Genomic DNA, 109,450 nt, shown 5'->3' on the forward strand with positions numbered 1-109,450 from the left:
TGTAGTTTGACACAGTGTTGTGTGTTTGGGGGAACGGGCACAGGGACAGGGATGAGCGAAAGGGTGGTGGTTGTGGCTCACGCCCGCTCTGACAGACCTCGGGAGGGGCGGAGCTAGGGGGGGCTGAGGAGGAACGGCCGCAACGGCGCTGCCGCGACGGGTGATGACGTGCCGTGCTCTTCCGGCGCCGGGGCGGTGACCGAGGCACGCACGAGAGGGGGGCCCCGCCGGGAGGGAGCTGAGGAGGAGGAAGAGGAGGAAGAGGAAGGCGCTGAGGGGCGGGCGGGGGGGAGGAAGGAGCGGGAGCGAGGAACGGGAGCGCGCACGCGGCGGCCGTTGCAGCGCGCGCGGCGGCCGTTGCCGCTCTGCCGGCGCTCCCGCGGCGGGGCACAAGTATCGCGAGAGGTGCCGCGGCGCCGGCGCTAGAGGTGACCGAGGAGCGGCGGCGGCGGCAGCCCCGGGTGCTGCCCCCCCCCGCCCCGCTTCTTCTTCCTCCTCCTCTTCCTCGTCCCTCAGCGGGGCGGAGCGGCCATGGAGAAGGCGGCGGAGGGAGGCGACGGCGAGGCCGGGAGCGCCACGGCGGGGCCGGGGCCACCGGAGGGGGGTAGCGGAGGAAACGGAGCCGGTTCGTCGTGCCCAGCCGGGGCGGTGGGGCCGCGGGGGCTGGTGCGGGTGTGCGACCTGCTGCTGAAGAAGAAGGGGAAGGCGAAGCGCAGCGGGAGGCCCGGCCGGGCGGCCAGCAGCAGCGAGAGCGGCGGCGGGGGCAGCGAGAGCAGCAACAACGGTAGCGAGGAGGAGGAGGACGAGGAGGAGGAGGAGGAGGAGGAGGAAGAAGAGGAGGTCTCCGAGGTACGGCCCCAGAGGGCTAGGTGTGGGGGTTGCCTCGCTGCCTGGGTTTCATAATTTCATAATTCCTCCTCTCGGGGAGGAAGGGGGCAGCACCGGGCCGCCTCGTGGCGGGGCGGGGCGGCCGGCACCGGGGCACGGCGGGGAGCTGGGGCCGCCCCTCGCTTCCCGACCCTCTTCCCTGGAGTGCCCCGGGGCTCACGAGGCGGCCCCTGCCCTCGTGTGGCTCCGTGGGCACGTGTGAAGGGGTGGCTTGTGTCTACACGTGCCAAGGGGCAATCCGGATCGCAGCCCGGAGCGGGGGATAAGCCTGAGTTGGGTGTGTGGCTAGGAAGCAGTCCCCGCTCCGTATCAGGTAAACAGCTCATTTTCAATAAAAGTAGGTGGATTTGCAGCTAGAGCAAAGGCTTCCCGAGATCACTGGGCATTCTGCTCATGTCCAAACAACTCTCTGAAGCTGTCAGCAGCCATCATTTATATACCACAGAATCAAAGAATGGTTTGGGTCAGAAGGAACAAATACAGTGCTGAAAGAAGCACGAGAAAGCATGGTCAACTTGGTGTCATTTCATGTTGTTTTTTTTTGGGTTGGTATCACTGGAAAAGGCAAATCAAGATTTGAAGCACCTTTCCTGTTTGCATAAATAGCCATGCTGAGTTGGTTTGCTGAGTAGCTTTAATTCAGTAACGTTTCACAGAACAGTCACTTCTGCTTTTACTGAACAGCATCCTCAGAGCAGTCCACTCCAAGTTTTTAAGCTTTTTTTTGAACTTTATTTCCAAGTACTTTTGATGTTTAGTGGCATGTTCTACTTTTGGGTTAGAAATGAAAAATGAGCAAGGAGGAAGAATCTCATACAGTTCAGGAAGGGCTTGGCTGTTACTATGGTCGGTTTTTCCAGGGTAAAGAAGCACTCTGCATTTTTTTTTCCCTACAGAAGTAGATACAAGGAACTTCATATCTAGTTGTTGTGAGATAAATTGCACATAGAGAGCGCCTGTCTCAATTAACAAGTAATTATGTCTGGCTTCTTGTTTTTTCAGTGTCTATTTTTAGCGAAGTGAGCATCCTGTAGGTACAGGTTTTCAAATTGTAAAGCTTAAGAGTTAGGCAGCAATGCTCATGTACTTGATGTGCTTTGCTGTGCCATCTAGCAGTCCTACAGATATTTGAAATACTCTTGAGCAGAGTCCATTGAGTTTTACATGGCAAATGGGTGAAGGCTATCTAATGCCACAGGCAATGCATCGGTTGGTGGTTTGGTATCAAGATGAGCTGTATGGTGCAGCAGAATTCAACGGAATTTATGTCAAGTGGGACTTACTGGTAAAATCATAGGTAGGTTAATTTTGTGGTCTGGAGCCTCTTGTTGAAGGGGCTGTTTATGCAGCTGACTTGCCAGTGGTATTGAGGATGGTGTGATGAGAAAGGTGAAGATAACAAAGGTATGGGTAGTATTGGACAATGTGAGCCTTCTTAGCTTGTATGCTGTACCTTATGTAGCCATAGGTACCTATCTTATATGCTTGAAGATGTACAGAGGTGAGAAAGCAAGTGACCATTAAAATATTACGAGGAGGCTAAATAACACTTTATTTTTTTTAACAGAAATTCCATGTCTTGTAGGTATAGGTAGCTGGGGAAGCAGTTTCGGCATCTGGAAGCTTCCCTGACGCTTTCGTCTTAGTCATAGTAAGGGAAGGCTTGCCCAGGTTGGGTGGTCTGGGTTTAAATATGAAGCAAGAGCTCATAAATAACGGACAAGTTAATGCTGTGGAGTGTATTAAGTCCAGGATATGTGAGGAAATTTATCTGCTTAATTTATCTTAATTCTTTGTCATTCAGGTTGCTTAAAAAAGCTCTTCTGTCTTCTTTCTCCAGACTTCAGGATGGAGTGGTGCGGTACAGTAGCATATGCACAGCTGAAATCACAGTTTTTAGGAGTGAGAACATGAGGATGGCCTGGATAAGGGAGTAGGGGGTCCAACTTCAAAGTAGTTCCCAACGGCTCCTGGGGAGAAAATGTCTTTTGAGTGTTGTCAGCGAATGAGAGTTTTCCTCATCTGAAAGCAACCTGAAGTTTAATTTTGGCTTTTAAAAGCTTAAAAAAAAAAGTTAGAGCTCTACTGTGGGATTTCTTGGTAGCAATTTTTTGTTTTAGTTACTTGTTTCAGTTCAGACTTAACTTGATGCGTGCAGCCTGTGTGGCTTTCAGCAGTTGGATTGCGGTCTTCTGACCACTGGCAGTCTGAAGGCACATGAAATGAAAAACAAATCTAAGTGTATGGTTTTGCTGGAAATGGAAACTATTGTGGAAACACTGCATTAGATGGTGTTCCCTCCCAGCCATTCTGTTCATTGTCTGGGTGAACTTAGGGCAGTTTGTTAGGCTATTTTTTGCCTTTCCCATGCTTAATACATTAAGGCCTCTCTAATCTCCAAACTGAAGTACTTCTAGATTTGACTGTTAATGAAACAGGTTCTAAAAATTGGGAGTGCAGTAGCAACAAGTCAAAGGAGTTATAATTGGAAACCTGGCAGACGCTAAATCACAAAAACCCCAAGAGTGGAAAGACATTGTTTTGGCTCAGTTGTTGCTGAGCTGATGGAATGGAATAAAAAGTTGTAATCAGATGTTTTCATCTCATTCCATTTCTAAACTCAGATCCCAGTGCGGAAGCATAGCCGCCGGACGGAGCTCTGGGGGAAGTTAAATTGAGATGTCATACCAGCAACTTAATGAACTCCTATTACTATGTTTGTGACAAACTTCAAGCTTGCTTTCTGAAATTGCAGCAAACTGCTGTTTGCCCCCCCCCCCCCCCCCCCCCCAAAGAAAAGCCAAGATATCAGGTAGTGCAGTCTGATACTGTCTGTAAGTGGCAAATTGGCTTTTCATTATCCAAAAGTTAATAAGAAAGTGAACCTTTTTCAGTGTGCAGGAAGAATAATCTTAAGGTGAGAGGGAAATGACAGTAGAAGTGACACACCAGGGCATGTCTGCTTGCATGTTTCTTGGCAGAGTTCTGGCCTTGCTTCATGATGACCACATGCACCAAGCATAGTGGTTTTGTTATCAAAGAGGTAATCTCAAGCTGTTTAAGGAGCTGTATGGTTAACTAGGACTGCCTGATCACATGAAACCTCACAGAGGTTCTGTGCATTCAGGCAAAAATCACATAGGTGTAGTGACATGTGGAAAACTTAATAGGTGGACACATTAAACATTTAAGGGTGAGATCAAGGTGCTTCTCTGTGTTCAGAGCTGTGTGGGGAGTGTCACTGAAGAAGAATTCTTAGGCCAGGTTTCATTGCATCCTGACTGGGAAGATGCTTCTGCTTTTTACTGGGTCTCTGTGCAGCATTCCCTCCACCCTTGCTTAGCATGGTGTGTTGCTGATAAGTACATCTGTGAAACACAAAGAAAACTGCTCATCACATTCCATGTGCTCTGGGGCAAGTCCAAGGTTTCTCTTCTGAGTGTCTTAAAAGAATGATTTTAAGGACACAAGTCAAAAAAAGGGAGAAGCGACATTGTGAAGCTTTGGAACATCAGAATTAGTTAAGAACTTCCTTATTTGTTATCTTTTTTGATTAAAAAAATGGTTTAGCAGTTCATCTGGACAGGTTCAGATAAAATATGTAAGTGTGCAGAAGTTTGCAAGTGTTCTTACATGCACCAGTTTAGCTAAATGTTTGTCTTCAATAAATAGTAAAATGCTGCAAGAAATAAGCAAGTTGTCATATCTACTTGAGAGTCTGATGTCCAGAATGCATTAGGACTTCCCTTATTAAACACAGAAAGGTTTAACTCTGTAATATGAAGCTTGCTTACAAGCTGATTTTTTATTTAAGTCTTTGAACTTGCAGGATGTTTGCAGCTGGCTCCGAAGTTTATAATTCCTTTTCTTAGTATCATATCCATTTCACAAGTGTGTGAGTTCAGTTTTTTCCTTGACCAAGTGCTTCTTGATAAGCAGCTGTATATCAGTTTTAGGTTTGTGTGTGGTTCTCTCCTAGTCTCCCCACCCCCAAAAGGGCCTAGTTTGATACTGGATTCTTGGATGGCTTCTGCAAATCTGCTTCGTTAAACACAATCCTCAATAGCGTTAGGTATACCTGAAAGCACTGCTATATGCAAAGGATATTTTGGAGAGTTGTTAGCTGTTTATTAAGCATTCTTGGTTTTACTTTGGCCTGGCAGCTTCTGTAGATAAAAGTTCATTTTTTTAGCTGCAATAGAATTAGTAGTTGAACTGAGCTAGTAAGATGAAGTAAATAAAAACAACAGAACGCCCCCAGTCCTCTAAAATTTCTTCATCCAGAGGACGTTTGTCTTAACAGCTTATTTTAGCTTCGGATAGAAGGTGTTAATCTGAAAATTTGAGCTTACTGATGTGACTTCAAGTGTCAGAAGCACACAGGTATAATGTATTTAAGTGTCAAAGTAAGCTGTTGATTTCAAACATAAAATTTATTTTCTAATTCTTTTTTTTTATCCTGACTGTTTTAGTTAGACTCCTGGAATAAGAGGCCTTTGGCTTCTGCAGGGCTGCTGAAGAGCCAGTATGTCTTGCTTCACTGCTGTTACTCTGAAGATGAGTAGAATTTGAGACGGCCTGGAAGTATGTAAAGGGTTTTTTTCAAAAATACTGAAATATCAGGGCTGGTAGAGCTGTGGGTGGTTTTCACAATGGTGAAATCTGCTGTAACTGACCAGGAAGAAATAGTTAACATTTGGAAAATGGGAATCATGTTTTGTCTGGCTTTGCCATTCCCACTAACCACTATTCAGTTGTTACTGGCCTCACTCTGTAGGTGATGTCTGGCACATGCTCCCTTATCGAAGGAGGTAAGTTACTAGATTTCGTATGCCAGTCAGGGGAATGAGCTAGGGGCTTGGGGAATGAATTTAGGGGCTAGGGCGGTGCATTGATGTGCCTGGAAAGATCCTAGATATCCTGAGCTAATTAATGATGTCTGGCTAGGCCTAGTGCATATTAAAAAATAATTCTTCAAGGTGTGAGTGTGTACTCTACTGAATTGAAGTTGTTAGTGAATATCTGGGTCTAAAAAAAAAAAGCACCCTGCATAAGATGACTATAAAAAGTGGAATCAGATATTGGTGGGACCACATGAATTTGTTTACTTCCTTAGGTATTTCTGCAGGAAATGTACTTCTAAACAACTCCAATCTGCAGCCTGAAATGAAATGCCTTTATTTTAAGTTAGCAATTTAGTTCTTCATAGAATAGTTTCTCTGGAAGAGATGCAGCTGAGATACGAGCACATTTTGTTTGTCAACTCTGAAGTCAAACTGGATTAGTTAGGTTTGTTTTCTTCCTCTCTGTTTTGGAAACCTATTTGTTCTTATTTAGGATGTATTTTTTGGAAGTTTTATTTAGGTATTTAAAAACTAACACTGCAGATCCAGGATAAGTATGTAGGTGGGTTTTTTGTTTATTTTTCCCCAAGGTTAAAGAAACAAGCCCTCACAACTTGGAAGCTGTGGATGCCCCATCCCTGGAAATGTCCAAGGCCAGGCTGGATGGGGCTTTGGGCAGCCTCGTTTGGTGGGAGGTGTCTGCCCATGGCAGGGGGTTGGAATTAGATGGTCTAAGGTCCCCTCCAGGCCAAGCCATTCTGTGATTTGATGAACTCTGAGTAAAATAGAAAAAAAATACACAATTTACCTATTTGCATTTTAAGCCATTTGAGGCGAGATCCGTGGCTGCCTTGGTAGGCAGCTTTCCTTTTTATAAAGTGATGACGTGCCTCTGTTTTCTGGATGCTATGGTTGGTATTTTAGGTGACTCAACTGACACAGCATCTTGAAGGTGTGTTGTATCCATAGAGCTTCTGCAGCTATTTTTTTTATCAATACTGTCATTCTCAAAATAACTTTGGATGCTTTGAAAAGAATGTTTGAGTAGGGAAAGGCTTAAAGCTCGTAAAAGGCTCATTTAAGGTCACTTGAGTAATATATATGGGAAGAAAAAAAAGGAACATGTGAATGGCCTCAGCAATGAATGTAAACGTCTTGGTGTTGGTGTGTGACGTCTGCTGACCTCTGTACAGTCATTGTGCAATGATGACCGGGATACCTGAAGGAAAAAAAAAGTATATAATTGAGCAATAAAGGCAGCATTTCCATTAATTTTTCACTAAGCAGTCAGTGCTTTGTGCTAATTGGTACGCAGAGAGTTTCTCAGTATTCTAAATGTACTTCAGTCACGTTTTTTCCACCCTGTATGCAATCCTACACTTATTGTTGTCTGAAGAGCTAAAGCCATGGAGAGGTGTTTGTTAACTCTTCTATCACCTTATTTTCATATTAGGTAATAGCTCTATACCAGACTAAAAGTCAGGCATGAGACCGAACATGCTCTAAATATATTTGCACTATTTTCTTTAAGGTTGAGTGTTGTAAGCATGCTGATTATGTATGCATTACCCAAAGCTATTTGTGACAAATAGAAATTACTGTTTTATGTGCAGCTGCTTTTCCTCTGCTGTGTTTTAGCAGGAAGTTCAAGTCTTAGAAGTGTGGTGGTATATTCTAGGAAATAAGCTGAAATTAACCCGGAGGGTTTTTTGCCTGCTCCACCCCAATATCTTAGCTTGAATTAGGATTTTATGGTGTTATATGTTATCCATCAACAGTGGGTAGCGTGTCCAGATACACAGCTGTTAAGATGCTAAAAAGTAGAGCTAGAAAGACAGTTGGAGTATTATGTAGTGTGATGAAATGATGTCACTGTTTAGGGTATTAGAGTATCAGTTAGGGGTTTTGGCCTCTGTTCTCCTCAAGTTCAAGAAGTTAAGTATCCATATGTTAACTTCGTATCCTGATTCTTTTTATCCCCCACCTCCCCCCCCCCCAGTGAAAATTGAAGGCATCTTTCTCACAGTAACAAGACTTTTTCTTTCTGTTGCCAAGGATGCTACCTTGTATTTGGGCTCAGGTTTTCCCTAATCAGAAAGGAGTGATGGTTCCTAAGCCTTTGCCAGGGTTGGTTTATGGAATAAATACAGCTTCAGCAGAAGGGGAACATCTGAAACCTTTCTCTAGGGCAGGGACTGATTCAGAGATAAGAGGAAGAAGGTCACTTCTCTCCTCCTGGTTTTTCCCACACACAAGAATAGAACTAAACATTAATGAGAAGCTGGAGGTCCCTCGTACATCTGTGTCTGTAAGGTATTTGGTGACTCAGATGTTTTCCTGTACCTGAGCTTTACCATGTAAAAACTTGAGGTATTTTTCCCCTTTTGTTCAGTCTTGTCCTGAAGTGTTGTGCCAGCGGAATTTTCCTCCTTAGCTGTTGTGCAGCTGGGAATTGTTCTCCTCCACAGAACGGTGAACAATGTTTTAATCAAGTTGAAAATTTCAACTCACGATGTGACTTAGCTTCTTCCTGGAGTGCTCAGCCTCTGTGTCAGTGTGGGTGCTGATCCCACTGCAGTGCAGGCAGGGGAATCGGGCTTGTGGGAAGGTTGCAGTGACTCCAGGGCTTGGGGTGTAGGGGGGAAAGGCAGTCCTTGCTCCTCCAAGCTGCTTGGGAAGTCATCTCCTTTACGAAAAAAACTCAGCAGCAGAAAAAGCGTGCTTACAGCTGATGGGGTTATGATCCAGTTTGTCAGGCAGCCGCACACGGGCTTGCGCTGACACAGCGGAGAGCTGGGAGCTTGGACAGTGTGAGGGGTGAGGACTGCCTCTTTTGGTGCAACTTCTCATTGAAATGGCTGTCAAAGAAACACTTGCATCCTCTTTGAGGGCTGTTGAGAATGCTACAGATCTGTGAGTTGTGGTATTAGAGGGCAAAGTAATCCTCTTCACAGTTCCTTTGGATCTTGCATTTGTAAGTGGCTGGCAGAGTCCTGGAAAGATAAATAGTGTAGAGAGTTTTTTTTTCCTTTCAGTATTAAAACTTGAAAGCTTCTCGAGATAAAATCAGTGCTGACACTTTTTTGTCTCTGGCATTTCTTAAGGTTTTTTAAAGCAGTGTGTTAGGGATAGGGCGAAAGAGAATGGAAGCGGTGTTGCACTAAAACGTTGCCGCACTTGTGAAGTATAACCCTCGCTGCTCTCTTGTCATCTGGTGGAATCCAGCAAAGGAGTCATTTTGTACTTGGACCAGTACAATACGGTCACAAAGCGTGACTGTGAGGAGGGTGGCAATTGTAGTACAAATCACCAAGCTAGTTTTAAGGAAAAGAGCACTTGCTTTCAACTTAACAGGCTGCTAGATAGATGAGCATATGCCTTCTGTCCATCTCAGTCACTAACAGAAGTGAAAGTTGGCATAACAGCATGCTGGTATTTTTGTGAAGCATCAGCTTGATCAAGGATCTCCTCACTCATAAATATAGTAGCAAAGTTTAGCACGTAAACTTCCAAAAGGGCTTTTCTGAACTCTATGTGTGTGGGAAATGGTTGTGCTTGTCAACAACTTGTGTGTAAAAACCACTCTAAATTTACTTAGGTCTTTGAGATGGGTTTCTAAAAGCGTGTTAGTATGTCTACCCAAGTTGGGTTCTTCAGTAATCTTTCTGATACAGCATGGCATAATTGGATGAGTTGATTTAACAGCTTACTTCTGCCACGAACGGGGAATCCTACTCTGAGCTATTACCAACTGTGCATGTACACTGCCCAAGGTTTGTAAGCCCCGTTGTAGTAGGTCACTGGCCTGTGGTCTGCCTGAAAGGTACTAACATGGGTACAAAGGGAGAAGGAGAAATAGCTGCAAGAAGTTCTTTGGTTGCTTTTTTTTTTTCTTCTTTGGAGTCTGGAATTGAGCTGTTGTATCAGCTTGCCATGTGCCTTGTTCATGGATGTGGGAATGAGTGGATTTGTCTTCCTCAGCTGCATGTTGATCCAACAGCTCTGCGAAGTGTCATTTGTGGTATACAAGCTAATACAGATGCAGGTGCCCCCCATGCTTTGTAGTGTTGTGTGCTGTCCTGTCCCATCCCAGCGTTGCTTCGTTAGGTTAGAGCATGGCTGAAACCTCGGTTAGCTAGTGGATGTCTTGCCTTCGCTAACTCAGTCGATGCTACCGCTTCTGAAGAAGCGGGTCAAGTAGTACTACCTAGTAAGCACTTCCTTCAGTGAATGAGAATTGAAAAAGAATACTCATAGTACTCACAAATAATTGTATTTAAAATCCGTTTTTAAGTATGAAACAGTCACTTTCAGGAAGGGCAGGTGTCTTCAGCGGTGGCTGTCGCTATAATCCAGAGATGGGTTTTGCAGAGTACGCAGTCTTTGCAAACCATTGGCATACGCTGTTAATAGAGATAACTTGAGCAATGTGTGTTGAAACAAGTGTTCTGTATGCTGTCTGGGACATATTTAAATGGTTTTGCCTAACTTTTTGTGATAACAGGAAGTGGGTGTTTTGTTTAACCTCAGAGTAATTTCTTAAGCATTTATTAAAATTTGTCTTAGTAAAATATTTCCTTGAGGCGAATGATTGAATTTGAATGCAAGTGTAGGGGGTGAGGTCCCTCTAATGGAGAGGATGCACTTAGGTTGGGCTGAGAGGGGACCTCAGTGTCAGTGCAGTGAGTGTTGTATAGCAAAGCTGTTTAAGACCTCTGAAGATTTTTCGTTTTTCTGTACTCATATAAACCTTTAGAATTAGTTTTCATCTAAAATGAGGCTCTTAATGTCCGTGCATCTTGAATTGGAAAAGGCAGATGTTTGAGGCTTAATTATTGTGCATTTCTTCTAGTGATGTGAGATAAAACTGAACCCATGGTTTTCACTTGGAAGACTCAATAAAGAAGTGGGCAACAGGAGGTACTGAACTCCAGTGAACAAGCAGTGTTCAGCTACAAATATTTTAACCTGGTGGCCAGTTTGACCGTGCGCATACTAAATACTTTGAGCTCTGCTGTGAGGTTCGCAGTGTTTCTTCATCTTCCAAGCGGCTTCAGATGAAACAAGAAGTCGACAAGTGCATTATAGTCAACACAGAAGTCTCTCATTGTTTTAATTCTGTTTTTGGGCTCCTCCTCCTTCAGCATTTTTTTTTTAAACAGCCTTTTCTCTGTTCAGTTCCAGGCTTTTGGTATTTCTATTGATGAATGCAGTAGCTCTTGTAGATGGTTTGTTTAATCTGTGAACTTGAAGATGCCGGCAGAGATTAAGAGCTTTCTAAAAGAAAAACTGTGTATAGTATTATGGGTTCTGCTCATTTTCATGATCGTTAGGATAGGCCTAGAAATGTGATATAAACCAGATTCAAATTGATTTTTTACTGACTTCCCACCTAAATGTAGAATTGCTGAAATATTTCTTTGGCTTACAGCTGGGAAAATGGAGATGGGAAGATCCTGGATTAGAATTTGATAAGGAAATGCTTTGTATCAGTGTTCACTTAACTGGATTATTATGCACCGAATGACAACTGTGGAGATGTGATTGCTCTAAGAGGTGAAGGGAGGGGGGAAATAACAGTATACTGTGGGAAAAGAGTCAACGCAGATGAGGACCAAGAAGTCATGTTTTTGTGGCATATATATATATATTTTTATTAAATGATGAATGGTATCAGAAGCAGCAGAGGGTGAAGAACATGTTTAGTGGCTTTGTGGCTACTTAACCTAGTTACTAGATGTGATGGAGTAATGAAGAGTAAATGCACAGGTGGGGATTTAGACTGTAATGAAGGTAGAGAAATGTTAGTGCAACTTGGCAGGGTATTGACCTTATCTGCAATAGTGTTTACACTTGCGGGTATCAGTTTGGGAGAGATGGAATTCTGACTTAGTTCTAGAGGGATTTGAAAAACTGTTTTTACTCTAAGGGCAGATTGAAAGAACCTTGCACAGTCCAGTGAAATGGATGTGGGTAGGAGTATCATCACTCCCTTAAAAAAGGATGAAATGGACAAAACACAAAGCTGGAAGTTAGTATTTGCAGGAGGAGGTGTACATTAGGTAGTGGATAACTGTAGTGTCTGAGTTATTTGCTTGTTAGTAGGTCTCCCAATTAAGGTAGGCTTCTTGCCTTTTTTCTCCCCCTTCCTGTGCTCAAGATGTTGTTGTTTAAATAACGAATGCACCTCGTGTTTCTGCTGAATAAGGTGTTAGCATCCAAGCGGGACACAGTTGAAACAACCCAACCTTGACACTGAGTTCTCGGCTCTGGAAATGCACACAAATTGTGTTTATATGCTTCGGGGCGGTTGGTGACCAGTACTGCTTGATCAGCTGTAAGTAGATAACAATGTGCTTTTGTGATATAAGAGTGGGAATTGTCTGATCAATTGTTGAAACGCTTACATTTCTGGGTGCCAGAATCTCTCCCAGATCAATTGTGAGAATGCTTGTCTTTCAGGGTGACATAATCTGAGCGATGCGAGCTCAAAATTGGTGGTGGCACGTGTGATAGGAGGCAGATGGAAATATTTTTTCCTTTTAAAAGGTGTCCGCCAGCGCCTCAGTGTTCATAGCTTCACAGTGTACTTCATCCTGCATGAACAACTGTTCGTTGAAATGTTTTTACTCTCCCTTTGATCAAATCATATGTTTTTCATTTGGTTTTAGTTACCATTGCTGTATGGGGAACATACCGCAGAGTAAACCAGTCTTTTTTTATAAATGTCCGTGGCTTTGGCTTTCACTGAATGCTGCTATCTCAAGATGCATTTTGGTCTTACGCGCTTGAGCGCAGCTTGAAATAGGACTTGTTCAGTTTTTTAAGCAGTGCTATGATAAATTTGTCTGCTCAAGCTGCACTTGAAACGTTTACTCTTCCACCTTCTGTGTGGGGAACATAAGGACTTCTCTTTACTTTAAACTTAGAGAATGTAAGGAGCTGTCATGAGACAGCATGATGGACGCGTGTGACTTGGACAGCTTGCTTTCTTTGAAGGTACCGCTTTTTTGGAAGAAAGAAGCTTTTTTAGTAGCAGATTGTAATAGATGAGGATGCTGACTAGCTCATACCCTTCCTAGTAAGGAAAAATGAAGGTAAGTTTTCAACAGAAGCTGAGATGCTTTAAAAAGAAAAAGATGCTTTTTCTAAAAACAGCAAGCTAAAGTAATTGATAGAGCTGGACTTGAGGAAAAAAGAAAGAAATGGCTTTGTGTTCACCTTTGCAGAACTTGAAGATATGTTTCCTGAGCTGTGAACTTTGTGATTTTGGGTTTTAAACAGAGATGTAAGAAACAATTGATACGTTTAAGCGGTTCCTATTCTCCCCAGCCCACATATACCTGCTTTTCCTGCAGGATCAGAATGGCAGTCTGCATCAAAGCAGTTGTTTTACTGAGGATATCATAGCACTGCAAAGTTTAAAGTGTTGGGAGTCAGCTTTCTAGAATTTGTAATTCCTTACTTCAAATGGGTTGAAAGTACTAAGTGAAGCAGGGGATGTCATTTGACAAAAGAATATTTCTTTTGAAGGCCTTGCACAGGGCTGCAGGTGATGGATACGCTGCTGGGCCAGGAGAGAGGAGAAGGTGAGGGAGCAGGGGGAGGTCTGAGTATTTGGATCCCAATTGAAAGCAAACCAGTGTTGAACATGATTTCAGTGGAATGTGCAGCTGGTTAGCTTGTTAGCTGCCTTCTTCATTGCTCTTGCATAGCACTAGTGGTGTTGGTGATGGTGTAAAAACTTGTCAAGCTTTGGGCTGGTCTTTTGGTTATGGTTTTGTAAATGATGTTATGTTGCAGACACAACTCTGTCTTCCAGTTGGGACTGGAAACGGTTTGGCTCTTGAAATGAGCTTCTTTCTCCTCAAAATCTTGCACTTGTTCAGTAGAAAATGGAGAAGGTGCTGCTATTCCTTTCGTGTAGATCAAGCAACTTTTGTTCTGCTCTGCTGTCTTTCCATTTGAAAACGTTTTCAGTGTTGTCGTATGTAATATGTCTTAATTTTAACACTAGGTTTTGCATTCTATGTTTTTTGGGGTGATATAAGGTATTTGTTCTTTCTTTTCCTATGCTTGGAAGATTGAGGAACTGGTCTTCTGAGACATAGCTGTTACGTGGGAGGTTTGTGGGTTTTTTAGCTCTGCTTTTTAAAGGAATGCTTCAGGCTGGAAGGGCTAGCTTTGTACTTGCCTAACATTTCTGTATAATCAACACAGTGCAGGACCAGTTGCAGGGGATTGCCAAGGCTCTCAGAAATGACTGGAAAGTAGTGCTTGAAGAGAACTGTGGAATTTTGTCTGGTGATTCTTCATGTGGACAACACTTTCCTACGGAAAGTAGGCAGGGATAGGTAGATGTCCGTATGATTCATATCCCTCAAGGCAACTTAGATAGCCAAGAAGATTAATACAACTCTAGCTGCTGTTACAAGTACGCATGCCCAGCAAAATTTAATAGGACGGCATGAAGGCAGTACTGTCTGCAGAATCCCCGTGCTGTTGGTAAATTTCCATGTATTGAAGTTCACAAAAATTGTTTCTAAATGTATTGTCCTCAGAGTTAACCTCCTAAAAGGTTTTTATTAATTTTTTGTTGTTGTTCTGGAGAACTGGTTGAATAGCAGACTCAATAGTAATAAACTGCATTTGTCACGTTGCTCTTCTGGTGTGGTACCTCAGCTGGTCAAATTTCCTCTCCGAACAGGCAAAAGGCAAGCAAGGGTTCAGTGAGGTATTTGATGTCACAGAAAAATTCTCATGCCCTTTATAATTATGTAAGAACAAATTCTGAAAACAGGCTCAAGGCAGTGTTGAAGACAAACAGCCCATCGAGGAGGTGCTCCTTGAGTAAGTTCTAGTGAAAAGATGATAAATCTGAGGCGTTCCCTAGAGTGGTAAAATAGGATGGAGCATGTGAGCAGGTGTAGAGCTCTCGTGAAGTGAGGGTTTTTCTGCTAGGTGAGTAGGGTGTATTTTCCATTCATTTATCGCTGCAAGTGCGGAAACTGTAACAGGAGAACAGGGCTGTGCCTAAAACTTGGACTGGTCAACTGTGACTTGCCTAGGAGGTTTTACAACTGAGGCAGACTGGGCAGCTGTCAGAAACTTGTTAAAAATATTTTTGCTGTGAGAGGATATTTGTTACCAATGAAGTTCTTATTTTTAAGAAAATGTTTAGTTTTTACGAAGTTATTTGTTAGCATTTCCAGTCTGAATGTAAAGTTAGTTTGGCCAAAAGGCCTATTGTGCTCTGCTAAAATGAGTTGGGGGTGATTTTTATGGGGTCAATGATGTTTATTCTATTTTTTTTAAACTGGAGAATGAAATGTATTGAAAGCTGCCAATAGGGTAGGTGATTTTTGTGACCTGCTATGTGCAGAATGGATATCACAGTTGTGTTCTGTTTGGAGGAGGCTTTGTTGCGAAGGGAAGACAAATCACAGGCCAAAAAAAGAAGCAAGGGAGCCAGCTGTGTGGTACTGCTTGATCTGAGATGTTGGGTATTTTTGTTTTTAAGGGTTATGAGGGGTGTGCAGTGCTACCACGAGTGGATAGGAGAGGGAGGCCGCAAACAGACCCATGTCTGCTTTTGGGGTCAGAAAGCAGCTGGCCCATGCGTGGCAGGGCAAGAGCATGCAGGGCATCTCGCTGAGCTGCCTCTCGCTTGGGCTGGGCGAGGAGGTCGAGGCCCCGTCCGGAGCATTTGGAGGCCGAGCTAACTTTTATTTTTTTTCTAGCAGAGACTTCGACGAGCCCTTTGTACTCGCTCCCGCGGGGTTGCGGAGGCCACGGGAGGAAGACGACCCGCCCGCCCGGGGCGAGGCGCAGAAACGCGTGTCCGAAGCCGTGCCAAGTTGCGGGGCTGTCTCGGGATGGTGCCTTTGGGCCTTGGCGGTCAACGCCCGGGTACCCCCGAGGGGCCGCAGCCCTGACAGCGGCTGCCCCCCCTGCGCTTGGGTGGTAGGCGCCCGCCCCGCGCTGGGTGGAAGCGTCCATTTCCTCTTCCCGTGCTGACAGCGGGGGGGGGGGGGGGGGGGGTGGGGGGGGGGGTGGGAAGCGAGCGTGCTGGTGCCGGGCGGCTTGCAGCCCGTCTGTCCGTCCGTTCTGGGGGCGGCAGGCGGCGGGGAGCAGGGCATGGCCGGGCACTGAGGCTGGGCAGAGGTGACGGCCGCCACGATGGAGGCCTACGTGCTGGAGGACATCCTGGAGGTAGGGCGGGAGAGGGCCGCAGAACAAAGGGGCGTGGGGTTGGGGGTGGCAGCCGAGCCCCCCGGGGGCTGCGGGAGGCCACGTTCCCCTCCCAGCCCCTGCTCGGCGCTGCACGGGTCTTGGGCAGCCCTCGGTCCCGGGGCTTTCCCCGCACGCTGCCACCTTGCCTCTGTCTTCTGCCAGCGGCCGGACAGCGGCCTGCAAGGGGCGGGGAGCCCTCTGGTCCCGGGGGGTTGATGTCTGGGGACCTGACGCAGGATGACCGGCTGTCACCATGCATCTCATAGATGGGGCTGATCCTGCATAGTGTGTGATAGGCCTGCGGGATTCCTGTGTTTCCTGTCTCCTTGAGTAGGTACAGTCTGCTCTTATGTCCCCTGCAGAAGTCGGATCCTGTGTTACAGAAAGAAATGTTTTCCTGTCTTGGAGTGAAACTTCAAAATGCTCTTTGAGCCTAAGAAGGAGAGCCTGGCTTAGGAATCTCCAAGTGACACAGCTCTGTAGTCCACATTGTACTAACAAGTAACTGTTGCAGTTCAAGGAAGGCTTTTTTGTTGTTGTGGTAGTGGTGGTGTTTCTAGTTTTGCAAGCAAGAGCACAATCGCGTTGCCAGCTGACTTTTCCAAGTATTTGCATGTAGTCTTAATTATAAGGAGAAGCTGCTACTTTGTTTTAGCAGCTGCCAAAACTTCAACAAAATGCTGCTTTCAGTGATGTTTGTTCGGTAGGTTTTTTTCCGGAATGGCCATGCTGCTCTTTGGCCTAAAATTTTATATCCATAAAAACACGTAGTGTTGGTGTTAACTTCCTTGTGAGTGCTGTGACTTAAGCACAATTACATCCAGAATGCTAACACAACTGCGCAGTGTGTGCTTAAGAAGTTGTTAGAGATGTCTGGACAAGGCATTGCTACCGGTATTTCTGTGTGGCTGGGTTTCTGTGGTGAGCTAGGAAGACCAAACGTGAACTGGGCTCTTTGTCATCAGAAAAACATTTCAGTACTTCATTTGTCTTTATGAATGTGGAAAGCTTTTTCTTTTTTTTCTTGTGAGCTATAATTGTCATGTGCAGCTCCATGGTATGCCGAGTTAATAAAATACTTGTCATTGCTTCATTTTTTTTATTTTTGGAAAAGTGAGTATATTACTTGTCTTAGTATAGCAGTATTTTGGGTTTGCTTGGTTCACACACAATTAATTCTTGCTTCTCAGATTAGTATGGATTTGGTAGCTTTCAGTGGTTTTGTAGCACGTTATTTTCATGGTAATGAGACTAACTGTATCCAGGCAAAACATCCTTAAAAATCAAGTCGCTGCATAGCTTGCATGATGCCAGGTGTGTATAAAGTGACTGCGTCTCTGTTACTACTTTGTTACTACTCTGTTACTGTATCTACTGTAGAAGCAGTAGAGGCAGTTTCTGATATCTTAGTGCATCATTACATGAAACGCAGCTGTCTGGAGTTCCCATTGGGGATTCAAAAGTCAAACTTGGTCGTCTCAAGACTTGTTTCTATTGAAGCTTTTAAAAGTGTGCTTGTGTCTGTGTTTTGTTCTTCTTTTTAGGGCTTGTTGTCTCCTGTGGAGCAGTCAAAGAGTGGCATGAAGGTTGGGAGAGCTGCTGTTGGTTAGGTAGCAGAGTCTAAGCTGGATCTCACTTACTGGACAGTTTGTACTGCTTGGTATTGAGTTAAATTCAGATGAAGCAGTACTTGCATTTTCACAAAATCTTCAGTAATTTTTTCACCTATACATTGCTTAGAGCTTAAAACAGAAGAAAAAAAGGCATTTCTGTAGCATGGTAGTTTTGTCGATGAGTTTGCTTGGAGACTGAGGCTCTAATGGTGTTAGAGGTCCTAACCGCAGGGAGAGAGTGGCTGCTTCTGGGGCAAAAATCACTTTGGGGTTGAAAAACATGGATAGTAATCAAGTAATTCTTAGTTCACATGTTCAAGCTTGCCCTCTTGTGAGGGCCACTTCTGTGGGGAAAGGGTGAAATGAGATGAGGTGAAAGCATGTTCTGTGTTGGCTTATGTCGTTGCTGAAGTTGCAGGACTCTTGGAAATGTTTTTCCCTAAGACTTCTGCTTTCCTTTCTGAGGATAAAACTAAAATATTTCTCCAGCAAGTTTAATGCAACTGCAGGCAGAAATAGTCATTAGGTCAACAGCCTGAAGGATGTCATTTAGTGTTCTGGCTGCTGCACTCTTACACCACCTTCAAAGAAGGTTTTATTTACTGCAGACCTTGTGCTGGCTCTCCTGCTCTCAGCTCAAGGTGAACAGGGTCCTGGCTGTGCTACTTGCATTTGGTATTGAAAGTACTGCAAAGGAATGCAGCTGAATCAAATTTAAATACCACGGGGTTCAGCTGCAGTTAGTTTTTGTTCCTTTGGTTCTTCTGATATGCATATCTTGGCAATACCTCTTTTTTAATGTGACTTAACTGATGACAGAAATTTTGTTGTTGGTATAACATTTCAGTTTTTGGCTCGTGCTGCTGGAGAAATTACTGTGCTACAGGAGACCTAAATGTGGCATTCAAATAGAGGCATAAACCAGCAGTTGCTCTTTGGTCGCTTGAGTTAATCAACAAACACTTTTTTGTTGTTGGAAGAAAAGGAGGTATGTTGCTTCCTGACAGATGAGGGTGCGGTCTGTATTCTGGTGTACAGAAAAGCACTTACAAAGCCTATGGAAGCAGAGGGGTGACTTGATATTCCCTGTGTTGTTTTGAAACTTGTCAAGAGAAGCAGCCATGTGTTCTGACCTTCAGGTGGTTTGAAAGTTTGTCTGTGCTTGGCTTGGCAGAAACTAACTGGAGTATAATGCCAGCCCACATGCAGCAGTTGATTATTAATGTTCCTTAGTAAGTGCATTAAAAAAAAAATCCTTCAACTTTTCAGCATAAGGTAAATATTCTTCACCATCTTTGGGCTGAGACTCAAAGTCATTGTGAGCACACACCTTTCTTATTTTAACACATTGAGTATTTCCTAACTGCTGAAGACTTCTGAATTGTTTACTGGAGCCATGGAGTAGTTTTTACAACTCTGAAGATCCTGCCTTGGTTGCTTGGTGTGTGGCTGATACAGTATTGATATTGGTAAGAGTCAGGATGATATGAAAGGATCATCTCCATCACATCTTGATTAGTCTAGAGCCACAATGCAGGTAGTGGAGCATAGCTTAGATAGTGACCAAAAGCTTTACGTGGAGTGGAGACTTTCCTGCTTGAGTACATGGGTTATTGATGAAATGCTAAGAGAAGGAAGAGCAAGGGAATCACTGAACGTGAAATAGAAAGGTCATGTCTAATGCACATCCAGAGATCAAGGAGGCCTCTGCAATGCCATTTTTAACACACCAAAGCACTTCATATTTATAAACCTTGTGGTCTTTTGGTGTGAAGATGAAGATTGGGATGGTGTTGCAGTATTTTCACTTGGGGCATTAGTTTGTATCTTTGCTATGTTCTAGCTCTTAGGCTAATATTTTTCCTTCTCTGTTGCTTATAGTTTCTGTGGGTTGTCTTGCCTGTTTAACTTTATACCTGTTTTCCCACCATTTTGAAATGTTTTTGTTTGTGAAGACAACAATGGCTACTAATGTGCTCCAGCATTTCTTAGAGATAAGTTGCAGTTTTCATAAACCTTCTGTTAGCAACTACTTCATGTGTTATTTTCAGGTAAGTTGGAACACTGCTGTACTCTTGTCTTTTTTTTTTAAGGTAGCATTACAAAATTTGGGTCATATAGTCCCAAGCCTATGTGATGAATATCGGTTATGTTACTGTCTGGGTCCAAGGTGGTGGGATATATAGGGTTCAGTCTTTTGTTTTTTAAAAACAAACAAACAAAAGTCATTGAATTAATGTTAACAAGAATGCTCCCACTTAAATGTTGTGGTATGCCCATGTCTCTCCTCGCACATGCACACACAGATTTAAAGGTTTAGTGGGATATCATGGCAAGGCATTAAGTAAGGGAAGAGACACTTCTGCCTGCTGTAATGCAGTGAGGTTGTGTTGTGCTCTGGAGTAGGGTTGAGCTTTGTTTTGGGATGTGTGTTCTGCTGGGCATGACCTTATGTTCTGTTAGTTGCTTATATCCGGTCAGTGTTCATGCAGTTGTCTGTCAATCGCTAGCTGATGGTGGCATAGCTTACCCCAAGTTCAAGAAGAGCAGATCATTTGGTTGTTGTTTGAGGTGATGGGACTACCTTGCTGAGAGAGGGACTTGTGTTCCAGGTGAATGAGATTGGAAGGTAGCTGAACATGGCTCACATGAATGTTCAGATGAGCCTGAAGGTAAGCTGAACTTGGTAACTAACAGAAGACAGGAGGCTGAATTTGATCAATCATCTTGTTCTCAGATGGTATTAATATGCCTACTGACCTGCAGCCAAGGTGTGTAACAACAGTCATGGGGAGGCTAATGCAGCAAGGAAGAGCAGGATGTTAAAATTTGCATGTGCCCTGCTTCTAGGAAATGCTGATGGAAAAATGCTTCTATTGCCCCCTTCTTGAGTCAGCTGGAGAAGACTGGTCCATTTCTGTAGTTTACCTCAAGTTGCTGGCTGAGCTATTTGCACAGCTTACTGATCTACTGTGCAACTGATTATGTAGTGAGAAACTTCTGTGGTTGCCTTCTTCTCGTGGCTCCATGGAACTGACAGAACGGTGTCGATCTGACAGAAGAGCAGTGATGGCCATCGCCTAGGCCCTGCTAGCTTGTGTGTGCTTGCAGCTTCGTGGAGGTGAGTGGAAACCAGAGTGAAGCTGCCAGGGCCCTTCTTGTATCGTTGTCTCGTGCTTTCAGACAAAACATAGGAATCACTTCCCTTCAAACTGCTTTCCCCCTAATACTGCCTTTTCTAACCGTGCCTCTATTTTGAGGCAGAGAGCTCCAAACAACTGTGTACATCATCTTCTAGAAAAGCAGGTCACAGCTTCTGACTTGTGTTACTTTCCCCCACTCAACTAACTTGGTAAGACTGCTTAGCAGTGCAGGCTACTAATTTTCAGCTGCTGAAGCTGGGTTACCTTAACTGGCTAGGAAGAAATAAAAGCTGGTTGATGTTTCCTTTGAGTTTTCATCTGTTTCTACTTCATTTGCGGGAAGAGATTACAAGCCTGATGGTACTACTAAATACCATAGTTGTTTTTTGTTTTATTGCTTTTATCTTTTTTCAGTAACAGTTTGTTCTTTGTACAGTAATATGAAAATAGAATTATTGTGTGAGAAACTTTAAGGCAGTTAAGAGCTTCATACTTCAGAAACTGCTGTTGAAAAGGTCATCATTAAGTGGTTGCCAGTGAGCAAGTTGCTAATTGAGATCATCTAACTGGAGGCTTTGATTTGACTAGCAGGTGGGGTCAGATAATTTGCGAAGGTCTCCTGGAACTCCAACTCTTCAGCTTTTCTAAGCGGTTAGTTCAAATCGGATACTTGATCAAAAAGAAAAAGGAGTCAAGTGTTTTAGGCAGGTAAGTTTATTTCCAATTTCTTTTCGTACATCTTCTCTTCAAAATTTGTAGAAACATATAACAAGGTTCTTCTCCTGGCTGAGGTACTTTTCCCTTTTTTCTCAAATATGCATAAAATCTCTTTACGTCTTTATGTTGCTGGAGTTATCTGGTTCTGTAGGATAGGAAGTCACGTACACTAAAGTTGTAACTCAGGCTCAGAGCAACCTGTTACACTGCCTGAACAGCAGAATTGGGTGAGAAGGAAGTGTGGATTATCTGTTAGTATAAATATTGGGTCTTCATCAGTTTATGGCTACCACCTCTTATGTTGCAGTTCTTGCACAATTTCCTCAATGTTGTTGCACTTAAAACAGTAACGTTCACGTTGGTAGGTGATGAGTTGAACATCTGAGATGGTATTTGAAGAAGAAAGGGGTTGTCCCCATCCCTCGCTGTGGACAGGATTGTTGTAATCTGAAAAGCAGCTTTATACTCTAGCAGTTTTATCTGAGATCTCAGTATAGCTGAGCGTGATTTGTGCTGGAGGGAAGGAAACAAAATTTGATTAATGATGCAGTGTGTCCTACTGAGAAGCTGATGTTGGAGCTGGGTTCGTATTAACATGGAATAAATGTGCTAAAACACCTTCATTGAACAAAAGTGATCAGAAGCATAAAGAGGAGAGTAGATATCAAAGTGGCGATAGGGATTTGTGGGAGCTTGGCATATGACTTTTCTATCTAGCAGGCTGGAGCAAATGGTGAAAAGAAGGGACTGCTTTAAGCTGCTGTCTCTGTTTTGCCCTTAAACCTCAGTTTTTCAAGACCTATTTGATGAGCAGGAGGAAAAAAAAGATGTATTTTGATTTGGTCAAACACTCATGCATTTCTTATGCTGCCTTTGCAAGTCTGTTAATTTACCATATGTAAAAAAAACCAACATGCAGATCCGTTTAGCATGGAGAAGTGCTCAGTGGGGTCTGCTAAATACAGCAAAATGCATTGTTGTTCATTTGTTAGGTATGCTTGGCACTGCTCTGTATCGAGGGAAGAAATGGATGACTACCAAGCTTGTGAGGATTTTAACCAAGTGAGTGGAAGTTATTAGAAATAATTCCCTCTGTGCTCAGTTGCCTGGGTGGTAACAATAGGAATCCTGATCGGACACTGAACCCAGCTGTCTCCTACCGTAACTCTATACCCTCGCTTCTCACCAGAAGAGAAGACTGGAAAACTAGGCCATACCAGATCCTTTATTGAATAAAAGGCTTCAATTGTAACTGCTAAAAAAGACATTTTTAGCAGTGGGCAGTCAAGGAAATCAGCATTATGCTTGGTCACATTTTGCTTTTTTTATTGGCCTCAGTTCTTGTCTGTGAGTATAGTCAGTTGTTTCAGGACAGTTGCATTGCTATTTCTCTGTTTATAAGACAAGAATGAATACCAATTAACAAAACTGGAGCGACTTGAATTAATTTCCAAGCTCTTGACATACTGAATCCTGTCTTCCCAAACTATTTTTGGTTATTTTTCTAGAAGTATCTACATAATAGTTTGACTTGGCTGCGCTTCATGATGCGGGTTACTGAGCGGAGACTTGAGCAGGCTAATTAATTACATCTGGGAAAAGTAGATGTCATTTAAGGAACTTGGGTTTCTAGTTTACTGTCCCTGATCCTGACGGGTTAAGTAGAAGGCAGAGCACGCAGCTTTTGGAAGCAGTACACCAGCAAGTTCTTAGTGGTCATCTGTACAGGAAAAAATGAGATTTGTGGAGTTTGTTGTTCAGTTGAATGGCATATGATTTGAACAGCTTGGGATGGTCCTTCCTCATTGACCTCAACTCAAATAAAGCAGTTTTCTTCAGGAAGCATTCTGTAGACTTTTGGAGCACTGTTGTGGTGGTGTGGTTTAAGCAGTAGCAGCCTGGCTGATCTCTTGGCTGTTCTCTGGCTTGGAAATTAGGGTAGAAGGGAAGAGTAGCTGAACCTGCAGATTCTGAACAGAGCAGCAATTTTACCAAAACACCAGGGATGCTGAAGACAAAAAGGCAACTGTCTGGTATGTCGCAATCTTTTTTCTCTTGGTACAGGAGTGTTTGGAAAAAGAAAGTCCTTCTCCTAGTAAATATTTTTTTTCCTTGTCTTGTTCACTTTTTCTTATTTCTGTAAGTATGCATGGGTTACCGTGTGTCATGTGTGTTAGAGATTTAGAATAATGTGGCTTGATTTAAGGGGCTGCTACCCAGCATTGAGAAACATGAGCTATAGGGCAAGCGTCCAGCATGGTTGGTTCGTTCTTTTACTCCAGGGATGGCTTATTGCGTGAAGACCATGGCAAGAGGGTTTCCAGTTGTCCTGTACTTGTACAGTGCACTGTATGGTGGAGTGGTGCTTTAATCACTTGGATCATGTGATAGAAAAGCTATGGCTAAGCTACACATTACATAGAAGAAAAAGAAAATTGTTCTAACGTTCCTGAATTTTGTTTCAGATCCCTGCTGCAGACAGGCACATGCAAACACGAGTTTCATTCATGCCAAAGGGAATTCTGGATTTGACTGAGACAGAATGGCTGTTGGAGCATTTGTCCTGTCCCTCCTCCACATGTCCTTGTTACCTTCTGCTGCTTCATCTTTCACTGCAGAGCGCTTCCAGGCTGTTGTGAAGACTAGCTGACGAAAAGGACTTGCAGAAGGGAATGATTTCCTGCCAAATTTGTTTAAGAAAACATGTGGGCAGTTTAAAACTATTTCTGTTTCAAAAACAAGTGGTGTTATGCAGTTTGGGTCACTTGCTGACTGTTTTATGCTCAGTAGCCACAGTGAGGGATAAAATCAACTTGAAAGTCCTTGCAGTGAGTATGGGTCTAGTGCCTCAAATAAGCTTGTTGGTTTATGTGCAGGAGTGATCAGAACTGAGAATTGGAAAATGTTTTGTTTAAACAAGAAAAATAAGGAAGAAATACGCAGCTTGGGTGAACAGGAGTGCTAGTGCTGCTTCACAAAGGAATGATGCTGAGAGCGATGAAAATGTTCATCGAAAATTGCATGTTAGCTCTTTTTCCCCAAAGCCTTTATTCCCTGGTACTTTCTTAAAGGAGAAAAAACAGTTCTGGGAGGGTTGTACCTGAAGGGCAAACCAGGCAGACTGCAGTGGGAGGCAGAGAGCTTTTCTTTCTTGCTGTTCTGGAAGAGATGGGTAACTGCCACTGTCATCGTCTTTTTCTATAAAGTAGGTCTTCATTTTTCTGAGCACAAGCAAAGTGACCGTTTTCCACTGGGTGTGACAGCTTTTGTAACTTTCAACTGTGTTTCTTCTTTGATCTTTGATCTTTCTGGGCGCTTCGTTTTCATTTGTGCCCTCTCCTACTTGATGTCAGAGAAAGCAGGGAGTGAGCTGGTGGCCCTGGTGGGATGCTTACCTCACCTGGGGCTGAGAAGGTCTCTGTTGTACTTTCCTGCATTTCTTTGGTCCCGTGTGCTACTGTCACAAAATCCAGTTTTGCTGCCCCGAGTTTGGTGCATCATTCTTAGTGGCAAGCTGGCTGATGTTACTGAAGTCTTATGTCAATTTCCACACAGGCTTTTATTAAAACAAGAGAGTGGGATGCTTTGGGGGAAACATGACTCTGTGAGGGCCTATGTGAGGCCTTTTAAGCACTGATGTAATACAGGTGTGCAGCTCACTTTGTGCTTTCAGGTAAGCCGTAAGCACCTTAACCGGTGTGTCAGTAAGTAACTCTAGTTTTGGCAGTGCAGTGCTACTAGTGCAGGGTGGTGAAAAGCTATCTGTGGAAAAAGCCAAGTGGTCCTGTAGAGATAGAGCTTCTTGGTGCCACTTGGGCAGTCTTTCTGAACTGCTTGGGTGCTTCTCCAAGGGAAGTTGGCTTCAGGCAGGGTGCTGTCAAAACACTGGGTTTTTGCTATGTTTTTTCCAGGAAGGAGTTCATGTAGCTGCCTGACAGATACATGTGATCCTGAGCGTAAAGAAAAAGGCAGCGGGTTTCTTCCTTTCCTACTTGAATTGGGGTCAGTTGTTGTAGTAGGGCTGTGGCAGCTTTGAAATGCAGCGGTTGGGTGACTGATTTGTTGAGGGAGGCTCTCTTGCCAGCCTGGTGGTTTTTGGACGTGTGAGGGAGCTCAAGGTGCCAATATGGAAGTGAAACTGGAGTTTATCACACAGCAGGGGAATGGTGTGGCAGCAAAGGGGAATTTTAGGTCATGTTTGCATGCTCTCCCAGCCCTAATTCAGTAGTACAGTTTTGCAGGAAATCGATGCGAAGCACGGAGCCTTTTCAGCACCTGTTGAATTCACCAAAGACAATCGATCCATGCTTTTAGGAAGCTGTAGCATGGCAGGTTCTTCTTCCCAGGAGAAGAAAACAGGATGATATTCATCACTGCAGAGTCGGGAGCAGCTGCAGAGTGGTGGGTATCCACGGGCACTGTCAGGAGGACCTCAGTGCAGCTGCTACTTGGGGTGTTTGGGGCGGGGAGTCATTTTGTAGAGACAGGGGTGTGGTGTTTTGGTGAAGCAGTGCATTAGGCGTCAGGAGGTTTAGTCTTGAGGTAGCATGTGACATAATACGAGCTGCTTAATCCTTTATTTCCACTCCTGTAATATCTCTTGTGTGTGATTTGATCAATCTCTGTCTCAGTATCTGTTTGCAGATGAAAATGTGTGGACAAGCACAGATCACTTGCCTTCTGGGCGGTGTTGAAGCCAAGTGCTGTTGCCCTAATGGCTCTTCTGTGCATCAGAAGTTGCGGGGCATGGAGGTTGTACTGTATTACAGCCCACACCATGCAGGCATCTGCCTCCTGTTTGGAGGCACTGTGGCGTAAACCATCATCTGAGCTGCCCTCTGTTCTGCACTCTAGTTAGGCTGAGAGATCGGAGTTCAGAAATATGCAGAAAGTCATCTGACAACAGCGAGGGAACAGAAGGAGTAAGCTCCTGGAGGGAATTGGAACTGATACACCACTGCTGTAGTTGCTCGCAGATACAGGGAGGAAAGAAGCCAAGCTGACTAGGCTAATTGTCAAGAGTCATGCTGGCTGAGGGATGCTTTCTGGCAGGTTTAGCACAGCAATCTTAAGCATTTCATTGTGAAGACTGGGGAGGTCGGTGTTTTCCCTCTTTTTAAACTTCTAAGTGCAGCGTGCTGTCAGTGAAAACTCACCAGGTAGACGTGTTAGTGGCGGTTCTCTTTTTGGCAATGTCTTTTGAATGGATATAGGACTGTATTGTTGGAAATCACCTCTTTTGGGAGATGGGGGAGTGGTCTCGCCTCTGACTGATGTGCATAAATGCCTGTCCTCTTTCTGTTCTGAATGAACAATTTGCTAAGTTCAGGAGCTTCCTTGGCATAGCCTACGGAGAAGCTGCCTTGGGTCATTTGAGGCCTGTCCTCATCACAAGAAATAAATGTGTGCTCAAATCAGAGGGAACTGCTCTTGTTTTAGCAGATCTAAACTATGCCGTTAGGAAATCTGGGTGAAAGCAAGGCGCCGCAGCACTGTTTCTGCACAGAGCTTCGCTTCTGGCTTTGTCTATATAAAAGTTATGATGTTGTGCTTCCATTGTTCTGCAGTGCTAATCTCAAATCCTTAGAAAAACAACTTCTTCATCTGGCAATGGAAATGGGTGGGTGTGCACAGCTCTGAACTGGAACTGAGACCGAGTGCGTTGGGCCAGTAAAAGTGCTTGTGAGAAGCTGGGCCACCTTTAGTTGTGCTAAGCTGCTCTAAACTCCCTTCTCAAAGGATTAGTTAAGTCTTGATTAATTAGTCTTGATCTGTTGCAACAAAGCCTGAGAGAGTGACAGAGAAATGTCTGCTTATCGAGCTGTGAAAAGAAGGCTCTTGATACTTCTCCTTGAAGACTCTGCAGGCCACAAAGATGCAGACAAGCTCCCTGAAGTTAGCCACGGATAACAATAATTTCTGGTTGGGATTTCAAGCTTGGCTTTTTCAGAGATAACAGAAACAATGTGTTTGTCCTCTTAATAGCTTGGGATTTTTTTCACCTTTTCCTTAGGTGTCATTTTCAAAGAGGATACTTGAAGGTTATACATCAGTGGTCGTGGGATCTGTAGCAGGGTGCTTTGTTGTGGGGCTGGAGATGCTCGTGTTGAGAAGGCATCCTTTAAATCTATCATTGGGGTATACGGTTAAGGCAAAAGTCCAGTCGAAAAGAAACATGACCAACCGTTAAAAAGGGTTTCCTTTTTCTTCTCAGCTCACCATCCTTAAACAAGGCTTAAGAGAATAATTAGTCCCTTGAATGTAGGGCAGCGAGGAATAGCACGTAACTGCGCACAGCAGCACTGCTTAGGCTTTTGTAATGCACATGCTGTTCAGAGCTGCTAGTGTTGCTGTGAATCGAACCGCTTTTCAGGTACATGTCCAAAATCTTTTGAGAGCGGAGTCACGCTTAATGTACTTTCCAGTTTTTGTGTAATGAATGACAAAACTGAAAGGACTTGGGTACAGTTAAGATGTTCTGTACTGCTTATGTTCCCTGTGTTTGTTGTAGTCTTACTAATAGCTGAGAGCTGGCCATGCCACGGTTGTGGGTTAGTCCGTGGTGGTGAGGATGAGCTCGAAGAAGCACGGGCTGATCCAGAGAAGTCCTTGAGCAGGAGGGGAGGTGAGGAAGCTCTAACAGGCCATTTACCCAGTGCAGAAGGCTTGTCTTTAAAGAGCTCGTGATACAGCCTGGGTGGAGAAGTGGCTAGATGGCAGTGTAACGTGTCCTTGGAGCTCTCTGCAGCTGTAATGAGCAGGCTCGCGGTTGTTGTGTGGCCCTATAAGGGACTTGGTGAGTAGCTGAAGTGATGCTTACGTGAGATAGTGGAGAGAGAGTCTTAGGGGGCTGCAGTTGTCATCGAACTGTGACATGGGGGCACTGGAACAGCAAGAGGAGAGGACGACTCCAGGAGACCTGGCTGCTTCATCTCTTCGCTTCATGGTTGTTGCGTGCCCACTTTTTTGTGTTTGACTGACAATTTCTTGTCGGTGAAGACGTGACAGGTTACTTGCTGTGGGCAGCAGAAACTGTCCGTGTCAGGTCAAGTTCTCTGTTGTAACATTTTTCTTGACAGGGTTATTTTGGCAGAAAACTTTCCATGGTGTCTGCCCAACGGTATGGGAACAGCCTTTGATCAAGGTGTATGTTAGTGGCTTTGTAGACACCAACATCTCTGGTTTATCCAGAGACTTGAGCAGTCTGTTAAGTGAGTACACCATCAAGGAAACTTTATTTGCTGCTATGATGAGTTCTTTCCAAGCCTAGTTTACAAGACAGTTGATATTAAGTGTTTATGTTCAGCTTTTTTGGGGGTAGAGGTGGGAGGGGGAGTGAATGTGTATACCCGTGTTCAAATGGTTGGAGTGGAACCCATGAGCTATTGTGTTGTGAATGAGTATTGTCCAGGAGCACTATGGCAGGCAGTTTTACAGCAAGTTATGTGCAGATTTTGTGATTCTGTTTTTTTAATATACTGTTATTTCATGCCAGTGATGCAACTTGTAGTTTGTCCCCCGGTAGTGTGAAACTGGGGCAGGGAGTTGAATAAGCTGAGTGGAGGTGGTGGTGTTTTTCTGTTGGCATGATATTTTTTTGTGCACGGACAATTGTAGCTGAGTAGCAGTAAATGTGTAAATTTGCTTGATGTGGAAGTATGCCAAGTGCTTGCTAAGATCTGAAATGGAGAAGAAAATATTAAACTAAAGGTCTTTTTTCCTTGAGGCTCCACATTAACAACCTTTCTGTAGCTCTGTTTCAGTCTGCATGTCTCTTCTTGTTGTTGTTGGTAATACGGAGAATGAACTACAGAGGAGGGGAGGGGTTTCTGATGTGAGTACATCAGCACCTGTCTCGTCATCAGAAACACTGCAGTAATAATGCAGGTGTCCCTGCAGCAGAAACTCTGTTGGTGCCAGTCATGAGGACGGTGTTATGCCATCTCAGCAGCAAGGACTGTTAATCTTCTCGTTCCCTCCCCCTCCTTTTAGAGCAGCAGTGGCAAGAGAACTGGAGTGTACAGTTGATGGAAAAAGATGAAAGAAGACGCTGTTGAGACATTCCAGCTGCCAGACTTGGGATTTCTGCTGAATAAGGCATTTCAGCTTCGGGAGGGTCATGGCACGTCAGAAAGGCAGCACATCTGATTATCTGTCCCAGATAACTGGAAGCAATCCGCACTGTACAGGAAAGAAACATTGCTCTAAGGCTTTGTGTCTGTGCTTGCAACTCTCCTGTAGTAGTGGGGTAGGCTAAGAAAGGATCGTACAATGTGTTTCTGGTTCAAAATAGATATGAAGAAAACCACAAAAACAGTGAGGATGAAATTGAGTGGGCAAGATCCTCTGGTTCACTTGGCTTCAGCGTATGCTTTCCCTTCCAGTAACCAGGAATTTGATATCTTTATTTAAAGAAAATGGTGTCTCTGGTAAATATCCAGTATATCATCACTTCCTCTTGAGAGCTACGTTGTGTAAATTAGGTGGTGGTGATCTGTCTTGTCCCCACAAAAATGACAAGCACTCAGATGCTTGTTCTCAAGGCAGATTTGATTGGAGAATTTTTAATGAGTCTTAACAGTGGAAAGGTCTGCATTTTCAAATGGCTTCAGACCTTAGGGGTAGTTACACCTGAAGACGTGTAATCTTAGCTGAAGAAGTAGAACCATGCTTTTTTTTTTGCCTTACTGTTTAGTTGGATCAAGTCATACTGCCGCTGTTTCGTTTTGGGGTGCATATAACTAGATAGCTTTGTCTTGGTGTTTCAGACCAGCATAGCTTTTTCAGTAATCTGCTTTTCAATTGTGATGGGTTAATACGTGTTTCAAGTATAAGAGATGACGATCCGAGGGCTGAAAGGTGGCAGGGTAAGGGCAGCACACATGCATTTCTTGCTTTGGCATAGGACACGTGAGGATCTGAGAAAGAATCCGAAGCTTTCACCAAGCTAGCCTGTGACTAAGATGTGCAAAAAATGCAGCGCATGTATGGTGTATGGACATCACAAAGTACAGTTGGAATAATGAGTGCTTCTATTTATAAGGCTCCAAGTTAGTTCTTCGCACTTGTAATTGAAAGCTGGATATGAAGATGTAGCCCATGAAAGTTAAAAACAGGATGGAGTTAAGCATCATAACCAGCAGAGTTTTGGGGTTATGCGTTTGTGTGTTAGGTTTTGGATGCCTAAGTCAAAAATGAGCGCCCAAAATAGATGGCTTGGTTTGCCAGGTTTCAGTTATATATCATTGCTTTGTATCAATTCATTCTTCCCTCATAAATCCTTTGACCATTGATGGTTCAATGTATGAAACATTTCAAAAATACCGAGCAGTGATGTGCAAAGAAATCTGTTGCATTTGAAATATTGTTTCATCTCCTCTGGTAGGTACCAGTTGCAAGGTGATAGTATAGAGACTGCTATTATGTGTAAAACAGGTTTCTGGATCAGTAAATGAAGTGAATGGTAGAAAATATTTTGAATTTTCAAGAAATGCTTGTGGAAGTTGGATGAAAGATGCGCGTGTATGTATATATTTTTGTGCTGTGTCTTGCAGTAATTTGGAACAATTACACAGCAATCCCCAAGGGTGTAGGAGGTGATCAACAGATGCTCAGCGGAACTGTTCAACAGCCAAAAATATTTAAGAGCTGGTTTCGATAAAAGCATGGGCATGTGAAAATCAAGATGGGGTCCTGATCCCAGATTCTGGAGGAATTTGTAAGCCCGTCAGCTTGAGTAAGGGGTAAGGGGTTGGTCTGTGTACTAACTAGGTGCCTGCTCCCTGCCCTGAGTGGTTGCGGGATCTGAGTGATAGGGTCCAGCTCGGAATAAATAAGTGACATGGGTGGTTTAAAAAAGATAAAATCTGTTGTCTTAGCGAGATGAAGGACGGGGATGAAAATAATGAGCTCTCTGCCATTGGAGATGTGAGGGCTAAAACTGTTCTGTAGTGAAAACTGAGATTATCTTGGGTATGAGTTGCTGGAGAGCAAGGGGAAGGTAGCGTAACCGCGGTCAGGCTCTGCTGTCTTGCTGGGTGTTCCTGATGTGACTCAAGACTAAAGCTGGTCACTGAATGCCTATCATTGCAGCAGAGAAAGTCAAGAATCTGAAGCTGCCTTGACCTCCTCCATGCTGGTAACTTCTCAAAGTAGGGGGACTAAATCTCACCGAGCTGGTAGATCGCAGCTTCAGTCTGAAGGTGGCTTTGCAATACCTGATGGACTTGAAAATCCATGTTAAATATCTTGTCATCTTTAAAAGCCATGTACTGCTCTCCAAAATTTTTGCAGCTGTGCCAAATCGATTGTTACAGCTCTTAGAAATTGTCAGTTAGTCCTTTGGTACCTAACTAAGAAATAACAAAATTAGCCTCTCAGGTGATGTCTGCTGTAGGTAGTGATGTTTGCTACAGGACAGTAGTGAACGGCTGTTCTGAAGTGTGAGGTTCCTGAGGAAGGCTTTGTGCTAAGGCTTTGCTCTCAGAGGGTCCATTTGGCAGCCTCTGGATATCAAGCACCAAAGGCTCAAGTGCCAAGGTAGAAATTTAGCAAATTCCAAATTAGCAATTGGTGCCTACTAGGAGGCAAAGTGTGTGGGAGTGATCTGTCAACAGCTGAGAAATAAATTGGCTTTTGAATTGTAAGGCTGTAGAAGATAGGGGCTGGCCTCCACCCCCAAGAAAAAGGAAAAACCTGCAGAGAATTTTTTTTTTTTTTCAGAAAAGGTGTTTGTGGCCTTTTGAAATGTTTGTCTGGGCTCGTTGGGTTCATCCAAAACACGTTTCAGATGCTGTTGTTTGTGAAGCTTGGATATTGAAGCTTAAAATGTTTCATCCTATTATGTTAATAAGTACAACTTGCCAGTTCACAGCTTTCGAGGGCTGTTGTTAGCACCCTAACTGCTAGACGTTGAAACTGGATTTCACTCTTCTACTTTGTATTTTTTTCAAGAAATGTTTACTACTATTTAGAGCATGGCTACATGTATGTCTTCAAGATAGAGGAATATTGTCTTGTGTGCTTTCACATTGTAAACACTGTCTAAAAAAACATCTAGGAACTTGTGTTGCTTCCAGGATGATATTGCTGGATGGTTGGCCCAAACATGTATTCATGTTGTTTTTTTTTTTTTTTGAGCAAGTGCTTTGACCGGGCTGATGACAGCGTGTGCCTAAGTGTGCTGCAGGCTCAAGCAGTTCCTTGCTGCCCTCGATCTCTGCATCAGCTGTGGGATACTGCATGTTACAGGAATGTGGTGTTTATTTTTACAGCTTAAATGGTGGGTAGGGTCTTGAATGTTTATTCAGTGTTTGTTTCTGACAAGACGCTGGAAAGTGGTGTGTTGTAAATACTGTATGCTTACTTGCTGGATGCCCTTGGAGAGAGGCTGTGAGATGGAGCCTGTAAAGTGCGCTTCTTGGGTGTGAAAAATCTTATAGGTGGGAAACCTGATAGAAGGATGAGAATGTGACTGCTTAGAGCATTTTTTTTTCTTTAGTGACTCTGGGTTGTCCTTATGGGACAGCTGTGATCGAGGGGAAAATACCTAAAACAATGGTAATCAAATGCCAGAGATGCTCTGTAGACTAATGACCAGAGCTATTCATGGCAGCTATGTACTGATTAAATGAATAAATATATCTTTTGTCGTTTGGCAGTAAGGGCTTTAGTAGGTGGTGGGTGTTGGAGAACTGTTTTCTACCATTGCTCATGAATGAAATTTTAAATAGTAGCTTTATTTATTCCATATTTTGAGGGAAACTCCAGGAAGAAGCTTGTTGGATGTTGAGTTGTATCTCTGAGGCCACATGGAGGTATGTATGTAGGTAGGTTTGGAAGGCACTCGCGTGGAGAAAGCAGGTGGGGGAGAGTTCACAGCACGGTGTGTGGCAGTCTGCGTGCTGATGGCAGTTCTGCACGCACGTGGCTTACTGGTGAGAGATTGGGAAGTGTGAGTCAGCATCGAGCACTGAGTGTCTCTAGATGTTCTACATTGCACAGTGGAGATGTAGGTGTTACCACAGTAAGTAGTTATACCACAGTAACCCAGTTCAGCGTTTTCTTTGGCTCTAGCCTTGCATTTATTAAACTCTGTGTTCAGTATCTGGCATCTTACAGTCAAAACATAAAATTACTGAAACGTTGCGCAGGTTTTTTTTCAGGGCACATGCACAGGAGGCCTGGTGGATCAGCTTTTGTCCAGCTGATATGCCTGTAGGTCCATGTCTCAGGTGTTAAAGCAGTATTAAAAGTGCAAAAGTACTGGGTTTTATGTAAGTGAAGTTGTTGCCCTGCTTACAAAATATGCTTTCTGTAGCAATTTATACCTCCTGATTCTTGATTGGTGAAGAGGAAAGCTGTTTATACAGTAGCTCCCACTTGATGGGGAAAACAAAAGGAGCAAAACAGATTGTTCCAAATTTAGAGGATGAAAGCACAGGAGGGGTTTTGAGTCTGCACTGAAGAAAACAGAAAACAAGCAGTGCATATCTGGGTGAGTGCCTGCCCACAAAGATAGGGCTTCGGAGGAACCTTGGGAGTGTGCTTGGGGGAGAGGCCAAGTGTGCAGCCCCTGACCTCAGTATTGCTGTTGGGCTTGGTAAAGCAGCGAAGAATTCTGTTCCTAATTAGAGGTGATAAAAGCCCGTAACATTGAAAGTTGCAGTTAAGTCTAGTATCTCAATACTTGGAATACTTGGGACTGTGTTTTTTTTGCCTGGAAAAAAAATACTTGGAACATATGCTGGGGCACTTGTTTCATGAAACTTCGTTGAGGTTTGGATTAATCCCCCTATTAACACTGTGCTTCTCTAGGCACTCCTAAATTTCTTGTCATGGCTGTATTTCATGCATGAAAATTAGTCTGTTTTGTTGGAAAGCAGTCAAAGCTTGGTACTTCTCTTCCCTGTAACATCAACTTCCATACAAATGATTATGGGCACAACAAACGTGGACGAGTGCAGAACATAACGTTTTATTGTGGGTTGAGAGAAGGAGAAATCTCGTAAAAGCCTTTCTGTTGGGACCGACTGAACAATTGGATTATGTCAGAGCATTGTTTGATCAGAGAAGTACCGACCGAGAACCCAGACTGATTGTTCTGATATGTAAGGTGGAGCATTTGTGTACTCTTCTACACGTTTTCAGTTAAGGGAAATAAAATACATCTGGAGACTGTTAAAGGAAATGGCTGTTTACTTGGGCTGGTAAATGGAAAGGCTTTGTCTTTGGTTTCTAGTGTCTGTAGGGAAGGCAGTATTTTCTCAGAAATGAAAGAATTTTCACTCCTACCAAAAGGCAGTTATGTTTTTCCCTGTTAAGAAGTCTTTTACTGCTATCATGGTGTATTGTATGCAGTGTCACGTTGAACGGGCTGGAGAACAAGACTGTGGATTTAACGAAACTCTTAAGATAAAAGGCAATTAGAGAAAGAGAGGTGTAGCTGCAGGCTTCGTGAAAAGTTCTGCAAGTCACAGGTTGAAGATGGATCTCCTAGAAAAGGAAATCCCGGCATATTCGATGTCACAAAATAGTCTAAAATAGATATTTAATAAGTTGCATTTCTTGAGACATAGCTCTGAAATTGTGCTTAAATGAGAGCACATAATACAAACCTTTTCCAAAATAGCCCACGAGACAAGTGTTCTTCTGGTGCCTTGGGCTTTTATTGGTGCTCTGTTGTTTGTAGGTGGATTGCTTTTTCACACCACTTTCCTTGTGTTATAGTTCAGGTGATTTATTTGTTTTTACCACACTATCTTTGCTTTCTTAGTGGGAAGGGAAAAATGGCAAGTTTTTTCCACTTGAAACCTAAGCTGTACAAAAGACCTGGTGTCAAGGGAGGGGATGTGAGTGCGGGAGACGTTTTGGGGTTTTGACTTGTCTTAGCAAATAGTTCGTAGTGGTAGGAAGATCCATGACCAGCTGTTAAATATCTTGCTCAGATGAGATTTTTCAGTTAGTCTAAAAAGTAGGTTGTTTTTTTTTAAGAGCTGGGTGAGCCAAGAATCCTTGCAACTGCTGGGTAATTTGCATTTCCAGTGGTGAAATCTGTCTCTTGGCTTCTGAACAGTGGAATAGTTCTTTTCTCTTGCTGCCTGCTGCTGCAGCAAGCTTCGTCCTTTGGAAGAAGACAAATGGCAAGTCCTCAGATGAACCAAAACCAGCTTGGAAAATGATTGAGGAGATGCATGGAGCAGAGCTGGCAGTGACCAGCTTGGGAACCTGGCAAGGCAGGAGTGAGCTACTCTGTAGTACTGGGGAGGAAACTGGGAGTTGCCTTCACCAGCATGTGTGAGTATCCAGTTGCACCGAGAGCATGGAAAATCGAGTGCAGAGAAGCAGTGTCCAATATTGCAGGGCTGTCCTCTTGTTGGCAGCTGCTGACACATCAGTGCTGCTTTAAGCACAAGTTGGAAGTCGTCCCTTTGAGCTTGCCATGTTCCCAGCTTTGAAGATGGATACTTGTATGTTACCAGAAGCTGTCCGACAGGAGATTTTTATTAACGATAACTTTTGAGTGATAAATTAAACAAAGCCATTTTGGAAGTAGTTCTCAGCCTAGCTTCCTAGGCAAGCAAGGTGTTGAGGTTCGAGCAAAGTGCTACTGCCATATTCTATTAAGTTTTGAATGCAGTGTTTAACTTCTACTGAACTGGGTCGGAGGCAGTTAATTTCCTCCTCCTATTTGTAAAAACAAGCAGGGAACTGGAGGCAGGCTACAGAAGGACCAGTTACAGGGTAAGCTCCTCGCTTGTACCCAAGAACGGATGGGAGGATGGAGGAGTCCCCTCAGGAGTCCTGAGATGAATTGGTTACTCTGCTGGTTTGTCTGCCCTTAGATTCTTAGGGTGTTTATCTGCAGGAATCTGAACTCATGACACTCATGAGACTGACTGCTGGTGAGCTTTGGGGAGAGACATGAACTTAAGGATCAAATAAATTGTATTTCTGTCTTGATATATAGTATTCCACATGGAAATATATTACTGCTGCATTATAGACGGTAGCTGCTTTTACCCTGGGACGTTTGGAGTTTTCAGTGATATATGGGTGGTTTATTTGCCTGGCAGACTTGCATCTAGTTGGATTCTTTGGTTGTGGAAGAAGCAGAGGCTTTTGAGCTCTGGTGTGTGTGTTACCTTGGTCTTGATAGTCTAATAAATGGTTTGATCACTAGTTAATAGACTTCAGGGTGTGTTGATGGAACTTCTGGAGGAATGTCTTTGCTGAACTACTTGACTGTGGTCCTTCTTCAACAGGCAGTGAAGGCTGCAATTGCCGGCCCTTTTTTTTAATGGTGGTTTAGGAGACTGAGATACCAGAGAGAATTTTTCTGCTGGTCAGAAGAAAACAGATAACTTGAAAATAGCAATGATAGTTAATTTTTCTGGTAATGTGAGTTTCGTTGATAGAATTGAATGCCATGTGGGTGTAGGTCACATCTTTGGAAGGTAACTGGGTTTTGTGAAATAATTCTGTCTTCATTCAGTGTATTGCTTGTGCTTTGGGGAGGTGAAAAAAAACCAACTGGCTAGAGAAGAAGCTCATGACAGCTACAGCTGTGGGCCTTCTGGAGTCATATCTAGTCTTTGACATTTCTCTTGTTGTGTAAAGTTGTACTTAAAGCTTGTTGAGTGCAATGTAGAGATGTGAAGCCAGTTTCCTAGTGTATCATGGCTGTTAGTCACAGAGCAAATGGGCAAGAAGATAAAAGATATGTTCTTTGTATCGGATTTTGGAAAACTTCATTGCTTTCTGTGAGGAAAAATACTCTTTAAGTCAACTCAGGGTGGTTTGGCTAACCGAGTATTTAAAAAGCAAACACGGAAGTGATGATGATTGCACCTATGTTTTTGTTGTATTAATTAGAACTTGGTCAGTAGTTTAAGAATAACTACATCTTATTTTTCAGGTTGAATCCTTCATCTTGGATCAGGATGATCTCGAAAACCCTATGTTGGAAACTGCTTCCAAATTGCTTTTGTCAAGTACTGCCGATGGTGCTGACCTAAGAACAGTAGATCCAGAAACCCAAGCAAGATTAGAAGCTTTACTTGAAGCTGCAGGTAAGTACTCGTGTCCCATACAGGTTTAATCCCAAAGCCCTGACACATAAGACCATACTGGAACTGCTTGTATAAGTCTAATCCATACGAGCATGATACATATTCAGGATGCAAAGCAGCGTGAACATGGCAAGGTTGTGCACATCAGGGAAGAGAAAGGAATTCATTAAAATGCTCTGTATCTTTGAAAAGTAGAAAATTAATTTCATGTGAAGGCTGTGCCTCTGATAGGATTCCTCCAAATTTGGATTTCTAAAAGCCAAAAAAATGACACCCACCCTTGGCTTGCAGCCTTCTGTCAAAAACTAAATTGCTCAATGAGGCTTTGTTTTGTAATAATTACTGCAAAAAAAGCATTGCTGGTTGCATATACTGAGTAGTTGTGAATAGTTAAATAATGTGTTCTGTGGCTTTGAGGGCTTCACCCATGTGCATCTCATCTGAGCGCAGCTTTCAAATTAACGTTGTAAACAGTTGATCCTTTTTTTTGAAGCTGTAGTTCATTATACTTGGAATGCTTTACTCAGGAGATCTAAAAGGCTCAACCTCAACTTGTCCATTTTCTTCTTTTCTGGCATGTGTACCAACCTGTTGTAAATTGGAATGGAAGGAATAGGTAAACTGTCGACTGCTGATGGTAAAGCGTTTGCAGATCCTGAGGTGCTTCGCAGACTAACTTCTTCGGTGAGCTGCGCGTTGGATGAAGCTGCCGCTGCACTTACCCGGATGAGAGCAGAAAGCACAGCAAATGCAGGGCAGACGGACAAGTAAGCTGTGTTTTTTATACCATCCAGTTTTTAGTTGTGTGCAACTTAGAGGTGGGTTTTTTCCTGTACGCTTTTGGACTATGAGATGATGAAACTCAAGTGGAACCAGTGCCAAGTTGTCATCTGTGATTCTCCTGTTAAGTATACCTGCAGTATCAGTTCCTGTATTGGGAAGTGAAACAATTATTATTGTTTAGAATTCAACAATCATTCTTCAAGTAAACTCTTTTAACTTGACCAACTGTAGAAACTAAATCCCTAAACTTGTAAGTAACCCGGGCCTTTGAAAAATACTGAATCCCCAAATCCCAGCTGCCCCCCCCCCCCCCAAAAAAAAAAAAAAAATTCAGAACTTCTGAGCTCTCCTTTTCAACTGTGGTGGAAGGAAAGCAGTCTCCAGAGACTTGAGCCTTCAGCTTTCTGCTGTTGTGTAGGACCTTGGACAGAGCCCCAGCCAGAAAGGCTTGACTTTTTGGGCCAGCTTTCTGGCTTTCGGTGTTTTTTAGTTTTAGTGAATGTTTGAGGGAAAAGTAAAAGCTGGTTCCCTTCTAGGCACTTGTTAAGGTTCAGTACAACAGAAACAGACTGATAGTAAGCGTCTGCATTGCTAGTTGGCAGATTATTCTTTGTATACTGAGTAACCCAGAAGAAACATTTTGTGATGTGCTGACCTGGACACACGAAGATGAGTAGAATATTTTCCTTTTGTGTCTGCTGCTATTCTGTGTGTTCGTTCCTGCCCCCAGCTACCCCAAAAGGCTGCTAACAGCAAGGTTGCCAAAGCTGTTGCTAGGATGGGGATGTGGGAAATAAAAAATAAATGTGGAAAATGTGGTGAACACATTTCTCTATGTTAATGTGTGTGTATATATATATATATATTTATTCTGGTGGCACAAATGAAATAGGAGTCCTGGGTAAGATGCACAGGTATAAGTTGGTCCTTGTTTAAAAAAAAAATAATCCACTTTTAAAGTTTGTGTTTTAAGAATTGCTAATATTGATGTGGGGTAGCGAGGCCTGCAAAAGTTTCCTGTAAACTACCTTATTTTTATATTGCCTTTTGTCAGTTCTGTTTTGATGCGACTTGCGAAATGGACAAGAGATTAAAGGTTGGTGGATGGGATGAGGCCAACCGAATCAAATAGATCTGGATTTATTATTAATGATAGAATTATTTGGACCAGAATAGAATTTTAATTCTCACAAAGCGGTAACTTCTAGAATAAACGTACCGTGTACAGAGCACAGTGTCAGAATAATTGAAAATAAGTATTCAGTAAATCCTTTTTTTTTTTTATACTGAAACAGAAGTGAAGAAATGTAAGGGACCTGGGAACCAAAAATTCTCTGACTTAAGGTTTACCAAACCAGGAGAAAATTACCTTTTTCTGCAGGTCTGAGTTAGAGCCACAAGTGAAATGCTTGGTTGTTGTTTGAAAGTCAAGGCATTTATTATGTTGTAGGTGAAGAACGTTGGAGGTGATCTGTTCTAGTTTCATCAACAGTGCTGAAAAAAAGTGCGATAAGACCAATCATTTCCCTGTCCTCTAGTTCCTGGGACAAAGGAAAATGTGAATACAGCTCTGATTAGTGGTTGCAGATATGGAATGGAATACTCATAAAATGATACCCAGTTAAAGACACTGTATTTGTGTTCCAATCATGTCTCCTTTTCATTGAGCCTTACTTGAGAGAATGAATGGAACAAAACCTGTTTTCAAATAAGTCATACAGAACCGGCATAAATGAAGACTGTATACTAGGTAGTAATTAACAATATAGGATTTTGTTTCCAGTACTGTAGTAGTAGCCTTTCAAAAGGGAAAGTTGTTAGCTATCTAAGACATGTATTTGATTGCAAAAAAGGCTTCATACTGACATAACATTGTGTTGAGTGCATAGTGTCCTCTCTGAACATGTCCTCTGTTGCTCTTGCACATCTTGCAAAATATAGTTGAAGTGGTCATTCTTCATATGTTTCTTGTTGTAATCTCGTGCTAGAAATGAGTAACAGGACTGGTTGAGAACATGTTGATTTTTCAGGTAAGGTGCTTGGAAAACTTCAAGTGTAAAAATGCCAGCTCTTTAACAGTTGACAATGGTTTTTAGGTTGTTCTGTGTCCTCATGGTATGTGGGGCTTTTTGTTCTGTATGTAGACCAAATGTTTGAAGTGTGGTCCATTTTCACTTCTTAGTGCTTTCTATCTTGTTAGCCGCAGCTTGGCAGAGGCTTGTTCAGAAGGAGATGTAAATGCTGTGCGGAAGTTGCTAATCGAAGGACGAAGTGTGAATGAGCACACAGAAGAAGGGGAAAGCCTCCTTTGTTTAGCCTGTTCAGCAGGATATTATGAGCTTGCACAGGTAGGTTTTCTGGCTGTTTTGTGTGTGTCTCGTACCAAAATAGGTAGTTATTGAACTAATGTTTTTTTCCTTGTGCACCTGAAGGCAGTGTTAAGGTGCTAGAATATGTCAGTTAAATGACAAATGAGGACTTGCCCACAAACTGCGTGTTGCTGATGGTTTCCTTGTGCATATTTTTCAAAGTTTCTGACACAAAACTGTTCATGAAGGTGGCTTTGTGTAGCATTTTAACCATCTTGACGTTCTGGTTTGTCACCTAACAAGGCTGTTGATCATCCTTCTGTTCACAGGTTCTTCTGGCGATGCATGCTAATGTAGAAGACCGAGGTATTAAGGGAGACATAACACCTCTAATGGCCGCTGCTAATGGTGGACATGTCAAAATCGTCAAGTTGCTGCTAGCTCATGGTGCTGATGTGAATGCACAGTCATCAACAGGTAACTAAGTGTGTTAGAGCTTGCTGAAAACAATTGGAAGGCTGAGACTTGAGGCTTGTGGGAACTTGATGTGCAAGTTTGGTAAGAATGGCTCTCAGCTGAGTATAACTCTTCCAAGTAGATCTCTTCCTCTAGGTTTTACAGTTTGGCTCATGTATTTTTCTGTGTAGCTATAAGACAGTAGTTAGTTATGGACATAAGTGGATTAAGTCTATTAGTAGCTGAAAGGTATTTGCATTTGCAGGGTTGGTGTACTGAGAAAATAATTTGGTGGCAGGTCTAGTTAACCTGGGGAAAACAGTAAGCATGAGAAGATGGCCTTTTTTGCATGTTTCTTGGCAGTTTGGTAGGCATTTGTTTGTGACCAAATTGCTTTAAGAAATTTTCCTAGTTAATGCAGCTGTTAATTGGAGAGATTCTGTGTAGTCTATTATCATGGGCAAATTGATTATCGACCCTAAATGATGAGGCAGGTTAGGATGTGAGAAGAAGTGTGTGTGGAGGTTTTTTAGTGAAGTAGCTATAAGTAGTAATACTGCTTTGTTGTTTTCCTGTTCTAACAGCGTGGTATGTCCGTGCTGATTTGCAGGAAGGGCGATGGGATTTTGTGATGCAAGTTGGGATTAACCAGGAGAAAAATAGGAGAGTTGTATCAGTACTGTTACCAGGCACATTTAGATCTTCAGCTTTTCAGCACTGAGTTGTGTTTTGTAGTTATTTCCTTTTCCCCCTTTATTTTTTAAGGTAGTTAGCTCAGTAAAAGCGGTAAAATAGAGCGTCAGGTTCCCAGTAGAAATTGTCAAATTTGATGTTCTGTTTTTTAAAACTTTTTCTCTTCTGCCTCTAGGCAATACAGCCCTTACATATGCCTGTGCTGGAGGCTACGTAGATGTTGTGAAAGTACTGCTGGAGTCGGGCGCTAGTATTGAGGACCATAATGAAAATGGTCACACTCCCCTGATGGAAGCAGGAAGTGCCGGCCATGTGGAAGTGGCCAGAGTGCTGTTAGAAAACGGCGCAGGCATAAATACGCATTCCAATGAATTTAAGGAGAGCGCACTTACGCTGGCTTGTTACAAAGGTATAGTACCAAGGCCTCTGCTTAAGTGTGGAAAGTCTTGATAAATATGTATTTATTCAGCCTTGTTGTCTGTTACGAAATTAATTTAAAGGCTATGAATAGACACTTAGACTTTTATCCTGGCTTTAATACTGCATAGCACATAGGCACCATATGTAAAATGATCCTCAGCATGGAGACTGCAAGTACTAAGAAACAAAACTTTTGTCCAAGTCCTATAATGCTTCGAAAGATTTTCTCTTAGTTATATGAATTCTGAAGCAAGAAATTAATTCTTCATAGAATGAGTATGATAAACTTTTTGTAATGTAACTGTTTTACAAGATACCTCTGCTTAGGTACAGAAACGCCAAATAATTTGAAGGACTTATAAAACATGCAGAATCTGGGGCTTTGCCTTTTAGGTGTCAATGCTTAGGTACCAGGACTTTCCTGCCTCCTTTGGAGTATTAGGCAGCTATCTTGCATCACCTGAGCAAGAGATGAAAATGTTTTAATAAAAGGCCAAATCTGTTTAAACAGCCAGAGCAGTTGTTGTAATAGTCACTTAGTATATGTTTTATTAGAGCTATTAGAATGGCTCTTGGAATCATAGAGTAATTGATGTTTGTAACAGAGGCACTTGCTCTGGCATCGCAGTAGGTTTTTCTGCCTTGAACACTCCTGGTGTAGTGTTACGGAGCACCTCCACAAGCCCTGGTAGTTGTCTTTGTGGTGGTTATCAGAGCAAAGGCTCTATTTGAAAGAGCAGTGGGAACCCAAACTGTCCCCTCCCTGAAGAAGTATGCCTGGGCCCTGAATCCTGAGGTGAGCTTGGAAAGCTGAGTTAAAAAAAAAAAAAAAAGGAAAAATTTCCCCTTATCCATTTATGTTCTGTCTGTATTTCTTGAATTTGTGTTACTCCAAATCTCGTGTTTAGGCAGTAGAAATATGGTCCTCTTTTTTTATGTGGTGTTTGCTTCCTGTAGTAGAATGATTTGGGATACTTGAGACCAAGAAGGTCACTAGCTTCTCCCAAATAAAGGGGGAAGGGTGAAAAACAACTGTAGCCTTGTTTTGGGCAGTATCTGTGCACTTTGTTGTTGCTAGTGTATTCCTAGTGTTAAGATTTAGCTTTATTCATGTTGAGTTACAAAGCAGCTTTTTTCTGGCTTGGTTTTATGTTTGCTTCTTGAGTGAATCATGACTGTATAGTGGAATTGACTGGACTTGACGTACCTCCAGAACTTGGAAAGCTATAGTCATGAATTAATGGAGTGGTAGAGAGTAAATACTTAACAAAAGCTTTTAAGTGCCTTTTGTAGTTGGAGGTTTTCTATAGGTGGTCGAATTCTACAAATATCAGCGTGAAGGTCCATCTGCTCTGTTTTGTGGCCTAAGGATTGATAGGAGCTCAGGGGCTGTTTACAATACCATTTATAACCACAGTAACCCTAAATCCCTAGTGTTGAGCAGGAAAAAGCAGAAAAATCTGTCAACCAAACGAAAGGCTGTCATTCTGTAGTTGAAAAAAAATAAGTGTAAGGTCTTCAGACATAATAAGTCACCCTGGTAAATATGATGTTTGCACTGCTTGGCTCTAATGTCACCTCAAAGAATGCATACAATACAGACATGATTTAAGCCACTAAGTGAATCGGATGATATTTTTAGTAAGTATGCTATTGGGCTTCTGCAGTTGTTAAACCTGTAGATATGAACTTGCCTACTGAGACAGTTTTACTGACATTTTTCTCTTGTAACATAGCCTTTTGCTACCTTAATTATATTATGCTAGACTTTTCCTATGACAGTTGTGAAATGTACCTGCTGAAAGTAGTTTGTAACTGTTAAGTACTTTATCTGTACAGGCCATCTAGAAATGGTGAGGTTCCTGTTGGAAGCTGGTGCAGACCAGGAACACAAGACAGATGAAATGCACACTGCTCTTATGGAGGCTTGCATGGTAAGAGATGCATGGCTTTATCAGTGAGGCATATGTATTGTCTTTTCACTTGCAGGAGATGAACGAAGTGATTCTTTTTGGCCTCTTTTTGGTATGGAATCCAACTGTGAGATATTTTGATTCTCTGTACGTCACGAACTTTGGTTAGACAATGAAGCAAAAATGGGAAAAAAAAAATCCGTGGTGGAAAAATGGTACTTCCTAAAACAATAAAATGAAAATTTTTGCTCTCATGGCTGACAAAATAGTTAATTTCTTGAGACAGTGGGAGAGAGATATTAACCCATTCTTTGAATAACAAGGTTTATGTTATGTCCAGCTGCACTTATTTTTTTCTGAAGTGGCAGGAGTCAGCAAGTAAGGCTGTGCTTGTCCTGAAGCAGCTTCTGTAGGCTGTCTGCCTTTGTGTTATGTCAGTTACTTTTGGCTTTTTGTCCAATAATAATCATGTAGGGCTGGTTTGATAAGAGATACTTTTGTGACCTCAGTTCAGAAGAATTCATGAATTGAGAGAGAGCCAGATGTAGACACTAGTTAGGTATTTAAAGAAAACAGTTTTTAAACGTTAATTCTGCCAGTTTCTGGGAGAGCAACTCTTGAGTGTACAATGTAGACATGTTTTTTACAGCCATCTCCAAATGAAGTAGCTTAAAGCAGATTGAGAGTGGCTGTTGAAATGCTTTTGACAATTACAGTATGCACTAGACATGGGTGATGAATGTCGTGGTTGTAACCTGGCTATTGGAAGCATTTAACATACCTAGGCATGTTTAAGGAGTTTGTAAGCCAAGTTTTCATCTTCCCATGTTGGTGGTTATGTTTAGGGGTGCGTGGGGGACTTGTTTCAGTATGATTCACCCAGTCGCTTATCATAGAATCCCAGCATAGTTTGAATTGGAAAGGATCTTAAAGACCACCTAGGTCCCAGCACCTGCCATGGGCAGGGACCTCCCGCCAGTCCAGGCTGCCCAAAGCCCCATCCAGCCTGACCTTGAACACTTCCAGGGATGGGCATCCACAGCTTCTCTGGGCAACCTATGCCACTTCCTCACCACCCTTGTGGTGAAGAATTTCTTCTCAACAATCTAAATCTATCATGTTTTGATTTAAAACTCCTTGTCCTATCACTACAATCCCTGACAGAGTCCCTTCTCAGCTTTCCTGTAGGCCCTCTTTGGGTACTGGAAGACCATTATAAGGTCTCCTTCAATCCTTCTCTTCTCCAAGCTGAAAAACCCCAACTCCTTCAGCCTGTATGCACAGGAGAGGTGCTTCGGCCTACTGATCGTCTTCGTGGCCATCCAAGAAGTCCATGCCCTTATGTTGGGGATCCTAGGGCTGACCTTACTCCTTGAAAACAGAGGACCAGAGGCTGTGTGGGGAGCAACTGGGAAACGGAAGGGGAAATTGTTAACAACCTTAATTAAGATAAATACTTCTATGTTGCTGGTCTGTTAATCTGAGGCAATTGTAAAATGACAGCATAAAAGAGATTACCTTTTTATAAAATTTAATAAGACTGAAAAGAAATCTGATTTTTAGTTTCTTGTGGTATAACATAAATATTGATTTAACTTTCACTTGAAAAGGTTACGTATGGGTACGTTTCAATGCTGAAATTGCAAAATTGATGCTCAATTTAGGATTATTCTAAGCTTTTGTGGTGAAGAAAGCTTGTTAAATTGCAGTCTTCATATGGTGTTTTTGTTTGAGGTACTCGTAAGCTTGAACCAGGTATGTAACTCTGGTTTATCTGCATCACCTTTAAAGCGCATATCTTACTGGAGTATCTTACTGGAAATCCATTTACTACATATAGCCTCAGGTTGAGGTTTCAATTCCTTTTGCCTTTTCATTTGGAGTTTACTTTTGAGTAAATGTGCTCCTTGATTCTCCTTTTCTGCACCAACAGTTTAGGCTTTGGTGTGCCCCCTTTCAGAGAAGTGGGTACATTGGTATGAGTTAGCCCTATACTGTTTAATACCAAGGGTTGGTAAGACTAGCACAATGAGAAATTCAGCCAGATATCAGTTTTCATTTCTAGAACTGGGTGTGAATTGGAACCTCTTTTGGTGGAGAGAAGGAAAATAAAACAAAAAGGAGCAGAACTAGGCTTCCCCCCCTTAATTTTTATTGTATTTAGTTGAAATAAGTATCTGTGAATGCCTTTGAGACTTTGAAGAAACCCTTCTGTAGAGGTTTCCTTTGCTATTTAGGGTTTGTAGCTGCAGCATGCTTAGGTCAGAAATTTTGTTAATGCCTTATGCATATGTTTTTGTAATTCTTTGTCAGTATGTACAATTTCAACATAAAACTTAAAACTTGCCTCTTTAATTACTTTCTTATTCTCCTCTCTAGCTAGATTTCTTGTGGGTTGTGTTGTTTTTTTTTGTCACAAGCCTTGTGTAGTATCTTGTGACTCTGTAGCCATAGAGGAGTGCCACAAATGCTTCTTAGAAACTTAACTTAGTCGTCTTCCCTTTCCTGAAATAACTGCACTAATGATTCTAAATTCAGCCACAGTTGTCTGTTGAAAGAAGTTAGACTTCAAATAGGGGGATCATTAACAATGGCAGTTCTCAAGAAGTCATTAGAAAGCAAGGCATGCAGATAAACAGGACTTCAGCTATTCTTTCTTAATCTGAAATATTAATGTGTGCCATATAGTTCTGGATTCTGTGCTTGCAGTGAGTTCCCTAGAAGATGGCAATAAAATAATCTTGTTTGTTGCAGTAGTCTTTCATCGGGACAGCTTGGCAGACTGCAGAGAATGCTGCTACTTTGTGGAGCTGCAGAGCGAGCTTTCTCTGCCTTGTTTTCCTCCTTTCCCTATGTTCCTCCACGAACAGGCTAACATGTCCATTGGACTCACAGAAATGTTGGGACCCATTTCTTCTTAAGCAATAGGAGAAAGTCTTGGTGTCCCATCTTTCATTCGGAAGCATTTCCTAAGTGGGCATTTCTACGCTTATTCTCAGAATTAATTGACTGAGAGATGGTTGATGTTATCAGGATCTTCCGTTTTGCTTCAGAAGGAGCAGCTTTCTGTGGCAATACTTAAAATGTTTGCAGTCTGAGATACAGCAGAGGCTTCTCGTCTCAGCATTCTTTTACTGCAGAAACTGTTGCTTTTTCTTCAGTAATGCAAAAAACCTGCCCTTTAGGATAGCACTGAATTGAGTATATGTTAGAGAATTTATCTGTGGCACTGCGTTTACATACAGGCCTAAGAGACTGCGTGAACCTTGTCCTACAAAGCATTCAGGAAGACTTCTGTCCAACAGCTTTTTTATACACACCAGTAGTGGTTTAATGCAAATGAGTTGTTAAGCAATGTGACTTGCCTCGTGGGAGCAAAAAGCAGGTTTGTCTAGTTTGGGCTTCCTCTTACTGAAGTAATGTAATTTTCTCCAGTGAGGGACAAGTACTGATTGCCCACACCGGTTGATCTTCAAAACGCGCCTGGTACACTTGTGCAGATTCATCAGACAGTGTTTTGTGATCAAATAACCCTTACTCTAGGGGTTTTAAACACATTTTAGAAGAGCTGAACAGCACCATCCTGTTGCAAAGTTTGTTAAAACAGAGATAAAAGTCCCTTGTGTGGCTAATCACCAGCAGTTATTTTCAAGGCTGCCCAGCCCATGTACAAAACTTTGAAGCATACCCTTATGTTGCTGTTTGCCATGCTTGAGCTGAATCAGTCTGGAATGATTAGTGAGTTGTTCTGCCAGAGTCTGATGGTCAAGGCACCATCCCTGCGTTTCTTCAAGGAAAGAATCTTTGTGGAGTCTTGGAGGTTTTCCCTAAAATACTGTTGTCACTTCATGTAAAAAAAAAAAAAAAAGTGTGTCCTAGTTAATGGCCTAGATCTTTTTCTGAGACAAAACTCTGCTCTGCTCCCTGGAAATGATAATGTATAAAATGCTTCAGATAAAGAGGTTGGAATGTGTCAGATGCAATTTTGTATTTTGTCTGGGAAACAGCTTTTAAGGTTATAGTTTCTAGCTTCTTGAGGGTAATGATGGCTTTGGTTTGCTGTTTCTTGGTGAGGATGTCAATGGCTTCAATTGGCTGCTTCTTAATAGTTAATCTCAGTTCAGGATGTACTTACCTTGTCAATGACAACCTCAAGAGAGCCTTGTGTTCGTGGTAAGCAGCTGCTTTTTTTTATGCTACCCTCCTGTGTTCTGTCTATCAGGCTTTTCCCTGACTGGTTACTCCAAGCTTGAATGATCGTAATTTCCTTCTGGAGAAAACCAACTTGGAGATTTTCCACTGTTGGACTGAAGTGACCAAGCTGATTTGTCTCTGTTATAAATAAAACCAGATTTTAATGGCATTTTGATATGTCATTGTCAGGATTTCAATGTAAGCATACAGCTGGAAAGTCATTTCATCAAGTTCCTGAATCTATGGTGTGCTAGAAACATGACAAAGATCATATGCTCAAATCTTTTTTCCTTTGTTATCCAAAGGAAGCAAGCAAGCAAATGCAGGAGCTCCATTTGGGTAACCAGTTTGACAACTTAACAGTACCTCAAGACTGCTGCCAAGGGAAAGCCATAGTTTGAGGTGGCTCTTGTGATCTAGGAGGAACTCCTGACAAATGGTCTTGCTTTCTCTTGCTTTCTCCCTCTAAGGGAAAAGACTAAACAAGTCCTGACTGCTCTAAAATCGAGCAGGAAGCGCAATAGTTCTGCAAGTGCCAAGAGACAAGCAGTGTAGTTGCACATGGCTTCTTAAGATAGTAAGGAAGCAAAATTGTTTAACTTAGGCTATGTCCTTTCTTTCATCTCCCTCCCCAAAAGCTGGGAATCTGTAAATATTCTGAGATGCTAGCAGTCCTCATGGAGATGAGGACCAACTGTGTTTCTGAGATGTTGATTTGGTAATGAAAATACACTGCATAACAAATAATGCAACTGCATGTTGAATCTAAGTTCCCTCTTCTTGATGAAGCATGGAGCCTTGACGTTGTGATTTGTTGGCAATTTAAAGGCTATGTAGTCTTTTAGAAGAACATTGCAACCTGTTCTCATGTCCAAGTAAAAAGATTGATTGAATTCTCTTAATACTCTCATTTAATACACTGCTTTGCCTCATTAGTAGTAAATTTGTTGAAAGAACGTAAATGCATTTTGGTGGTAGCTTATTTCCTAAGATTTTTGCTCCTTGCATAAATTGGACAGTCTTCAGTTCTGTCTGCATTGTTTAGTGAAGACAAATACTAGGTGTTACAGCATCTTGGTATTGTTCTTGTGGAGGAGGCATGCTTTTAAAATAGTGTCAACCTCTCTGGGCTGTTTTTTTTCCCTCTGACTGAAGTGATACCAAACACTTGAACTCGTGTGTCTTCTGTGAAGTCAACCAGTTTGCAAGCAGGAAAGCTTGGTATGTGTATCCTAATGCTGTTTTTGAACAAGGTGCATTCAATAAAAGCGTTCCTGAAGTTCTTCCAGTTACCTGTTTAACAGTGGACCTTTAGTCTTTATCCAAATATTTAAGAAAATTTGTAAGGAAGTTTTGTTATATTTTTGGACTTCCTTACTTGTTGCTCTTACGTGTCATTTGATGGAGTTTAGATGGTGAGTTCTTTAGGCTTTGAAAAAGAACAGCAAGTTTCTTTTTGTTACTAGTTCTTAAACTGTTTTTTTTCTCTCGTAGGATGGCCATGTGGAAGTGGCAAGATTACTTCTTGATAGTGGAGCTCAGGTGAACATGCCTGCTGACTCTTTCGAGTCTCCGTTAACTTTGGCAGCCTGTGGTGGGCATGTTGAACTGGCAGCTTTGCTGATTGAACGTGGAGCTAACTTGGAAGAGGTGAATGATGAAGGATACACACCGCTGATGGAAGCAGCTAGAGAAGGCCACGAAGAGATGGTGGCGCTACTACTTGGTCAAGGTAACTATTGCAGTGCCTTTTGTTGACTACAATTCAGTAGGCATGTGTCTCGTTTTCTTAAATATATTACAATTATATCGGTTCCTTTTTGAACAACTTCTGAACAACCCATCACCCTCTTTTTGAGCAGTTCTTTAACGAAGAGTACTTTGCTATACTTGTGTTTGGTAAGTGGTCATTCTGAACCGTTCTTCAGAGCAGCTTTGCATTTTTCAGAGAGGTATTGTATACTGAAGGGCTGATGTGGGTCACTTGCACTCTGTATGATATCCTTGGCGTATCTTGAGAATGTTTTATTACTGAAAAGCTGTGGAGAAGCGCTTTTGAGTTCTCAGAGGGGTTCCCCGAGTAGTGAAAGGAAACTGAGATTTGATGTCATGATTTTAGAAGGATACTTCTGCACCTGTAGAAATGAGATATAAACAGATACCTTGTGTAACAATAAATAGCTTAATATGCTGATAGTGCTTTCAAAAATCAGCGTTTTCTGATATATGTTTATTTTCTTGAAGGAGCAAACATCAATGCTCAAACAGAGGAGACACAGGAAACTGCTCTAACTCTGGCTTGCTGTGGAGGTTTTTTGGAGGTTGCCGATTTTCTTATTAAAGCAGGAGCTGACATAGAACTTGGTTGTTCAACACCTTTGATGGAGGCTGCTCAGGAGGGTCATTTGGAGCTGGTTAAATATTTATTAGCTGCAGGTATGGAGTAATTTTGTTAGTCCTTTTGTAGAGACTTAATGTAACCTTAAAAAATGTGTCCCCAAATTGGTTACACTTTGATTAGCAGCCTATTGAAGTTGGTTGCAAAGGTTTGTGGAATTGTAAATAATGTACTAGTTGGACCCTAATTTAGCTTTTGTAGACTCGAGTTGATCTAAGTTTTCTGGGAACTTAAGTTCTAGGTTTTGAGTGGTGTCTTTTTTTCCCCTAGAGTATTGTTAAGTTATTAAATAACATTGTAGATGTTGTACTGAAAGGAGAAAATTGTTTGCTATCTGATCTTATAAAAGATTATTAAGATACTTGCATATTTTCTGTAATAAACTCCATAAAGCTTACATGCTCATTAATACTGCTTCAGGGGCTAATGTGCATGCAACAACAGCAACAGGTGACACAGCACTGACATATGCGTGTGAAAATGGCCATACTGATGTAGCAGATGTCTTACTTCAGGCAGGTGCAGATCTGGTAAGTAATTATTTTCTTCAGAAATTATAAGTAGGAAATACTGTAATTAATGATGTGTGTTTTGTTTCATGTTCACTGCTGAAAACTTGCTGTTGAGTTGAGTGTTAATTGTTTTAATTGGATTTGTACTGGTTTTTGACCTTCTTACTTTCAACTAAGTAAGAACTGATGATGACTTTCTAACAGATATGGGACTGTTTTGTTGCCTAGAAGTGTGTAGGTCATATCAAAAACTTTGGCAGTTAATTTTTAAAGCATTTCTAAACCCTTCAAGGTTGCTTGTACAGGAAAATAGGGAATTCTGTTTTTCTGTCATGTGCGGTGCTGAAATGTACTAAGCTTGGAATTGGTGAGCTGATCATGATTTAAGACTTGCATTTGCAAACTTTTTCTCTTACTTAAGCAGCAGTTGACAGTTCTGATGTGATCTGTTTGGTGTACCATAGTGGAATTAAGATAATGAAGGTCAGTTGATTTTTATACAAGGCTTGTACACCAGTAGGTTACCAAAAAGTGCAGTTAAGCGTGACAAAATTCTTTTTTTAATCTATAATCACCAGCATGTGCTTTGAACGCTTCTTATCCAGGCATCTTAGACCTGTACAAAGGTAGGTAGATGTTCTCATTTGTCTGCAAGATATACTTAAATGCTGTGTTGTTTGAAATTTGATGTTTGTAGACTGTCAAACACTCAAAACGAATCTTCCACAGCTGATGTTTTCCAACTCAAAAAGCAAACAGTAGGATTATGTCCTTTTAGATGTGCTACTTGTGATTCCTGAATTCTAAGTCTTTATTTATCTGTTCTAGGAGCATGAATCAGAAGGTGGAAGAACTCCTCTCATGAAAGCTGCAAGGGCAGGTCACGTTTGCACTGTTCAGTTTTTGATTAGCAAAGGTAAGTTTGTGTAAAGGCTTTTGGTTTTGGCTGTTAGAGATGCTCTGAGTTAGGGACATACATCAGTAGTAGTTTAACTTGGATTTGGTTGAAATATTTTAAAGTAGTTCAGTGATTCTTAAACTAGGCTCATAACTATCACCTCTGGTTTCAGGTTGGATTAGTGGAAACTTCAACAACTTTTAGAAACAGTTTTATTCCACTCTCTAATTCCTAATAAAAGCAGTAACAATTGTAGCATTTACTGGGTGTTGCTATGTTCATGGTACATCTCTTGAGCACTATCTTGTTCAGAAGTTCAATTTCAAGCAACTGTTTGTTTCAGCATCTTGATTATAACTTGTTCCATGTTCTCAGAACTATCACCTGCAGCCTTATGTCATTGGATGTGTAGTGTGGATACAGAGCTCAGAACTGTTTTTTTTTCTGTCTTACAAGCTGAATGATTTTTCTCTTAGCTTCCTTGTGTGGAGCAGGACTAGCCTGAAGTTTCCAGTATGATGTAGTTTCTTCTCTGTAAAGGAAAAAAGCAGAGCTGCAACTGGTAATCTGCTTGCTGGCAGCCAGCTAAGATCCATGTGTTTAATCATTTCTAGAGAAAGATACCACTCTCTAAAAAACTGCTAGCAAACTTAAAAGGAATAGGTTTGCCTACTGTGTGGAGTTTGGTATGAGCTAACATACCAGTTTGAACAATGGGCTTGGAGTGTTAGTGCAAGTAGTGTTTCTGTTCTTCTTGGAGGCACGTATGCTAAGGGTCAAATTCTACCTGACAAGACTGAGACGTTGAATTTGGTGACTGTGACAGGTTAAATGGGCTTCTGATGAGAGTTTGACTTGAATTTTATATATCAGTTGCAAGACTGCAGCCAAAGGCAGTATTTTCATGCTTAAGAAGGCGGCAAACTTGGTATCCCTCTTCTCTTTTGGTAGAGGAGAACCAATTGAAGTCTCTTCTCTTTTTTTTTAAATAATCTTTTCCCTCTGTTTTTGAAGGAGCAAATGTGAATAGGACCACTGCTAACAACGATCATACAGTATTGTCACTGGCCTGTGCTGGAGGTCATTTGGCAGTTGTGGAGTTACTGCTAGCTCATGGTGCTGATCCTACACACAGATTGAAGGTTTGTAACTCAACTACCTTCTTTTCCTCTGAAGTAGTCTTCCATTCATCTTATAGCTGAAGATACGCAAGAGAATTTACTTCTGTATTCTCTGCAACTGACCCAACATGTCATGATATCAGTAAGATCAAAGAGCAGGTATTTTAGTGAAAACCAGAAGCAGGCATTATGTTCAGTAACATGTTTATAGGAGTTGGTGTTTGGAGGAGCACAGACCTGTTAATTAACATGAATTTGAAGACTGAGCTCCAGTTATAGTTGAGGAAAAAGAAGGAAAAAAAATACTATTTTTTAAGTTTACTTGTGGACTTGCCGCAGGTGGAATATTAAGGAAGTATGAATATATACTGTTGTATCTCTCAAAACATTTCAGCGTTATTGTGTTTTCATTATGATCTTTTCTAATAGTGTGATCTTTGCCTTTTTAGGATGGATCAACTATGTTAATAGAGGCAGCAAAGGGTGGTCATACCAGTGTGGTTTGTTACCTTCTAGACTACCCCAACAACTTGCTTTCTGCTCCTCCACCTGATGCTACTCAGCTCACCCCACCATCCCATGATTTAAATAGGGTAAGATTTAAGGGCTGACGGTCTGTTTTGTGGGGCTTTGTTTGTGTTTGTTGCAGTTTGTTCAAAGTTGAAAGAAGAGAAGTCAATCATGTCATTTCATCTACTAGTGAACTGTAGGTCAATTTTGAAAATCTGAGTTGTTGTGAAAATGAAGATCCTCTGAGCATCGCTGTGTAGTCCTTTATTTTTCCTGTTCTATAAAGATTATTGAAAAAGTGTTAAGTAAAAAGCCAGTAACTGAAGTCTGCTTTAATGAGGCTGTTCTTCAGAGTTATATTTGTAGCCCACTGTGGCTTTTATTTCCTTTTCCAGAGTATAGCACTGTACAGCACAGAGATGAGTCTTCTTTGACAAGTTATTTCCTAGGTGAAGAATGCCAAGCATATGGAAGTCAGGCGATCTCAAATGGTTAACTGTTGAACTCAGCATATTAAAACGTATGAAATGTTATTAGTTACCATGAAAGTCTGCTTTTCTAACAGATTTTGTTTACCTTCTATTGAACTATCACTAGATTAGAGTATGAGGAAAATAATCTATTAGTATCCAACATTTTAGGCTCCTCGTGTACCAGTGCAGGCGCTGCCCATGGTCGTCCCACCCCAGGAGCCTGACAAACCCCCTGCTAATGTCGCCACAACCCTTCCCATCAGAAATAAAGGTCAGTCGTAGTTCTGGAGCTTATTTTCTAAATATCCATTAGAAGACTTAGGGTTGCGCTTACAGCAGAGTAGTGCCTATGAAGAGTGTTAACGGATTCAGTCAAGGAAACTGTAAATTTTTTTTAAAGGACTGGTTATCTATCAAATATGAAGTATCAGTCATCTAACCCTGTAATCACAAAGTGTCAAGAAATCTGCCTAAGTAAAAACATATATATATATATATATATATATATACACACACATATATATTAGTTCGACATACTGGACTAATGCAGAATGTCACCCAGAAACCTACATAAATTTGCAGCAACTGTTAAGTTCCATATGGTAGTTCATTGGGTAACCCGTGTTTTCTTAGGATAGTAGTCTTGGAGTGGGTTTGACTAATTTGATTGAAGGCGGAATTTCTTGTGCTACAAAACATTTAGTCTGATGTGGCTTAGCTCCTCTTAGGATTAAATTTGCATCTATTTTGATATCACTATTTTGATAACTTTACTCTTTCTGTACTTTAGAAGTCTCTTCCAAAACATTTTTTGTCAAGGATCAGCAATAGTGCAAATACAGGCGTGCATGTCATAAAATTAATACTGTGTGTACACTTGTATTGTTCTGGAAATACAGCAAGGATTACTGGAAGAAACTGGGCACCGCCACTGGCTCAAATCCTGGGTTTTGATTTGTCTTTCACCCTTCAAAATTAACAGATTGTTCCTTCTCCAACTGGTATGGCAGACCATGTCAGCTGTTTTACTGTGGACTTCTTCATAAAAGATGTATTGGATTAGTCCATCGCTCATTCTTACAGCAAGGCTGAATTATTTGCCTTGCCTGGGCAGAGCTGAGTTTTGACACATCCAAAGTCATGTCTGCTATGGATAAAATGTAGTGGCTAAACATACCCTGTTAGATCATGTTAAATATAAATGACTGTCCTGGGCTCTAGCACTGTTTGTCAACTGAGCAAAGCTGGATACCTGTAGTGAAAGGATTCAGTGTTCCTAGAAAGTGTAGTACTTCCTAAAACGTACTAAGCTACTCGCAAAACTGGTGGCCTGAGCAAAGTCATGTGTCCCTTGAGATGTTTTTGCATCGCTTTTGCTGTGCTTCAGGGCTGTAACGATACACTTATGCCTTAACATGATGCCAGTTGCAAAAGATCAAGTGAAGAGACAGCATATCCTACCCTTTTGTTTCCATTTATCTTGTAGCACCACTTGATAACAGCGGCTCTTGAGACAATCGCTTCATTTGGCGAGAGTATAACAGTTGTTGGAGTAAATATTTCAACGTAGCCTAGGGGTTATTTGGAATGTATGCGCAATAATCTATACTGTTAATTTGCAATCTGACTGCTGTGTTAAAATTGATAGTGAAAGATACCGTTTCCTTTGAGGGCCTTACAGTACACTGACCTTCTGTGGGTGCTGTGTCTTGGTGCATTTAGCATCCCAACAGTAGCTCTATAATGAGGATGCCATTCATATGCACTTCCATTGGTTCTGAGGGGGTTTCTTTTTCACACAGCTGCTTCTAAACAAAAGTCCAGCAGTCATTTGCCAGCAAACAACCAGGATGTACAGGGTTACATCACCAATCAGTCTCCAGAGAGCATTGTAGAAGAGGCTCAGGGCAAGTTGACAGAGCTGGAGCAGAGGATAAAAGAAGCCATAGAGAAGAATGCTCAACTGCAGTCCTTGGAATTGGCACACGCTGACCAGCTCACCAAAGAGAAGATTGAGGAGCTGAACAAAACGAGAGAGGAACAGATCCAGAAGAAACAAAAGATTTTGGAGGAACTGCAGAAAGTGGAACGAGAGTTACAGCTGAAAACTCAGCAGCAGCTAAAAAAGCAATATCTAGAAGTAAAAGCGCAACGAATTCAGCTCCAGCAGCAGCAGCAGCAACAGTCTTGCCAGCACCTGGGACTACTGACTCCTGTTGGGGTAGGAGAACAACTCTCAGAGGGAGACTATGCACGATTACAACAAGTGGACCCCATCTTGCTTAAAGATGATCCTCAGCAAGCTGCTGCGCAGACGGGTTTTGCACCAATTCAGCCTCTGGCGATGCCACAAGCTTTGCCTCTGGCAGCAGGTTCCTTACCTCCAGGGTCCATCGCAAATCTTACAGAACTGCAAGGTGTAATAGTTGGACAGCCAGTGTTGGGCCAAGCACAACTAGCAGGGCTGGGGCAAGGAATACTGACAGAAACACAGCAAGGGTTAATGGTAGCCAGCCCTGCTCAGACGCTCAATGACACGCTGGATGACATCATGGCAGGTGGGTTTATATTGTTACGAGCAGGTATAATATTTGCTTAACCAGTTGAGGGTATGTCAACTTCTTTGTGTGTGTGTGTTTGTGTATTCCCGCTAGCTCTGCAGCAGTACCTCTAGCCTACTGATATCCCTGTGTTGAGGTTTTCATAGAATTAGTTTTAACTTTTCGATTTGCAGGGTTGCCTTTCCTTTTGTTGTGCTAACAGGTGCCTGTTTGTCAGGTTGGTATGTCAGAAATAGCATTTTTACCTCTGTTCTGGTTTGGGGGGTGGGGTATACTAGAGATAAAAAGTTTTTCAGCCTGTCTGTAGCTCAGGAATAACATCACGATGGTGCTGTTTGTTAGTACTTTTGGCTAGTTGACAGAGTTGACTTGAAGTGCTCAGAACAGGCTTTGAGCCTACATTAAGCCTACAACTTGTAGCAAACCTGTAGGCTTGTCTTTTGAATCAGAGCTGCTCTGGTTGGCCTTGAATAGTGAACCATTAGGAAACTTTTACTTCTGTTCAGAAGAAAAGGCGGTAATTCCATTAACTTTTTTCAGTATATTCATAGAAATTGTTGGTTTGTCAATGAAAAAAATCTAGCCTCACCAAGTTTTTCTAGTTGCTCTGGAGATTCCTTTGCCCATGTTACATCAGAGCTTTAAGGCCTTAAAAAGTAGTAACTAAAAATAATGAAACAGGCCTTAAATACCATGGGAAGTATGAGCTGCTAGCATTGCTTTCCTTTACACATGCTTTAGTTGCATGTAATCCCCTGTTAATGTAATGGCTGAAATACTCATTCTGAGTACTCATTTGAATACAAGTTAACTGTTCAGGAATGTTGGGAAAAATCATTTTACTTGATTGAAATTTGTTAGGGTGCTCTTTGTGAAACTGATGAATGTTTATTTTTAAAAATTCTCTCTGCCTTAACAAATCTCCTTTATAAGGAGACAGTGTAAGACTAATGCAACATGTTAAGATGTGAGCTGGCGAAAAGGCAAGTCTCCAAAAATATTTTAGCCCAAAGGTGCAGAGGTGTGGAGCGTCTCTTGCACGTACTGCAGGAATTAGGGGAGTACAGTAATGGTGCACAGTGAATAGAGGATTTGGTAACTGAAATACCAGGTGGTGATTGTTTGAAATTGGAACAAGGCTTCTAAAACTGTGTGATGAAAATTAGGCTCCTAATGAGTACTCTGATGTTTGAGCAAAGCCTCCTTAAAGATCACTGAAACTTATGGGAGACACAGAGATTCTATTTAGAAAATCTGGTGTTAGTTTAAGCCTAGACACAAGAGTTGGAAGCTGTCAGTGGATACAAATCCAACAGGAGACATGAGACGGTAGATAAAACTACTTGCATCGTGATAGTGTGCACTGATGCTGAAGGTCTCTCATGTGGATCTGCTGGGATATGTGCCAAAATCAGATACTCAATTCAAGAGAGAAAATGTGGTTTGTGGGTAGCTATGAAGTATGCGTGCAATGCACTTTAAATACGACTTAAACTTTCAGTTAGAAGACACTTGCTGTGTATTTAACTGCATGTAACATATTGAGGATCTGGGATTTTAGGTCGGCTGGCCCATATCCAAGTGCTTGTGCATCCTTTTTGTGAAAGTCAGATACTTCCAATGAACATTTGAGTGAATGTTTTTGTACTCCTTAGTCTCAGTTCTTAGTACATGAGCACACGCATGCAATTGGAAATGAGATCTAAACTGTGCTTTGGAAGGCCTTTGTGGGAAGTCTGTTACAGGCTGTAAAAATGAAATTCCATCTCTATTTTTCTGCCAAGTGGTAATTTTCAAGAGAGCAGACATAGACCTGACTATACAACTCTGATGCCAAGTTGATTGCACGCTTCAGAACTTAGTGTGGAATGGAAATGGGCTCAGTGTAACACAGTGTTTAAGCACAGCAGCTAAATACTTCAGCAGTAGTTTTCTGTACTGCTTTAATGAAAACCCTCTAGATTATCCCTCATGGATACAAACCTCCTGTTCCTGAGGCAGTGACGGACACGTGAGGGTAGTTCCATCACAGATCTGTGGCTTGCAGCACTGAGTTTCACCAGTTACAAAAACAATGCTACACCTTGACTGAGTAAACTTTATATAATATTCATCTCTGTGTTTTTATTGCAAGTTGAATTTTCCCATGTTAAGTACTTTTTAGAACAAGGTCATGTGTGCAAATGCTTTTATTAGTTAGAGGCTAGGGTAAGGTACCAATGTTCCTGGTCAAGTGCTGTTGCTAGATCAACTCTGGGATGTTAAAGTGTATTTCCTTGTTACTATAGAAGCTAATTCGTGTTACAAGAGCTCTACAGAAGTTGTCTGGAGACACAATGGGAAAATGTACTGACTTGAGGGTTTTGAGGTGGTTGTGGCTTTTTTTGGTTTGTTTTGTTCTTTTTAAAGTAATAGGGAAAATTGAAAAAGTAGTAAATAATCTTGCAGTTGCAGTATAGGGTTCCTTTCTGATCCTGCTGGAATCAATGACAAGTAGAGGGCTTGCTCTTCAGCTTCAGATGCTGGACAAGGTGTTTGCTTGCTGAGAGGCTGAATTAGAAGTGTTTTTTTGGCAGTGGAAAAGAGTTTTATAATAAAACTCTTAACTCAAAGTACTGCATATGTTAAATGATGTGTGATTTCAACCATCTTTTGTTTTTAATACTAACCCTATGTTGAAGTAGATCACTGTTTCCAAAGGAGTAAGTCTAGTAACAGCCTCACAAAGTATTTCAGGAATCTTGAAGTGCTTGATAGTTTAATTCTTGGAAGCTACCTTGTAAGCTGAGTCAGTGATAGTTTTAACTAGCTTAATTAATACATGAGAAGAGAATACACACGACTGTTAGGTCTTACTGGGAACTCAACACTGGAAAAAATTACAAGAGAGAGCCAGCATCACAGCAAAATAACGAGATTGAATCCCATCTGCAATGCATGCAGGAGATCTGGAAAACTATAAGGATGGAAGCTTTTATGCTCTGGTGTGATTATGATCAATTGTTGGCAATGGTTATGCTGTTCTTATAAATGGATGGTAGATGCATTTAGACCATTGTCCTAGGAGTGTTAAGAGACTTGTGTCTATTGCTAGGCAGCTGGTTTTGTATGGGGTTGAGCCTGTGGTAGTCTGCCTTTTGAGACTGGATCTTGACATGAAAGAATACCTAGGAAGGGCTAGACTCTAAAAAAAATCATTGAATTAAAGAACACAGCTGCGGTGTGGTTTTTGGGCTTCATCTGCAGAGATGTTTGTGTGTAGAAGCAATGCTGTGTTTGTATTAGAATTCAGAACATTACTTGGGTCCTTGTAATTCAAGGCATTTTATGCATCTGAAGTGTTTGGTATTGATTTGTAAGCGTGCTGGCAGGAACATAGCTTTTAATAACTTGAGGTACTAAAAAAGCAATCACAGTATAAGATAGTGGGGGTAGATGAGAAGAAACTGAGGCTGTTGAGTTTCTTTAAAGCAAGTTGGAAGAAGCTGCGGTATCTAGTATTTTTTGTAACTTTATTTTATCAGCCCCTCATCTTGCCTTGTTGCAATGTAGTGCAATGTGAAACAGCACTTTTATATGCTTACTGTTGAAGTTGTAAAGGAGATAAAGAATAAGCACATGAGAAGAATGCTGTGCCCACAATCAGACAACACTAGTATCAATCTTGATGATTGACGAAGATAATAAGGATTATAAAGGGGCTTAGTTTCTGTAAGATATTGCAGTTAGTGAAAATTTGAAGTATTCAAGGAAGGAACAAACTTGATCACCACAAAAAAAAAAATCTTCCGTTTTAAAACGTCGGGCTTATTTTTAAAGGCATGCGTTTTATTTTAGGGCATGTAGATCAGTGAGGGGAGGAAAAAAAACCCGTTGTCTCAGCTGTTAAGTATCTTGTGTTTGTTTTGAGTGTTTTTGATTTTTTTGTTAACTTGACTGTTGTCTTTCCTCCACTTCTTTACCCGCTGCGTGTGTAAGCCAAATATTTCTGAATGGTGGGGCTGCTGAGCTTGTGGGAGAAGGCAGCAGCTGCGATGTCCTTTTTTATTTGAGCTAAGGAAAAGTTGAGATGTCCAGGGAGAAACCAGGGTGAAAAGCAACAATGCTACTAATGGCAATAAGTACAAAACTGATTGCCCAGTATCTTAACAAATGCTAACACTTCAGTTAGGGTAGTCAAGTGGTGCTTGGGGTGATATAAGCTGACAAGTAAAATTCTCAGAGTTTTACCTTGTATCATCGTGTTATTAAGATTGGTAGCTGGTCCTGTACCAAAGCAAGTGTATACTAAAATGCTTGAATTGTGAACTAGCTTTGAAGACATCGGTATCCCAGCCATACAGTTATGAGGGTCTAATGTTGGAAGTGCAGAATTTGTTAAATATTGCAACTGGTCTACTAAAGCAGATGGAGGGGCAGAAGGGAAGTATGAAGCTTTAGCTGTCAATGTGTTTAGGCTTATTTCAAGATAAAGCTAGTTGGTTACTCTATTTCACTGCTCAAGACTGGTGTAAAAACCTTTTGGTTTATTGAGAACATCTAATATTTTTGTTTGGACACAGTCAAGGTTCTAGTTACTGCACTTGCCATGTTGATTAAAAGTAAGAACTCTGCATAGGTGATGTTTAAAGAAAAAGAATCCAAGTTGTTAGCCATAAAAAATAATACTTCAGTGAAATGTACTTCAGGGATATGAACTGTTTATATATCTGTGAGTTATTTCTGAAGCACACTTGAGATATATTTAATGTGAGAACTGTAAGCCACCATGCATGTTGATGGTCTTTTCTGCTTTTCTTCCCTGGGGAGCGAGGTGTTGGCTTTTAAACACCTCTTTCCCCCTGCCCTCTCCTTCCAGTGCAACGCCATTGGTATAAGAGGCTTTACCTGAATTGATTTGCCCAACTAGCTTGATTTTTTTCTTAATTTTTTAAAAATGCTAATAGTTTTAGTAGTGGCTCCTGTAACGCAGTGCGTAATGCACTGCGTACTCCCCAGCCCCTATCGGGGTTCCCGCAGTAATCCTCAGCAGCTGTAGAAATCCCTTGTGCTACTGTAGCAGGGTTCTCATTTTTCATGGGTTCATTTTACCATCTTTTTCTGGTCCCTCGGGACCAGATCTGAGAGTCAAGAACTGTTTTTTTCATTCCATTACTGTTTAAGCTGATAGAGCTTTCTCCTAGATCTTGGAGAAAGGCAAACTTGTTCTTTTTTTTTTCCTCCACAATTATTCATTATGGCCATGTGTGTAAATATGGGAACAAAAGTTCAAACATTCTTATTTTCTATGAAACAAATGGGCTGTTGTTATTAATGAGGTTATATCTCTTTACAACAGGCATAAGAAAATAGATGAGTTTAAAGTAGACTCTCTGCTGAATAATATTAGATGAGACTTGAATTAGATCTGTACAATAGAGTTCCCATATGCCACAGTTTTTGACTTTACGTCAGTCAACTTTGGCTCAGCATCTGCATTTTTCTTTTAATCCATACCTAGTTTGATTTTTTTTTCTCGTAAGATGAGAACATACTTCAAAAGGTGTTCAGATGTGAACATCAACGGAGGTTGGGTCTTGTTTTAGTCTTAAATATAAAGTTAAGCATATTTTTTATGCCATAAGTAGGAGTTTGTTTCCTTTCAATGGCATTTGTTAGCTTTTTTGCTGGGATTTGTTATAGGAAGTCCAGAAATCAAATTAGTAATGGATTCAAAACACAGCTGCCTTGTAGAGAAGGGAGTTGGCATGATAGGCATGTTATGGTAAAATTTTTGTGACATCTGTTGAAAATGTTATCGCTTCTAACTAAATTTTAGAGCAAGTAACCATGGGTGGTAATCTGGGACACAGCTGATTACTAAACCTATTTGAAAAATAAATGTGACCCCAAAAGTTGGGGATAATGTAAAGGGGCGTTATTTCAGTATTCTGTAAGGTTATTCAGTGTTGTGTATTCAATGAGCGTGGACAATGTGTAAACCATATTTCTTTCATTTGCAGTTAAAGGTCCTTTTGTGAGCTTGACAGGAGAATGGTATAGCACTTCACTTTCTCCTTTTGCTGATCATACCTGATAAAGACTTGTAAAAATATGGGAGAAAAATCATGAAGAAAAAACACTGAATTCCTTTAAGGAAAGCTGGATTTTTTTTTTCCCCCAAAGGCTGTTTTAGTATCAAGTTACCTCGGTACTTGTAACTGTTATATGTATGAAATGAATTTCAGGGAAGTGTGGCGGTTGGTGTTATTTTGTGTCATGTCAATATACTGTCATCAACTGTAAAATGGTATTACCTTTTGCTTGTCCTAACCTCTTTGACCAAAGTCTCTGCAAAATGGCTGTTAATAAGCTTCTACTTCACTAGTTTCAACAAGGTCTGCCATGTGAGCATCCTGGTGCTAGCTCTGCTGCTTTTTTGTGATGTTTGGGGAAGGTGGTGGGAGTGGGGGAGGTAGTTGGACTTCTACATGGGAATCCTTAAGCTGTTTTAAGGAAAAAAAAAAATGCATAGATAACCATTGATTTGACTTGTTTCGCAGTTCAGCTTTTAAAGGTATGTAACTCCTGGTCCAAATAATGAATGACTTGTAGGAAAGATTTTTGATATATATATATATATGTATATATATGAGTGTATATATATATATGTATATAAGTATATCTATTCTGTAGTGGGCATCTAGAAAACATGACAATCTAATACTTATATCTTTGGTGATCTAATATAGATAAACTTTTTTGTAATTGATAAATTCAAAGATTTGAGGGCTCGAAGATTGGGAAAAATGTGTGGAAAATATGTATTTGTGAATAGTAAAGTATTTGGGGAGTTAGGTCGGTGGGAGTTTGGTCCCACTGGTTGCTTATTGTCAAGTTAAAAATGCGAGGTAAAATTTTTGCCTTTACTAAGTGTAATTATTCTGTTCAACAGCAGTGAGTGGAAGAGCATCTGCAATGTCAAACACTCCTACCCACAGCATTGCAACTTCTGTCTCCCAGCCTCAGACGCCAACTCCAAGTCCTGTCATTTCTCCTTCAGCCATGCTACCAATCTACCCTGCTATAGATATCGATGCCCAGGTAAGCCTGCCATTGGCACTGCAGCACAGATGTCTAGCTGTTTTGCCTCTGTGTCCTGAATAATTCATATACACTAAACAGCTCTGTTGTATTATGAATTGGGTTCTAGGGACTCTATTAGCTGCTTTTGGAAAGCTGGCACAACTCTGGAGAGTTGCAACCCACTTTCCTCAGTGCTCTAGCTGAACAAAAGGCAAAGTCATTGAATAATCAAACACTTTGTATTTCTTTTTCTTCTAAATACTTTTGGGGCATGATTTCTGAAGACAAACAAGATTTACAACTTGTACATCGCTTTTCCCAGTTGCGCTTCAAGTTGGTGGCCAGTGACCACTAAGCTTGACAGAAGCATGAAAGTATTGAAAGAAACAATCATTTTTGTACTTGTTTTAGCAAGAGGAAATAAGAGTTCTCCTTCCTACTTATAGAGAAGGCATATTTATTGAAGATAACTTTAAAAGCTACTTCTTTATATTGAATTGCAGCTAGCTGGCCATCAAAAAAAATGCGCATACTACCTTGCATATATATTTGCATGGTTCTAGACTGTACGTAACATGGTTAAGATGTTACGGCTGAGATACTGGCAGGGTGAATAAGAGGGAGGGTGGATTGTTGTGGATTGCAACGAGAGATTATTGTGGTTTAGCGAGAGAAGTCTCTGGGAAACCAGTTCTAGCTAGTTCAGCCACTCATGGCAATGGGCTTGGTTTCTGCAGGAGATTGCTTCTCCTGCCGTAACCTGATGTGCCTCCTTGGTAGACAACAATGCATATCAGTAGTGGGCTTGGTTTTGAACTATCCTGGGTCATAGTAGAGTAAGGCAAAACTAAAGCTGTGCTCTCACTGATGAAATCTGGTTTTGAGCAATCTTAGTTCTTGTCAGGTGTTCTTAAATCTACCAACAGAGTTGACTTGAGTAGTGGAATCCTGTTACGAAATTGAACACAAAAGTAAACTGAGGTACTTGATCAGTAGATGGGTCTTAAGCTTACAAAAAGTTTTTGTTGTAGATACAGTCGTCCTTTGGCTAATTAGGCCTTATAACAGAGTTTGTACCCTAAAAGGAATTATTTATCTTGTATATGATGTCTGTTTCTTTTAGACTGAGAGTAATCATGACACCGCATTGACACTTGCTTGTGCCGGTGGCCATGAGGAACTAGTACAAACACTGCTAGAGAGAGGAGCCAATATTGAACACAGGGACAAGAAAGGTAGGTATTTTGCTATGGCAGTACAGACCAACTCTAGTCTTCCAGTGTACCACAGTAAATAAATAGACAGTAAATGTAGTCTTTATGTGAAGCTTTTAGGCTTGCTTTCTTGGTGGTTTAACTTATGTCACTTAACCTGAAGTTACGAATGCATGTTCTTCAAACATACTTTTTCATTCTAGGATTTACTCCACTTATTTTGGCTGCCACAGCAGGCCATGTGGGTGTTGTTGAAATTTTACTTGATAACGGAGCTGATATTGAAGCCCAGTCGGAGAGAACCAAGGACACTCCCTTGTCTTTGGCTTGTTCAGGAGGGAGACAAGAGGTGATGTAAAACTTAAGTCTTCAAAAGCGGGTTGTAGATGACGTTTTGTGTCAGTATACCCAAGTATTTTCCAGCATATCTGTAGTAACTTAATTCACCATGCTGTTTCAGGATGGTGTTTTTTTTAAAAAGATGCAAAGAGCTTAACATTTTTCAAGTTGTGTATTGCAACATGTGTGATAAATTTCTTTTTCTGTTTTAATAGGCTGGACCAGAGCTCTGTAACAGACCTTATAACTAGGGGCTAGTTATAGGGCTTTTACTAGCTTAATTAGTTGTGAATAGGAAAGTAAATGGGATGAATGTTCCTGTTTAGAAGCTGGAGCTAGGCATGAATGGGCTCCATATAGGAGCCAAAGGAATGTGTTGATTCTGCACAGGACATAGGATATCAGAGTACTGTAGATCTCTACAGTTAATAACAATACCAAACCATTTTTCAAATGATTGATCAGAAGTAAATGTAAGGGAAGTCATTTTAATATTATCAGAAATACTGTGTTCTGTGACTGCAGAAGAAAATCAGAACACAAATGATCAGAAACAAATGACTTTTTTTTTTTTTTCCAAATTTCAAGTGTGTGTTTCTGTTAATGCTTCTATTTGGGTTGCGAAGGCCCCAAGGGAAGCTATGGAACCTGGTGCAGAATACTGTAGTTTTGCTAGATGATTACTTCCTTAGACAAAATGTTACTAAAAGTTGCTAGCTTTTTAGGCTTTTTATTGCCATTCAGAAGATGTCAGATATCTGATTTCAAGTCAAAATTTTGTAATGAAAAAGCTTTTGGCTTCAGCTCTGTGGGACCAATCAAAACACGTTTTATGCTTGCAAGATGAAAGTGGAACAAGTGATACGTTATTGGATTGGGGATAACACAGAGGGTTTTCACCTCAGTGTTCATTTTTACTGGCTGGTGAGGGGTCTGGAGAACAAGTCTTACAAGGAGCGGCTGAGGGAGCTGGGATTGTTCAGTCTGAAAAAGAGGAGGCTCAGGGGCGACCTTATCACTCTCTACAGGTACCTTAAAGGAGGCTGTAGAGAGGTAGGGGTTGGTCTATTCTCCCACGTGCCTGGTGACAGGACAAGGGGGAATGGCCTCAAGTTGCGCCAGGGGAGGTTTAGGTTGTGTATTAGGAAGAACTTCTTTACTGAAAGGGTTGTTAGGCATTGGAATGGGCTGCCCAGGGAAGTGGTTGAGTCACCATCCCTGGAGGTCTTTAAAAGACGTTTAGATTTAGAGCTTAGTGATATGGTTTAGTGGAGGGCTTGTTGGTGTTGGGTCAGAGGTTGGACTAGGTGATGTTGGAGGTCTCTTCCAACCTAGGTGATTCTGTGATTCTGTGAAAATTGCTTCCTCTCTGGGAGGTGTCAACAGTATATTTATGTTTTGAAAAGCCCTGGATAGATTTGTCAGATTTGCAAGTTTGAGAGAGAACAAGATGTTATTTTTCAAAACACTGCAGGTGGTGGAGTTGCTGCTAGCTCGAGGGGCAAACAAAGAGCACAGGAATGTTTCGGATTACACACCTTTAAGCCTCGCTGCTTCTGGTGGCTATGTGAACATTATCAAGATTCTGCTAAATGCTGGGGCAGAAATCAATTCCAGGCAAGTTTCCTTTTCACTGCTTCTTCATGGTCTTTACACTTTCCAAAAGGTTTTCTTGATAACTAAGTAGAACAAATTATTGTTTATTACATGAAAGAAAGCAATGTATTATCTTAACTGTATTAGGCTTCAGGTAGGAAGGAAGGGTTTTGATTGTGATTTTTCTAATGCTCGCTTAACTTCCATCTCCCTCTGTGTATTTTGATAACTTCTGTCCTATATCATATATTATCAGTTGTGCTTGATTCAAGATAGAAATATTTCTTCTTGATCTGGTTTGTCTTCCAGTTTGAAATTACTTCTGGGTTAAATAAGAGAAGGTTTTTATTCCTGATGCCTAGTTTAAGGAAAGATTATCTGTGTGTGTTTGCATGTATGTAATGCTTCTTGCATCCATTGAATGGGAGAAAGTAGCTCAGCCATGCACTGTACAGGTCAAAACGTTAAAGCAAAAGTTAAGCTCCTGATAAGAGAGACCTTTGAATTTACAGCAATTAAAATGCAACATACCTGTTATCTTTTAAATGGAAGTATTTGTCCAAAGCTGCTATCAAGAACCTTTTGTTATTTCAGTAGTAGTTGCTTAGTAGACTTTCACTCTTGGTTAAGTACTCTGTTTTCACTCTTTTTGTTCAAGTCATTTCAGATATGTGATTGATTAAAGCTTTTTTTTCTTCTCTTTCAGAACTGGTAGCAAATTGGGCATTTCTCCCTTAATGTTGGCAGCCATGAATGGACACACTGCTGCTGTGAAGTTATTACTGGACATGGGCTCTGATATAAATGCCCAGATAGAGACCAATAGAAATACGGCACTGACTCTAGCTTGTTTCCAAGGGAGAACTGAAGTGGTTAGCCTGCTACTTGATAGAAAAGCTAATGTGGAACATAGAGCTAAGGTAAGAAGAAAATACACCTTCAGAAAGATATGCTTGAAAGTCTTGACTTCACCGTGGTCATCTGATGACTTCCTTGTCTTTTATGCATGCCCCTTGGAAGTGAACAGAACTGGCCAAGTCCACATCAGCCATAGCTCAATTCAGTATTTCTGACACTGACAAAAAGACAATGTAACAATAATGGCTGTATTTGAAGACCTACTATTTGTATGCATATACAGCTCATTGAAAGAGAAGCAGTTCTTCTGAAGTCTTACTTCATCTTCAGGTGCTTACAAGCCTAAGACAAGTTAACCTGAAAAAAATATAAGAATTTAATTCAAAAAGTCAAGATTCTTGATCTAGGTTGTTATGCTCATGATCTAATCTGTCTAGCCGCTTCTATCCACAGCGGTAACAGAATTGAAATGGAAATTTTTGTTTCTGTGAGTCTGTCCGTTGATCCCAGCTCTTGAAACTGCAAGGAAGACTGTTTAGTAGAAAAATTACTAGAATACTGAAAACTAAATTAAAAGGAGAGGAAGAAAAGAAAAAACCCACACAGACCTGCCATAGATGTGGCATCCTGTTCTCCTTTTCCCCTGTTTGTAGTTATTGCCAAGGAGAAGCTCAGAGGGAGCTGTTCAGTGCTTGCTGATGGTAGGTATCCTCCTTGCTAAAGTTAAAGTAATGTGCCCCTGACCTGGCCAGGTATTTTCTGGATGTTGCTACGTAGGATCTCTTAATGAAGGTAGAAAATGGGGTTTGCATCATCTGTACAACGTCACGTGTGGTACTTTGCTGATCCTCAGCTGTATAAGGTTGGTTGTGTTGGTTTTGAGATTGTGACAGCAGCGGGTTTTGAGTGTCTGTCAACACCACAGCAGCAGAAGGGCACTGTGCACTGTGTCTTTCCTACCAAGTGCTGCTCGATGAAAGCTCTTCTCGGTGCAGCTGAAGGGGATTGCTCCTACAAAACACTAAGCTATTACAAAATTGGCCAGGTAACAATTAGAGGCTCTATAGCAGAACTTGAAATAATGCTTCTGGAAGTAGAAATTAGTCCTAGCTCTTAAGTGAACCTACCCCCCACTTCCTTCAAACTCATTGCTTGTTTTTTCTGCTTGCTTGTTGTAGACTGGTCTCACACCATTAATGGAAGCAGCTTCTGGTGGATATGCAGAAGTGGGCAGAGTTCTGCTGGACAAAGGTGCAGATGTAAATGCTCCTCCAGTACCTTCCTCAAGAGATACAGCTTTAACCATTGCAGCAGACAAAGGGCACTACAAATTCTGTGAGCTTCTTATTAGCAGGTACTGTGTCCTTTCCAACCCCTAGAATTCTGTGATTCCGTATTTGAAAGTGTGCTGCTTAAAGATGATCCTGAATGTGCTCTTCTCAAACCTGTATGTTCCAATATACGCTGTAGTAAGGAATAGGAAAGGTTCTGTCTGTTGACCATTAGTAGCTACATAATTTTATTTAATAAGAGTGATCAAGGAAAGTTCCGTTTAGTGTTCTTGTTTGCCTGAGCAGACGGACTAAGCTTATTCTGTCTCCCTGACTTGTAAATGTTGGAAATAAACAGTTTCTTTTGAAGTTCACATTTATGATACATGTACACCTGATACCTCCATTTTAGATAGCAGTGTAAAACTGGTAAAAAGCAAAATATGTGCACATTATTATATTTTTTGAGATAAATTGATCACAAAGCGTATTCAGAGTAATTGTTGCTTGAGCAACTTTTGGTTACGACACTTTCCAAGTAGCGGCACCAGATGTTTGCTTGCACTTGCAACCTCACAAGTTGTTCTCAGTAAGTTATTGAGGAATAGAGTGTACTAATGGATGGGAGTTAATGAGGTAATTAGCAAATCTTTTGACAGCTGACAAACGGTAAGATTCAGAGTATTAAAATGATTTTTAGGCCAACTGTAGGTTCTTAACAGCATCAGAGAAACTAAAAATATAATTTCAGAAGCTGAAGCACTGTGAATGCATGTTTTCTGTTCAAGTGGCTATCAAATTAGCCTAATTTTCTTAGGTGTTGCATGAATTTTTTGCAAGTCCGGTTGATGTAAGTAACTAAAATCTGATTCACTGTTTTGATTGAACGTATTTGTTTTTGTAGAGGAGCTCACATAGACGTGCGTAACAAGAAGGGGAATACTCCACTGTGGCTGGCAGCAAATGGAGGGCATCTAGATGTTGTCCAACTGCTAGTTCAAGCTGGAGCAGATGTGGATGCTGCTGATAACAGGAAAATAACTCCTCTTATGGCAGCCTTTCGAAAGGTAGAATGAGAAGTTAAGCTTTGGTCTTGATTAATATTGTCTTGATCATTCGTACATAGCGGGAATAAACAGAACACAACTGACAAGCTGTGTTTTCAAAAATGTGAAGTAGTTTTAATATTTAGCGTTGAATGTTCAAAAACAAGTATATATGTCACCTGTATAGTGTCTGTGTTAAATTCTAGTAGAAATTTGCTTGATGGGCATAGTACAGTCTGGTTCTCATGGGTCAGAGAGGAGAAAATGGATGGCTATGTATTTGTGTGAAGAGGTGTAATATGACATAGAACTAGAAAAATAACTTATAAAAATTGGATTGGATTCTTACGCAAGAGAGGATGAGCACTTTACAAACTAACTTTGATTTAGTCCAATTTGACTTGAGATGATTCTTTGCACGAGTGTAGTTCAAGTGCTGTAGTAGATTCCTACAGTCATTTCCAATTTATAGCTTTAAGTTGCCAGAGCCAGGCATTTGAAAACTACCAAAAATAAAATATAGAAGTTTATGAAAGTACAGTTGTACCAAGACCAACTTGAGAACAGATTCTTTAATTACTTGTGTATTTCTTTTTTTTAGGGTCATGTAAAAGTGGTGCGCTACCTAGTAAAAGAAGTAAACCAGTTTCCATCAGATTCGGAATGTATGAGGTACATAGCAACTATTACTGATAAGGTAAGATTGTAAGAAAGAAAATATTTCAGAAGGAACAGTACTGTTACTCAGCTTTAGAGTAGATATTTTGAGTACTCTTTAGCTTGGCGCACCGAATTTCAGCCAAATGATAAGTCCCTTTGAAAAGTGTTCAGGGGAAAATGCATGGAAAAAATGGGAGCATGCAGCTACTGTAACTTAGTAAACCTTTGTGATGTGAATGGAGTGGTAAGGGCAGTGTTGTTTAATGTGCATGTTTATTTTCAAGTGTTCTCCCTGTCCTTTCCTCAGACTGCTCTGAATTCCTCCTGTTGAGTATGTTTCTATTGAATTTATGATGGCTTTTGCAGTGAGGTAGAGATAATTAACTTCTGCAAGAGAGTGAGCTTAAGTATGAAGCTTCACACTTACATTCAAGCTTGTGCAAGAAGGAAAATTGAAACCATACTTCACAGTAAAGCTTTTTTTTTTTAAACAGCTTATTAGGTGGCCCTTCAGCCTACATGACTAGGGCAAAGAAGTATAAGGAGAGCAACTGGTGGAGAAATGTGGCCATAATATTTCTTTATGGGGTTCAATTTGTTATGAGCATGTTGAGGCTGAACAAGGGCAAATGTTTAAATTGATATGTGTTTTATTGCCAGTAGCAGTGACCAATGGTCACTTGCATGATGCTGGCTACCCTATGCATTTAAGCCTATTTACTGCCATCCAACTAATATATGTTAGTGAGTAGTACTATAACACAGAAATGTTTCCCAAGTGCTGGGGGGGACAGGGAAGGCTACTTTGTCAGCCTTTTTAACAATTTGCAGTTGGCATTATGGTCTTATTCTGGAAAGGAAGGAAAATCAGTTCCATCTCTGTGATGGTGCTATGTCACTACTCATTCAAAAAATCAATAAATGAGTCTTTTGCAGCTTATTTACCTATAAGAGGTTAACTTAGTATTAACATGGATGTTAGTGATAGTACTGCAGTGGCATAATGCAAAACTTTTCCCCCTTAAAAATCTCATGCACAGGTAATGAAGCAGTCAGTAAATCACTAGTGTAAGCTTGAGAATGTATATTCAAACACAGGCCATTTTATTTCTTCAAATAGAAGGTTCATGGACTTTATCATTTTAGGAGATGCTGAAGAAGTGCCACCTGTGTATGGAATCAATTGTTCAAGCCAAAGATAGACAGGCTGCTGAAGCCAACAAAAATGCAAGCATTCTTTTAGAAGAGCTGGACTTGGAAAAGGCAAGTTAAGAGTTTGGAGTTGTGAATATTTATTTGATTAAAATTCCACTTTCACCTTCCTTCAAGATCCTAAGATCTGTGAAAGTCTGTATTGAATTATAGGAGTATGTGTAATCATTGTAGTTGGAATGTCTAGAGATGAACATACAGTTATTAAGGTTGTCTTCATACTTTACTTCCTGACTCTGATTCATTGGATCAAGAGACTGATAAAGCAATTTCCTCTGCAGTATTGTACCAAAAAAGGATTTTTAAGTAGAATATTTTTGCCAGGCACATTATAGGTGAGCATTTTCCAGTCACATTGGTATAGATTTTAGGTCTAACGCCTGTTTTGTCTTTTAATACAGTAAAATGCACTAATCATGTTCTTGGAAGCCATCGTACTGTAGTAAAAATGTTATGGAAAAATCTAAGTAGAAGTATAGTGTCAAATGAGTGCACATTTTGTACCCAAGCTAGCGGAAGACATTTCATGTCCTAATATTTGAAAGGGACATGTGCTTGGACTGTACTGCTGAAATGCACAAGGTTGCGTAAAGAATCCTGAAAAATCATTTTAGATAACTTGCTTATTTTGTGTAGTGTTCTGTATTTCTACAGTAACCTTCTGTTAACATGAGTGAACAATCTGTTCGGAAGATCTAAATGTGTAGAAATATATATAGATCACGGAATTGAGCTTTGGCTTCATAAATGTGTTAGCCTAAAACACAGGTTCAGCTTCTTAGGAAATAGAAAGCATCTACATTTCTTGAAATGCACGGTCCATCCTGTAATACTGTTCAATGTGCTTGACTTGTAGCTGCGGGAAGAAAGCAGGAGATTGGCTCTGGCTGCCAAAAGAGAGAAAAGAAAGGAGAAAAGGAGGAAGAAAAAAGAAGAACAAAGAAGAAAGCTAGAAGAAATAGAAGCGAAAAACAAAGAGAATTTTGAACTTCAAGCTGCTCAGGAGAAAGAGAAGCTAAAAGCTGAAGGTGATGTAAACCATTTGCCTTGTTTGTGAAACATGCGTCTGATTCTATTTCCAGTATTCCAATGGCTTTTCTTGTCAAAACTTGAATACAGTCTTTATGACCTGCTGAGCTTTGCTTTTGTTTACATTCTGTTTACATTTTCTGTGAAACCCATAGATGAGTGTGATGACTTCTCCAGTGTCTTGGTGTGGCTAGAGACTGCTGACAGAAGCTTCAGTGAGAGTTACTGGTTAAGTTTACCACAGGGAAGACTTGAGCATGTTTCTTCTTCCAGGTCCCGATACTTGAAACTTGGCCAAATAACTCTTTAGCTCACAAACTGAATGATAATTTGGATCAAGTGAAAAAAAAACAAGCAACATTAAAATTCCAAATGTGTGCCATTTTTTTTAATCCATTCAAATACTGGCTCTTTCCTGTCCTGAGCTTCATCTCATACGTTGTGCTGAGAAATGGTCTTCACTGATAGTTCCATGACTCCGGTAGGCTAAAAGAAGAAGGAGTACTTAACAACTTTGTTTCTGTGGTTTCATGTTTGTTTGTACTGTAATTGCTTCTGTTGCTGTCTTCCACGTCTGATTTTTAGTTTCACATTTGTTCCAAGATCAGAAAGAAATACTAACGAGTTACCATAATCAGGGGAGAGGCTCCATTGTATGACATGTATACGTATACTAGTTTTACAAATGTTTGCTTAGTTAGTGGTTCTGCTTGTTTCTTTTAAGGTTGCTAATGAGTCATTTGACATGACAAGTGTGATTTGGGAGAGACAACCACACAGGCTTCCTCAAGCCAGCTGAATTAGTGATGGTTTTTTATTCTTCCATCAGATGATCCAGAGGTCCCAATGGAACCTCCTAGTGCTACCACTACAACCACCATAGGTATATCTGCAACTTGGACGACTTTAGCGGGTTCTCATGGGAAAAGGAATAATACCATCACCACAACAAGCTCCAAAAGGAAAAACAGGAAAAACAAAGTAGCCCCTGATAATGTTCAGATCATATTTGATGACCAGCTCCCAATTTCCTATGGCCAACCAGAAAAAGTGAATGGTGAATCTAAGAGCAGCAGTACTAGTGAAAGTGGTGATAGTGACAACATGAGGATTTCCAGCTGTAGCGATGAAAGCAGCAATAGCAACAGCAGCCACAAAAGTGACAATCATTCTTCCACAGCCGTTACTAACACACAGAGCAACAAAAAGCAACCATCGGTCCTTGTCACTTGCCCAAAGGACGAGAGGAAAGCCGTTACTGGCAAATCATCTATCAAGTAAGTTGCTGTGACAACGTATGCCTATTTAAAGTGGTTGTTGCCTGACATTTGCAAGTTGCACGCTTAATTCTGTGGACATGGCATATTTAAATTATTTGTTAGGAAGTGAACAAGGCCCTGTGTCTTTGCTGTAGTGCGTGAGGAGTGTAATAACTTTTGCAGTTTGACTGTGAACTGAGTAGTAGGCTCTGAAGGGGGAGTCATGATCGTGGATCTGAAACTAAGAACTGTTAGGTTACTGGGAGATGTAAGCATCTCAGTTGAAGCCACCTCCTCTTAATACAATGCTTTTTGTGCTATGTGGTAGTTGCTTTGCTTTTTTTGCTGTCTTCCTCTTCCAGGCTTGCCTAAGGCTACTCTGGCTTTAATATAAAGGTTTGAGCTGGAGACAGTCTAGAAGTACTTTCCTGCCTTTTGAAGAGCTGTACTGTATCAGTGTAATAGAGTTATTCAGAGACCTCTGTGCTAGCTCTAGAACCCAAACCCATTTGGATACACTCAAGTTTAACTGCTGGTGAGCAGTACTTGTTCTAAAATGCAGTGTATCATTTCAGCCACTGTATGGTACTTTAAGAACCCAAGGTCTTAACACTGAGATAACTTGGTATTTCGTGACCTGTGGTGTTTTGGTGAAAGGTGTTGAGCAGTAGGAATTTATTCCTTGGAAATTCCAGTTCCTGGGATACAACTATCATTTAAGTCTGCATAAGCGATGTTGCAATTTTGTAGTGGGTGCTGACCCAAATGCTTTAGAAAAAGGAAGTAAACCCTTGAGCTCTTTCTAGGGGACGGCTGGTGATGGTAACCTACTTTTAACCCAGTGTTGTTATTAACCTGGGTTGTGCACTCTAATTTTTGTGTTCCTTGTGCTGAAAGAGAAGTTTTGGTGGGCTGGAGATTGAGCCAAAAGGAAGTCATTCTTGTTGTTTTCTTTGTGACCCTGCATACTGAGAGAATTTCTTTTCTTTTAAAGGTTGTCTGAAGTTATCAGCGAAGTGACGAGTAATTCCTTGTCTACTTGCACGAAATCTGGTCCTTCTCCCCTTTCTTCTCCAAATGGAAAGCTAACCATCGCTAGCCCTAAACGTGGTCAGAAAAGGGAAGAAGGGTGGAAGGAAGTTGTAAGAAGGTAAGCAGAACCTTCCCCTGATTTTACCTTTATCCCTTTTCAGATCATTTTAATTAGTGTAGACCTCTCTGGGGTTAGTGAATGCAGTTCTTCCTAGAACAAGTTTTTGCTATGTAGGTTTAATCTTCATAATGTTCTTGTGGCTGATCTGCCCTTTTCTTCATGCCATTGAAGCGTTTCCTAGCTAATGTTGTTTCTTTTTTTATAGATCCAAGAAGGTTTCTGTTCCATCAACTGTCATATCCAGAGTCATTGGCAGAGGAGGATGCAACATCAATGCTATACGTGAGTGCACAGGAGCACACATAGATATCGACAAACAGAAGGACAAAACTGGAGATAGAATAATAACAATAAGGTAAGCAGGCCACTCCATCTGTTCGTTCCTGTGAGGATTTTCTCTTGGCAGAACATGCTTCTGTATAGAAAAATTGAAAGGTTTGACTTGATTGTCCCTTGGAAAAAATAGATGCTGCTTTAGGCTAGTGGAGACAAATGGTGTGGAGGGAAATAGAGAGGAACTGCGGGTCTTCTAACTTTGCCTTTGTACAAAAGAAAACTTTGAAGACAAGGTGGAGAAGGTAGAAATGTACTTGTTTGGGCATGCCTAAATATGTAGGCATACTTAGACAAGTAAACTTTCTGACGAGGCAGGTTTTTTTTTTGGTTAGAGTACTCAACTTGAGCTTCTTAAGTAACAGTCAGTAGCAAGAAAATGCCAACCTCACTCCTGAGAGGTTTTTTTCTCTGTTAGTATGACAGAAGATAGGCTGGATACTGTGCTTGAGGCACTTTAATGTGTGTAAATGTTTTCGATGCACTTTGGTTTTCCCCTCCTCTTGTTTTATAGGGGTGGCACGGAATCGACGAGACAGGCCACGCAGTTGATTAATGCTCTGATTAAGGACCCAGATAAAGAAATCGATGAACTTATTCCAAAGAACCGCTTGAAAAGTTCTGCTGCGAACTCCAAAATAGGGTCGTCAACACCTGCCACCACTACAGCTGCTAACAGTTCTCTTGTGGGGATCAAAGTGACCACCGTAGCTGCTTCATCAACATCTCAGACTGCCTCTGCGCTCACCGTGCCTGCAATTTCTTCAGCATCCAATCACAAAACCATTAAGAATCCAGTGAATAACGTGAGGCCTGGTTTCCAAGTCTCTCTTCCATTAGCATATCCTCCTCCGCAGTTTGCACATGCTTTACTCGCTGCTCAGACTTTCCAGCAAATCCGTCCACCTCGGTTGCCCATGACCCACTTTGGAGGTACTTTCCCACCAGCTCAGTCCACGTGGGGGCCGTTTCCCGTTAGGCCATTGAGCCCTGCAAGAGCTACCAACTCACCTAAACCTCACATGGTGCCTCGCCATAACAGCCAGAACAGCAGCGGTTCTCAGGTGAATTCGGCAAGTTCTTTGACAACTAGTCCAACAGCTACAACAAGTTCAGTGGCTTCTACTGTGCCTGGTTCTTCTGCAAATGGCAGTCCAAGTTCACCTTCAGTCAGAAGGCAGCTTTTTGTCACAGTTGTGAAGACGTCAAATGCCACGACAACCACGGTGACAACCACAGCAAGTAACACCAGCACAGCGGCTACGAATGCCACATATCCAATTCCTACTGCCAAAGAACACTACCCTGCATCTTCCCCATCATCTCCTTCTCCTCCTGCACAGCCAGCAGGCGTTTCTAGAAGCAGTCCTTCAGACTGTGCAGCGACCTCTCCGAATAAAGGTGCACCTTCATCTGATCAGGAAGTGGGTAGTCCGCCAGCAGTAGAAGTGAGCAGCTCGACCAGCAGTAGGCAGCCCAGTACAGGTTCTGGGAGTACTTCTGTGCACCCTGTTCATCAACAGCCTCCGGGAACTCCTCTGCAAGAGGCAAGACCCCCTCTTCAGCAACCTCAGGTTCCTGCACCAGATCCTCGAATGGTTGTGCCTCCCAATTTAGTGGCAACGAGCTCATCTGCTCCTGTGGCAGGTCCAACAAATGCCCCGATGACCTATCCCATGTCTCAGACATCAATGGGGTCTTCTCAGCCTGCAGCTAAGATGGAAACCCCTGCCATCAGACCGCCTGTCCATGGAACTGGTGGTGTCCATAAGAATCCAGCTCCTGTGCAAAATTCTTCTGTCGCAGTCCTCAATGTGAATCACATTAAAAGGCCCCACAGCGTTCCTTCTTCAGTGCAGCTTCCTTCTACCTTAAGTACACAAAGTGCTTCTCAAAATTCAGCCCATCCAGCAAACAAGTCCATGGGTAACAATTTCAGTGCTACTTTACCATTTGGGCCCTTTAGTACGTTGTTCGAAAACAGTCCTACGTCTGCTCATGCCTTCTGGGGTGGTTCTGTCGTTTCATCTCAGACAACGCCAGAGTCTATGCTGTCAGGAAAGTCTTCATTTTTGCCAAATTCAGATCCTTTACATCAGTCTGATACTTCCAAAGCCCCAGGTTTTAGGCCACCATTACAGAGGCCAGCTCCAAGTCCCTCAGGTAAGTCTGTGTTTTGTGTTCGTATCTTCATAATGTATTCTTCTAATAACTGCTGCGTGTTTTCATTTTGAAGACTTAATACTTTCTGCCTCGGCTTTTGTGGTTATTTGTGGTAAATCACTGTCTGCCCTGCAATGAAAGCATGCTCTAATACAGTTTATTGTTCTTGTTTCTGTAGGCATAGCTGAGTTCATCTTCCTTTTAAGTGCCACCTGTCAAATCCCATAACTATTTAGGAGCTGATGAGCTTGATAAAAGTCGAGCTGTATTCTTTGCCATTCCACTCTACTCTTCTGCAATAGCTGAGATAATAAAACACTTGGCTGTTGTTTCCACCTTCTTTCTGTGCCACCAGCTAATAACTATTCTGGTTTGTGATAACTTGTTGCTTGTTCTTAGACTACAGAAACATTTATGCCCTCTTCAAAGTGTCAGGCTGATTTAAAAAATAAATAAATCCCTGTTCTAATGTGGGCTTAGAGAGAAGGTATATTCTCTTAAATACTAAATTCAATTTAAAAAAGTAATAATTTCATGGACTTGCTGACTTCTGTAGCAAGATTTTTAGCCTTCTGCACAAATAGAAGCCAAGGAGTTGTCACAGAATTTGTTCTGAAGCTCCCAGAAAGTACACACACAGTTCATACCATCTGTGCTTGTTTTAGTAGGATCTTTGAGTTGGTAGTGTAGCTTCACTTATCAACTGAGAAATTTAACAGCTAGTTTTTCATGCTCTGTAAATATCATGGTGTTGAGGAGCTCTTGAGGAACTACCCATGAATTTTGGGCAACTTAATATCTTTTTTTTATTTGTTTGGACTTTTGCACGTGCATATGCTATATATCACTTGAGTATGCCCATCAGGTTTGAGTAAAATCAGTGCTCTGACCATGGTAATACCACAATCTCAACAGTTTGGAAGCCTGTAGGAGCAATAGGTGAGGTTGGAAATGTCTGTAGAGTCAGGGAGTGTCACATCAGTTCATAGGAGAGAACCTGAAGAACTTGATGGAAAAGGTTGGATTTTCATAAGGGATGGTGCAGAGGAGGCAGCTGCTGTGCTATTTTATTCTTCTGCCTGTTTGTGGTGAAATAATTTTTTCCAACTATGACTACAAATATTAAACTTTTAAAAATAGCTTTGAGTAGGAAATTAATCCAACTGTCACAGCAGTTGGACATGAAGCTTTTTTGTTCACTGGGTCATAAAACTCTTGTTCGTTTTTACATTTCTTCATTGAGACTATTAAGAGGATAGTATTGCTTGTAGTTTGGACACCTCAGCTAAGGTGAGTTGCTCTTGTAGAATTGGTGCCACTTGGTCTTAACAAGATGTCTTCTTATTAAGTGAAGGAAAATGGATTTCTGGATTGGAAAAACAATCACTTCAGTGTTGGTCAAGGTGTATATATAGAAATTGTTTTCCAGTAAAATGAAATGTGTATGGGAAAAAGTCGTCAAATTTTTAGTATTACCTCAGTTTTCCCTTGTACAAAATCACACTTGCTTGAACCTACAAAAATTTAAATTACAAGATAATGAAACAGTTATCTTTCTGATGTCCACTTACATCAGAACACGCATTCTGTTCGTTAACTGATTTTCATTCGAGGTATCTGCATGGTAACATGAGTCATGGGTGATTTATGTACAACACAACTGATGCGTACTATTGAGACTTGTGGAGCATGAAGCTTAAGACTCCCAATTACTTTGCAAAATAATAACAGAAAATCCTAACTGTTTGGGTACAAGTTTTCCTTCTTTCTTAGTTTTTTCCCTGACACGGGAGACCTTTTTCATAGAGATCTGGCAATAATGGGAGTCACTTCTGCCAATTTCTCTCATAGGTATTGTCAGTATGGATTCACCCTATGCTCCTGTAACACCTTCTTCTACACACCTGGGTAACTTTGCCTCAAACATTTCGGGAGGTCAAATATATGCACCTGGGACACCTCTTGGCGGAGCACCTGCAGCTGCTAATTTTAACAGACAACATTTTTCCCCACTTAGTTTATTGCCTCCATGTTCATCAGCATCAAATGGTGAGTTCTAGTCAGCAAGAAACTAGTTGAGAAGCTATTGTATTAATAGGAAGAAAACAGCCTAGTACTGCCTATTTTAGGTAGGCTTTTCTGGCTCTGGTTATTTTTAACTTCAGGGTTTTTGATGTTTTCTAAACCTTTAGGCAGCCACAGATTGAGATTTTTTAAAAGGCAGCTAGAAATCAAAACTTCTATTAGAAAATTTTAGTAGCTATGGTTTCGTCATGCTTTTGGAGTTCCTTATTCTTGTTGCAATTAGCACTGGACTACTACTATATATGGCACTCTTTCAGTCGCCTTGCAAAAAAGAGTCAAGGATTTTGGTTTGAGGGTGTTATTGTAAGTGTGAGCAGTGTAAATCATGTAATGATATTTTTACGAAAGCCAGTTCTACAGGTGATGAGTTGGTATTTGATATTTTTTTTAAAGCGGAACTGTGTAATGTATTTCAGGGGAAGACGCTTAGGGCAAGTTCTGGTACCTTCCTCCATTACTGGCTCCTGCAGTTCTGGCTATGCAGCAGAGTTTTCTGGAAAGAAAAAAATTAACTGTTAAAAGCCAGTTTCTTCAGGGAATAAGTTAATCAGTTTTACTGGCGATTATGAAAAGAAAACAAAAACCCCACAGAACAACTCACGATTAAAAAAACAACCAAAAAAACCCCAACCACCACCATTTTGGTTTATTTCAGCTATGCTCAAATCCTCTATTGCTGATACACAGTAATGCTTAGTTGAGATTTTAAACTGTCTGTTGCAGTGCATGTCCACTAGCTGACAGGGCATGGTACTCATTTTATGTAAGAAATAAATGTTGAATGTCTCTGATTTGCAAGTACAACTGTTAAAATTATGTTGAAATGTCTACTGTATGAATAGGGCACTAACAAACTAGTCATTTTCATTTTTGGTGTATAGTTTGACATTAAATGACAGGCTTATAGTAATGTGGGGGGGGGGTCTGGCTGCTGTTCCTAAATGTACTTGTTTTTCTGTAGAATCTCCTGCTCAGTCAGTGTCTTCTGGAGTAAGAGCACCATCTCCCACCCCCTCAGCAGTGTCCTTGGGATCGGAAAAACCCAGTAATGTTTCTCAGGACAGAAAAGTTCCTGTTCCAATTGGGACTGAGCGGTCTGCACGTATTAGACAAACTGGAACTTCTACTCCATCTGTTATCGGGAGCAACTTAGCTGCTCCAGTGGGACATAGTGGAATCTGGTCCTTTGAAGGTATAGGTGGCAATCAAGGTACGTTGTGTTAATAGACATCCATGTGCTTGCAGCTTGCTGCAGTATTGTCTTTTCCTAATTCTCGTTTGGAACTGAAAGGTGACGATGAAGTAAGACTCTTAGAGATGTGCTTTTTCTAAGGCAAGTGGAGCAAGGTCTTTGACACGCTATCCATTTGTCTTGTTTTATCAAGGTCACAGAAAACCTGGTTTTGAAACATCCTGGCTGTGAAGGCTTTTTACTCAAAGCAAGAAATAACAAGGAAAGTAAAACCATCCTGTACAGGGATGAGCTGATGGAGGATCGATTCATTTAGGAAGAGGAGGGGAAATGAAGGCCTTCTCATTTTTTTTGTCCAGTCACACCATTTGTCTTTTACTAAAATAAGGCTCTGAGCTATAGTCTCATGGAACTCAGTATTTCACAATTGATTAATAATTTACATTACTGGCAGTTTTTCTCAACAAATAGCTCTTGGATGCAAATTACATGAGACCTGTTATTTTAAATTGTTGGATCTTTTTCCTCATTTGGGATGAGGGGGAGAGAGTCACGAGATCATGTTGGATTGGAACCTGTAGAGGTCATCTCAACCTCTTGCACAAAACTGGATTTGCTGTGAGGTCAGACTGGGTTGCTGAGGCCTTTATCCAATCTGATCCTGAAAACCTCTGAGGATGAAAACTGCTCAGCCTCTCTGAACAACCTGTTCCACTGCTTCACTGAGCAGCCCAAGCATCTCTTAATGTTTTAATAGGCTGACAGTGCACATTCTTCTCGTGTTTTTTTCCCTAATGCAAAATAGGGTGTATCCAAAACCTTTTTTTAACTTCTGTTTTCTTCATCTGTGTAGTGATTGGCTAGTCATCATGAAGACTCTATAAATTAAACATGTTTCTATGCATTCTCTAGGTATAAAAGTTTACCTTCATGTATCATAGCTTTGATTTTGTATTGCTGCTTTGTTTCTGCTTTGTACAGTTACTTCAGCATTTGATATTTAGTTTAGAATGGAATTGACTTTTCTCTTGCTGAGAATTAAGATGGCTTCAGAAGAGTTTCTATGTTCACCCCCAATCAAACTTCCTTATTTTATTTTGAAAAAAATGGTTTGCCTATTGTTTGCAATTTGTAGTAACAGTGCTAAGTTGCCTGTGATGAAGTCATGCAATTAGAATATAAGTATACAAGTCCACTCGACATTTTTTGCTTGTTGAAAGTACTTCCCTATCTGTGAGTTCATGATAAAAAGCATGAAAGAATGATAACAGAGCAGAGTGGTGCAAATAGCCTTCATAGCATGCATACCCCTTTCTCAGTATAAAGGGTGCAAGGAATTGAGTTTTTATGAGGAGGAAGAGTTAGCACAAATGCCAGGTCTCCCTCTCAATTGAAGGAAAATTGCAGAGGTGACACCTTTGCTGTATGGAACTGTTCAAAACTCCTTGCAATGACTTTGCAGAGAGTTATTCCGCAGCAGCAACTGAGGTACCATTTCAGATGCTATTCATCCCACATGCAACCAAGTTCTAATATAGGTGGATGCACAGGAACTGTAAACTGAGCAAATACCACTTTGTGGTATAGAAATGTCGTGGTGTGCAAACATTGATGCTGATGATTAGCAGGTGTCAAGGCTAATGTTGTTGCTGTGCGTTCTGTTAGATAAAGTGGACTGGTGTCACAGCGGAATGGGGAGCCACATGATCCACAGGCCTATGTCTGATCCAGGCGTGTTTTCACACCAAGCCATGGAGAGAGACAGCACGGGTATCGTAACGCCTTCCGGTACATTCCATCAGCCCGTTCCTGCAGGATACATGGACTTCCCAAAAGTTGGGGTAATGATCCTCTTGTACTTTATATGTGCAGTACTGCTTGGTTTCTACCTCTGTGTGTCTGGCAATGAACAACGTGAGGTGCTGCTCACTGTGCAGTTGAGCAGGCATGAGCTAAAACACAAACTGGCCTGACAGTATTGCAGAAGCTGAGATCTGTCAACAATGTCCATGATGTAATAAATATATGCCGAGAGAGGTTTTTCTTTAATTCAGGCTTTTTATTACTGCTTTAAGACCATTTCGTTAACATGAATCCCCTTTTGTTACTGTCTGTGTTTAATGGGTGTAGTGTTTCTGAATACATACTGACTCTTGCTTTTTCCCTCCCCCTTAAGGGTATGCCTTTCTCTGTGTATGGGAATGCAATGATTCCTCCAGTAGCCCCCATCGCAGATGGTACTGGAGGCCCGATATTTAATGGGCCTCATGCTGCTGACCCATCTTGGAACTCGCTGATAAAGATGGTTTCAAATTCCACAGAAAATAACGGGCCTCAGACGGTAATATTTTTTTCTTGTATTCACCATTTTCTTTTAGATTAAGGAAAAGAAAGTATTAAAACAGAGAAAAGTAGAAAGGTAGAAAGTATGAAAATCACCTAGTGTTTTTTCTTGTTGCTCATTCCTTTAAATTTCTTTGCTCTTCTTCTTTCTAACCTCCCCACCCCCAGCACTGAGCGCTGTATGCGTGTACAGACAGCTTGTAAATGTCAGTTGTCTCTCCAAAAATAAGCTCAAGTTGACACCCAAATTAAAAATCAACATGAATAAGTTAATGCAGTTTAAAGGAGTGTAGTTAATTCTGTGAATGTATTTGTGCTTGCGAAATAGGATGTTTGATTCCAGCTGAATATGGAGAAACTGCCTATTCAATCAGAGTAGACACCGGGTTAATTACTGCAAATGAGTTTCTTTGATGGTGTTGTAGGCAAGTCCTTACACAAAACATATTCCTAAACTGTGTATTTTACTCAAATGATCATGATTTCTGTCTGTGCAGTTCTACACTTAGAAGAACACAATCAGTTTGCTTTTATGAGAAAAGCTCTTCATTTGCTGTTATATAAGCTTTCCCATCTCAAAAAGGGAAAACAGTATTAGGTCTTGTTATGGTTTAACCCAGCAGACAGCTGAGCACCACACAGCTGTTTGCTCACTCCCCCTCAGTGGGATGGGGGACAGGATTGTAGACAAAAAAATAACACTCATGGGTTGGGGTAAAGTCAGATTAATAAGAAAGGAAACCAAGGAGGGAAAAAATACCCAAAAGAAGCAATGCACAGCATGATGGCTCACAACCAGACGGTTCCTGAGCAAGGTACCCCCCCAGCTAACTCCCCCCAGTTTTATTGCTGAGCATGACATGTGGTATGGGATATCCTTATGGCCTGTTTGAGTCAGTTTCCATGGCTGTGTCCCCTCCCAGCTTCTTGTGCACTCCAGCCTCCTCTCTGGCAGTGCAGCATGAGAAGCCAGAAAGGCCTTGAATTAGCATAAGCACTGCTCAGCAACAACTAAAACGTGTGCTATCAACATCATTTTCATCCTAAATCCAAAATACGGCACCATATCTGCTACTAGGAAGAAAACTGTCCCAGATGAGACCAGGACTGGTCTAAAGGATTGTTGCTAGGTTTTCACTGGGCTGGGAGTTAATACAGAAAGGGAGGAAGTAGCTCATCAGGCCATTGCTTTGATCTTGCATTGGTTATAAGTATGTTGATTACATGTAATTTAGGTACTGGGATGATGTTGACCCAAACCTCCTTGATGTACTCAGCCAGTCACTTATAATAGATCGTCATCAGTTCTTATGTTGAAACCCCATGTTTATTCTTAATTATACACTGAGCTCTGTTGTACTGTTATTAAACAAAAATATTTCTGGACGTTATTTGCTTGGGAACTACTGAAATTGTATTACTCAATTGAATTACTCAAAACCACTTTCAGCTCTGGCAGACCACAGGGGTGCCGATATCTGTTGTTACAGGTGGTCTGTTTAGGCAGAGTTTCTGTATTGCTCTGAAGTTGCTCATGCCCGTTATCTGGCAACTTCTGATTTAGTTGAACAAAAACAATAACAAACCCCTTTGCTCCCCAAAGGTGGCTGTACTTTGTTACACTTGAGTTTTCCCAGAGCTGCGTTGGTTGGTATGCGCTGGGAGAAAATTCAAAATGTCAAAGTCAAGTTCTTAATCCTCTGAACATTCTGAAGTAAAGAGGAAATAAAGCCTGTTGTTCTGAAAGCCAGAAGTCTTCAGGAGTTGTGGTCACAAATAATCTTGCACATGCACAGAGTTGTGTTAGTTCTCCTTGACAGTGTACCTGGCATGCTTTGACGGCATACTTTACTTTCCTCGGTCTAAAGGGATACATTTTTCCTGTCAAACACTGTAAAATATATATTGCACCAGTGTTGCTGTAATGGAGGAACCAGTGGACATAAATATCATTGATTTGTTTGGTTTTGCTGTGGAGGAAAGCATTTGGGCTGGGTGAAAGTGTATTTTGCACTGTGTAGAAAGGAGGAGCAAGATGGAACTTGTGACCAAGGTGAAATGAGTACAGGCAGACAGATGAAAAACCTATTTCTCTCTCCAAAAGCCTTTTCTGACCTGAACTGCAGCAGGATAACAAGTGATGAAAGTAAATCAGGGTAGCTTTTTGATGATTGATTGCTACGTTGTCCAATGTTAGAATTCACCCCAGTGCAGTGGAAATTGTAAGCACTGCAATATGGCTTTGATTTCTGAAATACTTTGAGCTGAAATATTTCCTACATGGTATTAAGTTAAGCTCTTTTTCTTTTTCAGGTGTGGACTGGAACTTGGACACCTCACATGAACAGTGTGCATATGAACCAACTTGGCTGAGTGGGATCAACTTGCTAGCCTTGAGATTCCTTTTTTACAGAGGAAAACACAAATGGCAGAAACAGTTTATGTGCTCCCAGATCATTCTACTGATGTGCTTGACTGAAGTGTGTAGGCTTTTTGCAGAAGAACTTACTAACTGACCTTTTTCTGTGAACATTGTGACCGCCCATTCCCCACCATCATACGTTTCAACTTAGTTAGCCTTTATTCTTTCCTTTCCTGTTTTTTTTTTTTGACATAACTTTCTGTTGAAGCTGTTCTTTGGCTGGTTGGTTTTAGTACTGTAAACTGCTTCTGAGCAAACACAGAAATTTAGCAAAATTATGTAAACTTGATCCTGAAGTTTTAGAATGGCAAATAAATGTACAATTGTTTACATAACAAATGGCTAAGCAGAAAGTAAATTTCAATATGTCAGTATAGAGGCTCTACTTTATGTAGACTTAAATTAATGTGAGATATGTACCTTCATATTCAGAAATCTGGATGTTTCCTTCATACATTAAACTATTAATAAGCATAACTTTTCTACTTGTGTAATTTAAGTACAGTATAAAAACTGGGCATTATCAGAGGGTTTCTTCCAAATGTGTGTTGGATTTTTTTTTCAGGATGTATATGTCAGTTGTAACCAGATTTTAAGAGTTACCATTTTCCTTGCATGGAAGGCTTTTCAGCTGAAAGTGCTTGAGAAAACAGACGTTTGGCACATTAAGAGCTGTCTCCACACCAACTCCCTTACTTGCCCAGCAAAGGAGGCAAATCTATCATGCTGCAGCATCTATTGAAAACTTATTCTTACAGTTGGGTTGATGCAGCTAGGCCTCTTCTGTTCTGTGAGTGCTCCCACAGCTTCTGTTCATCCAGTTCCTTCCTTTGCTTGCAAAAGTAATTTCAAAAGATAGATACATACTTGGTATGTGTTGTTTCAAGAACAAGAATATTAACTTGCAGTTACAGTAGAATTTCACTGATGAAAACTGGCTCCAAATGAAGGCTTATTTCAGAATAAGTGGCTTTGTTTTAGTGGATCACATCATGTTCTCAACTCGTTTGCTGACCAGAGATGGTTTGTCTTGGGAAGTCCAAATGAAAAATTCCTTACCATCATCTTCAGTAGCTGTACCGTCATCTTCAGTAGCTGTCACCATCCTTGATTAGTTGTGGAGCAAACACCAGTGTGGGGAAGAAACTCAGGGGTCCTGTGAGGAAAGGCTCAGTCAGCAGTGATGCAGAGCTTGAGTCAAGATCCCTGTACACTTTGTGTATATACAGCTTAAAGTACATCTACAAGTTGAATGTCTTTTCCCACAAGACAACGTGGGACAAGACAATGTGGGCCACCATGATCTGTTGTTACTGGTTATTCTGTCTGGAGGAAGGCTGAAGGGAAAGCTTGTTATTTTTACTTGCTGTGTCACTCAAATTCAACCCTTCTGTTTTAAATTACTCTCCTGAGACATACACTCTGTCCAAGAAATGACACATTAGTTAAATGGTCTGCTTTTAAGGCATGACTTTTTGAAGTGCTATTTTGTATTTATTATGGTGGTACTTAAGCAACTGGGGGGGGTGGGGGGGTGGATATTTGTCCAAAGAAACCTATTGCCTTTTAAACATTGGGCAATTTCAGAGATGACCAGAAGTTTTGTGTGTACTGATGTCCTTTTACATACCCTTACGTGATGCTCTCATTAAGCAAGCTCATTTTTCCAGCTCTCTGATCACTTGAAGTATGTTGTATAAAGAAGGGGGTGTAGCAAAATGGATACAGAACTGAAGAACTGTTAAGAAAAATTATTGCAATTCCATTTCAGCACCTTACTATGAGTGGAGAATAGTGCCATTGAGGTCTTGTGTGACCTCTTCCCCTCTCCTTGAATCTTAGGCGTACTGCTTCAGTGCTAATTAGGATTATTTACGTTCTTATTCTGAAATAATCCTTCACGGAGAGACTGCTCAATATTTATTACAACAATGTATTCTGTGGCTCAGACGAACAGAGTTTCTTAGGATGTGGTTTCTTACTGTATTTTGTTGACTTGAAAATCAAACTGTGGCCAGGGTAGCGTAGGCTTGGTGCTACAGCTGTGGCATTGGGCTTGTTAACTAAAAGCCTGGGCTCTGTACTAGGAAGTCTGTACTAGGAACATTTTTTTCAGATACATTTTTTTATATTTCAAATGTACTGCATTTATTTGACCAATAAAAAAAAAAGGAACACGCTTTTGAGACCTGGCAGGTCTTCTTTATTTTAAAAGAAAACAGTCCCATGCTCTAGATAGAAGCTGCATTTCAACACAGGACTCAAAGGGAAATTTAGGGAGAGTGAACACACTTGATGCAGCAACTTTCAGATGCTGGGCAATTGCTTTACAGCTCTGGGGCTAGGAAGGAGGTACGTTGGGGCAATTAAAAAGATTTACTGCGGCAGTTGTTCTGTGAGAGGTTAATTGCCCTTTTCAATGGCCATTTTCCTCTCAGTCCTCTTCCCTTCCTGTTGCCCTCATCCAAAATGGCGCCGCAAGCCCGGCACCTCACCCTCCCTCCGCGCCCGGTGCATGCGCACGGGCCCGACCGCACGCTGGGCGGGCTGCGCGCGCGGCGGACGTTGAGAATGTGGCGGCTCGCGCGCGGCGGCCGGCCGTTAACGGTCGCCGCTGTGGTGGCGGCGTCGGCAAGCGGGAGCCCCGGCGGCTGGGGCTGGTACGGGTGGCTGGCGCAGACGGCGCCCGTGCACTGGGCTGAGGGCGGTCTGGTGGCCTTGCAGGCAGCCGCCGGGCTGCCGTGGTGGGCCGCTATTGTTTGCGGCGGCGCCGCCCTCCGCACCGCCGTCACCTTGCCGCTAGCCGCCCACCAGAGCCGCCTCCTGGCCAAGGTGGGTCCAGGCTGAGGTGGGTCAGTGCAGGAGCTGTTGTTTGTGGGGAGAATAATAAATGGGGGCACCGTGGTGTGCGCAGTGCTGTTATTTTACCACAAAAATGCGGGTCTGGGTTCGTGGCGGCTGTTCCCGCCTTTGCCCGGGGTCTCCTTTGCTGACTGGACTCGTGTGGAGAGGGGGCGCTGCAACCCGCGGAAGGTTTTTTCTGTGGTTGTAAACTTGCCTCTTCTCGTTTATTTGTCATTCCTTGAATGCTTAAAGCCTAAATACAACTGAAAAACGTGAATATGGTTTGTCACGGTAGCCACATGAAAGGTTAACTGCTTTAGTGTGATTCAAATTGTATATGGAAGGTGCTCTCTGTGCCTCGAGTTACATTAAACACAACTGCAAATCACGTTGCTCCGTTAAAAGTCTGATGTACGTTAGCCTTCAGTACCTCCTAAACGTCTATTTTTTTCCTCAAAAGTGAGGAAAATAGTTGAAGTTACTAAAGAGCCTATATACTGTCCCTGCAGCGATAAAGGAACCACTTTGGTTCTATGATAGGAAGTTTTTCCTTTTCTGTTCTTTTTATTGGCAACTTCTGAGGATTTTAGGTTGATGCACAGCTGTCAGAGCTCAAGGTTAATTTGGAATTAATGAGGTCTTTACTCATCATCTGTATATGTTGTGTGAGATAACAGTGGGAAAGGTTGGACAGGTCTTTAAAAGCACCTGTGTTTTTCAGACATGAATTTTCAGTGATTATAGTTCAAAAAGCAATATGGCAAAAGAAGTGCAATTTAACTTTTTTTTTTTCATGTAGGGTTATGTATTTTGTTTCTCCTGTAGTATTCCATTCATTTTCTTCTCTTTTGATTGCAAAACTGAAAGTTGTATTGCAGCATTCCATAGTGGAATCTGTTCTTATTCCTCAGAACATTCCTCATATTCTTCAGAGACTGTGCAGTTGTATCCTGTGGGAGTTTAAAATACATTTGAGGCTTTTTGTTACATAAAGTGGCTTGTTACGATCCCTTGTGTGAAGACAGAAAGATACTAATTAAGAATAAAATTTAAAACCCAATTGGTTTTACTGATATATTTGATTGGTATCATAAATATTTTTCATTAGTGTTCTCAAATGCTTATTTTGTCTACATATAAAAGGTATTTATGGATTTGTGCCTTGTCTTTCACAGTAGTTTTTAATGTATCCATATGTGTATCCATATGAGGTGAGGAGAGGAAGTGGTTCTTACATGTAACTGTTTGTCTGTTCATAAACATGTTTCCTTTTCTTTAGCTAGTTGGAAAATTTACAACCTGAAATTAAAAAACTTTCTGAGCGTCTTCGCTATGAAGTTTCTGTTCGTGGGAAGCAACTGGGTTGGTCTGATAAGGTTGCCAGGTAAGATGACAGTTGCGTGTACCCTACAAAAACGTTCCAGATGGGAGGTGTGAAAAACCCCTACAAAAAGCAACCTTATAGAAAAAGAGTCTGTTCTTGCCCTAGACTTAGGTGGTTTTTTACTGCTTTTTAAACTTTTTGTGTGTGTTGGATATACCCTAAAAGGCAATGCTTTTAGCTCTGATTTTCTGAGAAGCTATTGATTAGATGTCCAAATCTAGGCACTTTCATCTTTACTCACAACTAAACTTTCCTTAGCTATTATGGTGTCTAGGAAAGTGAAGGCTTGGATGGTTGTGGTTCTGTTCATTTCTTAGTGGAGAACTGCACCTCACTTACTAGCAGGAGATCTTAGCTAGGACATTGAAGACTGCATAACTGATCGATGGCCTCTGTGTTGGAAAAGTGATATCCCGGTTCAGACAAAAAGCATTGTAAAATAAAATATTGTAGTCATTTCTAGCACGATGATGTGAAAACTCATGAGAAGTTGCTTACAGGAACAGAGCTAAAAGTTGAGAGGAATGGGGGCTGGCAAAAAATAGGGAGAGAGAGAAGCATGTTTTAAGATGAAAGACCTTCAGGTTTTCCAGACTTACATGTAAATATGTCAAGTTGACATGCCCAGCCTGTTGAATTATTATTTTAGAATTTGAGAATTTCTGCTCTATCATATTGGAAGAATTTTGTTATTTTTTATTTTATTTTATTTTATTTTATTTTTCTTTCTAAAAGGTTTCATTTTAAGAAGAACCTACGGAGGATTATCACGGAACTGTACATTCGAGACAACTGCCATCCCTTCAAAGCCACCTTACTGGTGTGGGTGCAGATTCCGATGTGGGTCTTCGTGTCCCTCGCTTTGCGCAACTGCAGCGTTGGTGCCTTGAACTCAGAAGGTGATCTGCCTGAAGAGATGCACTCAAAAGAGTCATTTTTCATTCAGCTACTGTTTTTACAGGCACTTAGTTGGTTAAAGAGCATAATGTCCTGAGTCTGACGTACAAGTTGATCTCAAAACTACTCAACTATTAAGTTTTTGAACTTAAAATAGTTTAAGCATAGATAAATATCTAATAAAATGGATTTTAAATGTTTCTATTAGGTACATTGTACGTGTTGTGTTAGAGTAGACCACAGTTCATTTAATCAAGGAGCTTGCTTCTGGACCACACCTACACTTTTCTTTGATCTGAACTATTTCAGTTGGTGTTAACAGGATCCAGACACTTAACTGATATCAGTTTATATGCTTTCAGTATGTATAATGGGGTTGTGAGCTGGGGGATGCCTGTTTAAAAGCAGTATCGGGATCTGAGCTCTGAAAACAGCATGGAACATTTCATTAGGTCATATGCACTTGTATCGTTTTGTAGTCTACTGAACACAGAGTTTACATTTTGTTCTGAAAATAAAAGTGACAAGTGATATTGTTATTAAGAAAAATACAATTACTTCAAAAGCACAAAAAGTTTAGATTGTGTCAGTGTAGGTTTTAACACTGTGTATTCTCCTTATTGGCTTATAAAATGGCTGTTCAGATCAACCTAATTTGATTAATCAGCCACTGGCTGACCTGAATCAGTGGCTATCGTGAGTTAACCTGCATCTCTCTCGTATCTCCCAGCACTTTTCCCTTGTATTGGTAGCAGACTGCCTTGATAAGTGATCTTTTACACAAAATACGTTTTAATATCATTTGTTACATAAATAAGATGCACCTAGAAATTTGGGTGATTTGTCTGCCATATTTGGCACAGCTCTGACTAAAATTGAGGTAGAAAATCATACCTAATTCCATGCCTTCTTTTCATTTTTGTTTTAGTTCAAGAACAGTTTTCGACAGGTGGAACATTGTGGTTTACAGACCTCACAGCACCAGATTCTACGTGGATTTTGCCGGTTTCACTTGGGCTCTTGAATTTGCTGATAGTGGAGGTATGTTGGTACAATAAACAGGATGATTCCAAGAGGATAATTTTCATTTCAGATTTTTAAGACAATATTACTTGTTTATAAAACACAGTAACATTGTGGTAGCTTCAGATTATGACTGCTTTAAATGCAGAACTGAAAAATAGCCTAATTGTTCCATGTATTTGAATGTGCATGTGTCTTGTTTAGAGGTGAAAAATTCTGCTCAGACATTTCTGATATATCTTATTTGCTTGACTTGAGCCTCAATAAAATTTTTGTCTCAGCTCTGAAGTTGCTCTTAAAAGACTTCTTTAATGAGCTGCCTGGGTTTTAGCTTCAAAAAACTTTTTTTTAACCTCAGAAAAAAATTGTTTCTACCTTGTAGTCAAAATTAACAATATTATTTGTTCTAATTAATATATTGAGAAATCCAGAATGTTGGAAGATAGCTGGGGAGAGGAGTGAATGGAAACGAAATGAAGAAAGTAGTCTTCATTTTATTTTTTTTTCTTTAATGGAAATGTGTTTTGTTTTGTTTTGTTTTTTACTCTTTCTGTTAGTTGCCCTCATCAGACTAACCAACTGGATTTTATTCTTCCTCCATTGTCTTCTGTGTCACATGGACTAAGATTGTGTTATGAGAACACAAGACTGTAGACTTGATTTTGTTTTCATTTGATTACCCATCAACCAGTTTTGATCTGTTTCCTCTTGGTAGTCCTTTATCAGAGGACTGTTCTTGAGGACGAGGTGCTGGAAATTCTGAATGTGCCATACTGGCTGTGTAAAATGATGTTGCCTTGAAATGATTTAGATGGGTACTTTGATAGGTCAATACAATTATTTTACACAAAGAAGTAATCACATAAAACATGAAACAAGTTAAAGGAAAGATTGTACTAGGTTGTTAAATGAAACGGATAATGAGAAAATGAAAATATGTGAACAAGGGTACTAGGTTACAGGAAACCCCACTGTTACTGTTCTTTTTTTTTTTTTTTTTAAACAAGTAACATGAGACAAATACTTTATTTATAACTGTGGGCTTCTTCTCTCTTTCCTTTAGATTTTTGCCTCACAAAAAATGGAAGTTTCCAGGTTCCAGAAGCTTGCTACAAATTTCTTTCGAGTGTTGTCAGTAGTAATGATCCCTGTTGCTGCAACAGTCCCCTCAGTAAGTACAGAGTCTTGGTGGTGTCTCCGTTTACCTGTGACTTTTGTGGCCTATTTCATACGTTCATAGGGCCAAAATAATGGCTCAAATCACTGGTCTATGTGATAGATCTCTGTTACAATTTATATGTATATAAAATATTCTCTGTTTAACGGTCTTTGTTATAGTGTGCCCTAAAACAGCTAAGACTTACTGTCTAAGCATGCATTTGAATTGTTAACACACTGGGATATCATTGTCCAAAAGGGAAGAATCTACAAAGTCACAGTTTCTAAACATCAGTTTCACAAACTAGGCTTGATAAGAAATTCAGTACTGCTAGCATGCTTTTTGTGATTTCAGAAATGAGAGGGAGTGCTTTAAGGAGATGCAAATGAAGCTCTGATATGTATTTGCTTACTGTAAGAGGAAAACAGCTTAGTTTTTAGATTTGGAAGTTTTCCACATCCTTCTTAGAACACTTCTCATTTTTATCAAGTGTTCTACTTCTGAATGTTTTTGCAGTGGTTAGCAAAACAATGTGTACAGTTGGCTGATAAGGTTTATTTAGTCTGAAACACAGGTGTTTACGCAAGTTGGACATGAATTAATTTATAAATCGTTATCAAGCTTCAGTGTAGATGACTTTTTTTCCCAGAAGAGTTGAGAGAGAGTGAAAAATACATTTGAAATGGAAGCCATTTTGTTATCGAGAGGAGTATATTTAGGTGAGTTTTTTTTTGATTACTAGGAATAACCTGTGGTTGTGGTTTGTGAAGAGCTGCCTGAAATTGTAGTGTCTTCATTGCATCTAGGGTGGCTGAACTCAGTATTTGTCTTGTTGCAGTCCATGGCGTTGTACTGGTTGTCCTCAAGCTTCATGGGACTCTCACACAACCTGTTGCTCCGTTCTCCGACCTTTCGCCGACTGTGTTGCATACCAAGGACCAAATCTGACTCGGACACTCCTTACAGGGATATCGTGTCTGCCTTGACTACCAGATACGGTTTTAAGAAATGATGTGTTTTGAACTGTTGGAACAGCTGTCCCACAAAGCTAGCATGCGTAATTGAGAAGCGGTATTTTGTTGAGATGTACCTATTTTACTTACTGTAAAGTGCTGCAGCTGAAATACATTTATTTTACAAAGGAAATGCTGACCCTCTGGCTATAAAGAGTGATTCATCAGCACAAATTTATGTTTATTGGGAAGCTTGGTTTTGAGGATGCTGGTTTTGTAAGTAGTATGGTTTGGTGATGAAAGTCCATCACCTGAATTGTTGTAAGGAATTGTGAAGATGAATATTAAATAAAATCGTGACTCATGTAGGCTGCCTTCTTGTAGTGAAGCTGATCTGACCTGTGGATTATTGAACTACAAATTCTAGGGTGAGGAGAAAGAGTAGATGGGCTGACATGGTGTAGTTATTGGTTTGTTAATTTAGACATGGGTGCATGTTGATTTGTAATCAGAGTCAATTGGAAAATAGAGTCAAATTGTGTGGTTAATGTGACATTTTGCAACAGTTCTGACAGATGATTCTTGCAAACTGCAAAGTAAACTAGGCCATTAGCAGTGTTTTGTGCATCAGATTTGGAGTTAGGAGGGTAAGTGTCTTGTTTCTGGTGTACACCTGGTGAGTGACGACATTATGGGTTTGATTTTTTTCATGAATCAAATTGAGTAACAGCTGCCCATTGTACGTACAAAAATGATGCAACTAGCATCCTGAAAAAGAAGAAACCAAATATTTCATGCAACTGTACATCAACTATTCTAATATAAGTTCTAAAGGTAAACTGCAAATGCTTTATGCCTCAAAGGACCTGTGTTTGAGTGTGTGCAGTTTTTTTTCTTTTTTTTTTTTTTGTTTTTATGTAAGTATCTGTGTAATTATATGTAAGCACTTCCTGTAGGGGTAATTTATGTTTACGTCTAACCTTGCTCTGCATACATTTAAATTAGTAGATGAAGCCTATGCACACTGATGTTCCTTTGCACAGAAGTTCGTGCAAGTCCAGTCTCATAAAAAGTAATGTTTTCTTACAGAAGCAGCAATCAGGATAGAAAGCAAAATATTTCTTTGCTGTCATATGGTTTTCATACAACAGAAACAAGATGATTCATGTTGTAACTGTTCAAGTCACTGCTCATTAATCTTTGATAAGAGCAAGTGATTTTAAAAATAACTCGTGGTGGTTTTTTGTTTGGTTGGTTTGTTTTTGTCAGGCAAAAACATTTGTCTCTGGGAAAAGAGAAGCACATGGAGCACAGGGCTGACAGCAGACAACAGTACCAAGTCAGTGATCACGTGCCTTTGTCATGGCAGAAAGACTCTGGAGTCTTCTGTTTTATTTCTTCTGTTTGTTTCTAGTGTCCTTGTTCTTGTAAATGTACTGTTTAACAATATTACTGTTTCCTTAAGAATAACGGTGAATTTAGTCTTCTGTAATAATGTTTCTTTCCCAAAAAGGTGTTTCCTTCCTTTTTGAGGTTTCAATCAGAGGTTGTACTGTTGTTTGCAAACATGTATGCAGTTCTTCAGGTACAGGTAAGTAGGTTTGTTATTACAGTAAGGAGGTGCATTTACAAGATTTTGTATGTTGGTTGATGAACATATGGGGTTTTGTCGTTTTAAATGTTGGAGAGTGACTCACTTCACAATGCTAGCTGGCCTGGCTGAATGGAAAAAAAGGTAATGAAGCTTGGTGAGATATTGCAGTTGATTTTTGCTCACAGATTTTGAGAATGGGTGACTTCGGTGTACTTTGTGACCTCAAATAGCATAGCAGGATTTAGTGAGTTTACTAACGCTACTACTAAAGCTAAAGGGAAGCTTTTCGTCAACTAAAATGGCAACAGGATAAGACCTAAAAGGCCTGGCTGATAATTTTCTTGTGCTTAGCATCATAGGTCTCATGCAACTAAAGATGGCAGGAGCAGGCCCTCCTTCCTTCATTATGGGTTTATAATTGTTTCATAGTAGATCTCTACTAAGGTAGTATAGAGTGTGTGATTTTTCTGAGTGATGGTGAGGTCAAGCGGTAAGTTTAGCATTTGTTAAATAAACACGAAAATAATAGAAATGAATAAAAGACTTGAAGAGTAAGCAGAAGGATGACAGGACGTTTGATTAAATGGGAACTGGCCATAGATGAGCATATTTAAAGTAAATATAAGAGGTCTTGAGTGTTTTCAAATCTCACATTGCAAAACTAAACCCAAACTCAAAACTATGAAGACTAACAGGAAAGTGCTCAGGAAGTGAATTACTCCACATCCGTGGTTTACTTGCTTCCTACACTTTGCTTTAAAATACCTGGGGACTGTGACCAGCACAATTTGAGTAGAGCTGGAGCAGTTCTCAACGTTTTCAAAATGGACACCTGGTAACTTGAGCCATGCTCGCAGCTTTGCAAATTAGAATTCTGCTTGCTTGCTGATTCTGATCAGCTGCGGTGCTCTCTGTGATATATTCATTGTTTTTGTCTCATTTACTCCTCCAATTAAATTGCAAAAAATGCCTTCTCATATCTATGAAATATTTGCAGTTTTTGGTTGAAATTTTGGGTTTGGAAAATAGCAGTGAACTGTTTTTTCGTCCTTGCTCCTTACTTTTATTAGAAGTCAGTCTGTGATACGAATTCCTTTCTCATGTGTGCATTCTCAATCCCCTGATCTACCCTTACTGGATAGAAGTCCAGTAAGGCTGAAGCTATTTTGTGCTGGTGATGTCATTATTCTTCCTCTCTGAAAAGGAGTTGAGACATTGCACTGGCGTCGACTATTGTTTCTGTGTTGAAAAATTAATATATGTGGTTTTAAGGTGAACAAAATTTAAATTGTTCAGCCTAAAACCGGGGAAAAAATAAATATTTCTGCATATTATTTGAAGCAAAAGAATATGAGGCAGAAGTATTCAACCATTCACCACTTCGCTTTTAGGAATTCTGTACCTCTTTGGCCAAGGAGCTTCAAATCTGTTAATATGTGGAGAGCTATGCGCAAGGCATACAATGTTTGATTGTCCTTTTCACAGGGTAAATATGACAACTGAAACCGTGGTTCCTCAGAAGCAGACCGTAGTCAAGACACTATGATATATCACTGTGGAGAGCATAGCACAGCTCATGGTTTGTACAGCTGACCAGACAGGAAGAATTTTATAAAGAGGAGTGTGTTTCTTTGAAAGATCAGGTAGGATTCCTTAGTATTAACATGACTGTTATGAAGATAACAGGTTGGGTTATTCAGTAATTGAGGAAAGCATCAGTCCTCGAATTTAAGAGGTAATGTGACAGGAATTTAATTTATTTTGAGATGTGTCTCAGGGAAGGTGCTCATTTAACTCAAGTAGAACCTGGAGATAAATTCCATAGTGCACTGAGCATTGGTTTTCTGCAGATCTGCAAGTTTCCTGGCAGCGAATAAACTGTACCATGCAGCTTGTTTCAACTGCGCCAGATACTGAGGTGACAAAACTTAGTCTTCCAGCTCTGTTGAGTCAAGTTTGTAGCTGTAGTTGCAATTTAGTATTCAGTATATGTAAAATAAGAGCAAACCTCTGTATTGGAAGAGAAAGCAAAAATTATGTGTTTCTCAGAACACTGTTGGTTAAATGTAAAAAAGAGAACAAAACAACAAAAAATCCTGTATAGTTACAAGTTGACAACTCCTACAGGCAGAATATTTCAGGAAATAACTGTATAAATAAGGAAAACTTGTTTTGTCATCAAACGCTCACAGAGGAACTTTGTCTTTGCCCATTCCAGTTTGCATAGGCTGACATTGGAGAATCCAGCATTTTCGGTATCTTCTGTTTATTTGGAAATGCATGCATTTGTGCGATACCACTGTTGTATCTATCAGAAATGTTAGCCATTTTATATACAACAAGTTTCATAGCTGTCCCTCAAAGAGAGGGGAAGGAACAAAGTGGATAAAAGGAACAGTTGTTTCACTGTAAGTATTTTCACTCTCTGAATACGCAGGTACATAGGTGATTCATCACAAACAGAGCGAGCATTACACAAAAGAACTGTGCAAGGATATCCTGCAGAGTAGTCCTTTCACTGCCTGGCACAGGGCAGCAGATTATGGGAACTAAGGATGTTTTTGTTTGTGAAGCAGAAACAGTGATAATCACAGATTGGGAATTGTAATTCTTCCAGTAAAAAAAGCACTGTTAACTTTTACTGGTATTTTTATTTCTGAATTATGTAGCAGTGGTTCAGGTATAATGCAGGTTGGTGTGGTGGAGGGCCACAGGAGGGCTGTGAGGATGCTCAGAGCACTTCTCCTATGAAGACAGGCGGAGAGTTCGGATTGTTCAGCCTGGAGAAGAGAAGGCTCCGGGGAGACCTGGTAGTGGCATTCCCGTACCTAAAGGGGGCCTACAGGAAAGCTGGGGAGGGACTCTTTGTCAGGGAATGTGCAGTGATAGATAGTACAATGAGTAATGGCTTTAAACTAAAAGAGGATAGGTTTAGAGTTAGATCTCAAATTTCTACATTTCGGCAAGTATCTGCCACAGTACTCCCTAGTAATAAGCTTTCAGTAAAATAAAAGTAACGCTTCTTAATTTATGTATAGTTTCTGAAATTCAGTTAGTAGATCCTGCTGCACAAATTCTTTAAATTCTTTTAACACGATCAAAAGCACTGGAATTTCTAAATTGTTTTTCCTAGCATTGCCAAAAAAAACAACCCTCTGAAAAGCAGAAGCAAGTTCTGTTAATCCTGGGGATCTCTTAACAGCATAAAGCTGACCTTTAAACAGTAGCATCAATAAGTTAAATTGACTGTTTCTCTTCCAACATAATGGATGAAAAATCTAGAAAAGGGGATTATTAGATAACATCCTAGGCCTGAAAGAAGATTGATGGACTTCAGCCACAAAACTGTCTGAAAGCTGTTGAATAAAAAGGCAGTAGAAATTGTAAAATAAATTATAAGTCAAGAAAGTAAACGTTCCACTCTAGGCTGAAGAATTCCACGTGCCTCAGACATACTTCAGCCTTGTCTGAGAGCTGATACTATAAGCCCTTAGTAAGCAAGAGACAGCTGGAAAGGGGAATAAAATATTTTTTGTTTAAAGTATGTATACTTTGGTACATAAGTTTATGTGTATACATATACAGCCCTCCTTTCTTCTTTTAGCTTTTCTCCCCAATGCCATAATTTTAGTTTTTGACCCTTTCTCTCAAAACTATGAATAAATGATTCTTCCAGAAAGTGTTTTGAAGGATATCTGAAAGCAGTGATAAACTGCTCTTTTACAGCTCTAAGGATGCTGTTAATCTTTAACTGGTAAGAGAGATGAAATCAAAAATCAGTAACTACATTTTACATAAATTACTTAGACTTCTCTGTTTAGCAGGAAGGCACAGGAGAATGCTCCGTTCTATAGGAATCTTTCTCCCAGTCTGCTATCCTCAGCCTTTACATAGTTATTAGTTAACAACAGTTTGTCATGTCTTTGATCCTCCTTTTCTTCCTTTAACTAATAAATGCATTTTTCTTCATTTGTTTCTTAAGAAAAGCTCGCTCTAATAATTGATAATTGCATAGATTAATATGGAGCATGTGCATGTGGTGTTTTGTTACAACTCTATGCGTGTATGGAACTGCTAGCATTGTCAGCAACCTCTTCTAAAAGAAAACTTATACTTAGTCTTTGTGTACCCTTCCTCCTCACCCCCAAAACTGCCATGTTAGTGAATTCTAAGTACCACAATTATAAAATAATTCACCTCCTGTGCTTTGTGTCAATATTGGGTTGGACTTCAAGATTTTTCTCTCTTACAATGAAAGGTAAGAAATTATTTACTTAAAGATTTTAAAGGATTTTCTGTTTAAAAAGTAAGAATTAAGATTCTTGCTTAATCACCTTAGTCTACGATTTTAAAAGAAAACAGATAGGGGATGTGTTGGTAATATAAGCATTTGGAAGTCTTGTGCATGAGACAGTTATTTTTAAATGCAGTTTTGTACTTAGTAATTAAAATGCTATTTTGTTGTGTTTAGCATTCTGTGCATTATGCCTGGATTTTGGGATATTAACATTTCTCATGGACCCATTAGTTCTTTGTATGAATATTATAGTATTTCACAGGTCATGTACAGAACAGGTTCTACTAGAAGAGTTCCTAGTTATTTCTTTGATGTAAACTGAGTTTACAAAAAATTGGGAGCAAAATTTTTAGCACAGAATTTTAGGCAGTTACCTGAATTGCAGTGATTTGTAACGTGTTTGAGTGCTGCCCTAAGTTTAGCATAGTGAAACTCAAGAAAAACTGATTGCACCATATGCTTACAAATCCTGTTACTTGTATGTGTTCATCTTGCCACTATTTTTCTCAGTCAGCCGTTTTTTTTTCAGTTTTTTCAGTTAGCCGTTAATTGCATGATGGAATTGGAGAATCCTGTTTCTCCTACAGTTGTATTTTGACCCCAAGTTAAATGTCTTCAGGCTTTCTAAAGGGTATCAAGAATCAACTTTCTGTATGAGGACATGAATCTTCTAATTGGTAGCTCTAACAATACGTTGTAACACACTTGGTTTACTGTATACATTTGTGTTCACAGAGTTGTAACTTTACAGGTACAGAGAGAGAGTGTTTCTGACTGACAGCAGCAGTTCTGGAGAAAGAGCCAAATGGAGATGCCATCTTCTAATGGTGCTGTGCTCATACAGATTTGGCTGGTTTACTCATGGAGTTGTTGTTAGTGTCTGGTTGTGAATAAGAACATCACTGATACAGCTACATCTGTATGTTGTTGGGATATTCTGTTCCAAGTAGAACCTTGTGTGTGAGAAACAGCAAGTCAAAAGATGCAATGAAAGCATTGTGTCTAAGCAGAAAACAGCTTGAAGGTGGCTGTAATGCAAGTATTTTGCACCACCTTGGAAGCTCTGTGGGGATTTGCTGAAAAGATCGGTGTATTTTCCTGCATTCCAGGGACTACAGCTAAGTTTATGTGCTCATTCTTACAGCAACTTAAGCTGAAAGCAGCTTGGTGCTTCCAGTGTACGTCACTTCTTGACTAAAGGCCCACATTAAAAGAAGGAAAGGATGGATGTGGCTCAAAAATACAGGAGAAGCAGTTTCTTCAGTGTAGCAGAACAGCCATTAGCAAGTGCAGGAGTGTGCCAAACAAACAGCTCAAAAGCCGCAGGTAAGGGGGTCATGGCATGGGGTCAGAACTGGTAGAATAAAGCCCTTTCCAGGACTGCATCATGTGTAGGAAGTTGTTTGTAGATTTTTAGCGGGTGTTGCAGATCTTCCTAAGTGTTGCATCGTCACTGCCTGCTGAAGGTACCAGAAAGAACATTGCCAAACGTGGATGGTGAGCAGCCAGCAGGGGGAGCTGGTACTCTGCATGGCTCAAGAGGAAAAACAAACAAACAAACAAACAAAAACACAAAAAAACTCTTCACCTTCTTTAGCAAGGTTATTCTGAGACAGGTTCCTGTTTCCAGCTTGGGAACAAGCCATTCTGAAGCTTCTGGGCAGTACTTTAAACCTGAGATGGCTATTTCGTAGTGAAAAATAAGAACAGGATCCCTTGGGAAGCAGAAAGAGGGCCTTGAAACAGATTGATGAAAGCCATTTCATGCAGATTAACAAATGTCAGAACACCAAAAGTTTAATAATACTGGCTCTGTTAGATTCTCTCTTCTTTTAGATGTTTTTAAAAGTCTGTCACGTTCTAAGATGTGTCACCCTATGGTTTGAGGAAGAAGCATTTTTATTTTCCTTGGGATTATGTCTGTGTTGGAGTAAGCAGTATGTGGCATATATTCATTAAGAGAAACAGCGTATTTAGTGGAGTTAGACACAGATACGTAGATACATGTACACTATACATTTGAATAAATATGTATTCCTGTATAATGATGTGTGTGCTGAAGAGCCAGCAGATCCTTGTCATGGGTAGAGCACATGCAATGCATGCCCCAGCTAATCTTTGTCAGACACTGATTAAAATGCGAGACTTTCTGGTCAGTAGAGATAAACTTATATAATAAATATTTGTAACAATTAATTTGATATACTAACTACATTTTGACAGTTTCTTGTTTGTTTCTGATATCCCCAAGAATCCATTTGCAGCATAAAGATCGCTGTGCTGTGTTCAAGTCAGCTCATTCATGGCCTTCGTGAACTATTTTCTCTATTGCAAGTAGTCAGTTTCAGGTCTGAGCAAACTGTGCACGGAAGATAAAAGTGAGTATGTGTCCAGATGGAAATTTTCATTTTCATGAAACTTTAACGTGAACTTTGCCAGTCAGTTTGATTGCTTCTGCCCCACAGGCAAATTTTCAGCGCTGTTTTGCTAAAAGCAACAAGGGTGCAGCAGTCTGTTACTAGATGTTCCAGTCTCCATTTTTTCATGTATATTTAGTACCAATTTAATTCTGCTTATCTTATAGAATCACACCCAAGGCCCACCAGTTAAAGTTAAAAAAGAATCAAGTCCCTCTGAATGTAATTGGAGGTGGATTTCTTATAACATTGTTTTAGGTGAAACCTGAATCTGGAAGAGGGTTCTTGAAGTAATGCAGCTACGTAGAGGGGGAGGCTGGTGTTGTCAAGCTGAATTCAGTCCAGTCAAATTCGGCTAAGTTTAAGTTCCTTGAATGGGTTCTGTACTGATAGAGCTTATAATTTCTGAGAGATCCTGGTGCAGGTCCTGTAGGGAGTGTAAGTTGGAGCCTTCGTTGTCTGTATTGTTTTTCTATTCCAAAGTTGATCCAGAGCATGCATGGATACTTTCAAAGCCATTGTGAAGTATTCCTTAATACTAATGCAACACAGAAGGTACTTCTCCAAAGACAAGTCGACAGGATATATGGTGAAAATGAGAGTGAGGTACTAAAAAGTGTGTTTTGTTGGTAATATTTTAAAAGTAAAATGTAAAAAAAAAAAAAAAAAAAAAAAAAAAAAAAAAAGTGCCCCCCCCTTTAAACACACGTTGACTGCCCCTGCCTAGCTGGTGTAGCTAGGGCTTCCTTTATGTGTGTGTGACCAGGAGAACCTGCTCATTCACACACTGCATGCTCACTTTCTCAGTTTAGGATCAATGGTATTTAAGTGTGTATGTAGTTACAGGTCATACATGTTTCATTCTCTATCTTGAAAATGTTGAAGAGTTGAATGTTGAAAAATAGGGCTGGGATGCTTGTTAGCTTTAATAATTTTGACCTGAAAAAAAGACTGTGTGCCCAAACGCTTATCTCCTTTTTCAGCCATGCTAATTACTCTGTTAAAAGACATCTTCTGTCTTGCCACAAATCCTTGTTGTGATGTTTTATGCTTTTTGTAGCGAAGAGGAGTTTGCTGTTTTCCTTCCTAGAATGCATACCCATCATAAGGTGATTTTTTTGTTTTCAGTCCGCATCTATGAGACACGGTTGGACGCAAAGAGATAAAGCAGTCTGTCTCAAGCTTGTGAGCTGTGCAAATGAAGTAGTCCCAGTAAGAAATCTGCTCTATCCTTTATGCTACTGCATGAGTGAGTGGCCTTGCACGAGGGCATGTAGTGTTAGAGAGTGTGCTTTCTGCCAATAAGTGAACAGAGGTTGATTTCTGAAGCAGAAATCAGAAAAACTTTGTATTTTCTGAGGAACAAAATTGAAGTGCCTTGAAAAAGCACGTACATTAGACTTTATGTATGATATATTATTTTAGTAACGTGACGTAGCTCTAATTGGCTTAAGTGTTTCTTAACTTACTGTCATGCTTCCTGGCTTTACTGAAAGCAGTGAAGAGTAAATTATCGAGCCCATTAACTTTGAGGGGAGAGAGAGAAGGCTGCTTTAGGTTTCTTTGAAATAATAATAAAAAAAAAGAATGTGGTATTTGAGGAAGGAGAGATTTTCCTTCATAACTTCCCTTTGCTTATTAGCTTGAAATACTGCAAGGAAGATGAGGTTGTCAGTGTCACATTCAAGATGCAAATGTCAGTATTAACACCTTTTACAAGGCACTAGAGGGGAGTGCTGGTGTCTGCCCAAGAATTTGAGGCTGTTTGCCAGTCCACCTGGTTGTTCTTTGTGGTTGTTTTAGTGGGGCATCCAAATTCTTAATTCAAAACTGAGTTTCTAGTCTGGATTCCTTGAAGTGCAGAGAATTTTTTTCAAAGGCAATTTGTCAATTTTGGCGCTTCCACTTCTGTGATTTCAGGAAAGCAAAAAGTCCCTAAGCATTTTCAAATTTGCGGCTGTACACACGGGGGTGCTCAAACTATAGTTAATGCTGTCAGTTGTTGGACTGCCAGGGTTGTAAAATCTGGGGTGAGCAGGCCGGCCTTGGATCAAAAATAATCTTCTTCTGTCTTCCATCTTGGTGCTGTTTCAGAACTTAATCGGCCCATTGCTTTGCAGCATTCACAGCTTTTCCATCTCGTTGCCATGCCCCTTTGAAGTAACCCAGTGTTTAACACCGCTGATCTTTAAAATAATGAAAAGGCCTCGCTAGCTGATCTCTCTTTCTGGGATAAGGATGCTAAATGGAAATTGGCAGGTGTTGGGACAGTCCCTCTTTCTGCCTAGTTGTCTTTGCAAAGCCATCTGTATTTGCAGCCATGTGGCCAGCTGGGAGGAGAACCTCTTTCTTTTTTTCACATGATGTTGTTGGACTACCTGTATTTAATTGACCTGACTTATTGCTAACAATAAATATGTTTTGTTTCTTCAAAACTCAGCACAGCACAAAAAGTATCAGCAGCTGCTGTTCTTATAAGTGAGGTTTGCTGCTCTATTTATAGAGTTTGAGGGTTAGCAAGTTTTTTTTCTTAGAAGTAGGCAGGCCAATGGGGAATTGCACCACATAAAAGCTAGCTGAGGGAATGTGCTTAATCCTTTTTTTTCTTTTTTCTTTTTTTTTTTTACTCTATTTTGTAGATTTAGGACTAGTTTAGGTCATGATTTCATAATATTGGAACTAGACATTGCTGGATCTCTTGGCAGTGCAAGTGTGGTCTAGATTAAGCTGGACCATGCAATCCCATTTGTGTCAAATTAGAGGATGCAAATAAATCAGGAGTTTATGCTGATGTTAGGATTTTTTCTTGCCAGTGCCATACAACTGTAGGACAGATCATACTAGATCTAGCAAAAAGTTAGTCACAGAAAGACAAGACATGCTGTGAGCCTGAAGCTACAAAGTTAACCTGCAAAAAAGTTTAAGTGTAAATTGACAAAATGAGTTCATAGGGAGAGACTGGTGCTTTTTATCAGTGAGACCATGACATTTTTGACTATTAAGAGCCCTAAAGCTTGACAAATTTCTCATCTGCCCGCTGTTTCCCTTGTTCAGGGAAATGAAGATTCTTCTGGAAGAGGAGGGGGGTCCCCTCTGGCAACGGGAACCATGCCTGTCTGTCTGCTTGCAAGGTGACCCATAGAATTTGCTGCTCTGTCAGATATTTTAATTTGAGAAACATATTCTCTCTAGCTGACCCTCTCAAAAAGGTTACTTGGACAAATTTTTCATTGACCAAATCATTCAGTGTTCCATGATTTTGACTTAGGTATAGATAAAATTTAATAAAAATGATGTATCTGCTTTTTTACTTTGTTCCATGGTGGAAAATAACAAAAAATTCATCAAACTTTTCCTCTGAATACTACGCATTGCGATTTGAGCCATTTTATTTATTTTTTTTTCCTTCCAACCAATCCCCAGTATTTCTTTTCTGATTATCATCTTTTTCAGTGTAGCTTGTTAAAATACAGTCAACTATATCTTCATATTATTTATGTAGATAAAATTTAGATTGTTTGCAGGTATGTGATGAATCACTTGGACAAAATATATTTTGTCCTGGATTAAGTAAACAAATGTGATTTGGAGCCCCTGGAAAATAAGAGACAATGTTCCAACTTTTCAGATGGACACAATGTTTCTGCAAAACACCAACATACTTCTAGAATTAGCAAACGTTTTCACGAAAATGAGGAACAAACGTAATTCTGTACCCCTGGAGCAAACTGATATGTAAATGATTGAATATTAAATGCTAGGAAGCTAGACTCAGCTAAACTGTATATTCAGAAGTTATGTAAATTGTGCTGGAGATGCTTCAGAAAGGTGTCTCTGCATTATAATTGGATGTCACATAATTGCAGAATGATGGAGATTCTTTTTTAAGGATCACAATTCTCAGAGTACCTTGTCAGGACCCTCTTTTCTGATTCGCACCTGTTTTGGTCACACATAGTAGAAGGTGACTTTCCAGGGAGATTTGTCACAGGCCAGTGAGAGCTGTCTATAGTGTCTCACATTGACAAAGGGACTGACTAACAGTGAACACAGACACTGAAGGAGAGGTCTGGGACTTGTTTACCCATACTGCTCTGCAGGTGTTGCCAGCACGTTATTTGGGACAGTGCAGCCTGAACTGCACAAGGTAATCAGAGATCTGTGATGTACCACAGCTGGATTGCTGAAACATGTAAAGGAGCGCATAAAGATGACCAAGACTGAGCTATTTCTTCTCCTCCCCCCCCTTTTTTTATTTCAGTTAAATCTGTTCTTACAGCATTAAGGAAACTTAATATCACTAAATATTTTCTGTTGCCTTTTTCTTGGCGTTTTGTTCAGATAGAATATTAGCAGCAAAAAACATCATCTTTTCTTTGGAAAGTGGAACTGCTGAGGACAGCTCTGTTTGTAGAAGAATAGAACCTATGATGCTGATGTTTTTTCATATGCTGTAATTAGAGTCAACTTTGGGATAAGACACTGCATAGGTGTTTAGAAAAAAATGCCCGGTCTTTCTGTAATCTGAATTCAGTATAAATATTACTTCATTTGGATTGCATCCTAGTCTTAGCCTGCGTGAGAGAAAGGTGCATGTACCTAGCAAAGTTGTTGTCGGGGAAGCACTTGAAGTTTTGTTAGTAAGAGTTTACGTGATGGGCTGGGAGTGGAGGGAAACTGCCATTTTGCTGTTCAACTGGATCCACACAGACCGTATCAGTATAAACACTGCTGGTAAGGAACTAAGATATTTTTTTCTCACTGCAATAACTGTATTTCCACATGTACCTAGAAGGATTTGAGTCTGAGCACTGACTTGGTTTGATTGTATCTACCCACAAGTATATTGAAGGCACCATTTTTCTTCCACCAGGACTGCATGATCATTGTATTTGCGAAAACCATTGAAACACAATGCAGTAGAGTTTTCCCAAGAAGGGAGTAGCATCCACTAGTAGACCAATCATTTTGCTCATCTTGGATGTCAGGATATAGTTTTCACTGGCATCTTTTCCGTACTGGTGCTTCTATCTCTCATTTCATTTTCTGTCCCCATAATAGAGCAGGTTGGATTGGCACATCCTTGTGGCAGCATTTGTGGAAATGCACAGCACATCAAGTTTCTCATCCCAGCTTCCAGGAGAAACAAGAATAGAATATACTGTCTTGGATGGCACTGTATTTCAGCTGGAATGAGAGAAAAGCAACCTCTACTTCCCTCTGGCTTAGGGTCCTTAGTTTCTGAGCGGAATGCATATCAGCTTAATTGGGTATTACCTAGGGTATTTGAAGTCAAAAAACGGCATTGCCTTGATAAACAGTAGGGAAAACTGGATTGTTACTGAGCTGCTAAGCCTTCTCACCTTTTCGGAGCGGGTGTCCTGCCAGTTCACTGCAGCTGCTTCCTCAGGGTCTGGCAAGCTGCACCCCCCCGCCTCCCCCCGAGATTCAGCAGAGAAGTATTTCTGCAGCCCGATAATTGATCTTTAATAGGGAGAGCCGTTATTGGGCTAATTTGTATCAAGCTTTCTGTCAGTAGATGCAAGGCAGGTGTAGGAAAAATGCAGAGGCTAAACTGTCTCGCCTTACTAATGAATGAATATAATTGATTTCAAGGAAATCACAGTTTTGCATCCAGACGTGAACAGTAAAAAGAAGGTTTTGGTGATTGTTATTAAAGTACAGCTGAGAACTTGTGATAAAATCATAAGTTTGATTTTGGCTTTTTGAGGCCAAGTCTTAAATGCATTAAATGTAGGGGCCAGAAAGATCGAAAGCCATTTGGAATGTTGATGGGTACCACACATGTTGTAGCGGGAAGAATGTTGTTAATTAGAAACAAATGCCAGCCTTCAGTATCAGCCAGTTTTGAGGAAAAGGGCTTGTGAGATCCAACAGTTTGGGCCTTATTATGTTTATTTTGAACTTGCCTGGGGACTCTCTTTCAGTGCTGATCAAAAGTGGTGTGCAGTTGTTCCAGAGCGCATAGAATGCAAAGCCATGGTAAATGATTGATCCTTGGAAGTGCAAGAGGGTAAGCAGAGATCTTTGGATCGTAGTCTAAATATAGTTCTACAGCCAAGTTTGAACAAGCCAAGAAGTTGCTCCTCCAATCTGCTGTATAAAGATGAACTCTTTACTTTGCACTGAGATGGGCTAGGAGTCTGTCTTCAGGCAGAGACATGGTAACGGTAGAAACACTTGAACTTGTGTGGAGGAGCACATCAGACTGGCTGCAGTCTTCGTTCCCATTTGAGAGCAAAAACAGATGACCATCGTAACTGTGTTTTTGTGGTGTTTTTTTTTTTTCATTTTGTTTTTCTTTGGAAATATGTCTTAGAAAATGCTGAAATGTGAGCTGTTCTGACAAGATATTTTAAATATTAATTTAGCTTGAAGTTTTTGAAAGGCTGAATTGAATTCAGGAGGTCTAGTTGAGGTACCAGAACATGTAAGTCCATGGATTTTTTTACATCACCTCAGTTTGAACGGACAACTAAATATTATACTGATGTGTACTGCTGATGGAGGTTTTTCAAATATGTTGGGTAGCGTGTGTAAGGACAAGAGGTCCTTTACAACTCTGAAGAGTTATTGTTCAGAGCAGGAATTGTGGGATAGGTTAGTTTGAACAGACTAGTAGAAGGATTCAGAGATCCTTTTTTCTCCATGCAAGTCCTTGAACAATTTTAGTTTACTCTTAGTTATGACAACAGGGAATTCTCTTTGTAAGTCAGTTCCTCAGTGTTGATGAACAGCCTGTGTGTGGGGGGGCGTTTTCCTAATGTTTGTGGTTAATATGGCTGCCACAGAGAAAAAAATTAATCGTGAAGGTTATTTTTTTGAGCTCAGGGTGGAGAATTAGTAAGCTAGTTATTGTTAATTGATAGTGT

The 109,450-nt window shown here is 40.8% G+C and overlaps 2 protein-coding genes across 11 annotated transcripts; both read left to right on the forward strand.

Annotated features, from left to right (window-relative positions):
• Positions 1 to 523: 523 nt before the first annotated feature.
• ANKRD17 (ankyrin repeat domain 17) lies at positions 524 to 86,466 on the forward strand. Of its 10 annotated transcripts, none has more exons than XM_035547552.1 (34): positions 524 to 849; positions 37,355 to 37,508; positions 38,119 to 38,275; positions 40,492 to 40,639; positions 40,930 to 41,077; positions 41,925 to 42,158; positions 44,009 to 44,103; positions 49,771 to 50,008; positions 50,521 to 50,712; positions 51,095 to 51,204; positions 52,015 to 52,102; positions 53,099 to 53,226; positions 53,655 to 53,798; positions 54,357 to 54,459; positions 55,991 to 56,746; positions 63,684 to 63,832; positions 64,938 to 65,049; positions 65,232 to 65,377; positions 66,842 to 66,984; positions 67,670 to 67,883; positions 69,000 to 69,175; positions 69,997 to 70,159; positions 70,740 to 70,835; positions 71,945 to 72,061; positions 72,867 to 73,038; positions 73,869 to 74,316; positions 75,293 to 75,448; positions 75,657 to 75,806; positions 76,299 to 77,947; positions 79,799 to 79,996; positions 80,994 to 81,242; positions 82,890 to 83,065; positions 83,401 to 83,565; positions 85,881 to 86,466. In XM_035547552.1, exons 1-34 carry the CDS (start codon positions 532 to 534, stop codon positions 85,938 to 85,940), a joined length of 7,752 nt encoding a protein of 2,583 aa, XP_035403445.1. In that variant the 5' UTR covers positions 524 to 531; the 3' UTR covers positions 85,941 to 86,466. The 10 variants fall into 10 exon arrangements, with proteins under 10 accessions (XP_035403445.1, XP_035403453.1, XP_035403457.1 ...); XM_035547560.1 differs by having other exon boundaries at positions 63,687 to 63,832; XM_035547564.1 differs by having other exon boundaries at positions 51,119 to 51,204.
• Positions 86,467 to 88,454: 1,988 nt separating this feature from the next.
• Positions 88,455 to 94,618, forward strand: LOC118248563 (cytochrome c oxidase assembly protein COX18, mitochondrial). The gene is made up of 6 exons (XM_035547633.2): positions 88,455 to 88,821; positions 90,117 to 90,217; positions 90,953 to 91,116; positions 92,043 to 92,155; positions 93,201 to 93,308; positions 94,135 to 94,618. The coding sequence occupies exons 1-6, from the start codon at positions 88,459 to 88,461 to the stop codon at positions 94,306 to 94,308; spliced, it is 1,023 nt and encodes a 340-aa protein (XP_035403526.1). The 5' UTR covers positions 88,455 to 88,458; the 3' UTR covers positions 94,309 to 94,618.
• Positions 94,619 to 109,450: the final 14,832 nt, after the last annotated feature.

The sequence above is a fragment of the Cygnus atratus genome, chromosome 4 (genome assembly GCF_013377495.2).
Source record: "Cygnus atratus isolate AKBS03 ecotype Queensland, Australia chromosome 4, CAtr_DNAZoo_HiC_assembly, whole genome shotgun sequence".
In the NCBI taxonomy this organism is placed as follows: Eukaryota; Metazoa; Chordata; class Aves; order Anseriformes; family Anatidae; genus Cygnus; species Cygnus atratus.

Excerpts from the sequence above, each read along its gene's own strand:
- ANKRD17 (XM_035547552.1), top strand. The coding sequence starts at position 532 with ATGGAGAAGGCGGCGGAGGGAGGCGACGGCGAGGCCGGGAGCGCCACG. Across the intron at positions 850-37,354 it reads AAGAAGAGGAGGTCTCCGAG|GTTGAATCCTTCATCTTGGA; the intron begins GTACGGCCCCAG and ends CTTATTTTTCAG. Across the intron at positions 63,833-64,937 it reads CTATAGATATCGATGCCCAG|ACTGAGAGTAATCATGACAC; the intron begins GTAAGCCTGCCA and ends TGTTTCTTTTAG.
- LOC118248563 (XM_035547633.2), top strand. The coding sequence starts at position 88,459 with ATGGCGCCGCAAGCCCGGCACCTCACCCTCCCTCCGCGCCCGGTGCAT. Across the intron at positions 90,218-90,952 it reads TGGTCTGATAAGGTTGCCAG|GTTTCATTTTAAGAAGAACC; the intron begins GTAAGATGACAG and ends TCTTTCTAAAAG. Across the intron at positions 91,117-92,042 it reads TGGTGCCTTGAACTCAGAAG|TTCAAGAACAGTTTTCGACA; the intron begins GTGATCTGCCTG and ends TTTTTGTTTTAG.